Source organism: Rhamphochromis longiceps, linkage group LG23 (assembly GCF_057381845.1).
Source record: "Rhamphochromis longiceps isolate RC_006_pf linkage group LG23, R_longiceps_female_GT1.1, whole genome shotgun sequence".
NCBI lineage: Eukaryota > Metazoa > Chordata > Actinopteri > Cichliformes > Cichlidae > Rhamphochromis > Rhamphochromis longiceps.
Genome location: NC_140578.1, coordinates 45,370,322 through 45,514,172, shown reverse-complemented (window position 1 = coordinate 45,514,172; position 143,851 = coordinate 45,370,322). Strand labels below are relative to the sequence as shown.

Sequence of the window (143,851 nt, the reverse complement as noted above, 5' to 3'; positions counted from 1 at the left end):
TGTAAAATCGAACAGACTCCACCATTGCAGCCAAAACAATCACTAGTGGGAGCCAGTGCAGTGAATCCCCACTCAATCCAAACTTTGTTTTTATTTGATTAAGACGGAGTATTTCTCCACCCCGTGGCATTGTTATGAACATTGCTTGGCCCTCGGCTCCAATGAGAAATTTGAGACAAAGCAGAAGTGGATCAACGTGAGAGATGGAGAGAAAGCTGGGTGGGGTGGGGGCGTGTTGAAAGAGGTCTGCCACAATCCCCAAAGAATCCTCTTCTCCTTGTACATCCACCCTCCCCCAGCTTCTCCTCCTCAGAGGTCAGCACGGGGTTGCTTCCCAGAAACAAGCCGACCCTCAATCTCTCTGTCTTTCCCTTACAAATCCACCCAAACACAAGAGCGCTCGTAGCCCCGAGGGCAACAAAAACTGTGCGCCTGATGTAGCTGGATGGTTTACACACAGCTAAGGAATGTTTCAAGTGTGTGTGAGGAGTGATATGTGTCATCTGCAGTGTGTACGGTTGAGGTTCTGTGCGAATTTGTGTGAGGTCCTGTCATCCTTTTTGTTACGGTACACAAAGCTCACTGTCAGATTGCTTACCTGTGTTAGGAAGTCGGTTGTTGGTGTGACTCAAACAACCGCATTTCTGAATAGTTTTCATTGTCAGAGTTGGTGCTCTTGTAAGCTGTTACAAACAAGCAGACAATGCTTGTTGTGGTGCTGAAAGCTTTGTGATAGCTTACAGGATTACTGCAGCTGGTAAACTAACTGCTAACTGAGCAGACTGGAGTAACACCATTTTGCTAGTCACAACAGCTCTCTGGGTCTTTTTGTATTTTGTCTGTAGAAATGTTTTGTTCTTACTCAATATTGTTTCACTGAAGAGGAAACAAAAGCTAGTTAGTGTGCTAGCTAATTAGCTTAACTGTGACCGCAATGCTGATCATTCATTTTCTTTTGTTTTACCTCATTTTGACTTCAGTAAATTCATCTGTTTTAAGCCAACATAGGACACTGGTAGTTCTTTAATATAGTATTCAAATATCGCTTTAGCTCTCATATTTTCAGGGTGCCTGCTACTATGTGCTATTTCTAGCTAGTTTCTAGCTAGGTAGCACCTTTGACCAGCAATAAATGGTTACAACCTCATAACAATTTAAAGTTTTAGAAAAAATTTATATGACAGGTGTAAATATGGAGAATTAGTCAAAAGCTTCTTTGTATACACCACTGACTTTCCTCCACAGTGTTTTTACTACCATAAAGCCAAAAGAGCGGTAGGGGTTAGGGTTCATGTGAATTTGTAGCCACTTTTTTCAGATTACTCTAACATCATTTATATGAGCAGCAAATTCAGTGTTAATTGCACATTTTTCCATTTTCATTCAAATGTTTGCAAAAGTTCCTAGACTGCAATTGGTGCTGAAGCGATCCCAGAAGCTTGAATTTTCTGGATCATGTGCCAAGTGAATTATTTCCATTCACTCACCATATTTGTGGTCAATTTTGGTTCTCCTTCCATGATGACTGCGTGATTTGTTCTCTGAAAAGTCAACATTGTGTGATGGCTAGCTAGTAGACAACAGGGTTCGTTTACTTCTCCAAACTCACAAAAGTGAACCTTGATATTTATTGGCTGAGGATCTAAATCTCTTTTATGCCCGTTTTGACAGGGAGAACACCGACCCTGTCCTGTCCCCTCTCCCCTCAACCGACCCTGCTCCGGTCCTGAGCACTCATGAGCTGAGGCGTGTGTTCCGGAGCATTAACACCAGGAAGGCGGCCGGGCCGGATGGAGTGCTGGGCCGGGTGCTAAAAGACTGTGCTGCGGACCTGGCGGACGTCTTCACCTCTATATATAACACCTCGTTGTCCTGTTCACTGGTACCATCCTGTTTCAAAGCAGCAACCATCGTTCCCATCCCAAAACAGTCAAATGTCACATGTCTGAACGATTTCAGACCTGTGGCACTCACCCCCATTCCCGCCAAATGCCTGGAGAGACTGGTCATTAAACACATCAGAGCTGCTTTTCCACCATCCCTGGACTCGCACCAGTTTGCATACAGGGAGAACCGGTCAACCGAGGATGCGATCGCCACAGTGCTGCACACATTACTGAAGCACTTGGAACACAGGAACACCTATGCACGGCTCCTCTTTGTAGACTACAGCTCGGCTTTTAATACCATCCGGCCATACAAACTCCGTCCCAAACTCCACCAAGTGGGACTTAACTCCTCTCTGTGCAACTGGATTGTGGACTTCCTCACTAACCGTAGACAGAGTGTCAGAGTGGGTAAGAACACCTCTTCCACCCTTGTGGTCAACACCGGTGCCCCTCAGGGGTGTGTTCTGAGCCCTCTGCTATACACTCTCTTCACCCATGACTGTATTTCCTCCTGCGCGTCCAATCTCATTGTTAAGTTTGCAGATGACACTACAGTGCTCGGACTTATATCCAACAATGATGAGACAAACTATAGGACAGAGGTGCAACAACTAGAGTCATGGTGCCACGACAATAACTTGGTCTTAAACACCAAAAAGACCAAGGAGATCATTGTAGATTTCCGGAAGAGGGGCCATAACAACCATCTGCCTCTCTTCATTGGCAGTGAGGCGGTGGAGAGGGTGAGCAGTTTTAAATTCTTGGGGGTAACTGTGACCGAGGACCTGTCCTGGGGCAACCATATCACCTCAGTTGTACGGAAGGCCCAACAGCGCCTCTACTACCCAAACGCAATTTCATTGTTCTTGACAATGACAATAAATAAATAAATACTAAATACTAATACTATACTAAAAAAGTGCCAATATATAACTGATTATAACAATTACACTGAAGCAAGCTGATGATCCTGTCGAATTCTGATGTTTAAAACACTGAAATAACTGGACCTTTCAGCTATGTGCAGGTAGATATTAACACTCCTTAAAAAGATTTAATTAAAAAAAAAAAAGCCAGTGCAGAGAAACCTTTAGTGAAATGTTGAGCATGGACAGTTTTTCACTGATTACAGTTTGGTATTGCTATGCTTGGTATTGCTTCCAGTTGCTTTGTAACATTAACATGGTTTAAATCCTGTGCCTATTACAAAAAGCTCTGCACTGTTTTAGCTTCTGTTTGTATGGTAAAGTTACAAATTGTATTTCTTGGATCATTTTGATTGTTCTTGAAACAACATTCTGATCTTGGGATGTTGAAATGCACCTCTGTTTTTGGATGTAAATGACCTGGGGGCAGATTTCAGTTGCATTCTGGCAGATGAACAACAAATGTGAGCCAGCTATGGTTCAGATGGGCTTTCGGATAAAATATGAGTTTCTAGCCATGGGAGGATTGAGCTTAAACAGGATCATCTCCAATGATCTTAGGTCAACTCTTCATTGTGGCTGATGGTAAACTGAGCATGAAAGCACAGTGACTCTCTGCAGACCCTACGTGAACATCTGTATTGGATCTACCTGTGTAATCTATTGTAGGACAGTATTGTTATGCTAATACTTACCGATGCAGCCTGTAGGCAAAGCTAGGCTCTTGAAGTAATTACCTTCCATTTTCAGTTTTCAAGTACCTAAAATGAATAGACTTAATGCAAACATAGTGGTGTTATCAGTGTAACTATGCAGAACAAGGACTTTGCTAACTTTTGAGTCATGAAAAGGAAACAGTGATAGCTTGATAGGTTTGGTGACATTGTGGGACTCAGTGGAGACAAGTGCAAGAGTAGTTTTAAAGTTCCGCACTAAAAGGGCAATGAGATTAGACAGTGTTGAAATCAAACATCAAGTTTCCCTGACAATGCAAGGTCTGTCAACTCTCCAGCTCCTGATATGGAAACAATAGGGAAACTGGCAGCCTCTCGCATTCCTGCATCCACCAGACAAGTGGCCTAATAGACAGCTCATAGCCATGCGAAACAAATCTATTTTCACATTGATGGGAACAGCTCTGCTAAATGGACTCCTGCTTTTTGTACTTCTGTGTCATATCAGGGCTTGCCCGGGCTCGGCAGCAGGAGCACCCAGTTGCCAGAGGGTTGAAATGCTTTAGCTGGATTGCGAGGCCGGGCTTGGTGCCGATAAATAGGACAACTAGTGCTCCTAGCTACAGTAATGCTGCACATTGGGAGGCTCTCTGAACAGCTATGGCTTAACTTTTTTTTCCCTGTTTCCCCTGAACAGAAAAACATGCTGATACATGTTCCTAACAGCATACAGAGCTTAGGATGCTTTTACGGCTAAGAAGATTTTTCATGTTGGCTTAAGCATAGTGTTTTCATACAAATTGAGTCACTGGAAGCTAGCCTTGGCCAGTAAAGCCAAACAATGCAGAATTTGTTGTATTGCATCATTTTGATGATATGATATAATTGTGTTTTGCCTGCGAAGTATAGGAAAGTAAATCTAGCCACATATTTATTACTAAATGAGCAAAATCAAGAAGAAGAGTGCATCTTAACTGGCACTACTCCACCGGCACCCACCAGCCTGTCAAAGAAAACACACTGAAACTCAGACACGCTAATCCTCTCTGACAAGATGCTGATCAGATAGAGCAGACTGCAGCCAGATACTTCAGACAAGACATGCAGGCCCTGTCAGACTCATGCAGTGTATGTATGTGTGTGTTTGACTTCAGGCTGGATGTTATGTAACTCATGACTGACAGACAGAAAGAAACACAGTCACACAGATTGGGTTTGAGGTACCCCAGGGCAATACAGTCCAGGTTTTCTGCTTTCTGCAGAGCTGACATGGCTTTCCTACATTTTAAGCATTTATTTGACACCCTCACAGATTGAAATGTTGGCGGAATAACAGGCACGGGTCCTGGCAAGGACACTAAAAAAAGAGATGAAAAAACATTTGTTTTTATTGAAGTAGCAATAAAATGACTGAAGTTAAAACTGAACTTGCAGTTAAAGGTCTTTTAGAAAATACACTTCTCTATTTTTTTTTTTTTTGAGAACTACAGCCTGCAATTAGCCAGTCTGCTTCTGGTAAGCTAAAGTAATACATTTACAAGCATCTAAAGCTTACATTTTCTATCCAGTTAATCAGTACAGATGCTAAATATATGCAGGAATTCAGGCTAACTGTTTCTTGTGTGTGTGAATGGGTGGATGACTGGTTGTGTAAAGCGCTTTGGGGTGCTTAGGGACTAGTAAAAGCGCGTTGGAAGATGTATATCTGTGTGGGTTCTTTCCAAGCTTCTCAGACAGAAAGGATGATGTTGGCCTTCAAAATAAAAGCTGTTCCTTACTGCTGAAACTAACATGTTTTAAAAATGTCGGCTTCTACTTTGAAGTCAGGCGTTCTTAGTTTCAGGGTTGGTCGGCACTCGTCACAGTTTCACTTAGCAAGTACCGTATTTTTCGGACCATAAGGCGCACTATCGATGAACGGGTCTGTTTTCATACATAAGGTGCACCGGACTATAGGGCGCATTAAGTGAAACAAAACAGTCAGATAAGTCAAACTTTACTCAACTCATTCTTCTAGATTCCTCCACTTCTGCTCTATTCCCATGTTGTTGCAGTATATTAATGACTAACCTCGTATTGTGGATGGATTAGCTCGGTGGTTCTCCTGATTGAAGTTTGGTCCGTTTACAGCATCCTGCCATGCGATTGCATTTGTCCCTCACATTAACTTTTATAGAGTGGAAAAAAGTTAGCATTTATCCTCCAGCTTCACTGTGTTTATGTTATGCTAACATAGCTGTGTCGCTAGCGATCATTATAGACCAGCTAGCCCAACTTCAGTAATGTTACAAAAGTCACTGCTGTTTAGTTAAGTGATAGCCGAGCTGTACGTTTGAATTTTCTCAGAAATCTGTCAGTCAGAACATGCTATATCATGTTTAGGTGGTAACCAGCGAGCTAACTTCCTGCTAACTTCTAACTTTGTTAAATTGAATAAATTCTGTTTCCATGGATGCCTGGATGTTAAACTTAATTGTTACACCTGGTAAAGCAGCAACACTGCCGTGTTCGTTTGACTTGGGACCTGAAGGAGACGGAGTTTAAGACCCAGATTACTCCACGAGGCTCCTGACTACGGTAGCTATAATGCTCTGACAATCCATCAAGCGGTGCGGCTACGTAGCTTACCAAAGTCGTACTAAAGCATTTTTTGACAGATTTGTGAGCGCCGTGTACCACATAAAATTGGTTCGAGGTCAGTAAGAACAACCAGAATTCATACATAAGGCACAGATTATAAGGTGCACTGTTTTGAGAAAATTAAAGGATTTTAAGGGCACCTTATAGTCTGAAAAATACGGTACCGGGCAAGTGTTTGCTGCCAAGTTGGTGTCTGCTGTACAAACTACAGGTGACCACAGCAAACTGCTAGCAGTCAAAGTAATTGCAGGTTGTTGGTTTTTAGTGCAGCATTTATCTTTTTATCTTTTATATATCTTTAGTGCAGTTCATATCTCTGTTTGAGATTAATTTTACCCAATGACAGCAAGCAAGAACCTACCAACCAGTCCGGGAATATTAATTTTTTACCAGCAGTTGTTGCAAACCAGTCTCTAGGCCTGTGTTACTGAGGCCTAAAGTAACCCACTAAGGTACTGGAACTAAGGACTGGAAATAAATAACCTGGTTCTTCTAAAAGATAATTAGGGAGGCTCGGTATTTCAGTTTGCATGAGCTTTGCATTTGATTGATTCAGAGTAAAAAAAATGCTTTATATTTATACACGTGCTCTTTAGCTGCGCTTCACTTAAACCTATGTTTAAGTCCACCACTTCAGGTCTTGTCTTAATAAGTCAGTACTCTCCAAAAGCCCCATTTCTTTTAGTGTGTCAACTTTTGGAAGCCTCCTGAAGGTCTGTGCTGTCTGTACTTTATGTACATGTTTTCCCTGTAGCAGAAAGAAATAGACAAAAAGCTGATGTCAGCTACAAAGCATTTAAAATCTGCAAGTGAAACAGGCAAAATCTGTGGTACCTTCTGAACTGTAATAACACTTTTTTTTTTACTTTGAAGTGCAATAGTCTTTGAAGTAGAGTGCTGTCTCGACAATCAGTAAGGAAGTTTATATATGGTTAATATGGAGAGCTGCAGTATTTTTATCTACTTCCTATTTTTAAATATGCAGTCTGTAATTAACAGCAAATTAAAGTGGTAAAACCCATTATTAGGTCTGTTTGTTCCTGAAAGAAGAGACAAACCTCACCCTGTAATTCATTGTCTGCGTGTCCTAAACACGAGTTTTCCATTGAAACAACTTGTCTGGTCACTTTTGAAGTCATGCTACAGTATGTGCAGCATTGTGATGGAGATTTATAGCCTTCATTCTGCATTCATTCAGCAGGTTATAGCACTGTACTATCAAGTCTGACAAAAGGTTGAAATCTGTAATAAAACATGAGTGCCACGAGTGGGAGTGGACAAACCTATGAGGAATTGAAAACTTGTGGTTATAGCACAAATGTAAAGGTCACGGGAAAGCGGATCTCCTCGCAGACAAAAGGCGAACAACTTGTTTTCATGGGAACTGGAGTAGCAGTGGGTACGCTGTGTTTTGTTTGCTGGGTCTAGAGTACAGTTACAAAACCACTATGTAAACTTCCTCTAAATCAAATTGATATTGTGATGTGGTTTGGGTTTGCGCTAAATGGGTGAGAACCATTTTAGGATGTTTCTCGAGATCCTATTTTGGTGACTTTTCAGCTTAAGATCTAAAAAAATCCCCACTTATTCATATTATGGATGCAAAGTTATTTCTCATTCCTGATGTTGATAATGTTTAAAAATCTGTGTTTGTGTTCCCATCCTCAGCAACTTCCCCTCAGTTATGAGAATTTTGATCCAAGGATTACAGCTCATCTCTGTCAGGCAACTGCATCAGCCAGCGACGGCCTTTTTAATAAACATACAAAGGAAGAAGAGCAGGACTGACTTCACTACATTAGCAGATTGCAGACTTAAATAACACTCCCCTCCATTTATCAACACCACGTTGTCATGGAGATGTTCACCAGGGCCAAAAGTGAGCAGATGGCTCGAGAAATCGATGGCTGAGACTCAAACGAGCTGATCCGCTGATTTGCTTCAGACCCAGGGGGAGAGTGTTTGGGCTCGCTCTCAGCTTGTGTTTGTGCCGCCGTGTGTGGGTGTGTGTCTTTGCAGTGCGAGCTGGGGTCAAACGTGTACAGGCCTGCCACAGTCACCCAGAGCATGAGATTATTGTCTTTTACCTCTACTTTTGTCTGACATTTCAGATATTTCCACTAAGGGTGCTTGGAATGAGACGTTCCCAACATGAAATCAACACTATACACATTTAATGGTTGCTTAAACCTGAAGAAATATATATTTTTTTGCCTTTAAAAGTTATTTTTAATGACAAATGTGAATACTTGGCTCTTTATGTTGCTTCTGGCAGTTAGCTGGGGAGACCTATCCATGCTTTCAGCCATGCCTGTAGGGCAGGGTCACATGATGGCTGGGCTTTACAGCCTAGTCTTATTCAATCACCACAACATGACCCATGAGAGATAGAAAGCTAACCCCAGCTAAATGTTTATATAATACCTCATTGTGGAAGAGCTGCCAGCGACTGAGCAAAACATTAGCAGGCCTTTCGAGCATCTTTGTTTTGTCTGGTAGCTAGCTGGCTTATCAGCTCCCTCTTAACAAGTAATATACAAAGTGAAGCACAATGGTCTCTCAGATATTGTAAACACGGGGCTAAAATTAATTCAAATGGAGGAAATCACTGTTTTTCACCTGCCTGCCAGCGGCCCAAATGATAAAATACTCAGTTTGACTAAATTCAAGCATCCAGTTGGAGACAACCAAGTAAACAAGCAATCATCTTCACCTGAAATGGCTTTTTAATATGTCTTTAGTCATGTCCTTATGCAATATGTAATCCTATCCCAAGTGTTCATTAGTAACTTTGTTCCGTTTATGCTTTTACCTGCAAACACAATTTTTAAAGCTTTTATTTTGAAAAATACAGTGCTTTTTGCAGCACAAATACGAGTATTATTATCAATGGAGTTCAGAGAGAGAGCGAACAGTCGGTCAGACAGACAGTCTGCCCTTAATGCAACTTTCCAATATTACCCATAATCCACCGGGATGTATCTGTGCAGGCCAGTCCAGTTATCGTGCTCAGAAGCAGCCAATCAGACCTCATCTTATGTAATCCCTGCATTCATCTAGCAGCACAGCGCAGGCTGACAAATTGTGGAGGAGAGGTGTGCATGTGGGTGCGCGCACGTGCGCACACACACACACACACACACACACACACACACACACACACACACACACACACACACACACACAAATGCAGTTAACCCATCATTTTCCCTTTGAACTACACTACGCTTTTTCTCACTGTCCATCAAGACATATTCATCTCTTCTTCTATTCTTTAGTATTTCAATCCTTTGACACACACACACACACACACGCACACGCACACACACACACACACACACACACACACACACACACACACACACTCAATCCAGACCAGAGTAATTTGAACATTCCTCCTCCGCGAGCCAGCGTCTCCTGCTGCACATTCCTCAGACATTAGACTGAGCCGATGCAGCAGATGGGAATTACTGTAACCGCTTCTGTTCCACTTATGTCATCACACACATCGTATGTGAATTAAGAGTGAAGTATAAATTACCGCATGTTTGGGATGTTTTGAATGACGATGGTGTTTTGTTGATGCTGTGAGGTGGTAATGTGCGCTGCATGGCGAGGAATGTGGAAAGTAAAACTGCTCTTTATTATACAGCCGGGGGGATTATGGCAGTAAAATTGTTTAATGGATTATTCTGGCCGCAGCAAAACTGAAGCCCATTTTCCAGCATGCACTCCCTCCCTGCTCTAAATCTTTGAATATGTTTACATGCTAATAGCAGAGGCACAGCTATCCTGTGGCTTATTTTCCTACATCTTAAAGGCTTTTTTGCCTACATGTTCATTAAAGTTGTGCATGGCCACAAATAAAAAACATGAAAAAGAAAAAAGATGTCCGGCGATAAGTTGCACAGTTTCACCTGCAGCTCTCTTCACCAATAGGAGGTTGGGTTTAGGTGCAATTAACTCAAACCTTGTGCTAGTTAAACTCTTATAGCCTAACTTGTTGTATCGCACCCTGTAATTTACAAAGACGGGAGGCAGCTTTCAAATGTGGGGCTTTTATCTTCGACACTGTTACGCCTGCTCCTGTGGTATTCAGCTGATGACACTCCCCCATGATTCTCTCTCTTCTTTCCTTTTTTTTTTAGCACTGGACAGCAATGTTGGAAAGCCAGCTTGTGCTAGCTGAAGCGACTCAACCCCGTGCCCTCTGAACCATCACCCGCCTCCTCTCCTGTCTTCCCTCTGCTCCTTCACTGCCAGTTATTCTTGTTTCCCGTCTCTCACTGTACAGTGTTAACACACCCATGGCGGGAAACGCCATTGTCTTATTGGGGGAGGAAGGGGCACTGTTGGTTGCGGACAACAGCCAGCCAACAAGAAGACCCCCTGCTGCGACAGCTGCCGTGCTGTTCCACTGATCTGTGGGCATTCCTGCTCATTAGCAGTCTTTGTTGTTCATTTTGTGCGTGTCTGTGTGTGTGTGTGTGTGAGTGCGCACAAAGCTGGGTGATGAATTGACTGTGGCAGGTAAAGTAAGAGGCGCAGGATGAATATGCATTAGACTTCCCAGAAAGCCAGAAAATTTCCCATCGCTGGGACTGAAAGCAAACTTCACAGCAGGTGTGCCGAGCACAGAGCTCTTATTAAGTCCTCCTAACAGTCTGAACTCTCACTCTTTGTGACCACACCTGAGCTCAGGAGGTCACTTCTCGTGTTTTTGTGACGTGGGCGTTGAAAAACGAGCTCTCTCCTTTTGTGCGTTGTGTGGAACACACGTCCAGGCTCAGATTTACCTCATGTTTTCACTTTTGTGCCAAGTGCCAGCGTGCAGCCTTATTTGGACACGAACGAACATGCTCCCATTTTCAGGAATTTTCTTAATGTGTCCCTTCTTCTGTGGTAATCGATGCCATGATAAGACGTACTTCTGGCTCAGAATCTCCTGGGGAAAAAGAAAGAGGAAGAAACAAAGCTCACCGAAAACCAAGCAATGCTAAATATATGCTTATCTTCCTCACTGTTTGCAGAAAGGAGGAACCTCCATTAAGACTCTCTGCGTGTTTTTAGTGAAAAGCTTTCATTCTTCACACATTTTTAATGTGAAAACTGCAGGTGAGGGTATGACTGCAATATTTACAACACCCTGGTGCTGGGTGGCAGGAATGAATTAAAGGTAAAAGGAAAACAGGTACGCGCGCTGCAGCAAATTATCCACCTCAGTCTCAGCTGGTTGTTGGATTTTAAAGCAAGTATTGAAGGTTTTCAAGCATGAGCTCACCTCTAAAGAATGTGGGCTGCCCCTTCCTCTGTTACACTGAAACCAGCCAGATAACCTGCCCATTACAAGGACAATATGCTACCACATCAAGAGGGAATTTTTCTCTCTCTACCACACATCTCTGAGCTGAGGAACCTTTGTATTTGGTACAGAGAGCAGCCATTGTTTCAGGAATGTGGGAGGGATGATGTGTTTTTTAAGGCGAGGATATGAGCTTGGAGCCCTGAAGAGTCCTCCAACAGCGTGCAATTTTTTGTGGTCGTCAAAATGGAAATGCCAACAACAGGAAACTTGTTTCCCAGTCTGTTTGTTATGATAAGGTTATCTGTTATCAGACTGCATATGGTGCTTAATGTCTGCAGTTTCTCTCTAATATGTCGGCCTGTTTTTTTGTCACTGTTTTTTGGTGGAGGTGGTTTTAGTTCTGCCGTTGTAAGTATAAACACGCCTGACATGGAGCTGACTCATAGCTGGTCATAGATCATACTTAGTGACCTTTGGGACAAACATTATTAACAGTTTATAGCTACAGTACGAGCACCGAGCCAGGTGAACTATATACTTTGGAAGTTGCCAACATTTATCTAAATACACTGGAAAGAAGCTCCCCTGTTAAATTACACAAAAGTATTAGCAGCTGGCTTTGCAAGCTAACAAGGGGCCCAACTATGGACAAGCATTGCAAACTAGCTGAGGTTATAAAAGGTGGTGCATGGCTGGTTCATGTAACACACGTGTGCCTATAAAAAGAAACCATGAATAAAAAACAAACATCTGATATTTTACAGTGCGCCTACCGTAATCTGATCTATAAAAACATGTATTTTACTTTGCTTCACACAACATATGCTTTGCAGTATAATGCTTATATGTTATGTTCCCATAGAAACACTGTATTATACTGTTTACAGCAACAACATTTACAGCATTTTCTCACAGTGCGTCTAAATAATTTTACCACAGGTGTTATTTCAGTCATAGAAGGAAGTGTCCCACAACAATAACACCTCATCGCTAATGACGAATAAAGGTTGCCTTATGGTCAAGCTAGGTAGTTCATGCAAGGCATTATCTGACAGCATGTGAAAGCAAAGATATTTAAAGGTGTTGTGAAAGTGGAGTAAGATGCACCTGGAGCTGAACAACAGAAATCCCACTTTGGCAGGTGTTTCTTTTCTGTGCTGACTTTTTGTGAACATGCATCATCGTTTTCAAGTATAAACTTGTTTGTCTTATTTGTGTTCTGACTGCTATCTTAGCGTTTTGGCAGATATGAGCTCCATGCGTCTTAAGTTATTTATATGTTTTTAATTTGCAAAAGAAGAACAAACATTAACACTTGTCACTTCTTTGCTTTGTAGGTTGAGACAGTTCAAAACTGATAATAACAACGTGGAACATCCCTGTCTTTGTGAATTCTGATAACAGGGAGGAAGAGGATGGTGAAGAGTTTCTGAATGAGAACTGAGAGCGACCTTTCTCCTTCTTGAAACCCTCTGCACTTCTGCAATTGCCCTCGCCAAGGAGGAAGTGGGAGCGCTGACTTCCTGCTGCTAACACAGGTGGGCGGGGATAAGGGGGGGCAGACCCTACTTCATCATGGGTCCCTTTACCCAGAATCCATCGCGTGGATTCAAGCAGCAGAAAGGCAGGAAGTGTGACCCAGGCTTGATAACAGCGGGGGCGGCTATTTCTGAAAACGGCGAGCACAGAGCAGACAAGGAGGTGTCTGTTCTGCTTCCTGTTGGTTGTTTTGTCAGATGTGAGCGGCTGAATGTGTCTTTATGTGTCAAAATGAACTGTTTGTGCTCCGAGGTCACCATACTCAGTGACAGACAGAGAAACCTCTACATGGGCACCGACATGAGTTTGCATGGCAGATTTTGCACTTTCTTCACATTAACACATTTTAGCCACAACGCTTGAGCAGAGGAAGAGCAGCTAAGGTAGCAATGAGTCCTGTCTGTGTTGCAAAGACTTCAGGCTTCAAAATGGCAGCCTTGATAACCTCCAGATATTGTTATTCTGCGTTCACGCTGTGCTTTAAAGCCTGCTGCTGACTCCAGATCAGTCTTTGATAAAAACCTGATGTGGAATTTTGGCCTTCGCCGCCCTCTTTCCTTCCTCCCCCCCCCCCCCTTTCCTGGGATGCCAAATAAGGCCAGGTTGCCACATCTGCTGAAACTCGAGGGCTGCTTTGTAGCTGCCTTTCAGAGTCTCCACATGAGACCGAAAGAATGAGACAAAAGGGGAAAAAAAGTTTGGTGTTTGTGCGTTTGCCCTGCTGACTTGATCGCGTTCTTTTACTATGAAAGCCATGACATCATCTGGTTTCTTTTTTCTCCCTCTCCTCTATCGTTCCCTCGTTTAAATTCTCCTGCACTTTTTTTTGCTTTCATATGTTCACTGTTATGTAAGTCTGTCGAGGCAGCCAGGGTGAAATTGTGAACCTTTTTTTTGCCTTGTGCAGACAACATTTCCCCTTTTCCACCCCTGGCCACAGCTGCTGTTTCACGGACTGTCAGAGTGCGCACAATTAACCCAACAGTCTCCACATGTCTTTTCTTGAGCTTATGCGACGAAATAAGATGGCCTAAAATGGTCATTTAGTAAGTCTCCAGAGCTGATGTAAGTGCCTGGATTTAAAGAGGTTATAAGATAGTTTGATGTGTAGAAGGAAGTTGATATGAGAAGCAACCGAGGCTGGCGTGAAGATTGAAGGACTGCATCTTGCTGCTTTGATAGACTTTTGTGCGGAGACACGCCTGTGAGACAACACTGAGACAAAATGTACATTTTCTGTCACGATGCAAATGTGGTGGTGTCAGCAAAAATGAATAAGCTGCGTTATTCCTCCCTGCTTGCAACTATTTCCACCTGATTTTAGTAAAACAAGCCCCGGGCTGGATATCTATACACCATCTTCCTGTCAAGTGTTACTTCCTCAAAGCTGTGTGTGACTGTGTGTGCGTGTTTTTTTACTCTAAAGTTCCCCTTTTGGAATGAGAGAAGCGCCGCGTGTTGCCTCAATGCGAGGAAGTGAGACGCAATGTTGTGGTTTACCTCAGCTCAACCAAGTAGCTCAGCACTCAGTTCAAAGCCAAGGAGATTAAAAGGAGCATGACCTGCACTCTGTCTTCAGATGTCGCCTCCTCCCCCTGCTCGGTGTGTTATTGTACCAGTCTCATTGTAAGAGCAGCTTTCATCCCCTGAATAGATTTTTATCTGCAGACAAGATTCGCCTCCTCCGTTTGACACGTCTTCATATCACACTACACATTCCACACCTTCAGCAGTGCAGAGGTTAACTATTCGTAGAACTGACAGGACTGAAGGAGACACGACTTTCAGACAGGCAGTCATCAAATGCGTGAGTTGGAGGAGTCCAGATTTAAGGGTGTGTGCTTGGAGAGGTTTGTTTGACCTGTGCACAGCAAGCCTTTACGCCTTTATCTTCAATTTGGTGAAACGCACTCTGGGCTCTTGACTAGAATTAAAGTGGCTGAACCTGAAATTGGAGGTTAACTTGGGACAAAAATGCCATTATCTGTCTGAACTAAAAGTACAGTCCTGACTGGATTTGTTTGGTGCTTCCAAATATACAGGCATGAACACAGCTCTGCAAAATTGTGCTGATGTCATCAGGTATCTTCAAGCTCACATGAATTTCCCATAAAGTTTCCAGTTTCATCACGTGTGGATGAATGTTCATTACCTGCGTGTGAATGCCTTTGGTGACTTTTTTAACATTATGAGCAGGTATCATCACGGTTTTCTGCTAAACCAAAACAAGTTTTAGTTCCTGAATCTAACCACGCAGCGGGTGACTAAGAGTCCACATGGGACACGAGTCGAGGTTCAACGAGTCAGTCTTACTGTTTGGTAAGATTGGTTTTGCATATCTGGTGTTACCTGATCCAGTCTTATCACAAAAAAACATCTAAGAAGTTTTCCATTTAGATACCTAGCAGATGATTGGCTGAACCATGTGTCTGTCACCATCTAAGCCTTAAATGTTAGCTTATTCCTTATCTTTGTAATAAGAGCTCACCTTCAAAAAAAAAAAAAAATCCTAGCAACATAAAACATGAACTGCAGCCTTATTGGCCAGTAGTTCCTTGTAGAATGCTGATTGGTCCAAACTCACTGTGGTTTGGCAAATGTGTAGGTTGGCGTCTAGCAACATGGATTTCCTTGCAACTGATCTTATAAATACTGTGTTAATTCCGCAATGCTTCATCCCCTCCTGTTTGTTTTCAGCGTCTGTTATTGCTGCAGTCGGTACATCAAAGACATCCACACTTTGCTAACACTACAGTCATGTGACTCTTAGCAGCCTTGGCCCAAATTAGGTCACACAAAAGGACGATGATCCCAAGCAGAGCTGCAAAGATACAACAGAATGTCTGAAAAAGAAAAGAATCAAGGAATTGCAATAACCCAAACTTCAGACCTCAAGTAGAATGAAATGCTGTGGTGGGACCTTACAAGAGCCATGCAGAAACAAATGCCTGCAAACCTCAATCAACTGAAGCAACGTTGTAAAGAACCATAACCCTGAGCCTCCACAGCGATGCGACAGGCCGATAAAGTCATACAGAAAAAGAGTTACTGCGGCTAAATTTGGCCGTGCGGCCTTTTGAATTTAGAGATGCGTTTCATGTTCGGTGACCACAGTCACGTCTGTAGCTAACACGAGCTTTCAACATTATGCACTCCACACTGTATGTATGTCCACTTGTTTTGCACAATATCCAACTACCAACCTCTGTATATTTTATATATTTTATTTATTGTTTACTCTATTTAATTTGTAAAATATGTATACACACACACACACACACACACACGTAGAAAAACATATTTAGTATACACATCCAGTAATGCATACACTCTTATATTGCACAGATATTTATTACTCTCAGATTCACAAGGATTCACTCGCCTGTACTGTACCAGTGTACCTGCACATGTGATGTGACAGTAAAAGTGATTTGATTTGAGCTACTAGTCGCACCGTACTTAGTTAGACTGTTTGACTAAATATTAAAAGTAATGAAACGAGTAAAGGTGCGTTTACTGCTTTCATGTTAACCCTTTTTTTCTCTACGTAGACTGAATGCGGCGTTGTGTTAACAGCTGCTCACTTATATTGTGTTGCTGTATGATAATGAAAGCGAAGTCCAACAACGCAATGATTTTTCAATGTTTTTATTTTTGTTCAATCAGAACTGTAGGTGTGATTCCACTGCTTATAACACGTTTTCTATTCACAGCTTTCTCTCATCTCGAATAAAACAGTTTGTGTTTGTTGTGTGTGTCTGTGTGCATACATACATTTGTGTGTGTGTGTGTGTGTGTGTGTGTCTGTACATCCCCTTACTGATTACTCAAAGGGAGCGGCGATGACTCCTGCACTCCGTTGGCTGCTGTTGTATTTAACACATGACCAATCAGCAATCTGTAAGAGCATGCATGCGCGTTTGTGTGTGTGAACACAAACACATGAACTCAAAATGTGTGTGTACATTCCCATGGCTTGTGCCCAGGCACAGTCTCACAAGCACACCTCATCCCACACTTTTCCTTTCCCCACTCTTTTCTACCTTCAGCTTTCCATACTCTGTGTCACACTGCGCCTCCCGATCGTGCCTCCAGCAGACAGCTGAAGTGGAGGACAGGCGCCGAGAGGAGGATGTAAGAGGGGAGGGGAGGAATGCATTTAGTAAATCTACAAGGGGGTTTTTGGAGGGTGGTGGTGGTGGGGGCAGCAAAGTGAAGGAGAGCGAGAAAAGGAAGGAGAAAGAAAAGCAAAAATCGAGGAAAAGGGAAAGGTAAAAGAAAGTTAAGGGGTTAAGAAGTGTCCTGTCCACACACACCGCAGGGCTATGAATCTTAACTGTGGGATATCAGGAATTCAGGCTCAATCACCCAACGGAAATCACCAGAGAGGGGAGGGGGAGGGGGAGGCCGGCTAAAAATGTAAAAAAAAAAAAGGACAGAACGTGCACTCTCTGTCCTTTCCTTTTTGAAAAACAATAAATCACAAGTTTGACTGTTGCGTGTATCCCCTACCTTGTGTTAACCTTTTCCCCCTAAAAGCTAAAAGTGCGTATTGGATGAATCATTAATCTCTCGCGGGGGAGAGATTAATGATAGCTCTGTTAAAAAGTAACAGAGCTATCTTGGGACATTTAGACTCCGAGGAGTTTATACCAAAGCTGGTCCCTGAAACAGCTCGATATGTCCTGCCTCTGCTTCATGTCGGGGTGAAAGAAGATATTATGGCTCACACCAGACAAAGGCCTTCTATTGTTCCATTCACACACAAGGCAGCGCCCTCCCAGATAAAGGCACTTTCAGCTGTTATCGTTCACTTTGTCATACCTATTTAAATGTTGTTTACAAAGAGATGTTTAACTGTGTGTGGGGGGCGGTTATGTGCGGGTTTACATTTTATGAGAAAGTGAAAAATCTTTCTGATGTGTGTGCGTGATGATTTGCAAAATTGCTGCAGAAGTCAACGAATCAGAACAGAAATAATTAGCACTGTCAACCTTTTCCAGCATTATTTAATGTTATTTTTTATAGGAACCGTTTATACACACAGTGGGCCGGAGCCAACCTCGTGTGATATTTATATCTAATGACACATTTATATAAATCAAATTAAATTAATGGGAAATTCAAAGCAGAATAAGGAACCCTCCAGTTGTCGCAGCAGGAGGCTGCCCCCCCGAGTCCTACTGTTAAAAGAGAGTTCTTCCTTCCCACTGTTGCCATCTGCTCGCTCATAGGGGGTTGTCTGATTGTTGTTTTTTTCTGTATTACTGTAGGGTCTATACCTTAAAATATGAAGTGGTTTGAGGTGACTGCTGTTAAAATTGAATTGAAAAAATATTTCAAACAAAAAAAACACTGAAATGTAGACACGAAGGGCTTGTGAATGGCAACAAATATTATGTAAAGTCGCCTGATTTCAGTGTCAGTGCCCGTCAGCTGATGTTTTTGCGTTACACTTGGTCATCCTATTACTCAATCATATATAGGACGTGTGGTTTAAGCAAGTATTAGCAGGTTTCTGCTACACTGCAAACCACTTTGCAACCCACTTCCACCCCATTTCCTTACTGTCTGCTGCCACTAATGGCTGCCCTTTTCTTTGGGCTCTTGCTCCTGCTCTTGTTGCCCTAAGATGTCCAAATATGAGCACAGAACAACAAATGCTAAAAATAAACCACCAGCAGCACAAGTGAAATTTATTTTAAAATGCTATATAAAATAAACTGTTCTGCCAACTGTGTGAGGTGTAGAAGAACAAGGTTAAGGACGATGTTAGCCAACACTAGATGCTTATTTGTGATTGTTGGTGGGCTTCAGGAGTGACACAGGCGAGCTTAGTCGAGACCTATATGAGCATTTTTTCATGAGTCACCGAAATTGTATTTGTTGGGCAGAGAAGTTTGGTTTCTTTTCTTTTCTCTGCTCAGTTGCAGTTGGACGTCATGTGGTTACCGTGAGTAACATGTGTCATCATCTATCAGACATACTTGCTCTGAATCCCTTAGACTCGTCTTTTGGTGTGTGTCTTAAATTTGAGTGTAATTGATGTCACACGCAGCTGAACCAAAGCAAAGAGCAGGACCTCACACCTGTGCACACTTTGAGCCTCAGACCTCCGCTGTGATCACATTACAAAAGTCCAGTGGATGCTGCACAACTGTGAGCAACGTGGGGAGGATGTGGTTATTTGTAACCCGGGCCCACCGGCTGGTGGATTTCCCATAAGGCAGAGCATGCGTCCAGTTGGTGTGTGTGTGTGTGGGAGAGAGAGGAAGGGGGCGTTCATGGGAAAACAAATGTGATGAATCAATGTGGATAATTATTTGTACAGGGGAGGAAACATATGGTTGAACCCTCAGAGGATCAGAATAGCAAAATCAATGCTAAATTTTTCTCTTTGGTACAAAGGGTTAACAGAGGCAGTTATACAAAAGGAAACAATTTAATGAAACTATTTCAGAGTGCACAGTTTGAGCCCCCAAGTCTGCTTTGAACTGCTATCAAGTGCTGCGTCACATCCCAAGAGACGCTATGAAATTGAGTTGCTTAAAAAAGTACCTTGCACAGCATTGTTTCACCATAATCAAGAAAAGGGTTCGAGTGAGTCTCGTGATTCTGCTTTGACTCTGCTGTTGAGCAAAGCACAAACAAGTCACAATCGTCTGCACTTCCTCATCGCTTCTGATAAAACAGAGGGGTTTTTTCTTAATCAAATGGGAAAATTTTCATGATCAGCAAGAGAAGACATAGCAACTGTGCTCTTAGCGGTTTCATGTTTGGGGAGGCTCATTTCCTGCTTCGGGGTTTGCAGGACTCCAAATAAGCACAAGCTAAAAAAACAACACTTTGTCTATACTTTGCCTCTTTATAACATTTATTAACCCCCCCCTTACTCCTGCCCCTCCCACACACACACAAACAGAAGAAAAATCTTTGCAGCGCTTCAGACGAAACAGAATGAACCCTGAGGCAAAACAAACAGAATCCAATCCAGTCATCAGTGATTACCCTCAAGGTAATGACGGATGGGAAGGGTATGATGGGTAGGGTACTGCCAGAGTCCCTCTCAACACACACACACACACACACACACACACACACACACACACACACACACACACACGACCTGTCAAGAGCATTAAGCATGGATACAAAATAAGAGTTGACTTTGCTCTCACAGCATAAAAACCCCACAGTCTCTGTCGCATGTGCTTTTACAGAGAGATCACATAAATAAATAAAACACATCATTTTCATCATATTTAATAACATCTGAAAGGCAAAGCACTCTAATTATAGAGCATTACATGATAAAACTCGTTTCACTTTAAACAAATAGGTAACAATAAATATGCTGCTGTTTGTGGTAAAGTTCGCATTTTTTTCCTTTGGAATGTCAAAAATGGGAAGAAAACAAAAAAAACATTTCCTCTTCCTCCACCGAAAAGTCCGATCAGACTTCTGCCAAGAAAAAGCAAATATGCGTAGCTCTTCCTGTTTTCTAACCTCCTCTCACCCTGTGAAGAACAAGGTTTATCATTGCACTGACACTCACTCAGCAGCATGTGACTCACGATTGCTTTGAACACTTTTTCACTTTGTTGTCTGTCACACATGCACTTGGCAGCGTTGGGAGTATTTGCAGGTCGTGGTTGCGGGTGCAGGGACTTACCATGTTGTCATGAATGTCTGACCATGAAAAAGCTGATCACTCTAACAAGAAGGCCTTGCTCCTCCTCAGAATTTCTCAAGCTCAGGGCGGGGTAGTGTGTGCGCGTATGTGTGTGCGCTCATGCGTACACGCCATCTAGAAGGCGGGGACAACAAGAGCAGGATGTGATACAGCAGGACTCCACTTCCTCATAGGGCTCAAACCAGCGCAGTGCAGAGAGCGCCACCTCTCGGCGCTCGGCTGTCACAGCAGCTGCGTGCTGGTAAAATTCCATTCCCACTGATAAGAAAGTGCACAAGTGCAAGCAGGCCGCACTGATATGACTTGATAAGATGCAAGGAGTCTTGTGACTCTTGTGATGGAAATCAGTCGCATGTGTTTGAGGGTTCAAAATTTAGCAGGTTTAATGTATTTAACCACAGAAAGAGGAGTTTTACACGTATCCACTGATGGCTCAGCCGGACCCCACCCATCTCAATCCAAACCTCGGAGGGGGTCAACACTCAGGATCCTTCTGCTTGAGTAAAAGGTTGGAGTTTTAGTTCACAAAATGCACTTAACAAAAGAAAGCTCGCTCACAGAACCTCGAATATCCCACACGGCACATTTCCTCACACGCTCAAAGAAAACTCCTCAAGCCAGAGAAGAAAAGTTAAACATTAACGCTGCTAAAAGCCTCCTGGAAGCTTTAACTTCCATTTGGGGTTTTAAAAGCAGCTCTTTGAACTTGAGAACCAGAAGCTTTTATGCGAAGAGACGCCAAATCAATTTTCCCTTGAGGCCTGCACTGCTATCGGCCCCAGCTGCGTGAATCTTGAAAGCACATTTTAATGTAAGATCAGGAGGGTGATGTCACACCAGCAGTTGCATAATGGCGCCCTGCTCGTCTAATTACATTTCATCTGGGCTTTTGTGTGAATAATAACATATATGGTTTGGCAGGACTATTAAAAGTGCTTCAGTGAATAAAAAGCTCATTTTGATATAAAGGCAGCTCGTGGTTTCTGTTTATCTCTAATTTATGAATGCAATTCACAGTCAAAGGAGTCGTGGAAGGCTTTACAACTTCTGCCACTGCAGCTATCGCCAAATTTGTTGAAACCAGCACCTCAGATGTGAAAATAATACTTCCTACATGGGCAGAAAAATACATATATTCTCAAGTAACTTATAAAGGACTGTACAAAAACATTTGTCCTTATAATTAAGATTTTGAAAACGTAGAGGGTTTTATGATTTGTTTCTTGTGTATAGGAACGCCTCTTGACATCGTTTATTTTTGTGCTTACCTTTAGCCTTATGTTGCAAGATAAGTCGCTATAATCGTCTCTACAATATCCCCCACACCATTACACCACCAACTGGTGATACAGGCCTGCATGATCCATGCTTTCATGTTATTTACTCCAAATGTGTACTACTATCTGAATGTTGCGTTAGAAATTGAGACAAATCAGTCAACGTTTTTTCAATCTTCTAATGTCCAATTTTTGGTGAGCGTTTGTAAATCGTAGCCTCGGCGACCCTGGGTGTGGTCTTCTGTTACTTCAAGGTTTGATGTGTTGTGCATTCAGATCCTTGCTGATGGCTGAGGTCAGAATGACCAGACTGCTTTGACCTGATCGAAAGGCAACAGTAACTAAAATAACCACTCATTACAACCATCTCAGCATCTCTGAATGTAAAGGTAAAAGAAAAAGGCTACAGCAGCAGCAGACCACACCCGGCGCCACTCCTGCCAGCTAACAGAAAACTGAGTCTAAGATTTTCACAAGTTCACCAAACGTTTCTGCTCCAGCGTTTAGAATTTAGCATAAACAACATCCAGCCTCAGTTCAGGCTGCTGGTGTTGGTGTAACGGTGTAGGGGATATTTTCCTGGCAGGCCTTTCGACCCTTGAGTACCAACTGAGCCTTATTGAAACACCACAGTCTACTTGAGTGTTGCTGCTGACCATGTTCATGCTGTCATGACCACAGTGTACCATCTCCTGCTGGCTGCTTCCAGGATTAAACACTGTGTTACAAATATCCTTCACAGTCATGAGATCCCAGCGTAATGCAGCACCAACGAGATGTGGTTAGACAGAAGATTCACATCACGGAGCCATGTGCAGCCAACAAATGGATGATGCTATCATGTCGATATGGATCAAAAACTCTAAGGAATGTTTCCACCAGCTTGTTGAATCTGTGCAACACAGAACTGAGGCTGTTCTGAAGCCAAGAGAGGGTCCAAACCAGTCCTAGCGGTGAGTTTACATTTGGTCTTCTTTGCTCACCATGAAAAGCACGAACTCCTTTTCGTTATATTATTTTAGTAGTTAGTATGAGTGTGTTCGAGTGAGTCAGTGCTGCATGTTTGGAAACAAAAAATGATGATGAATATGCCGTGCTGTTGGGAAAAAGGGAATAAAGCAGCAAAATAGGCAAACTGTCTAAAAAACAAACACAGACTAAATCAGCCTCCCTCATCACGTCAGCAATTTCCGTACACTCCATAAATCCCTAAAGGTATTATTGAATTGTTTTGTCAATATTCAGATATGCTCCCATTCAGACAACATCCAATTAATACATAATCAACCTTTCAGCCATGCAATTAAGCCTCCATTTTTCTCTCATTCACGTCACCGTCGATGGTGTGATTACATCAAACCTTGTTCCAGGTTTCCACGAAATACTAACAACTACGTGCGAACGGATACGTCCGCTGGAACGTTTCTGGTCTTAGCTCCACAACCATGAATTATCCTAAACACTCAATCATCTTCTTCCATCACAACATGTAATTGCAGCACAGCTGAAAGACTTGCCTCATCTTGTCACGAGATGTGTTCCACTAAATTCCTGTCTGCAGGTCATTTGGCTGCTTGGATGCGAGGATTACACGTTTCTGCACGCCGAACCAAATATCTTTCATCTCGATCTCAGGGGCTGAAAAGAAGGAACACAAGGCTATAATAATAGCCATTAATGCAACACACATTTGAAATCGAACACTTTGTCTGGACAACACCCTCAGCTCCTCGTGTGGTTTAGCGCAGGTTCATCCACATTTGTTATTGTGGGAAAAACAGGAAAGAGGCGTTAAAATAGACAGAAGTTTGGCCATGGGAGTAACCTGCAAAATCCAAAAGCACACACCTAAATCCTCACATAAAGCACTAATCCCACAGTACATTTTAGATAAATCACAGACTGACAGCACAGCTGGAAGGCTCTGCTGGGATACTTTCAGATTAAACAGGCCACAGTGTACTCAAAGGATGATTCGGGGATTCAGGGTCACTTTCATTGCAAAGAGGTTTCATTTATAATATTGCATCAATCCCTGTTTTTAGGGAAAAAAGATTGCATACATACATATACATATAGTTCCATTTTAAGAAACTGATGGGAAACTACCTGCACTACCCTCTCTTTGTGAGGCTACAGCTCCATCTAGAGGTGAATGCTGGCATTTTTCTCCCGTGAAGACACATTCAACATGGCTGCTCCCGTGTAGACGTTTGCTAGGTTCACTGTTAGCAGGAAGAAACTGCAAACCATGAAGGAACTCAGGTAAACACGTGCAAAAGTCTATTTTAATGTGTTTCTAAGTGGTACATACTGCTGTGCTTTCAGGAGAGCACTGCTTCATTTTGCAGTGAGGGGCAAACATCACCACATTAAGAAAAAAACATTCATTGTTTCATCTTTGCTTTTGTGTCTTTGCAGCCACGATGGATCCAAAGGAGATGCTCCGCTGTGCTCTTCAGATAGAGAAATTCAGTGCAGACAGAAGCTATGGGAACATCATGACCCTCCTTGGTGACCTCCAGAAGTCTCACGTCACAGCGGAACAGCTGGAAACAACGGACATCGTCAAAGTGCTCTACAGGCTCCTGAGAACCTGCAATGATGACAGCGTGAAGAAGACAGTCAAGAGCTTGCTGTCCAAGTGGAAGAGACAGTACACGAAGGACAGGCAAGGGGTGAAGTGCACAGAGGAGAGTGAGGATCCTGAGCTCCCTGCCGGTGTTTCTTTACCAAAAGAGGCCGTGGGTGGTGCGGTTGTTGCCCAAACATGTGATGGTGGAGAGGGGAATGCTGCAGGAGAACAGTCATCTATGCAGGCTAAACCTGGACCCAAAGCTCATACTTCTGCTTCATCTCCAGATAACGTGAGGACCAAATGCGTGCAGCTCCTCCTTGCTGCCCTCTGCCCCTCTGCCCCCGATCAGCACAAGGCTGCTGAGTTGGCGCGAGACATCGAGCGGCACGTCCACGAACTTCATAAACACAACCAGGTCAAATATAAAGCCTGTGTGAGGAGCAAGGTGGCCAACTTGAGGAATCCCAAAAGCGGCCACCTGCATCAGGGCCTCCTGAGCGGCTCCCTGTCCCCCGAGGCCTTCGCCCGCATGTCTGCGGAGGATATGGCCAGCGCAGAGCTGCGGCAGCTGAGGGAGGAGTACTCCTCCCAGGGCGTGAGTGAGAGGCAGCTTCCTCAAGGGATAGAGGGGACGCGGACGGAGAAGATTCGCTGCAAAAGATGCGGGGGGTCCGACTGTAGGGTGACGCAGGTGTCCAGAGGGGTTCTGTTCTTGCCTGCGTGGGTGAGGCAGGGCGGCCCAGACGAGGATGCAATGACCTTTGTGACCTGCAGCCGGTGTGGCCAGCAGTGGTACCACAGCAGCTGGGTCTGCCTCTGAATCCACATGGATAACATACATGACTCAGCAGCTAAGAGCAGGCTAACTGATAATGAAAATAACAGATTTTTAACAGTCATGCTGTGTAGAACTTTCATTAATGATTTACTTTCTTATTTTTGACGTCTATGGAGTTAAAAATGTTCAGAAATCTGGAACATGACCTTCTTAGATTCCTAGCTCAGATACTCAGTGTTGCTAGTTTTGAAATAATACATTTTGAAGGCTTTTCTTTACACATTTACATAATACATTGACTTAAACTGCCATTGTTGCAGATGAATCACCAGCCATTTAGTTGATTGGTTGTTTCAGCTGTTCTGCCCGCTGTAAAATTGCACCCCTAGTACATCATTTGGTATTATAAAGGCTTTCCTGTGACCAGTTACATGATTTGAGTGTCATAAACTCAGCTCTGAAACAGGAGGATTGGTCACATGGGATGCAGAGTGGAAACTTGTGGTTTAAATCAGATTTTTCCCACAGGATTTGTGCTTTGTCTTTCATGAAGTGACCACTCAAACCCACAGCTGAAAGCATAAACTGTATCTTTACTGGCTGAAATGCCAAGTCATTGCAGTCTCCGACTGAAACCATGGGTTTTCAAGAAGCAGCTGTCGTCATCTTCTTCCCGCTAAATCATTTCCTGTGTCTCTACTCTCTGTAATAGCCCTTCGTTTTATTTCTACTTACAGTAGCTCATTTAACTGCTTTTACTGGCCGCTCTCTCTTACATTACTGATCTAAAGATCCATTAATGCCTTGACCACTGGCGGGGAATTCTTTAAAACATGCCTCTGCTCTACAGTATCCCATTCATTTGTGGCAAACTGAATCCAGCAGATGAGACATGTGACCCCCGAAGTACTCTGAGCATGTGAGCCAGTAATCTGCCCTCCCCAGCAGCCGGAGGGGCGGATATCCCGTGGTGCTCCAGCCAGCGTGGCACAATGACTCACATACACGTCACTGTGATGTCACATGAAGCAGTCTTTATGTGTGTGTGAAGATATTACAGAGAAAATCACTTATTTTTATCCTCAGCTCTTCTTCCTGCGTCATTATTTATGTCACGTCCTGGCCCACTGCAGCTTTTCTGATCTTTGCAGCAGACTCATTCCAGGATGGCCGAAGGTAAAATGGCCAAATATGAAAAAACAAACAAACCATATCTTTCCAGTAAGTGTTTGGTGTCTCAACACTGGTGCATTTGTCTGTAATCCATCTCCTCTCACGTGCTCCTTATCTTTTTAGTAGATAAGGAGCATTTTAGTGGCGTGGCCTGTCAGATTGATGCTCTGCAGCCACATACAGCTGTGGTGAGGAGTTTACATCTGCTCATCAAGGGCATGGCTGTGATGCTAGTTTTGGGCTTTTAATGGTTTCTTTGAGCTGTTTTGTTTTAAGGGTGGAACGATTGTATGGAATCCATTTTTAATTACTCTAAAGAACAGTCATGTGCTGCAGGTTCTACAACGTCTTAACAAAGCTAAGGCCTATTAGCTCCTCATTAGGGATTATGATTGGGTGCAGCAGGGAGTTTATCTTTGCAGCATAAAAAGGATTTGTTTGACAGCACTCATTGGACTGACTCAGAATACTCAGAACAACTGGAAAATTCAAGGAACTCACTGAAGAGACTTGTAGATTTACATAAGTTGGAGTGGCAGCTGTTGGCGAGATAGTTAGGACTGCTGTCTTGTAGCAAGAAGGTCTTGGGTTTGAATCAACCATTTTTCTGTGTAGAGTTTGCATGTTCTCCCCAAGTCTGCTTGGATTCTCTCTGGTTACTCCGGCTTCCTCCCACAGTCCAGTTAGTGGGGTTAGGTTAGCTGATGAGTCTAAATTGCACGTAAGTGTGAATGTGAGTGTGAATGGTTGTCTGTCTCTCTGTGTTAGCCCTGCGACAGACTGGCAACCTGTCCAGGGTGTACCCCGCCTCTATCCTATGGTAATTGGGATAGGTTTCAGCCCTCCTGGTTCCCTGAATTGGTTAAAAGGAAGGAAGGAAGAGAATGGATGGATACGCAAGTTGGGAAGGTCTCTTGGAGCCATTTCTAAGCAACTGCAGATTCCATAATTGTCAGTTCAAACAATTGTACAGATGTGTCACCATTGGAAAAAGAACCAGAATGTCAGATTTGTTAGGATGAAATTGGTTAGGATATTCCAGAACAGCCCAGGAACCACCAAGGCTCAAGCCTGAAATGGACTGGAAAATCCTGGAACACCAGTGTCACTGTCCAAGGTAAAGTGAGTTCTATCCCCTGGTCCAAAGTTGACACTGTTAAGGTCAAATGAAATTTAACAGTTGCTCACATGGACAAGCCGATGATGTATGTTTTGGTGGTGGTAGCATCATGTTCTTGGGCTGATTTGCTGCCAGTGGTTCTGTATACAGCACAAGGTGGATGCAATAATGAAGAAGGAGGATTATTACCTCCAAATTCTTCAAGTAAACCTCAAATTGGAACTTGGACACAGTCGGGTGTTTCAGCAGGACAATAATCCCAAACACACATCAAGTTTATCAAATTTCGCTTTGAAATTGATAGAGCAGGCTAACATTAATCTTAGGTATTCTCAAAGTCCTGACCTCAGTCCTAAAAATGTGTGGACTATGACTAAAAGCCAGTGCTGTGCAAAGAAACCAACCAATTTAAATGAACTCCACTCCTCTGGGAAGAATCATTAATAAAATATACAGAATTATACCCAAAGATTGTTAATGGCTATGAAAAGCATCTGGTTGAAGTACAACTGGCAAAGCAACAACCAAATATGAGTGTGTGTGTTTATACTTTTGACCCTGTGTGGCTTAGAGAAAATCCAAAATAAATTTGAACTTTTGCACCCAGTTTTAGTTTTCTAAACTCATCAAACATGTGTGTAGTACAATCATTCAACAGCCCCACGAATAATTAAAAGCCCAGAATGGCCATGTGACTCATGAAGAGTGTATGTAAACTTCTTACCACAGCTGTACCTCCTTTCCTTCTCGTACATATTTGCAAAACATTAGTCTGAGCTCTTTACTTCTGCAGACGAATAAACCTACAGAGGTGCATAAATGTTTAATATTTGCACTTCTTGTTGTAGTGCAGGAGGGACGGTGTTGCAGTTTGTGGATTATGATCCCTTCAAACGATTCATATCTGCTTAAAACCTCTTAATACAAACATGTCATAGTGGTGGTTTGTAGAGGCCTGAAGTAGTAAACGTGTATTTAACGAAACAAAAACAAGACAAAAATCTTAATATAATTCAATAAAACTGTGAAATCTTTGATTTTGTTATACTTTCTGTCATTTTCTGGCTTATTCTGGAACACTTTGGAGGATCGCAGTGTCTATTTCAAACCTACACACACACACACACACACACACACACACACACACACACACACACACAGCCAACTGTATATTTCACTTTCATTTCTTCACAGTGAGAAACTCACACTAGACTGTGGATGCGTCGGTTTGATCCAGGAACGCGCCTGGTGACGGGAGGCGTGACAGCCCCTGCCGGGTCATATGAGCGTCATCCGCAGCTGCGGGGCCAGAGAGCAGCGGCAGGGACACCGCAGCGCCATGTCACCGGCTATCAGCAGCGGCCCATCGGGGAAAACGGGAGGAATTTAACCGCTAGAATCCAGCACCGATTGGCACATCGACAGGTACGGTTACCGAAAGGCGAAAAGTTCAATTTCAACCGCGAAAATACCAACTTTCTGTGGGTTTAATTGGATTAGGAAAGTCGGGAATGTGCAACTACCAGCGCGCCCATTATCGGACAGCAACAGTTTTACGAGAGGCTTCCATTATCGGACAAGCTCAGACTTCTCTTTAAAAGGATTTGTCTCCAGATTTTGACGTCGACTAAATACGCGTAACAATAATAACATTTTCATACGTCATGTGCGCCGATTCTGCAGTGATGAACACCTAATTTGAAAGCAAACTTAGAGTGTATGGCTGTTTCATCGAGGTGTTTCCTTTAACTGTTTAATGCTGTTTTGTCAGCAAGTGGTACAAATGACAACATTATTCATCATCATCATCATCATCATCATCATCATCATCATCATCATCATAATAATAATAATAATAATAATAATAATAAAGAAACTATGAAAAACATAAGCGTTACTCGAGGTTTCCTGCGTGTCCGAAAATGGATCTAGTGCGTGTTTGCCAGCTGGAAAGCCCCAGAATGCTGACTCTGTGCTGTCATTATAATGTAGTAACTTATAGTGCAAACGCTTCCTGTGCCTCTCACGGCGACGTTTACAGCCTACACACAGCCAACTGTCTGAGAGGGCTTAACTGGTATCACATGTGGCTGCAGCTGTTTCAGCTCTTCGTGTTGTTTACGGATATAATACTGTCAATTATTAGCTCTCCCTCAGCTGAGGTGTGTCACCTGAACGGCCTGTGCTGCCGTGACTCACGGCTGATGATTACCCTGCTGACTGAGCATAATGGATGCTGCTTTGATTTGAAGATGCAGGATACAAGGTTGTTTTATTTTGAAGGCTCAGAAGTGCAACATTGGGAGGAAACGCACATTTTCATGGAGGAAAAATAAAGACGCGCACACACAGAGACACACACAGACGCATAGCAGCCCTCTCTTCAAATTGTATCCTGCTGAATGAAGCACATGACTCTTGAGTGAGTGACTGTGTGTGTGTGTGTGGGTTCTTTCCCGTTTCTTTTTTCTGCTGCATTGCTGCTTTTAGAACTGTCACAGGTTCTTTGAGCAGCTCTGTGCTTAAAGTTTTAATTGCAAAGACATTATTTGCCCCACTTTGGTCCTTCAGCCTATTTTTCAGTCAGAGGTGACTCTGCAACTCAAACTTTCCTATGGAGCGGTGGGTTTAGTCCGTTCTTCCCCTAAACTGTTGCAGACAGCACGTGATTTTTACATGTAGGACATATTATATAACAATGCTCAGAAACGTGTCTGAGCAATAACTTAAAGTCACAGTCATGGTTATTTAGAGCTGTTAGCAAGCACCGTCACCTGGAAGCAGCATCATGGACATGTGGAACAGCAGCATGGGCTGTTTTGGTTCCTTTACTTCACCCCTGTGTGTGGAGAAGGCAGAAGTCATAATAGACTTTGTAGTGAAGTGAAACTGAGCGTTAAACCAGTCAAAACCACCCACTTTTTCCACTTTATGTGTCTCACGTGTGCTTTATGAAATCTTAAATGTTTCTCTTTGCTCCTTCCTCCTCTGCTGTGTCCCCTGTTGTGTTCATGCCGCCTTTTCTGTGTCTCTGTCGTCTCTGCAGTGGTTGAACTACCATATTTGTTCTCTTGACAGTCAAAGGATCAAAATCCTGCAGAAAACTACAAATGATAATTAGTGTACTTTTAGAATAATCAAACAAAATGGTAGCATTGTAAAAAGGATTTGAGGACAGACTGTATTACGCTGAAGGAGTGTTTCAGCCACTGAAACCCACTGCATGCATGACATCAAACGTAGAACATAAGGATTGGTACCTGTGTGAGTAATGCGGCGGTGCAGTCTCACCGTGGCTGTGATAGATGAGGTGATGGTGTTCGTGTGACAAAGCCGTTAGAGTGCCCACGTTTGCCTCAGAGATGATCCTGAAGACTGTTATCCTGAAGGTGCATGAAAAGTATGCCAGTGTGTGGGACAGGATTACATTTGCACTTAAATCCTCATTAGGCTGTTTTTTGTCTTTGCCGCTGAGCCTTCGTGGGTTAAACCCTTGGCCACTTCACGATCTGCGACTCTCTGTCTGTCTTACAGGCAGCTGATGCTGAAGTGATCGATGTGCAGAAGTAACGGTGAGGAAAACTCTCTTGTGAATGACTCAGCAGTCCTGTGATCGGTGTCCATGTGATGTTTAGCAGGGGTCATTTCATGCACAACATTGTGCACATGGTATAGTAGCAAGTGTATTTGTTGCATAGAGTAATGAGGGGGCTGTGGCGGTTTAATAGGATTAGCTAGTCTACTGACTTGAATCAGATGTTCACGTGGTCCAAGTTGGAAATCATGCAAATAATACTTGAAGGCCACAAAAGAACTTGGAGAAGTTTTAATGATCCATTTTCTTCCACTTCTCCAATTCAGGGTTGTGGTAGGAGTCTGCTCCAGCTGTGATACGCAGGCAGGTTGTCAGTCTGTCACAGATCAAACCACTGTCATGATCATATCCACAGCTACAGCCAATTTAGAGTCACCAGTTAGTCTAACGTGATTGTTTTGGGACTGTGGGAGGAAGCCACAGTGCTGAGAGAGAACCCACACAGAAAGGCCACAGAGGATGGATTTGGACCTTCCTTTGTTGTGACCGTGCAACCCACAGTTCATCTGATCTCAAAGTATTTGTAAAGCAACGTGTCAATGTGTGGAAGATGCTCATACAGAAAAAGAAAGAAAGCAAATGTGACAAATTTTCCTTCTCCTTTGGTTCAGCTGCTGTTTCCAGCTCATATGTGCATCGATTTATCGACGATATTCTCTTATTTGCAGGATTGATAGTGTTGAATCCAACAGCAATGCACACCCCAGGGTTCGGCTTTCTCTTTAGTAATTTATGAGTAACCCAAGTTTTTTTGTGTGAGATTCACCTTTTGTTCTTTAATAATTGAACTGCAAGTTTATTTCCTCGATTATTTAAAGAACTCTTGATTAGAAAACTGTAAACGTGCAGTGCCTGTTAGCATTTTTCACATATGACTTCTTTTACATCTAAATTTCACAAAACTCGAATCTATGATGGGCAGCCAATCAGAACAAGAGGACACAGAAGATGAACTGAGAGGCTGCTCCAAGCCCCTATATCAGATAAATGAGGATTATTCTGAACGCTGAAATCATGCAAAGCTACTTTAGTAGAATCCAAGAATAACAATATGAAATCATTTCAATAGTTCCTGTTTAAACATAAATTGTGCAGCTAAAAATGGGAATTAATGTCACTGGGAGTATTGTTTAGCACAAGGTCACTAACTGGAAGTGTTTTGAACCTTGCAGCGTGTTGTGGAGCAAACAACCACACCCTGCAGGTAGCCTCATCCTTCCTCATTCTCATGCTTCCTCATAATTCTTACCTTTATTTACTGTTTAGCTGAATGGCTTCTTGAACACAATGTTTCTGAAGCGCATTCAATAACATACTTTTGTACTTATGACCTTAAATGAAGGTATTTTGCCTCCGCCTGCTGTTGGAGCTACATTGTGTACCCCACTTTTGCACATATATACTGGTAGAGTACTAATACTGCAGTGCAGAGCCGAACGAATTCGTCTGTTTGTCTCGTTTTTATATCATTGTGCAGTGCTGTGAAAGTTTCTCTAGGAAAATGGGGCGTTTTACTGAATTGATGCAAACATACATGCGATTACAGTAGATGAGGCACAAACAGAGCATGTGCAATTCCAACCAGCTTGAGGGTGAATATTTGGTATGACCACCTTCATTCATCATATTACCATGAACATTTGGAACTTAAGTAAAATAAATAGATCTGTTTTTATTTTCTTTTGTTTGAACATTTCCATATTTAAAACGATTCTTTGAGTTGATCGTGACTTTTTTCCTCTGCAGGTCAAACTGCTTCCTTCATCGTTCGGCCGTCCCGTGCGGTCTCCTTGCTCAGAGTAGTCAGTCCAAAGCACCAGGCTTCATGATGTCCAAATCCGCTCTCTTAAAGGTGATCCTTCTGGGGGACGGTGGCGTGGGCAAATCGTCACTCATGAACCGATACGTCACCAACAAGTTCGACTCGCACCTCTTCCACACCATAGGCGTGGAGTTCCTGAACAAAGAGCTGGAGGTGGACGGGCGCCGCGTCACCCTGCAGATCTGGGACACGGCGGGTCAGGAGCGTTTCCGCAGCCTCCGCACGCCGTTCTACCGCGGCTCCGACTGCTGCCTGCTCACCTTCAGCCTGGACGACGGACAGAGTTTCCAAAACCTGGCGAACTGGAAGAAGGAGTTTACTTACTATGCTGACATAAAGGACCCCGACAGCTTCCCCTTTGTGGTGCTGGGAAACAAACTGGATATCCCTGAGCGTCAGGTGTCTGGGGAGGACGCTCGAAAGTGGTGTCGCGAAAACGGCGGACACCCGTACTTTGAGACGAGCGCCAGGGACGCTACGAATGTAGCGTCGGCCTTTGAGGAGGCAGTGCGTCGCATTCAGATGACAGATGACAGAGATGGTCACCTCATCAGCACTGACACCAACACGGTGGACTTGCAGAGGAAGAGTCAGGCTCAGAACAGCTGCTGCTGAGCTCAGCCTTCAGTGTGTGACAGGAAGTGAGCGAGCAGGAGATCATGTGATACTCCTGCAGAGGGCACACAGGGAGTGTGTTTTCTGCAGAAAATGGGAACTGGCGGTGGCTCAGCAGCTCCTCCACAACGCAGCCTGTGACGTCCTCGGCTGGAGTCTTGATGCAAATCAGCAGTTTTGTGCAGTTATTCATGATTTCTACACGTTATGATGTCGGTTACATTCAGTCTCTCACAGAAACAAATTGAATCATTAACATTTCTCATTTGGATGTTTCGATTTATAAATTGTGAATAACTCAAATGGGGTTTTCAATTTATTAAAAAAAACAAAGAAAACAAGCTAAATTGTGTCACCTCTAAACCACTAAACACAGGATTTCCACCAGTTGGTGTTTCAGACTCGCTGATGGTTTTTATGTCACTGATGGAGCTGCGTCTGGAAGCCACAGAAAGTCCTTTACGATTGTTTTTGCACACCGAAGCAGACGCTGTGCTCAATATGAAGGAGTAAAACTTAAGCTACAAAATGGCTTTTACAGCAGTTTAATACTAATTATCCTTAAACAGACCTGCGAGTTAGATGCATACCTCTCAGAAAACAACCTAAATTTAAAGCTAGTAATGTTTTTGTCTTAGAAACACACGACACACCTTCTTTTCCATCTATATAAACACATAAATGGATGTAAACTAAATGATATTATTTTCTATTTTGGCAGCGTCATAATGCCAAACCAGATATTTTCAAAATGTTGCTAGCTGGAGTTAATGTTTTGTGTTTATTAGTATTTATTCATCAGCTATTGTAATGCTTAAATTACTGTAATTATGGTTAAAGGAGTTTGTGTTTTTTAAACTGATAATAAAACAGAACCCAAAACTGGAGAAACACCTGGTATCTGTACGGTTCACTTGTGTTGCAGTACCATTTTAATCCACGAGGTGGTGCTCCTGTGTCAGAAAATGGTGAGATCGTTCCAGCGTCACACTATTCTTCCTGTATGTTAGCATTAGACCTCAGATGTGTTAGAAATTAGGCTGAATGTTAGGAGAGCTCTCCTTGGACTCTAAATAATATCCATTAAATAATAAAAAATGTTTTGCAGCAATTTTGTTAGAACATGAGTGAAAACACCCGTGTGGGCAGACTGAGTTTGTGTGGCGTCTTTCAGTTTCTTTATAGTCTGGAACTGTAGGTGTTCAGTAGTTTCACAGCTCAAATATTTAGAACCACATGCTTGCCTGAAAAAAAAAAGATCATATCTGCTAATTTCCTTTGGCATTCTGAGAAAGAAACATCTACTTTTCTCTCCCCGTGACACAGACGGTGGCAGCAGCATACAATTATCTCAGCTGGAATTACCTGTGATTTCAGAAATGACTTGTTCTTTTTGTCCTGCTGGCAAAGCTGCCAAGCTCATGAGTCATGTAGGATTTTTATACTCTGGAAACGACTTCAAAGATTCAACTAATCTAACGTTTTAATTTGATGTATGCATTGCTAGAATAATAGACAAACAGGTGTTACTAATGCTATTTGGCACAGAGTCTTAATTAATGTAATTATTAACGCTTGTGTTTATCTACTATTTTAGATCAAAAAGGCTACAATGCAAATGATTGTTTTAATTAGCGCTAAAATGTTTAGTTAGATCACTATTGAAGCTTCTTCATGCCACTTGAAAAATAAATAAATAGATAAAATGTATTTATTTAACAGGCAGCCAAGTCAAAATTTCAGGTTACTGACTTAAAATTTTGAGATGATCTGATTATTTATCCATTGGAACAGTCAGTGAACAGAAGATTAATTTCTATGCCAAGGCACGATCCAAAGAGGAAGTATTAAGTGTTCAATGCCATTTGTTTGCCATCACGATAACACAAAAAATACCAAGATGAACTTGGAAAGTTTAAATGATCAGTAAAAATGATTAAATCCCAAATCAATCCAGATCACTCTTTAAAAATAACAAAACAGCATAACGACATTAAGAGAATATGCTCATGTGTGCCCTTTTCCCTTCAACATTGCTTTTTATTTAGAGAAATGTTTGATATTTAAGCTGAAGCTTTGCATTTTGTTCCCATTACTGTACAAAAATGCACTCCAAGCGCTATTCTGCTGTGTTTTTCTTTTTTTTTTTTTATACATTTTTGATTCAAATCACCAGTTGGAGCCTTAAGAGAAGTCTCTTATCTATACTTTCACTTTAATTTTTTAAATAAGTGTCCATAAAAATCACAAGGAAGAGGCGGGAGGCAACGGTGTCACGATAATAAAAAATATCGGTTTTACTAGAGAAGGTTACAAAAATCATCACTATATAGGAGTCATAGAACTATTTCCAACTTAAAAAATAAAACCATAATGAAACACCTACAGGGACTACAATGCCATCAAAGTACAATGGAGTTTTCTTTAGAAAAGAGTGGGTGGAAGGGGAGGAAGGAAGGGGGCAAACACCGCCTACCATAGTTGTCATTACAATTGACTACACATCACCTGAAAAACTGCAAAGACACAGTCATGTCTCCTTCATGCAAATAACAAGGAAACAACAACACCCTGACACGCATCGTCTTATAGGAAATTGAAGTTTGCCTTTACATCGACCTGGCGGCAAAGCACGTATATTTATCAAACATAACACACATGGCAATATAGTCCTTTTTTTTACAGAATAGACAGCTGCACACATGGACAATACTGACATGCTTCATCTCATCAAAGTTCAAAAAATTGTTTTCTTCAGTGTTTTTTAAGGGTGAACTAACCAGTAATGACTGATATAGAATATAGTTCATGATTATTAAACAATATCTGGTTATAAAATTAATGTCTGAAAATTCCTGACTTGTTTTATTCAGTGTAAACATCCAAAAACAGTCTCTGTGGCTCATTTGAGAGGCATGACGTATAAAAAAAAGGAAATAAAATAGGAGAAATGAAGAAAAGAGTGACTCCCCCTCATGTCTCGAGTCACTCACTTGGTCGGCCGTCGAAAAAATAAGCACAGACATGTTCCATAAAATAATTAGTACTAATTTACAAGAAGAACTCAGCTGCCTAAAACTGGTAAAACATTAATAAAAATCAATTTCCACTATATTTTTTTTGTCACATTTTAAAATGTATACGTCACAAGCACCTCAATCCATCATATCATGTGACTGCACTTTATCCCTCTCACGACATATCATTTAAGATGTTACATTACAATTATTATATCAAATGCAGAACTAGTATCTGAGTGCTAAACACATATCTCAAAGGGTACATTTACATATATTTGTGGGAAAAAAATTGCATGGCAAATGACTGATTGTGTTCTCATTGGTTTGGGAACGGAGCTATTTCATGTTTTTAGGGTCATTCGGCTATTTACAGGTGAACTTTCTCAAAAGAAGGAAGTGAAAGAAGAAGTTTTTACTGTATAATTCACACAGGACTGCAGTCTGGAGAAGAGTTTAAATGGTGATGTTTTAGGAAAAGTACACAACTGGTGGAAAATCAGACTTGGTTTAATACCTGAGGTGTGTGTCTGTTGTTTAAGACCCGGACAGATTTATCTTTGATTTCTGCTGCGGCTGGTGGTGAGTGTAGCAAAACCCCATTTTGGTCTTCAAAAGATCAGTTTCATATTCAGAAGTATGCTAATATGTTTTCTTGCCAAGAGCTAGATGAGTAGATCCATACCACCTTTGTCAGTAAATAAACATCAAGCACTAAAATGCGTAAGAAAGTACTAAAATGATGTACTTCTTTACTTGCACTTGCTGTTTTGAATGCATAAATGCATTAATACTAAAAAGTATGGCTACAGGAAGTGTGTAAGGCTGAACTTCTCACTTTTAATAATGACCACCATCTTGTAGCGGAAAAATAACAGAAAAAGAGGAACCAGCAAACATTAGCCAAGAACTGGAAAAACAAGGCCCTTCAATTAATTATTAGCCCAAAAGTGGTAACGGAGGACCCATCAAACAATTTTTAGCTATGAACTGGAAAAGGAGGGCTTTACAAACAATGTTTCAGCCAGCAGGCCCTACCAATGCTAGGTAGCTAGCTAGCTAACAGCAGCAGATATCTTTCTTCAGCTGCTTGCATTAGTGTTTTTTGTGTTTGTTTTTGGATTGATTTTTGCATTTTGTATTACTTAATCATCTTCATTGTAGAGTGAATTAGGTTAATATTTGGTCGGCGTCTCAACAAAAAGGAATGTTCACAAAATACATTAGCTAGCGCAACAATTGATCCAACGCTACAACTGTTGTTTCTGTAGGTGCATGACTTGCTGAAACAAATCAAAATTCATACACTACATGATTATGTACACTGTGTACTACACTGAAGTGAAACATCTTAAATCAGACACAATACCAGTCTTTGTGTTTCCAGTCTTTATGCTAACCGTAGCGCTATGATGAAGCTTTTTACAAATCATACAGACAGCTTTTAATCATTTCCTCTAATCCTTGACCTGAAAGCAAATGAGCGTATTCCTCGAAGCTTTTCCTTGTTTCAAAGGTTGCTACCTCTCCGGTCTTAAATAAACTGTGAGTGCCTTAATGAGTAAATAAACTCTTATCATGTAAATGCATAATAATCCTTGAGATACCACATGATTTGACATAATTTTAGGTATTTCTATGAGAGAAGGGATTGGAGTGGTACATGTTTTTTAAGGGATTTTCATTGTCCCTTTTTTTTCTTTATTTAATAGTGCAACAACGAGCATTAGCAAAAGAAGTTAAAGATGGAAAGAAAAGTAAAGGAGAAAAACCTATGAGCGCAAAAACATAAAGAAGAAAAAAGATCATAATAGTATCTGGCATACTTTTCAGAGAGTATTAAAAAAAACAACAACATTCGTACACATTCGCACAATATATTCATATTCATATATATATGCATATAAAACACCAAAAAAACAGAGGAAGTTGATCACTGCCTGGCTTTTTATGGTCGATGCAGGCAGTGAACAATGTTTATCTTTTTTAGGCTGTTAGGAGCTGTGTGTCGAGAGGCTGTGTTGGCTCAGGGCGCGAGGCCATCACAGCCGGGCCACGTTCACGAGTCGCCGCCCAAAAGCACGAGGGAAGAGACGCTTCTGAACTGATGTACTGTACCTGAGCTCGACCCCGCGGGCGAGCTCTCCCATTCTGAAAGCATCCGCCTCCGTCTGGGCCTGCCACTTCTCCTGACTTTCTATTCTCTTCCCCTCAGGTGTGAGGACGTGCCCACAACCCTTAATGAACACTGCGGAAGGGAAGAGGATGGAGAATCAGGAGGTTTTGGGACTATCAAACATGACCGAGGTGGTTTGTTTTAACGGAGGGAAAGGGTGGGTGTTAGTTGTTGCAAGGGGATGGGGGGTTGTGGTGTGGAGAGAAGACGGATGGTGGTGTTGGGCTCTCTTGTCCTTATGAGTAGGAGGACGAGTTCTGGCCCTCCTTGGAGCGTGCCTCAGCCTCCAGATCCTGGTCATCCTTGGTCTTGATGTCCTGGTAATCGTGCGTGGAGGCGGCGCTCTTCAGATAGGCCCAGTTGGCCCCCAAAATCATCAGGTAGTGGATCTGAAGAGATACAAGATTTTTTCTTCATGTTCAAGCACAGGAACTAACTCCATACTACTACTACTACTTCTATTATTACATGCATTCAAAATGTGCTCAAAAACCTCTGCGTGCATGTTTTTGGTATGTCCTGTTACACCCTGTTTTACATCTGTGTGCCAAATCCCCAAGTGTCTCATCCCACACTACTGATTTGTGCCCACTGAAGTTTAGCGATGTCTAAATGTAGAAAACATCCAAATATATTAATAGAAACCAACCTGAGAACAATGAAAATGTTCCAGAGCAACATTACTGTACAAGCCAGTTTTCCTCAGTGACTTTTTTCTAGCATGTCTTTCCACCTTTTGTAACACATCACAGTACACAGAGCTTCCAGCTGACCCTGTGCCAACATCTGGAGTACTGCTTAATGCTTTTTTTGAGCATCTCCATCTCCCTGGACTCAAAACAAAAAAGCCCACCTCCGCAGCAGAGTAAAACACTGACCCTTGGTGAGCGCATGCACAGAGGCGGGCTGCAGAAACCCATAGAAGGACATATGTGAGAGGCGGAGAGGTTGCCGTGGAAACAGATAATCATGCCATAGCAACATGCATATTTTGAGCGGCACACTACCGCATCGGTGGGATCATGAGGAGCTTACCAGTGCGATGACGGTGGCTCCGGCGCCGGCTAACGCAACGATGTAGAGGTGGTAGGACAAGTAGAACTGCGGGGAGAAAGAGAAGCTAGGTTAGTGAAGGGAGGAAAGGAGAGCGAGGGAATAAGGAAAAAAACAAAGGAGGTCAGCATCCTCTCACCTCACTGGTGTTACAAATCTCTCCCAGCGTGGCTCCGCAAGCTTTTCCTGGCGTGGCATTATAGGGAATAACACCTGCGGGATCAGAGAGATGAAACGTCACAGGACTGAGACAAGAAGCTTTTTCCTCCCCAGAGACTGTGTGATATGATTGAAGGCATTATGCATTAGGCGCAGATAAAGATTAAAGGAAACAGGGCTGCTGCTGGAAAAATGTGGGTCATTGTGAATCCCTTTTTCCTTTCTTTCTTTCTTTCTTTCTTTTTACTGTAGAATCACTTTAGGGGATTGCTGCTATAGGCTGCTATCTGTAAAAAACAAACTGTGTGCAGTTGCTTGTTTTAGCTTCTAAAACCTTTCCTCAATCACTCATCAGCTGGAGCTCCAAAACTGCTGACAATAATTTGACGACTGAGTAATTGGGGTTAATATTTCACACGCCGTGCTAGTGCAGCACCGCAGCCAATGAAGCATATGTGATCCTCATCCTACTTTGTAAGCGAGCCAGCTGTCTTTCAAATGTGGGTCACGTACTGTACGTTGGGCCATCAGACTGATGACCACACACGCAATCACAGGGGAGTGTTGCTGTGCTGTAACACTGCTTTGAGGTGGATTTTCATAGAGATCCAGTCACGCTCTCAATAATCTAAATGTATTCGTTTGACCTCTTCGTGCATAGACAATGACATTTAAAGTGGTTGGAGATGAATAGGTGACGTTTATAAGGAGGGGAAAGCCTGAAAAATTGTTCCAGAGTTTTCTGCCTGCAGGTAACGCCTGTGTGGAAATGAGAGAGGCACCTGGATGTTTTTCCTATTTTGCTGCAGACTTTTTAAAGTTAGCCAGAATATTTCTTGATCAGGGGAATTTCTCCTGAACTTTAAAGACCGGTACCATGACAGATTTATTATTTTTTAAGACATCTTTTGAAGATGGTTTTAAAGTGAACTGATTAGCATGAAAGCATGTTTCATCATCTAAATCTTTGGTCTGGTGCAGCAATGCCACAATTCTATTACATTTTATACAGCACTTTAAAATATTTTGTACAGATTTTCATAACCTATGATTTCCAAGTGTTGCATATCTTCTTGGATGTTTCCATACATACTATACTGTACATAGTAAACAGATACAGTGTATATATGTATATTTTTCATTGTGAGGTCGGCCATTTGCCTCAGGAAGAACCACTGTGTATACATTGTCAGTATGTGGTTTTACATGTGATTCGAAAAAAGAATAAAATAAGCCTAATAGGTTTAGGAGGAGGCAGTTTAGCTTTGTTATTCCTAATTTACATATAGCACATTTGAATAAACAAGCTCTCCTTCAGGCTGCATGTAGCCCTGCATATGAGCTAACATGAGTTTGGAGCAACAAGGAATGGTTGTTGAGTTACAAACGACACATCATCTGTACATATTATTTGCAAACTGTTTATAACCAAGTAATGGAGGCCCACCTGTCTGGCAGGTACTACTCCTGCACAAACTGTGATGAAAATGTGTCAGCTGTGATAACATAAGGTGGGCAGAACAAGAGCTACAGGAAAAATATAAAGGGCAGACTGGCCTTGTTGACTGGAGAAGGAGGTAAGAAACAATGCTAGGGAACTGCAAAGCCTTACAGCAATGACTATTAGAATAAAAACCAGGCTTTCAAAGATTTATTGGTGCTAAGTGATTAATTTATTTTGACAGGCTGCATGTTTCAAAAACAACTAAATTGACAGATTTCTCATCGTCAGTATCTGAACATTTATTATTGTTCCAGTGCTAATTTATGTAAGATTTTTTAGCCTCTCAATACTAATGTTTATCCTTTATAGGGAAAACTATGATATTAGTACAGAAAGATACAAAATATCTCATAAAAGTTCAGAGAATTATGAGCTAGCCTATACCTAGCTAGCCAACCTAGCTCAAATGGGCTAATGTCAGCCAATTTCACTTATAAAATCTACGTATGCCACACATGTACGGTTCATTCAATCACCGAAAGAATGCATCAGACATAAACTTAACTAATACAGTTCACGTCATTTCTAAGTTACTGACCGTACTGCCTGACATCCACACAGATGGAGTCAGGAGAAGTGATGTTAGCATAGGGAGATTTCATGGTAGCACAGGTATTCCACATGTTAAAGAAGAGGAAAACCGGGATCGCCGTGAAGCCGAAGATGGCAAGGAAGGCCAGGAAGAGGATGTAGGTCAGGAACATGAACTGAGGAGAGGAGACAAGTGGAAATAAAGAGAAAAATTGTGATTTTATAAAAAAGAAAAGAATATTTTTTAAAGGCTGAGATTGTTTATACGGACACAAATCAGAGGCAAATCAGGGTTTACGCTAATGTTAGCCGACATCTGCAGCAATTAGAGTAATCAGGGTAGAAAGGACAAACAGTGCCAGAGTTACCCTGAAGGCTCGAGTGGGATTTTAAGCATTTGTGTATGTGCAAGTATTTGTTTATATCTGTCTTCGTCATGCGCACGTGCTCATAAACGTGTAAATGCGTGTGACTGGGTCTCTGAAATACTTGATGACCCTTATTCAGGCATGTAAAGCATACTGAAGGACCGTTTTCTGTTTGTTGTTTTAAGCCACTAAACTACTTTAAGCAGGAACATTTTAAAATACACATCAAAGTCATTAAGTCTCATTTGGAGGCTTTAATTTGAAGTCTAACTGGGTCAGTGGGTGTGATGATTTGCAGCTGCTTATGTGTGCGTGTGTGTATTTGTGTGTTCACATACGAAGGCGGTGATGCAGCGTCCACAGACGGTGGTCTTGAAGTCACTCTGCAGCTCCTTCTTGATGGCGCTGGTGGTGTAAAAGCCCTCAGCCAACAGGACGATGGCGTACACAAAGAAGAAGGAGCCAATGCCATAGATGATGTACTGAAAAATCTGAATCCTGAACAAAAACAGAGGCAAAGCAAGGAATTAGCTTTAAACATCAAGGTTATACGAACCTGCACCAATGAAACCCTAAGCTAATGTTTTATGCTGTTTAATGTTAGCTCGTGTAAGCTAAAACCCTTTTTATTTTATGTTTCATTTAACTACTTTTACCTTTTTTTAAAGAGATAAAGATCAAGATTATATTGTATTATATTGACTATCGTTGGGTAACCTTAGATAATAGTACCATTAGCTCATGGTGGTTCATCTTAGCTAATGTTAGATGCAGTTTTTGTGGCTAAAGTTGGTTAAGGTTAGACATTTGTGATACATAATTTAAATTTTACTTAAAATGTAGACTTTTGGGACAAAGGGATGTGATACAGAGCTGGATTAATTGGTCAGGAAGCTTTGTTGTGCTTAAAGAATTTTCTATCAGTCTGTCTTTTTCCTGACTAAATCATTGTAATAACTCAGGTTATGTTCTGAGTTTCAGTTTAAAATAGATTCAGATCGCACAGTTTCGCTGATTCTACTATCCACAACATGTTTTAAGTATAATATAAATACTCTACTGTAGGATATGTGCAGCTTCAGAATGAAGCTGAAGTGTAATGTTACAGCAGCAGAACGGCAGCACAGTGTCACTGGCATTTGAATGCAGCTGGTGAAGCAGACAATATATACATGTTTTAATACTTGGTTCTAATCTCTTGCTAAGTCTTTTCTCCACTGCTGGAACTGAAGCTAGAATATTAGATTAAAAAACGGATTAGGGTATTCATTTTCAAAAACACCTATTCAGGCAACTTAATAATAACTTTTCTTTTGTTAGACTACGGGACAGTAATGTTTAATGTTTATATTTAAAGTTTCACAGCTCTAACGTGCAGCCATCACGTAAGAAGGAAACAGCAGCGTTAAAATACATGAATTTAAGTTAAAATGTTTATTTTAATGCTCTGCACTAAATCCCAAGATTACGATAGATAAAGATCGAAATATGAATTTGTCTTTCTTTCTTTTTTATGTTCCTTATAAATTTTAATCACCACTTTATCATCATAATCTGACGACATCTCTGAGTGGACTAGACAGAACTCGTAGGGATGACTTTGTCAGCACGAAGAGTCAGATGACACATGAAACACCCCTCTTATAGCCTCTGTAGGAATTATATCTCACTTATCTTAACTGCACTACTGTATAGCTCTGTGTAAATAATCATTCTGTACATTCGATAATTTTTAACCCTACAACTGTTTACAACTTGCATAGTTCCCATTTCTGTATAGCTGTATATCTCAGATTCTGTAAAGTTATTTATTTCATATTCTGTATAGTTTTTCATATTTATATCCTGTTCATATCCTGTACATAGCTTGTACTCACTACAGCCTGTACATACTTATAGTTATAGAATATTCACAACATCATACCGTGTACATTATAACATACCATAATAGACCCATTTCTGTAATATACTCACATATCTATATTATTGCTAATATATATTGTAATATATCTATATCACTAAAGCACTTCTGGATGGATGCAAACTGCATTTCGTTGCCCTGTACCTGTGCATGTGCAATGACAATAAAGTTGAATTCTATTCTATTCTATTATGTGTACAAGTAGAGAACAGGAAGCAGAAAGGAAGGCTTAACAGACCATGTTGATAACCATCGTACTGAAATCTGTTTTCTCTGACTAGAGTTTGAACTTTATGATGATATGTAGACTATAGTGAAAGGTAATCAAAGACAGTTCTATCCACTAACTTATGGTTTATGAGAGCTTTTGTTATATTTCGGATTATTTTTTTAACATGTTTAAACCAAAATACTAGGGGGATTTGTTAGAGGTTTCTTTTGTGGGGCACATTGATGAGAGTTGTTCGCCATATTGGACAAAATACAACCACTGGTTGCTGGGGAAAGGTTTGCATTCTCTGATTAGCTGGTGTTTGATTATCGGAGGCTGTAATTGGGAGAAATCCATCACAAAGAGTGTGCTGCACCAAAAAAAACCCTTGTTGCTACAGATTACTGCAAATGCATGTAGTTTGCATGAAAGACGGTGGCTGTTATGGCCCTCTGCAACCCCTACTCAACTCAACTTACAGTGGCAGTGCAAGATTCTCTGGGTGTTTCCAAGGCATAAATGTCTATTATCTACACCTGACAAGGTGTGAATAAAAACATGCCTGAGGTTGGCTTAGTGTAGATGCCACTTTTTGCCTTTTTGCTTTGCGTCATGGGCTTTACAGTTTCATGATCACTCAGTGAATTAGTTGGCAAGTGTTTGCAGACGGGTCATGTTCAACATAAACTCTGGGTGATCACAGCTAAAGGTAATCACGAGGAGGTTCTTGGGTTTTGCATCTCTTTGTGACCAATTTCACCTCGTGGCTGCGAGCAACCTGTAGCAAATATTTATGGAATTAACTTTTCCTTCTTCTCTCTTTGCTTAACCTTAACCTGGTTTACAAATCCAAAATAGTTTATGTCATGTGGTTAGCAGTCATATAACTGCAAAACCTGAATAAATGAAAACAGAACTATACGGTCCATCGACTCCTTTTCTTTGCTGATTATCCAGGTCAGCATTGTGGGCCTAACTTAAGTTAGATAAAGATTTCTGAATACCTGACATTACAGAGTGTATAAGCACCCCAAGATTTATATTTATGTCAGGATCCATTTTAAATATAATCACCAAAAAATATATTTCAGTCCTGTGGGAGAAGATTAGGGCCAAAAAAGGGGGTTGGGGCTGGATTTTTGTTTTCCAGATTTTAATCTCAGATCCCTTTTTCCCCCCTTTCAGTGGCCCTAATCCTCTTCCATACAATTCTAACCTTGACCTTTTAAGTAATAATTTTCTGACTGTTTCTAACATGACCAGTTTACCAGTTTAAGGGTTCTAAGTTATGGCACACAATGTGGCGGGTTCTTCTCAGCAGATCATTGCAAGCATAATATCAGTAAATTCTGGTCATACCAGTTTTTAAGTAAAAGAAGGGGAGTAAGTGAAATACAGTGACAGGACTTATCCATGTCTAATCTTTTCCATAAGTGACATGTGATAAAATCATAAGTAAGAGAACGCCTTAGTGATGAACTACACTTGGATTAGAAACTCAGTGGACTTACACCACAGTGAGGGTGGCGTGGTCGCTAGATACCCTGGAGAAGTGATTCTCCAGCATGGTCAGAGTCCCAGTCAGCGCTACGTGGCCACATCCGCAGAACAGAGCCACACCTATGAAGCAGAGGATGGTGGCCACCAGCGAGGCATAGGGCACCCCGCCCAGACACTTGATGCAGCACTCGAAGCATCCTATAGGGGGAGACAAAGAGAGCCTGAGCCATAGGTGTTCTTTTGCATTTAGCTGCTAGAAAGCTTCAAAGACAGAAAGCTTTAGGGAAGGATACAAGAGCAAATAGGTCAGATTTGAAAGCACACACATGGCAAAATCGCAATTCAAATGTATGATTTTAATGATAGCAACGAAAGCTGACTGTGGCAACGTGACATCTCACATAGAGACTTGTTCGCCTCTGCTGATGACACTCAGCGCAACACTCGACGGGCCTTTTTGTCCACCGCTCTTTGATTTTTACTCAGGCAGAAACCTGCATGGATGTTTGCACTGCTGGGGCTGAATCAAGCGTGCACGCTTCAAGGGCTTTATGCTCATCTTTCAGAGCAGAACACCTCTCCATGTCGGGAATGTCGAGCGGCTAATCACGGCATCATTCACAGTAAGAGTGTGTTCACTTTGAGCTGAATATTACATGTAAGCTGTGCTACTGTACATGCTGTACACGCTCAAATCTTAAAACTACTTAGTTTTTTTCTTTGTTATGACCAACTTGCAAGATTAACTCATGACCTAATCTACATGGGTTTAAAATAAATTCCTATGAGCTACGTTATTTTTGTAGACCAGAATGATTACAACAGATTTGGAGTTCTTATGCTTTAAGTATTTGGGATTTCTATGCAACAAGAAATTGACAAATTGGACATTTTCTTAGGGCAGGCGGAAAACGACTGAGATTTGCCTGTGCCCGTGTGCATATTTTCCAGCTTTCTGCAGCTGATTTTGCCTTTTTTCAGAAGTCAAAAGAGAGTGATGAATAATTTAAAATTATCCCTTGTGCACGAGCAGTTTCTACACAGTGATGATGATGAATTAGTAAATTTGTTTTCCATTAACCGCAGCAGTGTGTGAGGCTCCCTGCATGAGTTATGGGCTTGGGAGATACAGGTGCTGCAAACACTGTGCACCCTGCTGCCTCTGCTCCCTCTCACAATCAAGAGGATAAGGACTGATGATGAAGAGGGCAAATAAAACACTGTGTTGAGCTCGAGAGTTCGAATCTTAATAACTCCTCGAATAAACCACGAAGTTACTCAGGAAAAAAGACAAAATGAAATGTCTTGTGCGTGCCACTTTGCTGTTTCCATGACAACCCGCTCCAACCGGAAGCTTTGAAGCATCATAATTTTATTTTCAGAAGTTTGTTCAATTCAGACATTCCTGTATGTGAAACCTTGGAAATGTGATTTATCACATTACGCGTGTTTCAGAACCTGCACATGAAGGTCTGCAGAGATCGGACGATCTATAGCTGACAGCCCCTGCTACTAAAGTTGATAGCGAGCATTAGAGAATAACACCCTTCGTGCTAGTCGCAGCTCTTTAATGCATCTGACAGTTGATTCTATCAGAACATGAAATTCACTTCAACATCCACACAAGCCGGCGCTAAGACTCTCTGACAGCTTCTATCAACGTCAAGCTCAATCAATAGACTCTGGCAGGTGATGACACGAGGTGATAGCCTCCCACACAAAGCAATTAAACCGCACACTTGAATGCGTGCATACGCAGAAAGACACAAGACCATCTCAAGGTTGGCCGGAAGGGAAGAAAGTTTCACCAAAATGCAACAAGAGTGTCATTTTATAGTGAAAAAACCTTCTCTGCCACTACACAGTAGAGAGCATGGTAGGGTTGTAAGCTTGTGGACACTCGTTATTGATGAGCTTAAAGGAGCAGATTGGATTTCAGCCTCCCCGGGGGAAAGAATCATCAATAAAATTACTGCTGGGAGAAAATATACTCCACCATGCTGAAGCTAAATGTGGCGATTATTACCTTTTAAATTTAGTTATCACATTATATGTTCCCATTTAATTAAGTCACTTATATAATAAGCTAATTAACTTATAAATAACTTGACAAAGGAAAAACAACAATAGCACTTTGCTTCCTGAAATAGACCGGGGATTAGCTTTGACTTCCACGACCTGAATATTATAAATTGTGTTTTATTCATCCATGCAGTGGTGCAGCCAGATGGTAATGCTTATCTTTTGGATATTAATTTGTTCCAGACTTAAATTATTTAACAAGAGTGGATGATGCTAACCGATGTGACATGTGCTGGTGACTACTGGTGATCCCTTATATGCTTTCTTCACACCAAATCTTACTTGATTAATGCTTTAGTTGATAACCAAATGCCTTCAAAGCTAACATTTTAGCTTCCTCAGATTTCTTCAGGGTTTAGTTCTAAACCAAAACCAAAAGTTGACCTGCTTACACACTACACTGTGACTACTGTAAATGTTAGAATTTGAACCAGCCAGGCTTCAGTATGTTATCGTAGTTTGCTGTTGTTAGTATTGATTATTAGCAAAGATTAGCATGCTAACACGCTAAACTGCTGGGGAAAAGGTTTTCCTGCTGAACACGGGAATGTCACATTGACATGAGAATTTGTGTTTGCAGCTGATGAAGCAAACTTTCACTACCAGAAACATGATTTGTTCTATGCACAAGTATAAAAATGTGCACTTCCTGTCACTGTTACAGTTTAAAAGGAATTTTTCTTCTTGCGGAATTTAGAGTAAAAATCTCAACTGTAGAAACTAATAAAGGAAAAGCTTGCAAGCATCATTTTTAACCGTTACATATCTCTCTGTTATTGAAGGGTCTTTACCTTACAGTTTAAAGCACCTTTAGGTAACTGTTTTTATGATATATAAATAAAATGAAATTGAATTTAATTACATATCCTTACATATACGTAATGACAAAAAATGTTTAGTGTGACTTTTATTCCACCCCTTGAATAATTATAAAAAAGATTATATACATACATATATTTTCACAATTTAATAAACAGCATTACTTTACAAAGCTTACACACATTTTTAAACAACTTCTGAAATAGATTTTATGCACAGACGTCACACAGTTTTTTGTTTTTCTCTGATCTAAAAAGAAATGTTCACTCTGGTCAATGCCCATGTCCCTCTTTAAAAGCTCAGAGTCTACATCTGCGTGAACATAACTGAACCATAAGTCTAAGATGCAACTGCTCCCCTCCAAAGAGTGTTGCTGTTGATGAAGACTCTACGTTGCATAACGCAGCGGAGCCTCGTTGCGTAATAGATCCAAATCCTATTAATGTTAATGAAGAAAACGGGCTGATGGAGAAGTTCAGCTGATAAGGCTGGATGGCTCTAAACTCCTGAGCCCAGAAGCAGGCCAGGCCTCAGGGGGCCTGCAATGGAGTCGGTGGTCGATACAATGACAACCAGGAGGTTTAAAAGCTGCTCTCGGCTGACACTTCATCCTGCTATAAAACGTCTGTGTCAACAGGCAATTTAGTGTGCAAGTCTTCTGACCTTTCTTTCTTTTTCTTTAATTTGGAAAAGAGAATAAAACCAAAAGAGACGTGATAACCCTGCTTTTTCAAATGCAAATCAAGAACTTCCGGGAGATATTATCGTCCAGGTCTATTCATGGATGTGACCGAGGTGACTTTGTTCATTTAAGGCAAATCCTGAGATAGCGTGATTGGATTTTAAGGCTTATATTCTGCTGTTAACTCTGTATTTTCCTTGGCTCCATGCAGCGTCATGGATGAATTCATAGGTTTCTTTAAACACTGGTCAGGCCGCTTCTTCTGGTCTGCCTCTGGCTATGACTGTTTGTCAGCCTCAGTTTAAAACTGCGCTAATGGGAAACAGACAGGCCAGAGTGGTCAGCTCAAGCCAGCCCTAATGGAAATCAATGGGCTATTCATTAGAGTAGAATTTAGGTGAAACACCGAGGCTGGCCCATCTCTCTTGGTTTATAGCTCGCTGCATCTATCTCTGCCTTCTTCTCTGCTCTTCGACTGAAATATGACTGCACGCCCATGCAGCACTTACAGTGAGCCAGCTGGAGTTAATCGCTGAGACAATATGTTACGCTCCCGCTACGATGCTGCATCATATATCACCTCAACAATCTCACACCAAGGACGACGCATCAGTTTGTGGGGACGTTTCACAGGCTGTCTGTGAAGGTGCCCCACCAATAAGTCAGAACAAAAGACTTTCTGCTAATATTGTCAAACAACAGAGCAGCAAATAATATGACAGTCAAAGCTGCCACTGAGGATTAACATCCCCCCACTGTTAAAAAGCTTGTTTTCCTTCCAAGTGAGCTGCTTCGGCCTACAGTGCAAAACTATACATTTGTGGCTGCTGGTAAGAGTTAAGAGAAAGGATGATAACAGACGCCTGCTCTTTTTGCTTTCTGCACAGAGCGAAGGCTAAAGACACAGGGATAGAATAAAAGAGTTGAAGGCAGCATAAAGTCAGGAGTTTCAGAAAAAAAAGGAAAAGGGTGAATGGAGATGAAGAGCGGCAACAAGATGGATAAAAGCAAGCAGAGGAACAAAGGGATGAGTAAGAAAAAGGAAAGAGAGAAGGAGGTGAAGAAAGGGAACGCGAGAGAGAAACAACAGAGAGAAGAATGAGAAAGAGTAAGTGAAAAGCAGTTCTTGGCCCCAGGGCCGCAAATGGCAGTTGCCATAGCAACGTGTTACCCGCGACCCAGTTCAGCGGTAGCGTAGTCCTTAGCAGCCGCTGCGCTCTTCTCACACGTACACTCAGAGTGATGTAGCCTGAATCAAAACCCAGAGATCGGTGCTTAATGGAAGTCAAAACAAAAATAACAACCAGCTGCAGGACGTTAAAGCAACTGAAGCTATAACACAGGAAATACGGAGGGAAGGCAATCTGGTTTACTCTAAAGTCGCTTTTTGGGAACTGGGTCAAACAGAAATTGCAAGTAAGAATAGTATACTGTTAGTACATGCCACAAAAAGCCACATAGACTGCTGATGTGGAAGTATCGTGCCCCACTCACACATGTTATAACTTGTAACTATTATAACTACTGACCATGATAAGCTTTCATGGTCTGAAGTTACACCTTTCATTAAGTGATGCAGGAAATTCAGCTAACAGATGCTTCACCAGGAACTAGTTAAAGCTTAGTTTTCTGAAGTGGACGTACGTGAGATGCTCGTCTATATTCATGTGTATTAATGACAGTGAGTGAAAGCTGGCAAGCCCCCAGTTTAGAAAAGCACGAGCTGCAGCAGTAGATGTGCAGCCTTAAAGAGTATTTTAAGATTTTGAACATTTTCACAGTTTTGCAGTCTCTTATGAAGGGAAACTGAAGCCATTATGTTCTCCAAAGATGTCTCTGACCAAAACAGCGCCTTTTCTCCAACAAATCATGGGAGTTGACAGTCAGCTGCTACATCTGTTTGTGTTACAGCGGGACATTAATGTGGATTCATTCGAACTATTTCACTATTTCAGCACATCCTTAAATCGGATACTTGTGAGGTAAAAGTGCCTCTATCATCACGAAAAGCTTGAAAGCTGGTGATGTAAAAACTTCCACTACCCACCATTTGCCTACTGTCAGTGTAAAGCAATGCAAATATTTTAAAAGTGGCATACAGTCCAAAGTGGGGCACACCTACCACCATCAACTGCAGCTAACACAGCAATCAACAGGAGGTTTCTGGTGCAGCACCAACAATAACCAGCAAAGAGTTGCCAACTGGTAATACACCAAGAGTACACGTTTTCCCCAAGGAACCACAGGTTATGAGGGTTTCACCAGCTGGTCGCTAGGCCCGTGTGGCTGAGGCCTTAAATATTTAACAACAGTGGCATTTCTTCATCCTCATTTCAGGTTTTCTGAACAGTTAGCCTTGTTTTAGAACCAAAGCCTTATTTTTTTCATCAAATTCAAACCCAAGTCTTATTGGACAAGAGAGCCTTTGAGGCTCTTTGACTGGATAAATGAGGCCTGGCACGCAATGGATGTGGTTGGAGACAGAAGCTGTCACAGATTGCTGACATCTTTTGTGATTACGCTCCGCTTCCTGTCAATCACCTGACACCCACGACACAAAATGAAGAGCGTTTGCTATGAAATAATCCCTCAAATACACTTCGCATTATAAACTTTGTCACATTTTGTAGCATTTGGTTTTAATAACAGACATCTAAGTAGGTATGAAGGGAAAAATAACTGAGGTCAATATATCATTGTTTTCTCAGTCGGTAGCAGGATCTGCTAATGTCTAGTTAATATTGCCTAAATTTATGCACTATATTTCTCTGGCTACATCGATTTCTGTGCTTCTATAAATCAGATTTAAATATAAACTGAGAGTAAAGGTGTCCCACTGTCCTGATAGTTAATGATTTGCCATAAACCTAGTGGCACAGCATGATTATCGCCAACTGTGAGTGCGCACAGTGCATCTGCCAGGAATAACAGCGTTATTAAAGCTTTGTGAATATTTCAGCGGCCGATCTGGCCACTGCCTGAGGCTCCATTCAAATTTAGAAGTGTTGTATTCATTATGGGGCAATTTCCTCACAGTGCATTATGGGTAGTTTCCCACAAGAGAGAAGAGAGTGGGAAAGGTGTGGGAAAGTGAAGGAAGAAAAAAGAGATGGGAGGGGGGGATGGATGACTGCGCCTCCTCTGGTGGAAATAAAAAAAAAGCCCCATCTGCTCAATGGCTGCAGACTCCCGGCACAGCCACGCACAAACTACAGCTTGGGAGATTTCCATTGTTCCACTTTGTGGAGAGGGATAAAATGTTCTTCAGAGCTTCTTCAAAACTGCAAAAGAGAACATCAAAAGCGCAGCATTACGAAGTTCAATTTGCTTTTTCTCAGTATTTTCTTTAACCAGTTTTTTCCACCAACATTATTCACTAAATCTGGGAACACGGCTACATCACCGCAACAAAAAAGAAACATGAACAGTTGGATAATCAGCCTGGTTGTAAGGAAGCCAACAGCTAGGCCAGATTATGCACATTGGCACAAAGTTGCAAACGCTGATTGGTTGCAACCATTGTGATGTGCCAGTAATGTTCTGGGTAAACATTTTAATAATTCTGACTATACAATGTTAGAAAAAAATTACCGTGAGAAATTCCTGGAGCCCAGACAGTTTTCTACAAAGGATCTGTCTACACAACAGCAGCAATGTCAGTCCTTTCAGTGTCTACCTGTGATTGAATCAAGCACAGTGCTCGGTGTAGGCCATATGCATTTTGTCTGAAGCCATTTAAGTGGTTATGCAGATAAAAATGTTAAAAAGCAGAATTTAGGGTATATTTCTTGCACTTTTAGCAACTGGACTGATCAAAAAGACAGCAGATGATAAGCTGTCGTGGTCCTGAATCTAAAGATAATCAGTATACTGTGGCGTAGATGCAAATAGAAGCCAAAACAATTACTCACTGCAATTAATTTTAATCAAATTTGACTAATATACTATAAACAGGACTATCTGCATTCTCTCATCTCTGTAATAAAAAAATAATTATCTCACGGATTATCTGGCAGGTTATTAGCACATGCACAGTTGCTGTATCTGCATGATTCGTCAGATGTGTCTTCTGCAGACCGTTCTGTGCAAAGAAACAACACGAGAATACTCATTTTGTTTTATTTTCTTTCGATTTTCTCCTCATTTTGCCTCCATCTGTCAAACGACACTTTGAAGTTGTTTTCGGTCGCTTTTCAGAACAATAAGAAACAAAGCAGCACATAATGGTTTGCCCGCAAAAAGCCTGTAATTCACTCAAAAAGTTTCACTTATTGCTCAAAAGAAAACATTTGTTTCCGTGAACAAATCAGTGTCAGAACCTTGACAAATGTACCATCCTGTCAGTGCAACAGAGTTTAAGTGTGTGGTGGTTAGAGCCACTGCCAAAGCAAACAGGTCCTGGTTTCAACCCCAGGCTGGGCTTTCCGTGTTGAGGTTGCATGTTCTCTCTGTGCTTTTGTGGGCACAAATCCTCTAGCTTCCTCCCACAGTCCAAAAACATGTGTGGGTCAAGTGGTGTTTCTAAATTGGGTGAGCATAAATGTCTGTCAGACTGGCAACCCGTCTTTCCACCCCTTGACAGCTGGGGTGGACTCCAGCTCCCCTGCAGCTCTGAACTGGAAAATGGATGGATAGGGCTTTTCTGATGAGGGGTTTCGTCTTAAATTAGCAAGAAGTTACATATCACCTGTGTGTGGTAGAGCAACTATTAGACATCTTTCATTTTTGTTTTTTTCTTTTCAGCATCCCGATGACTTGGTCACATCAGGTCATGTTTGCAGAAAAACAAAATATGCAACTGGCATTTAGTTCAAAGGAATAAGTTCCTGATGTTGGAGATAGTTTCTGATCTTTTGATTTCTGTTCTGAGGAATATACCAGCTTGTAGCTGATTAAAAGGACATGCTGGGTTTTTTTTTTTGCTGTTTTATTTCCCACGGTACATAACTGACCCAAATCTTGTGTTTGTGAGAAACCCTTGGCTGATTTTGCAGAATTACGAAGGGCCACAGGGTCAGCATCTGCCCTGGCGTAACTGAGCTTGATGGAACGTGCGACGCTCAAATCCCGTTCTCGGCACTCCGCTGCGTGATCAATACTTTTTTATCCTGCTGATCTGTGCCGTGTTCATTCCCCTGCAAAGCTCTCTCTCTCTTTCAGCAGTCAATCTGAGCTAAATGCTGCCAGCTGGGAGAGAGAGGGAGAAGCAAGTCCCAAGACACACATAGCAAACACACTTACCCATGTTAAAATAAATTCTACAGAAATGCCTGCACATGAGAGCGGATGCTCACACAGATGTAGAGCAAAACACACAAACTGTCAAAATCAGCTTGTTGCCAGTTTGCATCCAAACCACCACGGTTGACACTGACGCTTCCAAAAAGGGGACACGCCAAGAACAAAAATAATGAGCAGCATGAAGTTTAGGACCCCTGATTTATCTTCAGGCAGTCACGTCATTTGGAGCGTTTCATCGCACAATATGATGAAAGAACACTGTATTCCTCTGGGGCTATTTGGCATAATGAGGCGAGTGCAATTAACATGCACAGCACTAAAGGAGTTCATTTAAAAGCACCTGCCTTAAGCGTGCAGTGACACGATTTAAAGCCTGATGGCAGATAGTTCACTGACCTCATACCCTGTGTGAAAACTACTTAAACCACTCTCCATTGTCTCCTATCGTCTCGTATGCAGAGGCAGGGTCACCTGTCCTGAGCCACCGTCTGCTGGCTCAGTGGAGCGCAGTCAAAGCTATTACTTTGAGTCTTGTTCCACCAAAATGTAAAATGGCCCCTCTGGCCAGAAGTGCGGTGCCATTGGAGTGAATGGCTCAGCGGTTACGCAACCAACTTGGCTAATGTCACTTTCCCTGAGACGTCAAAGAAGTCAGTGGCCCTCCCCTGGCCCATTCGCCTCTCCTCCAACTCGATGTGATCATGGAGATTCACTTTCAGCCGCCTCAGGGACTCTGCACGTTAAGTCTGTGTGTGTGGCACAAAGGCACCACTGAGCATGAACTTTAAAACATGAGCTACAAGTCTCATTTAGTATAACACAAAAGCACGTTCTGCGGTGGCTGACTTCACATAGTTACATCTCTTATACATATAAAAAGAAAAGGCTACGAGATGAATCGTACATAAAAAAGCAGGACTGAGACTCTTGCCTGAAATCGAGCCACAGAATGACCTACACGTAACTCCGGCGAGTCACTTGTTGATGTCAGCTGTGGCTAATGATCACAACCGCTAATCGGCGTCAGGAATTTTATTAGGTATGGATGAGAGAAGCAGATTGGACATCAGTGGGTGATGGACGGGGGCCAGAGGAGGTTGGCATCACTCAGGAACAAGACATGCTGCGCCAACCTGCCACTTGCTGCTAGTCATACACTCACTGCAGTCTGGGATTCAAACATAGATGCAGTGTTGGAGGGTGATGTGTTCAGATTACAGTTTTTTTGCACTAGCAGGGGTATGTGTTTCCAAATTCTAGCAATCTGTTGCTTCTTGCTAGGGCAACACAGTTATAGACATCAGCAGTTTGGGTGTAATTTTGTTTTTAATTTAGTCCTCAGAATGTTAGAATTAGCGGATAATGTTGGTTAATGTTGGCATGATTGTGAGGCTAATGCGAGCTAAGAGGTCCGTCTTCCACAGTAGGAAGTAGCTAGCTGTCTTAGAAAGGCCTGCACCTTCACTAATATTTACACACCACTTTGCATTCATTCATTCATTATAATTAATCTGTGGTTCTCTTTCACAGTCTGTCTTTTGACCCCTCATCTCAGACCAATTGTACCAGCTGGCTGCCACTCACTGCTTCAAGTGTTTGCTCATAGAGGGTCGTGTGATTGTTGGGGTTTTCTATCTATTATTGTAGGATCTTTACTTTAAAATATAAAGCGCCTTGAAGCAACTGTTGTTCTGATTTGGTGCTGGTTAACTAAAATTGAACTGAACTGGTGTTTGTGGAAGAACTGGCCCTAGTAGGACCTCATCCAGGGAAGTTCTGGGGGATAACAAGGTATTTAATGCGAGGTAGGTAGCGTACTTTAGAGTAAGAAGAAAAGCTAAGAATGGTAGGATGTATACTGTCAAACATCACCATGAAAAACATAATATTCAAGATGCAGTCGGAACAACAAAACCAGTGCAACCATGATGATGATGATAATGAATTTTAGGGTTTTCCGTACAGGTTTTTGGGGCAAGAAATTTAACTGTGACTCCCAAGATCCATTTTAGGAAGCAAACATGGCATTTACTTAAAAGACCAGTTTACAGAATAGTTGCAGACAAACTGTCTGATGACCAATTTTATGACACACATGGGAGGACGGCTCCATGCTTGTTTATGCCAAATTCTGATCCTACCATCTGAATGCTGCAGCAAAATTTGAAAGTCATCAGACCAGCCAACATTTTTCCAAACATCTGTTTTTAGGAGTGACACCCAGCATGCTCTTCTGCATGCCTTGGTTGTAACAAGTGGCTATTTGAGTTACCTGTTGCCTTCCAATCAGCTTGAAGCAGTCTGGCCATTGCCCTCTGACCTCTGGCATCAACAAGACATTTTCATCCAGACACCTGCTGCTCACTGGATATTCTCTCTTTTTCTGGCCATAAACCCCAGAGAGGTTTTGTGGGAAAATCTCACCAGATCAGCAGTTTCTGAAATACTCAGACCAGCCTGTCTGGCACCAACCACGCTCAAAGCCACATAAATCACCTTCCCCCAAGTGCTAACTTCATAGTCATGTTAACTGTTTCTGAATGCATTAACTTGCTGTCATATGATTAGCTGAATGAAATTATGGCACATTCTCAAGTTTAGTTTAGTCATTTTGGGCAAATTTACACGCTGATGTAGAAAAATCTCCTAAATCACCTGATGTCCATATTTTAATAATTAAAAAGACTGGACCTGCCACTGTAAGTCACACAATAAAAACTAAGCTGAAATGAGTTAACCCACTCCAGAAACCAAGTGAAATTAAACTAACAATATCAAAACTCTGTTGACATGTTGTAAAACACCATGCTTTCTTTTTAAAACTCCTTTGTGACGCAGCGAATACAAAGATTCCTTTTAAGGTGAGAAACAAAAGGCTCTTTTAAAGGGAGTTTCCTCAGTGCAGCGCGCTTTCATGCAGACAATAAATAGCAAGGCACTCTAACACGACATAGTCCTTGTTTTGTGTGTACACACAGAGATCAGAGCCAAATAAAAAAAATGTGACCACAGTGCAGGGACCGAGAGTAAGAGCACAATGGTGCACCACACGGTCTCGCCCACATGTGTGTCCAAAAATAGAGCTTTTCCTTTAGTGCAAGCGAAGCACTGACACAGACATTCCCCTCAACCACTCCTGGTCATTGACACGTAAACAAATACAAGCGCACACACAGACACACACACACACATATCCAGATGGAGGCTGACAGCATGCTTTGGGCAAATGGCTTCAAATGAGGAACACATGAGCCTCTCTCTGTGTGACGGCTTTCACATGCTCCCACAACCTCACACACCTCCGGGGCGGGAGGAGGATAGGCGAAGGGTGTGTGCGCATTAGTGTAAATGTGGGAATGAGAGAGAGGGAAAAGGACAAGACAAAGAGGAGAAGAGAGGAGACAGAAGAAGCAGAGGAGAGAAGCAGAAAAAAAATTAATGACAAATTAATCGGTGGGAACAGTGAAGATGCCAGAGCACGTGGGGTCAGATTTGTCAGAGGGATTTTTAAAGCATGTAAAGACAGAATCACAAGTGTAGTTTGTGTTTTGCACAGAAAAAAAAAGATTTTCCTTTAGTTTTGCTGATTCCTTGCATGCAACATTGACCTGATAGCACAGCAAATCACCAGCTACATAAAAATGCATGTAAAATCATCCATTTATGGATATTTTGAAGCCTCAACTATGGCATCTTTGACTATCTTGAGAGGATCTGACTGAGAAACGAAGCACACAGGACGCTTCTGTGACAGAGAATCACACGGTAGCCCGATCTGAAAGCAAATGCTGCGATATTGTCTATTTGACTAAAATGGGACCATATTTTCATGTGTCGCCAAATACAGAGTTTAAACTGGTGATAGAGACCATAACCCCATAAGGAACATTCCTGCTGTGACATTAAATCAAGTGGGAAAAAGAGTCATCTTCCCATGCACTTCTATTCTTTTTGCAACCAGAGGAGTCGCCCCCTGCTGGCCATTAGAAAGAATTAAGGTTTAAGGCACTAGCAAATAAGATTTCACTTTTTAAAAGACAAACTATACTTCTTAAGTTTTTCTTATTTGTCTTTGATGCTTATCTATATAAATAAATAAAGCCTTGAATCACTATTAATGTAACTTGTCCTTGTTTTAACCCTGTAAAGCCTGAACTATGAAATAAACTTGCGCATTTACTGAACTTTCTGACAAATTTAAAATAAAAGACATTAACTGCCAACTTGCATGTACAAGTTTGAATTAGTATAATTTTTGCTACTTCAGTGGCTCTAAATGTGTCTGGTTATAAAAAAATAAAGTCATACTGATGATGTAGAGGTCTCAAAAATTCATATTAAATATGATGCAGTTGGTGTTACAGGTTCATATAATATTTTTGGCATTGATGAACAAACAGATTAAAAGTTCACAAGGACATAACTACATATAGTTGATGTGTGGGAGCTTTTTTCTTTTTTGTCTGCCATAAAAAGCAAGTGAAGGGAGTAAAAGCCTTAGTGAGAGGAGGCTGTTTGTAACAAAGTCGAGTAGGAGACCGATTCCAGCTCAGGCGAGTCTGTGCATTCGAGTAGACGTGGGTGTGTGAGAGAAAGAGCGAGGTTTGCATTTGGCCGGACTGTTAGGTGTCAGCTCCCAGTTTAATGGTGACTGAAACACTGTGTCAAAGCACCGATAAAGGAAGCAGCACCTGTAAGCATGGCTTACACCAACACGTCTCAAAAAATATTCATATCAATGTAACTTTGGTATATCGTGACCTGAACTTTATCTAATTTCTACTTTGCAAGAGAGAAAAATATTGGGATGCTCCACAAAGCCGCTGAAGATAAATGCGTGTAGGCCGAGTGATGAATTTACCAGTTTCCTGCCCTGAAGACAAATATAAGCGCTGAATAATGAGTGGCTTTCTGGTAAATCTTACTCCTTCACAAGTGTGGAGAGGAAGCTTCTTAAGATTTATGTGTATGTGTGGGTGTGTGTGTGTGTGTGTGTGTGGCAGCAGAGCTTTGATTTGGTCTGTAAAGTGGATTACAAGCCAGAAAAAGACTGAACACAGGCGGCATGCTCCTTCAAAAAAGGAGCAAAAATCTCCATTGGACGTATATTTACTTGGCAAATAAATCCTCTGTTGGTGCTTTACATCCACACACAAATAAAAAATGAGAGGTCAAGAGAGGAGCCCAAACTTTTTAATATGACATTAAAGAATAGCTTGATCGAGATGTAGTAAAGACAGCTGGGGAGAGAAACTACCCCGATATTCACGAGAAGCACAAACCAAATGTCAGCAGGGAGAACAGCCCCGCCCGGCTCCTCACCGCCGCCTCACCTGATTGAGGATCATCAAACAGAGGTTGGCCTTTAAATTCAAGGTGTCAGCCTGGGCTCAGCTGGACTGTAGCACTGAAGCTTTTTTTCTCCAGTGACCCCTGTCTGCCCCCCCCAAATATATACACGTATAAGGCCAGGATGTCATCACACCTCACAGTGGTTATTTTCCTCTTTGTGCAACCTTGCTGTCACTTTATGAATAAAACTGAAGCACATTTTCAGATTGTTACTTTTGTGATGTAAAAATGTGTTAAAAATGAGCAAATTGGCATTACTGGCACTGCCTTTACTTGGTGCCGGATCCATACAAAAAATTTGCAGTATCACACAGTCTCTGATTGGATGCCCGGTCGATGGTCTTAGAAACCAGTTCTTACTGCATCCTGGATGAGCTTAGTGCAGCAAAGCAGCTCTCTACCTGCAGCAGGGCCTGCTTAGACTGACTTTTCAGCTCAAAGAAGACTCCTAGAGCAGAAAGAAAACTAGTTATGGTTGCTCTGGAGTCTGTCGACCATGGGGCGAGAGATTCTCTAGGAAACATGTGACAGGAAGGGCCAGGACTGGTTGTTTAGCGGAAACAGAACTTTCAAAATAAGAGTGAAAGGATTGAAGTGAATTGATTTGATTTAAAATAAATTTTATTTTTTCCTAAAATGAGCTGTCAAATCTGGAGAGATTCTCGCTGGCCTGGATTCTAGGCAAGAAAAGGAGCGTTTTGAAATTCACAAAGACATGCAGACCCTTCAGTCTGCTTTAGCGCGAGAGTCTTGTAAGATTCAGAATTTTTAAATGCAGATGCGGGTAAGACAGCAGAAAGCAAAAAAAATAAAAAACAAAGCCTGATTAAGAGGAACTCGCTTTGTGCTTCAGAAGCTGCAGCAGCAGCTCTGCCCTTCCATGCAGAAAATTCGACTAAACCTGTATCCTTCCAGACAATGATGTAATCTCTTACGGTTCTGATCTGAACATCATAACCAAAGACGGCGAGCCGGCACTGGGTTATGTAAGAGCAGGCCTGCACGCACACACAAGCAGGAGAGGGAAGGACGGTGTGTGTGTGTGTGTGTGTGTGTGTGTGTGTGTGTGTGTGTGTGTGTGTGTGTGTGTGTGTGTGAACAGGCCAAGCATTTACAACAAAGGGCAGGACAGAAGCAGCAAGTTGAAATGCGCTCAGGGGCACTTTCAAGCGCTTAAAGCCGCTTCAGGGAGTCACATTAAAGGTAAAAAAATGTTTTTAAAAAAGAGATGCTTGCTTTCGCTAATCAAACTGTCTCAGCCTAATGAAATCTGATATAATTGCACCTCAGAGAGCACAGATGATGTCTTGTTATCTGAGCTCAGAGCACCTCAACGCACAAACGCACACGCACAGATTAGAGATTATAGGAAGCAATCAAGCAAAAGGATCAATCCGAACCCACCCAAACACCACCCGCCACCCACCCCCTGATTATAAACCACGTCTGTGTTCTGTGTTCATTTTCCAGTTTGTAATTACTCTCAGCGAAATGTCACACAGAGACCCTGCAGACAGACACAATGAAGGTTCAATTAAGAACAAGACTCTGTTTGCCATGATTGGCTAATGGAGCTGAAGCTAAGGGAACATGTAGCTAATGGAAGCAAGTAATGTGAAGAGAAATAATCCAAAGTATGTGCTAAAATATCATACTTATGACTCAGTTCACTTATAATATTCTAAGAATAACCAAAGCTAGACACACCATGAAAGCCAGCTGCTTCACTGCTTCCTGTCTTCATGCTAAACGCTAACTGACAGACTTGACTTTGGCAAGAAAGTTAAAAAAATTATATCTAACTACACATCCTCTTAAGTACAGAACTTTTGAGCATGAAACTCAAAATATTTACATTATGGACAGATTTTTAAATTGTAATGTTTTCACTTTTTCTCTGTTTGTCGCAGAAATGATCCTAAAGACATACATACTGTATATAAAAGATGGACTTTGGTTAGCATAGTTTTGGAACGGATGAGAAATGGGTGGGTTTAACTCAGGCTCAGAAGGATGCTGTGTGCTCATTCAATAGTAACTTGTCAGTCACAATGTAGAACCCACTCAAACATATCCTTCTTGGTCATCTCTTTGGACAGAAATAAGGGGCTAATTTAAAAAATGAGCATTGTGCTGTATTCAATAAAACTTTAAATTAGTGCTTGAGCCCATAAACTCATGAGAAAAAAATTTCCTGAGGTCACAGATCAAGGCAACAAACGGCAGTTTCCCTTTTGCCTTTTATACAATTGGAATTCCATCAGAGCTGCCCTCTGCTGGCCGTTAGAGAGAATGCAGGTTTAAGACACTTCGTAAATCTGTCTTTTATGTACAGGTGGAAACGCCTGCTATAATAAGAACTATCACAAAGATGCTGTTCAAGCTATTTGGCGGGAGGTGGCTGTCTCCATTGGGGTGGAGGCCCCCATTGCTTTTGCGGTGTATTCTATTAGGTAGCACTTAGCATTCATTTAGATTTTCACGAAATGTGTCCATGACATTGAGTGGATGTTACAATGAAAAAAGTGTAAGCCTCTACAAAGAGAAGAAACTCTACTTTCTGTTGCTCTTGCTACAATTTCCTGTTACCCACGGTGCCACAATGGATGTAACCGCAATCAGCTGACATAAGCAGTTCTTTAATCAGTCGTTTAAAACTAAACACGAAGAATCCGCTGCAGAAATAGGAACTCAAGCATCACAATTTAAGCACAAATCCTGCCTTGAGCCTCCGACTGTGACACCAAGCATCTGGGATTGTTTAAGTGTTTACTCCAAACTTCGTACATGTGCTTCCTGATTCAGAAATGCTGGCACACACGGACACAAGCGCCTTACACGACAGCGCTCGCCTTGTTGCCCCAACTTTAAGTCTTCAGCTTCTTAAGGGATGCTACAAGCTTATGGTCACATTCCAGATGTCAAAGGCACACACAAATGATTACACCAACAAATAGGCCATCCTCCAATCTGGTCTATTTTGGGCCACTGGTGTAGGTGGACTTGGTTGCGCAACATCACACCTGGAGCACAGCAGCGAGGCTGCAGAACTGGGAGAAAGCAGTTGTGTTATAATGTCGCTAATTCAGAAAATAGTCATTAATGAATTCAAGGGATCTATCGATAGCTATAAATATGGCTCTCTATCTTTAGAGGCCTTTAAAGAGGCTTCGCCCATTCTCTCAGCTGAAGTCACACAAAAGGCTCTCATTGGACATGGGCGTGCGCGTGACAGGATGCCTTGGGAGAAGATGATGTAATATCTTTTTGAAACATTACTGTTGAGGGACACCCCACGCTTTTGAACTTTACGTCACCGACAAACGGTGACCCAGCAATATCACCGAGACAGGACCAAGGAATAAAATAGAGTTCCAGCAAAACCACATAAACTTACTGACAGAGAATGTGCTTCTAGTTTGATTTCCAACTAGGAATAAAGATTTCCTTCCAAACTTACCGAATCCAATCTAATACTAAAAGTACAAATGTAAATATTTGCTTCCAATCTAGTCATTTTTAGCCGGTTTTCAAGCATAAACACTTCATTTTAAGATGGGTTCACACACAACTGTGAATGCAATCTGCAGAAGACACTGCATGGCGCTGTGAGGTGAGTGTCTGTGCAAAGCCCTCCGGGCGTATGCACTCTGACTTGGTGTCACCTATCCTCCTCTCTAAGGAGGCCTAAGGGCAGGATGTCTGATCAGCTGAAACACAACCCTTCCCCAGGTGTAAACATAAAAAAGGTGTTTATCTTTAAAACACCCATCACTGACTAAATTACGACTTACACCTCAGACTGTTTGTGCTGCACATTCACATTTTAGTAAGTCTATAATCACCAGGGCCTGTTTTCAGCTGCCCCCAAACTGCAGGATGTGATTTTTACTACCAGGCCACAACGAAAACAAATCAGTCACATCCACTCTGTATGGATGTCGAGTCCTCCGACGCACAAAGAAACGCCTACACAGAGTCAGTATGAGCAACAGTTTGAGCACGATTTTGAGGGAAAAATATCTAATTGCTTGCTTGTCTTTGACAGGTGACAGGCTGTTTGCACATTTGCGCCTGTAAATTAATTCCATGTGCATGTAAAGGTCTAAATGTATTTTAACCACTGATGGTGTGACATACATTGTTGCATTTTCATTGCATTATATAAAAACGAGCATGGCGCAGGGGTCCAAATCGGCATGCGTGCATCACACAGAGGCTCTGTTTCGAGTGCGCCTGGGTTCTAAATGATGGACGCGACCATCTTTTTGCGCCAACAGGATCATTGATTGTTTCGTAGCCTCCGGTTCGTCTAATAAAAGCTGATTTTTTAATTATTTTTTTTTAAAACAACAACAAATAAGAATCTCTTCTATATTCGATTAATCGCGCTCCTGACAGTTCAGCCCTCATGGAGACCGCCGATAACAATCAAAGCGGCTGCGGCGGGAGGATCCACCTGGCGGAAAACAATAATGCAGCCGTGCACGGCGCGCGGCCCCGTTATCAGCCGCTCATTAGGCAGGAATGAGCTCACGATCGTGCAGCAACGCAAAAGCAAATTGGCATTAATGCATGCTCCATAAAACCAGAACGAGCAACCTTCCCGAGCGCATCAAGCCGCCCACCCCCTCATTGTCTCCCTCCTGCATCCGTCTCCCCCCCCACGCACACACATTCTTTGAAATCGCAAACCAAGACGTTAAATTGCGCTCGAAACCGCGCGAAATAATCTCGATCACCATATTCCCACGTCGCCAAATCGCCCTCAAATAGGTGTGCGGCCGCAGAACAAAAAAAGCCATGCTATTGTGTCGCGCGCAAGCGAGAAAGCCATTGCAAGTAGGTTAAACCCGCTCGCGCTGGCGCAGACGCAAATGTCTCCAAAGACAGGGGGAAAAAATGCCAAAAACGCGCAAATGCCAGCTGCGGATTGAGCGTACCTTTGCTCTCCTGCCCCTCGTCCTGAGTCTCCTCTGCGTTGGACTCCATGGCAGGCTTTGTCCCGTCCATTATTTTAGGGGAATATAGTCTCCTTGCAGGCTACTTGCACTTGTACCTTACAGTGTGTGGATGATGGAGCCTATCCTGGTGACTGGATGCTCTCTCTCTCTCCGTCTCTCTCTCTCGTACACACCCTCCCCCTCTCTCTCCCGCTATCTCTCCTTCTCCCTGTTTAAGCTCGCCACCGTCTCTCTGTCTATATCAACAATCCAGTTTCGAAATGCAAATGCACACGCATCGGTGTTACAGAACAATGCCCCCAAAATAATGGCTGCCGACTCCCTTTTTGGCGCCCAAAATCATCCTCATGATGTAAATTACTCTCTAAATATATTTTGGTGACATATTATTGCAAAAAAAAAATTAATAATAATAATAAAATCTTGTCAGACTGTTTCATCTGTGGATTCCTGTGATTTTGATTTGTTTTATTGTTTGCTTGGATAAGGACAAAATGTGCAGGTGATTTCAATATGCAAACTCACGAGTAACCATGCAACCACAACCACACACACACACACACACACACACACACACACACACACACACACACACACACACACACACACACACACACACCGCCCCCTCTCCATCTGGTGAGCTAAGAGAGAAACAGAGAATGAGGGAGGGAAGGAAAGGATGGAAAGAGGCAGAAAGAGGAAGGGAGGGAGTGAAGAGGGGAAAAGAGGGAGATGCTGTAACAGAGTGTAACTGTGTGAAATAAAAGCGAGCAAGAACCTGAGCAGGAAGGCTGGGAAAAGGGGGTAGTGACTGATTTTCAGCTTTCTCTCACATTGAACATCAGTTATTTTAACACTTCTGAGCAACCAGCCAGCTCTCATTAACAGCCAGCACGCTTGGTTGTGTGTTGCATAATGGTTATGTTTCATTCAAAATCAATCTCTTGCTTTCCTCTTGTGTTTAAGTAGCTTCAATTAAACTCATTTGAGCTCTGACCGAACCATCTTTGACCAATTAGAGCTTCCGAACTGGTACAAAGCGACACGTTCACCTCTGCATTTCACTGCTGATTAGTTGTTCCCACAATCTAATGAAAAACCGATCAAGGTGGGTCCTTGAATCCCAGAGAAATGCCTACAAAGTGGGGGTGTTTATGCAAAGTGGGGGTCGAGGGAGTGTGTTGTGCAGTTTTCATCATTCACCCCATTTTCTAATAATAAACACATCCCCAAACAATGGGACACCATCTGTCCCGAATCCTCTTAAATAAGATTTTAATTTGAGCCCACGCGTCCCTGTTTTAGACAAAGCTCAGCTCACAAAAACAGTTTAGGAAATCCCCCCTCACCCCACCCCACCCCAACAGCCCCTGATGTTTTCATCTAACAAAACATCAGACGCCAGAATGGCTAACGTGACATATATGACATTTAGTGGGTCCATTCACCCTGAGGGTTGAAATTAACACCCTGCCCTGCACCATATGCAAGAGGGTCTCCAATCACACTGACTTTTTGACATTTGAATGGCTCTAAGCACCACAAGGAAACCTGAGCCTGCTGCATAAATGAATGACCACCCAACGAGACACCACGAAAACATGTAGGAGTCAAGGGAGTTTGGTAAGAAGTATTATTCCCTTTAATGACAGCACACTTCAGCACCGGAGCCAGATGATTAGTTGAGCTTCTGCCATACGAAAACATGTAGTTATCATAGAGCATAATTATTTCTTTGTGTGGTCCACAAAAAAAATAAATAAAAATCCACAGTGATACAAAGGCTGTGAATAGCTCCCATAATGATTCATCTGGAGTTTTTAATTAACAAGTTAATCATTATAATTTCATGAAGGAAACTGTTCTGCTCGAGAACCTGAAACAGCAAATGTTTGCCATTGTTGCTTAAAAAGTGAGAGAAAATGAATGGATACAGCTTTAAAAGGCAATTTAGACACAGAAATACAAAATAAAAAAATCAGCAAAAAACATTTTAAATGAAAGGAAAGAAAAACTATGAGCTGAATTACCATTTTTGCGCAAACTTCCATAAAAAACGGATCATGTATTGGCTGAAAATTACCAGTAAATTTTCTTTCTTTCTTTTTACAATGTAGCCAAAAAAAAAAAAAAAAAATCCACCTTAATGACCATCAAGTGATTATTTATAAATACATTTTTGCATTTATTGCCCACTAAGCACTGATAGCTTGAGGCTAAAGTCATCATCTTGTTAAAACAAAGCATTTCCCACTAAAGTCAGTAGAAACAGGATCAGCAACAACCTTGGGAAATGTATCCAAATGCCTCAACATGAAGCTTTTTTCTAAACAAATTTCCCTCCGGACACATAATGTGAAATTACTGGGCTGCTATGCTTAAGTTGGCCATTTATATTCACTGTCAAATTAACCAAATGACTTCAGTTTAAGTCTGGGGATTATTCCTTTTCACTTAGCTGTACTAGTTGCCAAGCACTACAGTCTATGCAGTTCTGTAGTCCATATAGAACAATGAGAGCTCATACAATGAGGATATTGAATAATCAGTAAATGGTATAATTCTGTTTTGTAGTTAATTTGATCTGTAGCAAAACACAGTCATGCGTTGGGACAAAAAAAATGGAAGAAAGGAGGGAAGAAATGCAAAAGGACCGAGTCACACAAACTCAAACTGTCAGTTACCAGGCTGGAAGGGTGAGCTTCAAGTCCCATTTTTCTCTCAGAACCCCCATAATCCCTTGCTGGGTCACACAGATTAAGGACTTGTCCACAAGATGAGATACAGTGCTTCCTGGCACTCTTCACGATCACCCTGCCACACACATGCACATGTGCACGATGTTAAAAACACACACGCATACACACACAACATGCCGTTTGGCGTTCCAGAGACGTCAGAAAGTCAGAGTCCTCATAATTCCTACCAAGTAAGGCGCAACAAAACTGTTTCTTTTTATGGTGGAATTCCAAGCAGGATTTCTTAAGACAGAGTTCTTCCAAACTTCTCTTACTTCACCTCACAGATTATTGTGTAACATTATTAAGTGTGTGAGTCACAGAATGAGCCAAAACCTTCACAAATGCAGCTAAAACCTGTTGGTGGTTCTACAGCATGAATTCATTGTTCAGACATTTCACTAAAACAACAAATTGGGAAGATTACCAAAGTCAGCAGGATCTGAAGAATGAATATTCTTCAGATGAATTGCCATGTACCAAATTACATGGCAATTCATTTAAAATGAAAGGAAAAGGGTGCACCAACTGTGCCATGTTGCCATCCTTAGAGTCGTGCTCCTTTGTACTGAACTGACTCATCAAAGGGATGCATACTGTGTTTGTGTGTTTGGGGTGGCAGTCAGGTATAGAACTGTGCCTCTGTGTGTTATTGTGAAATGATTAACAACAGAGTGAGACTAGGACTGTAGTTTGGACCCTAAACAGTGTGCTTGTTTCTGTGGGCATGCAGGGAAATGTCAGTGACGCCAGTAAATATTTAAAATGCAAACTTTTGAAGCCCGTGATCAGAAGTGACCCATGCAACAGCTGATTTTGGAAAATATCCAACATCTAGGTCATTTTAAAGTAGTTGTTAAGCTTGAAAAAAAGCCTCTGTGCTTCTGCAGCACTGCAGAAACTTTCTTATCTGCCTGCACAACTCTCTCGGTCCATTAAAGGCAAAGGCATGAGTGCCTGTCGACTGCCTGTCTTCCCTCATTAGAACGACACAGAAGGGAAAGTGGCGCTCAAATTGGGTCGTACTACAGTAACGAGCACACTGCAGCTCCTTCATGGGAGCAGATGTGCAGCTAATGTTGAATAAAAGAAGGAAGAAAAGGAGAACGCCGGGCCTACGAGCGCCTCTGCAACGATAGCCATGAGCAGCTTCAAACTGACTTCAATCTAAATATTTCTACACCATCGTGATACTCTGGAGGTGGTCACATCCTCTTTATCAGCGCAGTCTCGTCTCAGAGTGATACAGGCTCTGCTGTTTCCATGGAGATGGGAAACACTGCCGGCAGGCTGCAGTGATTGAGATCTTTTAGCGATCCTATCAGTTCCTAGAAAACTTCTCATGTGGCTGTGGCTCTATGTCCCATCAGCCAAAACTTAAAATCTAATCAAGGAGATAACCATGACATGAAAGTTCTCAGTGTGCTATCAGTAAAACCGTTTCTGCTCCCACGACCAGCTCAGCCGAAGGCTACTGTTGATGACATGCAGCCAGTGTATTGAACGCTTCCTGTTGTTGTGAGGAAGAATCATCTTGTGCACTGTTAGAGTGCGTGTAAATAAATAAGCAAGTTGTCTAGCGTGAATCACCCACAAGACGCTTCGCTTCTTCTGAGTGCACATCTGTAAGTGCAGCAGGAAGCACCCTTAACCACATTTATGGAGATGACTGAAATCTTTGTACAACTACATGATGGATTAGAAGAACTTTCCCAGAGATGTTCATGATCCCCAGAGGATAACTCCTATTGACTTCAGCAAGCTTTGTTTTTCATCACCACCAGTAAAGGTTAAAATATCAATACTACAGTCTAAATATCAGGAGAGCAATTTGATGATTGTGAAATTTCTCAACAACTGCTGGATAGTTCACTCTAAATTTCCCCATTAGGAGAAATGTTAATAACTTTCTGTCTGTGAAGGTTCTCAGTCACCCAGGTCATCGTAGTCAAAGGAGCTTGCAAAGAAAAGCGTCTGGACTTCTTTAAGCCAAAACACAGACTTAACAATGTGGTGTATGCTGTACAGTGCAGCGAGGAATGCCCAGACCTCTACATCGGAGAGACCAAACAGCCACTTCACAAGCGCATGGCACAACACAGAAGAGCCACCTCCACAGGACAAGACTCAGCAGTCCATCTGCATCTTAAGGATAAAGGACACTCTTTCGAGGATGCCAATGTTCACATTTTGGACAGAGAGGACAGATGGTTTGAAAGAGGAGTGAAAGAAGCCATCTATGTCCACTGTGAGCGACCATCTTTGAACAGAGGCGGGGGTTTACGACACCAACTGTCTGCCATCTATAATCCAGTTTTGAGATCCCTTCCCAGATGCCTTAATGCCCACTCACATCCTGGGCCATCTGACCTCAGGAATTCGCATGATAAGGTGGGGCCAGGTTTCACAATGAGCTCACCTGAAACTCTGGCTGATTGTGACCCACACCCGCTTTCACACCTTGGCTCATGTGATTAGAGGATCATCAGGGGGTCCTTTTGTCCCTCTGTGGGGGGAAACTCCCACTAGGTTTATATCTGGGACTCTCCACCATTTGACCTTAGAACTGAAGAAGCTTCTCGGATGAAGGTGAAACGTCTTCAAGCAACTTAAAGAAGTCCAGACGCTTTTCTTTGCAAGCTCCTTTGACCGGTAATAACTTTCATTCAGCATCATTGACAGGTCAGTGTTCTTTAATTTATACTGTACTTTAGTTATACTAAATATCAGCTATATCTTGTGTTTATTCATCATCTTGCTTTCCATTAGCATGTTAATTCGGAATTAGCATTTGGCACACACCACTTCTGTGTTGTGAGCTAACAGAGCCATTAGAATAGCTGCACAACAGTTTAAATGCAAGTTGTTAAGATTTAAGCTGTATCCACGTAGGAAGTGATCAATCATCACTCGTCACATAGAAACTGAACATTTAACAGTGTTTCCTGAAAACCCTCTCCTGTCTGATCATTTCCTGATAACATTTACATTTACAATTATTGATTACACAGCGGTGGAGAGTAGACTTTATCAAAGTAGATGTCTTTCTGAAAGCGCTGTAACTAAGTTTAAGAATATAATCCACCCACTGTTATCATCTTCAATGCCCTGTACCAACATAGAGCAGAGCAGCTATCTGAACGCTACCCCAACAGAGGTCGATTATCTTGTTAATAATTTCACCTCCTCACTACGTACGACTCTGGATACTGTAGCTCCTGTGAAAACTAAGGCCTCAAATCAGAAGTACCTGACTCCGTGGTATAATTCTCAAACACGTACCCTAAAGCAGATGACTCGTAATCTGGAGAGGAAATGGCGTGTCACAAATTTAGAGGATCATCATTTAGCCTGGAGAAATAGTTTGCTGCTTTATAAGAAAGCCCTCCGCAAAGCCAGAACATCTTACTATTCATCACTGATTGAAGTAAATAAGAACAACCCCAGGTTTCTCTTCAGCTCTGTAGCCAGGCTGACAAAAAGTCAGAGCTCTTTTGAGCCAACCATCCCTTTAACCTTAACTAGTAATGACTTCATGAACTTCTTCACAAATAAAATTTTTATCATTAGAGAAAAAATTACCAGTAATCATCCCACAGATGTAATATTATCTACAGCTACTCTTAGTACCATTGATGTTAAGTTAGACTCTTTTTCTCCAATTGATCTTTCTGAGTTAACTTCAATAATTACTTCCTCCAAACCATCAACGTGTCTTTTAGACCCCATTCCTACAAAACTGCTCAAAGAAGTCCTGCCATTAATTAATTCTTCGATCTTAAATATGATCAACCTATCTCTAATGATCGGCTATGTACCACAGGCCTTCAAGCTGGCTGTAGTTAAACCTTTACTCAAAAAGCCATCTCTAGACCCAGCAGTCTTAGCTAATTATAGGCCAATCTCCAACCTTCCTTTCAGATCAAACATCCTTGAAAGAGTAGTTGTCAAACAGCTAACAGATCATCTGCAGAGGTTTATTTGAAGAGTTTCAGTCAGGTTTCAGAGCTCATCACAGCACAGAAACAGCTTTAGTGAAGGTTACAAATGATCTTCTTATGGCCTCTGACAGTGGACTCATCTCTGTGCTTGTCCTGCTAGACCTCAGTGCAGCATTAGATACTGTCGACCATAATATCCTATTAGAGCGATTAGAACATGCTGTAGGTATTACAGGTACTGTGCTGCAGTGGTTTGTATCATATCTATCTAATAGACTCCAGTTTGTTCATGTAAATGGAGAGTCCTCTTCACACACTGAGGTTAATTATGGAGTTCCACAGGGTTCAGTGCTAGGACCAATTCTGTTTACATTATACATGCTTCCCTTAGGCAGTGTCATTAGAAGACATAGCATACATTTACACTGCTATGCAGATGACGCCCAGCTCTATCTGTCCATGAAGCCAGATAACACACACCAATTAGTTAAACTGCAGGAATGTCTTAAAGACATAAAGACCTGGATGGCCGCTAACTTTCTGCTTCTTAATTCAGATAAAACTGAGGTTATTGTACTCGGCCCTGAAAAGCCTAGAAATATGGTATCTAAGCAGATTCTTACTCTGGATGGCATTACCTTGGCCTCCAGTAACGCTGTGAGGAACCTTGGAGTCATTTTTGACCAGGACATGTCCTTCAACGCACATATTAAACAAATATGTAAGACTGCGTTCTTCCATTTGCGCAACATCTCTAAAGTTAGAAATATCCTGTCTCAGAGTGACGCTGAAAAACTAGTTCATGCATTTATTACTTCCAGGCTGGACGACTGTAATTCATTATTATCAGGAAGTCCTAAAAACTCACTGAAAAGCCTTCAGCTAATCCAAAACGCTGCAGCAAGAGTCCTGACAGGGACTAGAAAGAGAGAGCAGATTTCTCCTGTTTTGGCTTCCCTTCATTGGCTTCCTGTTAAATCCAGAATTGAATTCAAAATCCTGCTCCTCACATACAAGGTCTTAAATAATCAGGCCCCATCTTATCTTAATGACCTTGTAGTACCATATCACCCTATTAGAGCACTTCGCTCTCGCTCTGCAAGCCTACTTGTTGTTCCTAGAGTATTTAAAAGTAGAATGGGAGGCAGAGCCTTCAGTTTTCAGGCCCCTCTTCTGTGGAACCAGCTTCCAGTTTGGATTCAGGAGACAGACACTATCTCTACTTTTAAGATTAGGCTTCAAACTTTCCTTTTTGCTAAAGCATATAGTTAGGGCTGGACCAGGTGACCCTGAATCCTCCCTTAGTTATGCTGCAATAGTCATAGGCTGCCGGGGGATTCCCATGATGCATTGAGTTTTTCCTTTCCAGTCACCTTTCTCACTCACTATGTATTAACAGACCTCTCTGCATTGAATCATATCTGTTATTAACCTCTGTCTCTCTTCCACAGCATGTCTTTTATCCTGTCTTCCTTCTCTCACCCCAACCGGTCGCAGCAGATGGCCCCGCCCCTCCCTGAGCCTGGTTCTGCCGGAGGTTTCTTCCTGTTAAAAGGGAGTTTTTCCTTCCCACTGTTGCCAAAGTGCTTGCTCATAGGGGGTCATATGATTGTTGGGTTTTTCTCTGTATCTATGAAGCGCCTTGAGGCGACTTATGTTGTGATTTGGCGCTATATAAATAAAATTGAATTGAATTGAATTGAATTGAATTGAATTGGCCCGGCTAAAACAGGACAGTTGGCAACCCTAAGGTTGTTGATAAGCCAAGGTAGCTGATAAGTTGCCTGGATAATCTTTCACTCGCTGCGCCCACGTCCTCATTTTAGGTTTGACAGCGTTTCGGTAGATAGAGGTGAAAGGCTTGAACATGAATTGAGCTGCAGTTTAAAGAAGGCCTGTCTTATCTTATTTTACATGTACAGCACTTTGGTCAACAGTTGTTGTTTTAAATGTGCTATATAAATAAATATAACTATTTTTGTTTGTTTGTTTTTTTGTCTGAGTCACCGAATGTGACTGACCATCTGGAACAAAATGACTGTGTGTACATCAGAAGTTATTGTCTGCCCATGGCCTTTTCAAAACCCAGAAACTATACTAAGGGTCATTAAACCACACCTTTACTGATATATACTGAGGTCACAACTGTCATTGAGGGTACAGGGGAGTTTGTCTTTATGTGGAAAAGAGTTAAAAGGGTCTTGACCTTACTGTGTCAACTGCCTTGAGATGATTTATGCTATGATTTGCTGCAAAATAAATACATCTGAACGGTTGCATCACTTTGTCAAAAGACCAATGCAAACAAATTGCAGGATGAATGTACAGTGACAAAGAGCACTAAAGTTCAAATGCCTGTTATTGTTTCCATAATCTGCTCCTTTGTCTTGTGTGTGACGCTCAGTCTCACTACAGGCATCGCGTTGACCTTTTAACTGTCTTCCTGACACGCTGTTCAACACCATTAAGCATCTGTTTTGTTGAGCTATGAAGCCATGAGCTCCGATCCCAGAGGATGGCCTCATGATGACCTGCAGTATCTGTTGGTCCGTGCCTAGAGAAATCAGTTGTGCGCCACTCAGAGCTATTTGTGCCTGTCTTTGTCTAATGCAACTTCTATGTCAGTGAGAATGAAATGATCCTTCAGGAGAAACAGTATACGGAGAATTAAAGGTGGGCCGTTTCTTCTGCTTTGCAGTTGTGTCGACTTTTTTGGTTGCATGGATATAAAGCTTTCAGTTTCAGGTTGACACATACCTATTTTATAATAACTGTTGTTACAAAATTGAGTGATGGCAAAAGGTTTAGCTGAAATGATGACACAGTTATTAGTAGCCTGTAGCTACAGCTAAGTGATGTACGTAGCTACCATGCCAACCAAGTAAGCTCATAGGAACAAACTTCTGAAAAATGGACTACAAGGGCATGACAGGGTGGAGTATAAAATACCAGAACTGAACAGTTTCAGTTCAGCTTGAATTATGCAACAAAAACAAACCAACCATATTTGTCCAGAAAGACAGCACCACCAGGTCAGTGACAGATGGCCTCACCTCCCTGAGTCTGGCTCTGCTGGAGCTTTCTTCCTGTTAATAGGGAGTTTTTCCTTCCCACTGTTACCAAGTGCTTGCTCATGGGTTAGGGTTTTTTCTCTCTATTATTGTAAGGTTTTAATCGTACAATACAAACTGCTTTGACATGAGTTGAACTGAACTGAAGTAAGTGGCTGCCAAACTTTTAGAATATGAAGAAGGATACTAATTATTCAGACCAAAGCCATTTTTGTACCAAGCTGCAAACATGGTTATATCTCTTGTATAGTTGTGCATTTTAATATCAGAGTTGATGGGAAATTGAATCACTCAAGTAGCCATTAGAGGAACTGCAGTTTATGGCACTTCTGTCTTAGCTTCATTTTCAGCCCTGGCAGCATGGTGGCACGGTGGTTAGCACTGTTACAGCAACAATGTTCTGGGTTTCTGACTGCGCCTTTCTGTGTGGAGTTCGTATGTTCTCCCTGTGGTTGTCAGGGTTCTCTCCGGGTACTCTGGCTTCCTCCAACAGTCCAAAGACATGCAGTTAGTGAGGTCAGGTTAACTGGTGATTCTGAAGTGCCCATAGGTGTAAATATAAGTCTGAATGGTTGTCTGTTTCTGGCAACCTGTCCAAGGTGTACCCCGCCCCTCGCTCTATGACAGCTTGGATAGGCTGCAGCCTTCTGCGACGCTGAATTGGATAAACGAAAGAGAATGGATGGATGTATATTACCGTTGCAACCAAAGCAATCACCTTAAAGTTTTCGAAATCGAACTTCTAAGGTAAATAGAAAGCATCGATTAAGTTACTTTTTGTAAACTTTACTTATTGGGCTCACGAATCAAATTGTATTGTGTACTCGTTCTTCTTTCCACAGCTTGCTTGTTTCACCCCACAATAACCAGTTTCACACATACACTGGAGCACTGATTTTTCTTTACATTACTCAGCCAGACTGGTTGAATCCAATGTGGCCATATAAGGACAGAGTGGGTGACTGTCGGCCAAATTCAGAGCCAGTGATTAGGTGTGACTTGTCCTGCCTCCTGCATGCGCTAATGTGTCTGAATCTCCTGCTGCTAAATGCGAGAAAGGGCAACCAGAGACTCTGACTCTGCAGACACTGTCCAGAGTTCATGTGTGACAGCAGCTGATGTTTGGGTGTTTGCCTCCATTAGTCAAATATAAGAGTTGTATCACTAATGCTGAAAACAGACCATCACTTAAGCGAGCAAAAACATGCAAAGACTGGTACAAACACTAACGCGCGCACACACAAACATTGTCTCAGCGACGGCTTTATGAGCCTCCCGCTGTCGCTTTAGTCTAATCCTTGCTCTTTTAATGGGCTTTTGGCTTCCCCTAAAAGGAAAACCTTTGCCAGAGAGTGAGGCTGAAGTTCTGCACCTTGCTCATCTCTAACCTGAGACAATCCTTTTAATTTATCAGTAGAAACAATGTGCCTTTGTGACTTGTCTGGCTTTATTCATCTGCGTGTGTGTGTCTGCTCATTGGTGTGTGCATGTGCGTCCAGATCTGGTCTCTTAATCTGTGGTTATGATGACCCAGTTTCGCCTCCGCCCTCTGCCGTCGGTCGCCAAGGAGACACTTCCCTCTCATTCCTGAACCAAAACGTTGGATGCTGACAAAGGTTAATCTACCTTGAATGCACACACACACACACACACACACACACACACACACACACACGTACACACAACTCTAAAGATGTCAACACAAATACAAACATTTCATTCAGGCCAGTGTTTTTGTGGATTTTTAAAGGAATGTTCCAAACAAATGGGATTTCTTTCCATGTTCCTGTCCCCTCCATCTCTAGCTCCACTCCACACTTGAAACAGGCACACGGGCAACTTTAATGCAAATTCATGCAAACTAATCCCGTCATGCTTCGTCATCATCCATGCTGGCTGAAATGCCTGCACGTCATTGTGCTCAGAGTTTTCCCTGCGATTGTGATTTCTTAGTCTTAATTGCAATACAACAGAGCACTGAAGCTTCTGTTTCAGCATCTCACCCTCATCCTCACACTCACTCACACAATCAAAATGCTTGACCGAACACCCACCCTCTCCTTTGCAGAAATAAAATCTAACTGGGAGAGCATCTCCCATACATTTCATTTTATTTACAATAGCTGACTCCTGTCACTACGCATGGGTTAACCTACACACACCTAGAGACACACACACACTCACACACACGCGTCTACACGCCCATCCCCCCAGGGCACCCTCCGCTCAGCAATTTATCAGACGAGCCACTAATCCTGCTGGCCCAGATTTGGTCCACAGTCTGCTCCACATGATGTTACGTTGTCATCGTCATCCAAACAACTGCGTGCACACCCAGCCTCGACCTCAACCACGCACAAACAAACATACATATATATATACACACCCCCACCCCACTTCAGACTGCCTGCCTGCATCATATGACCCCCCCCCCCCCCCTCCTTCAAGAGTCATGTGACTGCTGCACCTGTGAACTACTGTACGGAACTGCAGCACACACTGGCAGCAATGTGGGATAAGAGATGCTTCCCATCTACAGTGTGCAGGCGCGCCATGAGTCACTGTGTGGAGGAAATGCAAAGCAGGGTGGGATCATCATCTTCTTCACCATCATCATCACTGCAGAGGTGGGGGAACAGCAGGGGAGGGAGGGGAGGTGAAGCAGAATGGCATCCCCTGCTGTCTGTGGGTCATGTGTATGTATTTTTATGTACTTTCTATTTCTTGCCCGAGTGGGCTCATGAGATCTGATGTGTGACTGTTTGCATGTGCCGGGATTTGAAACGACGCCCGCCTCGGAGCTTTGTGCATCAGTGCGTTGTCAAGGCAACAGGTCCTCTCAACGCCGACTGATTCCGACACATAAAAAGTGGCTGTTGAGCTGAGTTTAAGGAGCCTGAATATGAAAGCAAGTGTGAGGGCTGTGTTTACATATTGGCCTCAGTCAAGGCCGAATCAGTGGGGCGGGTACTAAGCAACAGCTTTCAAAACATTAAAACACACTGTACAAAGAGTAAGATGCCTTCAAACAATAGCAAAATCAATAAAAAGCGTAGTAAGAGAGAAAAACAAATACTACTAGTTAATTTCTTACATTGTTATGGGCAAAATAAGGATAGTTTTTAAGACTGTTACTGATATTTGGTGATTCAAAAATCTCCAAAGGCTGATATTTTTTTCTTTTAGACGAATTAAACATGAACAGATTTCCCAAACATTTGTTATCTGTAACTATTTAGGAGTTTTTAAAGTTACAGTGTGTAAAATCTCATCACTAGATGCCAGTAGATTGAAGACAACTGAATTCAGTTTTCTTACCTATTTCAGTTCTATCCCAGCTATGGAGGCTGCAGTAGGACAAACACGTTTTAATTCAATTCAATTCAATTTTATTTATATAGCGCCAAATCACAACATAAGTTGCCTCAAGGCGCTTCATAGATACAGAGAAAAACCCAACAATCATATGACCCCCTATGAGCAAGCACTTTGGCAACAGTTTTAGTCAGCCAAGTGAAGACCGTTCCCAATAAGGGCTGCAGCTGATCCATCCATTTATTTTCACTTATCCAGGGACGGGTCACGGGTGCAGCAGCCTAAGTAGAGAAGCCCAGGCTTCCCTCTCCCCGGCCACGTCCTCCAGCTTGTCTGAGGGAACTCCAAGGCGTTCCCAGACCTCTCCGGTGTGTCCTGGGTCTGCCCTCTCAGTGGGTCATGCCTGGAACACCTCACCCAGAATGCGCCCAAACCACCTCAACTGGCTCCTTTCGATGTGGAGGAGTAGCTGCTCTAGTCTGAGACCCTCCCTGATGGCTAAACTCCTCACCCCATCTCTTTTTTTTATTTTTTAATTCATATTTTTATTAAGGTTTCAAAAGCAGGCATTCACAGTATGTACATCATGTAAGCATTCTTCATACTTAGGTTATCTGCCTTAAATACTGAAATAGTATTTTAATTTACATCCAAGTCATAAGGGAAGAATACTTACAACGATAGAAGTAATTGAAACCATCACATAATCCGAAAATCAAAAAACAAAAAACAAAACTAACTCCTCACCCCATCTCTAAGGGAGAGGCCAGCCACCCTTCGGAGCAAGCTCATTTCTGCTGCTTGTATGCACAATTTCATTCATTTGGTCACTACCCAGAGCTCATTACCATAGGTGAGGGCAGAGACATAGACCGGTAAATCAAGAGCTTTGCTTTTACACTCAGCTCTCTCTCTCTTTCAGAAAAAGGCGCACACTATATTTGAACATAAAGACAAGACAAAATGAGAGCTCTATAGTGAAAATGAATACAAACAAGTAATTCTAGATGATCTTCTTTTCACAACCACTGGAAGTCAGAATCTCTTGTAAAATGGAAAAGATTCAAGTCATGTGTTCATAGGGGTAGAGTTAAATTCTTTCTTCTTGGTAATGAGCAGTCTGGAGTTAGAACAAGGTAATAATGGCCTCTCATGTGCTTACACATACGCAGTTCTTTCCTCTCTTTTGAGATGTTAAAGGTTGTCAGATAAACACAAACCACTGTACAGCTAGTTTACTAAATGCACATCAAAGTGAGAGTGGGCCACTTAATCTGTTGGAATCAGGCTCAACACGTTAAACAGTGAAACTGATTGAATCTTAAAAGAAATAGAAAACACTTAAAAGTCATTACAAAGCAGAGACCATCTCTCTCATACTCAGCAGGGAAACCTGGAGGCCATGAATCATGAGGAGTGTAAACCATTCAGCTGTTTGTGAGCTCAGCGAGTGTGATTGCACAGCTGGAGCTCCGATCAAGCACTGAACGATTCAATGAGCAAATCTTTTTGAGGAACTAATTCTCGTCATTCAGGAGACTGTAAAGAAGCGCTTTGTGCATAGTTGCGATGAAGGCTTACAAACAGGTATTTATTAACTCTCAGCAAACCACGTCAACTGTTGTTGTCTTTCTCGAGCTCCACGTGTGATCATCAACAGTCCACCATGCTCTCGGCACCAATCCTCTCACCAGCCCCACAGTACCTCATCAAAGTTCAGCTTTAAAAACTGAGGTCTGCGTTGCTCCAGTCAGTTTAAATCAAACCTCCTCTAAGAGTTTCAAGAGGGAGGGATGTTGTTTTAGGTAGTTGCAGGAGTTAAAAGCATACAAGCTTTTCACCTAACTGTTACAAGCGTCTTCCTTGACTCTGTTGACTGAACAAAAACGACACAAGCCTGAGAACAACATGCCACAGGGAATAACGGCACAATAGAAAGGTGCTTGGAGAGGTGTGACTGGCACTAAAATGTTAGGACTTTCCTCACAGTGTGACAGAAACGCATTGCTACAATAGGTTGCAATAAAATCTGTGACCACACTTACAGCTGTTTTATCCACAGAGTAATTTTGTTGCAGGAGCACAATGTAAAATGAACTTTACTTGTTCCAGTTCATTCAGAAATTTACATTCAATTTTTTTTTTGCCAAGCACATTTTCTTTCATGATTAACTATCGGAATGAATAAAGTTTTCCTTTTTTTAAAAATATATTTCAGTTGCAGTTTACTCAAAATCATTGCTTCATGAATCATTTTTCAACACTGCAAAAAAACCAAAGAAGTAATAAAAACATAATATTTTTTCCCCACAACTTTGGTTTATTATTTCAAAATTTTGACTTGCTATCTCAAAAGTCTTAAGAAATCAGTCAAGATTTTTAAAAAAAAAGAGTTATTAAGTTGAAACTTTGAGTTAATAACTCAAAATTGTGACTCACAGATCACAAATGTTCTTGTTCCAGTGGTGGAAACCAGCTTCCATAGTTTGAGGAAGCTGGACTACAAGGAGCAAACCTATGCAGACACAGGAAGCATTCTGCTGTTTCTGAACAGACACTGCAGCCCTGAAGTTCTCTAGACATCATCCAACACAGGTGCAAATGAGAATGCAAATATCCAGCATCGGTAGATCAGATCAGTCGCTTTGACCTGCTAGCTTCCAAGTGCAAATTTCATGTGATGTTGGATTGTGCTGATGTGCAAACAGCACTGGGCACCATATGCAAGTGGGAACCATGTGAGCAGCTTCCTGTGCGCTTAACTAAGGCATTTCCAACTAAGGCATTTCCAGCTGAGGCGTTTCCAGTAGCGCGACTACATCTGAAGTGGGCTATTTCTTGAGTACACATGCACAGCTGAAAATCTGGGAACCCATCAGCTACTCTGCTGACTTAGCCTTTGGGCGTCACGGACAATTTTACGGGGCTTCCTGTGCATTCAGCAAACTACAGTCTTTGGAGATTCCCATATCTGTGCACCAGCCATTGTTTACAAGAGTATATTAAAAAAAGGAAAGCTAAATGACTATCAGGTGGTCACCCTGCTTTTCTCCAGGCAAAAGATTGTTTACCTGCACGCAACTAGCCTGCGTGCAGGTAAACAATCTGCTGAAATGATTGGTGCACATTTTATGCATTTACATATAGTAACTGTTTATAGAGATTACATAGTTGGTTACTTTATTCAGTTTTCTACACAAGCATACCATGCAGTGACTTCATATTTGCAAAGTTAATAAACAGAGATTAAAAAACAAGTATTTGTGGTCTGTTTTGGGGCACAGTCAAGCTGTCATAATGACAGCAGTGCTTTAGTGTCAGTACTCTGCTGTTCTAATCAGCTCAGTGGATCGGTCCACTTTTCTCCCTTTTTGCCAGCTCAGTGATCATTTATTCCTTCAGAATAAAACAGTCCTTGAAAATCTGAAGCCTTTGAAGTCTGTCTGCTCGACGGCTGTGGTGCTCAGTATCCATTCTGCAGATCAGCGCCGAGCAAAATCCACAGGAGAGGATGGAAGAGGACACGAGTTTCCACGCGCAGTCGAGCAGAGACGAACTGCAGCAAAAAAAACGAGAGCACAAAGAGCAGATTCACGAAGGGGGACGCGGAGGGGAGGAGGGGTGGTGGTGGAAAGAATAATGATGAAGACAATAAGCAGGGGGATGATGAGAGGAGCAGATGCAGATGAAAGATGGGATGATGATGCTGACGATGATGGGACTAAAGTAGCAGTTTGGGGGGAAATAACAGGCAAAACTGGAGAGCTGAAAGTAGAGAAGTTTACGACGGCTGCCTGTAGAAAAATGGCTCCTGTTCTCCATCGCAGTAAATCATGTCATTTGGCTACATCCTGTCTGTTCTCAACTTCTCACCAGCCTAAAGGAGATAAACAGACCTGCTGGCTTATTGGAAACAGATGTTATGAATGGGAGAGAGAAAAGCAAAGAAAGAGAGAGGGGGAGATCCAGACGTGGAGGGAATAGGCAGAGAAGTAAGAGGTAGAAACACTTTGAATAAGTGGCCTAATGAGATCAACTTGAACGCTGCTGGTTTCAGGTCAGCCTCCAGTAAAACACAAACAGACGAAACTGCCAGTTTAACAAAAACATGAAACATGCGTCTCTGCAGTTTTTCTGAAATCTGTTTCTCCTCTGAAAAAAAAGACACGTGAACGTGAGCACTAGTCCAGACTGCGCCTTGTCCTCGGTTTGTTTTTTCTTTTCATGCCATGAAGAAGAAGTGTTAGCATGTCAACAGCTATCCCTCTGCACCCATGAATTAATACTGTATACTATAAATACACTGCTTGGTATATAACCTCTGTTCAATATCACAGAGCTCAGTTTATCTTCTTCCTAAAGCAAAGGACCCTAGACTTCAAATATACCAACCTTAGCATGAGGTATATGGGGCTTTGAGCTAAATGTGGAAAAATGTTGCCGTTAATTTCAGCGTGTTTCACTTGACAAACGGTGCCCCATAGAGGTAAGCTGCATTAGATTAGAGAAAATGTTCATTTTGATTTTAGATAATTCTAAATGACTACAGCAAGTATAAGTTGGGACTAACCAGTATTGGTGCCATAGTTTCTTGGTGTCAATTTCTAGCAAAAAATTACAATATGTATATATTGGCATACATTATGTAGATGTTTCACTTTAGAAACATAAATCTTTGTACACATTATATATAATGTACATATGCAAATCTGTTGATTGTTTAAATGCTTGTCCACTTTGAAGCCTCTTGATTCTGTGTATCACAAAAAAGCAGGATGGTCCTCCCAAGCAAACATAATAGAGCAACATGGTTTATTTACAAGGTTTTTGCCTTAAGCCCCACGCCCCCGGTACCGGGGGAAAAAGGAGGAGATCATGTTAATCACGGGGGGAGAAAGACATGTGTGGTATCCACAGAAACCTCTGAATCTCAGCTAAAATGTCATAAAAACAATTTCTACAACCACCAAACACACCGAAAACAAGCCACGATTAAACGAGCAGTCACATAAATGTGCAGAAGGCCGCTGAACAAACAAAGCCGAACAAGAAATTTGCTGCACCAAAAATTGGTCCACCCGAAGGATCGGGTCCCCCGACACAAACAGAGTAACATAGTGTACGCTGTTAAGTGCCAGGAGGATTGCCAGGATTTATACATCGGGGAAACCAAACAACCTCTGGCTAAGAGGATGGTACAACACAGAAGAGCTACCTCATCAGGCCAGGACTCTGCAGTCTATCTACACCTACAGGCCAGTGGACACTCTTTCAATGATGAGGATGTAACATCCTGGACAGGGAGGAACGCTGGTTTGAGCGCGGAGTCAAGGACGCCATTTACGTGAAAAGGGAAAGACCATCTCTGAATTGAGGAGGGGGCCTAAGGGTCCATCTGTCACCATCTTAATGCTGTGATTGCAGCCATTCCTCAACTCTCTTTGAATGGTACTCATGGCCATTGATCGGTGGTTGTTGATCAATGGTCATGAGAATTTGCATATTAATGATTAAGGAACTGACCTCCCAGCCCACTGTTCCTTCAGTGGGCTGGTTTCAGTCATTATGCAAATATACTGTTTATAAGATTGAAACCTGCAGTCAGCTGAGACTGAAGAAGTCACCTGGATGAGTGATGAAACATTTCTCACACAAAACGCTACGTCCAGATGAACAGAATCAACTTTTGGAGACAAACAAGAAATTCTTCAGACTTCATGTAACCGGCTAAAGACAGGCTGGTTTGCTTCCAGAGCTATTACTGACTCCAAACACCAAGTTTCATCATGTTCAGACCAAAATTCACTGAATGAGCCGCAAAAATAGACCCCAAAACACATAGCAGCGCAAATGCGCTGAGACAGAAATTGACTTACTGTACCGATATCCTCCGTTATTTTCGCTGGTAGCCAGTAGCCACGTGATTATCAGCAGTTACCACGCCTACCTAGCTGCATGGGAGCCGTTTTCCGTCAACAACCTCGATTGTAGACCCACCTATAGACACGTGACTGGACAGACGTCACATGCAGTAAATTTGGGCCCACGTGGGTTTTGGCATTGCAACGTCTGATTAGTTGAAGTGACGTGAACGTGGCATCGTTACTGTGATCCTATTGGCTCAAACGATTAAAAAGAAGTGTCAATCATGTAAATTGACCAAAAGAAACCAAAGTTACAGCCCCTCAGAGAATTAAACGCTCCATGCGCATGGCAGAAGAGGGCCAATACCATGTAAATGTGTGGTTAAGTCTTCAAAAATGTATATATATTAAAAAAAAAAAAAAGCTTTTTTAGGCCTGTTAATAAAATTAATTAATTTCTGCTCTTTAAGACCTAAAAAATTAAACTGGCATGGTGTCCAATTGTGTGCCAAAATTGGACATTCATTGTTTTCAGCTAGAAAATAAAACTAAATAGTGTACATGGCATTAGTAATACAGCTATGGTGGCCATTTATATCAGTTCTTCCAATTTATGAGTCAAGAGGAGAACATCAAACTGTCTTTGCACAACTACTTACAAAGATATTTCCCTTCCCACTGTTTAAATAAAACCCCTTAATTCTGAACAATTCTTGTATTTCTTTATTTCTCTTCTCATTTCCTGTGCCATACTTTCTGTTTCCTGTTGAAAACAAAGCAAATCTTAATCTCAATGAGATTACCAATCTGATTTGAGCTAATAAAAGAACAATGTGCAAAAACCCTGGAACAAGCATCCACCTCTACGCAACAACTGTCTTCCGTGTCCAGCCCGTTTAATCCACAGCGGGGAGCGGATCACTCCCTCTTAATCCAATCAACATCGACTCTCACATGAGTAGATAAGGTGGGGAGAGGTAACCGCTGTGTGCTAGCCGAGAGCCAAGGAATGTCACATTTTTACCTTGCAACAGGAGAAATGCATCACGTGATTTGGCGAGGATGGGATTTTTGTACATTTTGAACTTTTATAAAACATCTTAAAAAAGATCTGGAACATATCCGGATTATTGGAAGGAAAATTAGTCTAAATCTAAAATGAAATCTACATCCACCCTCTCTCTAAAGGTGTAAAAGCTTTAATCCATGCCCTTTCCACTCACACGCGTGCACCACTGCCAAGACGCCAACAGCGTCTTCTGATGGCACAGTGTGACATCAATCAGCAGATACACGACCGCGCAGGAGAGCGCGGGCACGTTGATTTGAAACCATAACTGCCTAATGAGCGTCAGAAGAGTGATCGTGTGACAAAAGGCTGCAAAGATATTCAGAGTGAAACGGTGAAAGTTAACAGACCGAGGCTTCAAAGTGATAATCAGACATGCAAATAAGAATCACACCGACAACACGCAGCTCAACACGGCCAGGACAGATCTCTGCAGCATCCATCACGAAATGAACCCGCTCCCCTGTGCAAGAGTTGAAATGCAAAATAAGCAAAAACAGCAAAAATGTAAAAACACAGTTCGCCTACCCATGTTTTCAGCTGTTGTGGAAGCTGGTCCGGACACTGTAAGTGACTGTAAGGTGATGTCCACAGGTTGTCTGGAGAGGTCGGGAAGGAGAGGGGAGGGGGGAGGCAGAATGAAAACAACTGCACGTCCCGTTCTGGAATCAGAGGGGGGAGGAGGAGGAGGGGGGGGTGACGTCACCCCGGGGTTAGAAATGGATAAGGCTTCATTAATCCAAACGCACAAGACAAGTGTCCTGGTCAGTTCTTCGCCTAATTATAAGACAGAGGTCCACTTTAACAAAGCGCAGCCCAGCTTTAACTCATTTAAATCTGTTTTACATTTGTTTGTTCGCTCATTGAATATTTATGTATGTGTTTTTTCTTTTTAAATAGCTTATTATTTATTTATTTATTCACTGGCAATAAATAAATAAATAATTCATGAAAATATTTCTTTATTTTTTGCTCATGAAATGATCATATCATCACATCATCATGTCATTTACTTTTCCTGTGACGCCCATAATCACTGACTCATGAGTCATAATAACAATTTTGAATATACAACTTATATGAAAAATATTTCTGAAAAATATTTAATTTTTTCAATATTTATTTGTCAATAAAAATAGTATATTTTTACATGAGCTTGTTTTTATTTATAGTTTTCATTTTTAATTGAATAATAATTGAAAATAATTGAAAAGATTTAATTACCCGATGTTCTCTAATGTGTTCCTGTGACTTTCATAATCATAATGAATTGCAGACAACAAACATGTTATCTTGTTGTATAACATGTTTTTTAAATCATGTATCTATTTATTGATAAATGTGATTTTAAAATTAATTTGCATTTATTTACTCTATTTACTGGCTAATCAGTTGGTTAAAACAACAAGTGTAAGTCATTCCGATGTGTCACCACTTTACAAAGACCTGGACGAAGAACCAAACCTTCATCTTTAGGAAATTGGTTACGAGGTTTAGAAGCAACCCAACCCCAACCAAGATACAAGCAACTGCTCCAAAACCAGCACCTTTAAGCTCAAATAAAATCTGCAGTTGCCCACGTAGACGAGCCAAACACCATCTGGAGAAAAGTTTTATAGTTGAGGTGTTTGGTCACAGTTTGCAGTAGTAAAGGTGAAGCTTTCCAACCTAACAACAGTGTATCAGCTGTCATCATGCTCTGGGGCTGTATTGCTGCTACTGGTACTTCTTTAGCATGAAGTCTACCTCCACATTCTCCAACTTCACCTTAAATCAACAGTTAGATGGTTTCAAATGTGGGCACAGTTTGGTGTTCCAACAGGACAATGATCCCAAATATACATCAAAACTGGTTTTGGAATGGAAAAGCAGGCTAACATTGAACTCCGAAAAGCCCTTCTGAAAGCCTCAACCTCAAGCATTCTGAAAATTTGAGGACTATGTTTAAAGGTTGGGTCCATGCTGGGAAACCAAACAAATTAAATGAAGTCTACCAACTCAATGAAGAAGACTGGTCAAATATGTAATTTTTCTATATTTAAATTTTATTTATATAGCACTAAATCACAACATCAGTCGCTCAAGGTGCTTAAAAGCTCTTTAGAAGCTCACTGAGGGGGAAAAAGTATCCAGTACTTCACAAAAAGATTAGAGAAAAGCCCAACAAGTAAGAACTTTAGTTTTTCTCGTCTCCGCTCCCGTTAATCTCGCGACCCATCCGATTTATCTCATGACCCCGCAGAGGGGAATCAGAGGACTGAAATACCAAACGTCCCTTCTGAGCAGCTGAATACAGAGTACTGAAAGTGCTAGCATCACAGTTTCACTTCCTTTTTCTTTTTTGATAAGTAAGAAAAACACAAAATGCCTGCATTTTTTTTAGTGTCAACACTTAATAATTAAATCATTACATTTAATGAAAAATAAAACTGCATTTGCATCCACTACCCCACAAATTCAGAAATAAATCTTCCAAGTCTGACACTAAAAGCTTTAATGTATGTTGAGAAAATAAAAATTCTAATTAAACAACCAACCAACCAACTTGAATTACACAGTTTTATTTCTGAGTACAGAAATGTGCTGAAGAGCAGTTATATAATCGGATTTCCATCTCACAGCGATGCCACTAAAAATTACTGAAAGCAAAGGAAGTTTCATGTGGACAGAAAACACTTTATTACAAACAGAAATCATATAAAATACACATCCTCCCGTTTAAAAAAAACGGAGCAGCTTGGTGCAAACACAAACAAGATAAAACAGAATAGTCAACACCCCCCCTCCCCAGAGAACTCACACGAGTGGCTTTGAAGCCAGTGAATGTCAGAATCGGAGAACCGCACTTTAGAAGTAGCAACAACAAATCACTCTTGTTGTGTAGGCAGAGGCAGCCATGCAGGAACGCTCCCAAATCTGAACACAGGGAGGGGAGGGAGGGGGAGGACGTGGGGCTGACAATGTTTTTTGTGGTTAAACTAAGTTGACAGGCATAAGAGGAGCTACTGCAGCATGAAACATCACCGAGCCAGAGGGTAAACAAAAAGAGATTAGGAGGAAACACAGGCGCAGGCTGTTTGAATACATTTGCATCACCTGTGGGGGCAAATTTACTGCAACTCTGACCCTCCGCTCACGCTGCTTCTCACTTTTTAGCGCCGAACCAACAGGATGTTTTGGGGGACTAAGTGCTGGTGTTTCATGCCATAAATTAAAAACCAATTTATGCAGTAGGGTAAACCTCGTGTTTCGTACTGCCACAGCCAGAGGTTTTTAATCTGGAGCAGCAGCCGACAGGTCGGGGATGTTCGTGTTTGGCCGAGCAGAAGTTTTGTTTTCTTCCTTGAAATAACTTCAAACCTCCTAAACCCGTTAGTTCTACATCAGCAGCTCGCAGAGGGATCAGAGCATGGATCGTCTCCAGATCAAACTGTTTACGGCGTCATAGCTTCAGCGGGATCACGGGCCAGTACTTGGGCTGCTTCAGGTCACAGTTTCTTTCGAAATTGAGTTGCATCGCCGCCTCCATGGCCATGATCTTGGCCGCATCCCCGCCGTACAGCTTCTTCATCTCGGCCGTGCGTCTTTCGCCGGGTCGCTCCAAGGGAGGGGCGACACTGCTCCGCAACGAGAAGCTGTGTAGGTCCTGATCGGCCGGCACGTAGCTGCCCTGCTGCTCCGCCTCCATCTGCTGCTGCTTCTCTGCAAGAACGACAACACGGACCATTTTTGGACACATACCAGACAGGCTCCTCACCTTAGACTAAACATCTGGAGAGGCTGCGCTTTTAAAAATTGACCTTTTAAAGCACCTGCTCCCCTTTGTTTACTTACTGAGCTCCTCCCTGTGTCGCTCAGTCTGGGCGAAGTACTGCCGGAGCTCCTCGCTGATCTCCATGTTGCTCACATCGCACTCAATCTCGCTTTCCGAGCTACTTTCCTCTGCATCGTCCGCCTCGTCTTCGCTGTTGCTCTCTGCAGAGCTCCAGTCAGCATAGCGAGGCCGGTCACCGGGCCCCTCCTCCTGGTAGCAGCAGGGGCCGTAGGCAGCCTCCAAGGCCTTTCTGTAGGCGCGCCTGTGCCTCTGATGCCATGCCATGGCCTGCCGATAGTGCTGCCAGTATCGGCTGTACACCGGGCTGGAAAACCAGGACATCACAGTGCTTATGTCCTCCTGCTGATGAGAAAGATGAGCAAAGGTCTTCTCAGCTTGATCATTTGAAAATGTCCTCTCTGACTGATCGCAGTGATTAGCATACAAGAACATGAGCTAAAGAGTGCTCCTGAAAAAGCCTCGTCTGTCAGTTGAGGGTAGAATAAGTGGCGTGATCCTACAAAATAAAAGCATTTCTATCTCAGTTTACTGACCATGACTGCAGACAGCTGCAGCTTCTGAGATGTTCCTCTTTGTTAATGTTTCGTCATCGGTAAACCTGCAATTTATGAACAAAGTGGTTTACGAAGGCAAACCAGCCAACAGAGAGTAAAGTAAACACCGCAGGTGTTTGAGAAACTCTCAAAAACACATTGCGGGTTAGCGAGGCGCGTGCTGACACCTGGCAAACAAAAATGGACGCTACGTACGTCACTTTTCACCCAGCCACACGCCAACAACACACTCCGACTTTTCACATCATTAATGTGTCAGTGTAAGCGTTGTGACCCGATAGATGCCTCACATTATCAAACTCTTACCTCTGTGGAGCCAGCTACTTTAGCATCTCATCTTACTTCCTCGGAGAAAATTTCCCAGCAGCCTTTGAGTCCCTGCACAATAACTGCTGGCTATTTGGCGCCACCCAGTGGATCCTGTGCGAACATGCACCCACGTTCAACAGTTGGACGTCGCACGTGACAATAAAAACGCCGCTGCATATTACATTTATTGGTGAATTTATTCATTCTTTCCTTTTTATGCTAGTAAAACGGTAAGATTAGTTTATTTCGCTGGCTTTGAATTATTAGCTTTACACGAGAGACACTCGCTTTGCTGTTTTTATTAAATTACACATTTATTCATCTAATACAATTGCAAAATCTCACTCCAACATTGTGAAACTCTAAGGTGTTTTGTCACGAAGTAAATAAGGTAAGTAAAGGAAATAATTTAGAGGTTTTTATTTGTTTTTGTTGATGTCATTTGTGCACTTGCCCTTATTCTCGTCCCTCATCTAAAAGCTGTTTGCGAGACCATGCCAGGCCTCAGGGACCGCCCCACATTTAACGCTTCTTTTATGCTTCAGCAGGTGCAGTGTGAAGGCCAAATCTACTTGAAGACAGTGCTTGTTGTCAGATGGAGGAAGTGTTGCTTGTGCTATTGTTGGTCTAACATGCAAAGTTATGAAATGAAACTGAGTGTTAACAACAATGCCCACTACAGCCACTGTACTTTCAGGTTTCTCCATCCCCCATAAACTCCACTTATACTTCTTTCCCTATTCTGGTCAACTTGTCAACCAATCAGCATCTGACTTGCAGATCATCCATGTACAGCGACATGCAATTGGGAGACAGGTGGGTGAAAACACCTTTGAAATGCAAACGCCGATGAACAATGTTGACTATATAGTGTCTGTTCTTGCTCATAATACATCTGGCACAAACATTATTGTGACTTACTGTGCTGGACTGAAATAAAATGACCCAGCAGATGGTGCAGTTTTAAAACGGTTCACTGAAATTTATTCTGCTGCTTTTTTTCTTTTTCTTTTTTTTGTTTTCAGCCACAAAGACACACATCTTGTGTATCTTTGTGCATGCATGTGACCCCAGCTCTGACAATGAAAATGATTAAACTAGTAGATTTAAATTGTCAGTCTCTTAAAATCCTTCCATTCTCTTCCGCTTATCCTTATCAGGGTCTCAGGGGGCTGGAGCCTATCCCAGCTGCCACAGGTCGAGAAGCAGGGTACACTCTGGACTGACTGCCAGCCTGATGCAAAAAGATGGACAACCATTCGCACCTATGGGTTATTTAGAATCAACAATTCAACTAACCCCACTAAGTGCATGTCTGTGGACTGAGAGAAACCCACTCAAACATGGAGAGAACATGCACGCCACACAGAAAGGCCCCCATATTTTACGTTCTACTATAAATATAACACATACACAATAAATACACATTTATAGATCTTTCCTGTGCTCTTGGGGGGCTCCAACCTGCTTATCAGTTTGCTTATGCTTCAGGGCCAGTTATGTTCACTAGGGACACACTTGAAATTCATCCAGTTAAAGTACACTGTTGTCGCGGCCATATTGAGACAGAGGTCTTGCATGAAAGCGTGGCGTTATAAGCTGTCAGCTAAGGGTTGCGGGTTGGTTAGTAGCCTGCAGATGCAACTCATGTATTCAGCAAGCTAGCAAAATCCAAGGTGTTGCACGTGATTTTTGATGGTGGTTAGTGGGGCTATTTAACATGTGAGTCCATCAGGATTGACTTTTGGGGCTGCCGTTAGATAGACCAGTGTCTGCACTGGTACTGAATTATATTTAAGGACGTTTTGTGTGATTGTGCGGTTACAAAAGGCCAAAATAGGCATTTATTATTTTTTCAAAGCGATAATAAATATTTTTCATTCTTCCATAAATTGCTTTTATTTTGAAAAGCAGTATTATGTACACTGAATTTATTTATGTGACTAGATGCTGCATTTTAATTCACATTATGCACAAGGACATGCTGTTACATGCATGCAGGCAGAGCAGCAACACACCAAGTTAATTTTTTCATGAATTCATGAACTTTGCAATCAATAATGACTCAAGCAGTAACTTACAGTGACTTGCAAAAGTATTCGGCCCCCTTGAACTTTCCCACATTTTGTCACATTACAGCCAAAAACATGAATCAGTTTTATTGGAATTCCAGGTGAAAGACCAACACAAACTGGTGCACACGTGAGAAGTGGAACGAAAATCATACATGATTCCAAACATGTTTTACAAATAAATAACTGCAAAGTGGGGTGTGCGTAATTATTCAGCCCCTGAGTCAATACTTTGTAGAACCAGCTTTTGCTGCAGTTCCAGCTGCCAGTCTTTTAGGGTCTGTCTCTACCAGCTTTGCACATCTACAGACTGAAATCTTTGCCCATTCTTCTTTGAAACAGCTCCAGCTCAGTCAGATTAGATGGGCAGCGTTTGTGAACAGCAGTTTTCAGATCTTGCCGTTCCACTTCTCACGTGTGCACCACTTTGTGTTGGTCTTTCACCTGGAATTCCAATAAAATTGATTCATGTTTTTGGCTGTAATGTGACAAAATGTGGAAAAGTTCAAGGGGGCCGAATACTTTTGCAAGTCACTGTATATACACATATCTATTTATTTATTAGAAAGAGTTTCATTTTCTATTTTTGTCAATAGTTAGATTTGCTTTCCTCGCATTTGAATGAATCAGGATATCATTTCGTTGTGCTTTTGGCTTAATGACAATAAAAGATTCCGATTTAAAATAAAGTTTGGAGTAGTTTGAATGAACTTAAATATGATTTGGAAATACAGATTTGATCGCAGAGTTGTAGAAATGCCACACGTGACCTTATACAAGCGAGGACGCTGTCATATTTGAGTAAGGGGGTGTAAAAGCCGAAGAGAGTGTTTGAGTGCTGCTGAGATGTCTGACTGTATAAGTGGGTCATGCATTGGCTTCAGGCTTCAAAGCTTTCAGAGGAAATGCAAAAAGACAGATGTGTCTTTTCAGTGTTGTTCACATGGATGTGTTAACAGCACAAGCAAAAAGAATAATAAGTACTTCATTTTCTATTTCGGTGGTTCTGGATATCATCAAATATGTTGTCAACGCTTCCTTAAATATCACCCCATGCTGCTGACTGAGTGATAATACCTCGTGAATCGCACAGAGGAGGATTAGTAGTTTGGATTATTGTTTTATCATTCAACAACTGGATTAATTTCATTGCCTCATCCCCAAAGTGTCAAAAGTCGACACAATTAATGAGAACTTAATTGTGTCCAGTGATGCATGATTTATGTTCCGATATCTGTAGTGTTTGTAATCATATCTGCGATTGCCTTTTCTTCTCCTTCTGCTGGCAGGTCTCAGAGATAATTGTTTATGTGTCACCCACAACAATGTATAGAACAAGGGTGAAGCTGGTCAGGCAGCATCTGTTATACTTGATTTTGAGCTTTGCTTTCCCCCTTTTTTCTTTTTTGGTTGCATTTCTCAGATGAAAAAGAAAAGCCATTATCAGACAGCGATCTAACCAGCATTACTAACAAACAAGAGCAAACGGCACAAAGAGGAGGCCACAAAAACCCACACCTGAAACTATGAGAGGCTCCTGAAGCTGCGGTTTTGTTCTTATTTTGCTTTCTTCCTATGAAGTTCTTGTAAGCTTCGTATGTTTTGGAGTATTACCGCCCCCTCCTTATGTGCACATAGCCTTGCCTTTGCTAAAGCATCTTGCATCTTGGAACAATGGACTATCATTGCCACTGTCTGTGTAGGAGGGGGTCTCGCTCTGGGGTGCTATCTGTTGCATCCTGTTAAAAAGGCTCATGACTTGTTTGCTTTCAGCTGATGGTGCAGCTGTTATGATACAAACGCCTCCATCAAAACATCTGTTGTAACCTGACCATTATTCACTGCGAGCCTTATAGTCCATGCTGCTCTATTTTTATTAGGTACATGTTCAACTGCTCATTTAAGCAAGTAGCTAATCAGCAAATAACATTTAGGCATGTAGACACGATCTAGATGACCTGCTGAAGTCCACACTGAGCATCAAAATGGTAAAGAAAGACGATCTAAGTGATTTTGAACTTGGCATGATTGTTGGTGTCAGATTGGTTGGTCTGAGTATTTTAAAAAACTGTTGATTTACTGAGATTTTCCCACACAGTGATCTCTACAGAGAATAGTGCGAGCGAGGAAATATCAGGTGAGTGGGAGTTCTCTGGGTGGAAAAAGGCCTTTCTGATACCACAGGTCAGGGGAGCATGACTGCTATAAGCTGAAGGCTGGAGTCACTCAAATGACCAATCATTACAATCAAAGTAGGCAGAAGAGCATCTCTGAATGCACAGCACATTGGGCCACAGCAGCAGAAGAGCACACTGGGTAGCACTCCTGTTAGCTAAGCACAGAAAACTAAGGTTACAACACACCAAAGTCGGACAGTAGAAACCTTAAAATAAACAACATTCAAAGATTTATTACCTCCCATACTGTAAGAGCACTGGCCAGTCACATGTGTCTGCATGATCATGGAGGGAGTTTTCTAATGTTTGACCCTAAACGCTGCTTCTGTCTCCGTCCTATTTGTGCTTTGCTCATCATTTAAAGCCTGCATGCTTCGCTCAGGAGCAACATCTGTCCCAGACAGCCACGTTGACTTTAACGTGCTTCTTTCTGTAATACATGTAGCGTTGCATTAACACAATCATGTACATGATTCTGTTTATTAATAGTAGCTGAAAGCAGAAATGAAATAGCAGCTAGCATGCATTACTGTGATGTTTTGACCTAGTTTCATTTGTTCACTACTTGACCATATCATTCAACTATATCATCACATGCACATTTACCGCCGTGACAACCTTTCAGATCTATACTGAAGACAACAGCAACAGCCGCTCTGTGTCTTTGCTTGTTTGGTCTGGTGTCTAATTTTACATTTCTGTCTGTTTACCTGTCTCTGTCGCAGTTTCAGTTTTCAACTGTCTGCTTGTAGCTGAGGATGTTTTAATGCAGCTTTCATACAAGATCAGAGGTCTGGATTTGGACTGGGTCATTGCGACACCTCATTCTTTACTTTCCGTTGTAGATTTGCTGCTGAGTTGTGCTTGGGATCATTGTCCTGTTAGATGACTCAGGTTGAGCGAGGCTTTAGCTGTCAGACAGGTGGCCTCACATTCGACTCGAGTATACTTTGGTACACAGCAGAGTTCAAGGTCAACCCAAGGTAATGTACCCAAGGTAAGGTCGTGTGCCTGCAACAAGCCCAAGTCATCACCCCCCCGCCACCGTGCTGACAGTTGATATGAGGTGTTTGTGGTGATATGCTCGTTTAATTTTAGCCGAACGTGGTGCTGTGCATTATGACCAAACATCTCCACTTTGATCTTTGTTCCAGATGTCTTGTGGTTTGCTGAGATGCAAGTTTGCAAAGCTAACCCAAGCTGCTCTGCTCTTTGAAAAGAGGGGCTTGTTTTAAGGAAACACTTCCAATCAAGCCATACTCGCTGTCTTTTCTTTCACGAACTTTAACGTTTAACATGATACTTGAGGCCTGTAGCGTCTGAGATGTAACACTTTTTGTCACAGACCTCATGAGAACATAATGTATTAAAACACACCTGAATGCTCCAGACCAGCAAACCCCCCTTTTATAGAGGCCCTCACACGTGCTGATGATCAGTTGATGATTAGCAGCATCTCGCTGCTATCCTTGACAATCAGAAGCAGTAAGAGTGCGTTGAGTGTTTGTTAAAGAGATCATGACACGGTGTAATGGGTCATGTGTGGGTTACACATTTGGTTGACAAGCACCTCAGTTAAGTTCCAGGAGGAAGCACAGATCCCTTTGGGATTACATCAAGAATCCCATGTAAAAGGCTGCCAAAACAAACCAGCAGAGCTTTCTGCTGTGGCTAAAAGTGGCTGTTAGCGTTCATCTGAGACTTAAAAAATATTTTTTAAAGGTGTAAAGGGTTATTATGATACATTATTATATCCTTATATCTAAAACCTTTGATGTGAAAGCCTCTGAGGAGTATAAACACTGTGGCCAATGTGCTTTAGCACTAATGTTGTGATTAAAATGAAGACCCTCCAGTTTAGTCATTGGCTGAATGTTACTTGACAATTAGAAGCAGTTGCTTGTTGCGCTTCCCTGTCTCGGCACTTCTACCTTGACTCCACTTCTACTTGATACTTTTTCTCTTGTGGTTTGATGATTAGTGTGTCAAAGGATTGCATTCAGCAGGTTTCGTTTTCTTCTGGGTATAACGTCTTGATTTGTTTGGACATTGCTGCAGCTATGGACCAGAGGGCTTTGTGGTTTGCTCTGTTTCTGCCTCTGTCTTTGAGTTTTGACACTGAAGGTACTGTATGATTACACACATCCCATCAGTTTTAAAGTCTTGTAGAATAACAGCAGACTATAGCACTGATCTATTGTTCTTAAAGTAGCCTTTAACCCCTTTTTTGGAGACGGTTGGCGCAATTAGGCCAAACAGATCTTCATTACATCTTCTTTAATTGCAGAGACGATCATGAGAACCATTGGGGAACAAAAAGATGTCACTCCACTTTGCTCCAAGTCTAGAGTGGATTACATTTGGATAGTGTGCACGATAAAGACAAAGGGGAACAGGCCAAAAGGCTGTCGTCTGCAGTATCAACATGGACGGGGCTTTGAGAACGAGTGCGACTCCAGGTTCAGGCTGGTAAAAGAAAACCGAGTCGTGTTTCTCCAGATGATCAATTTAACAGCAGAGGATAGTGGGAAGTCCACCTGTGAGTGTTCCCGTAGCGATGGGACAGATATTATCCATCTCCTTATCTCGGCTGAAGGTGCGTGTTTGCTTTGTTCTTTCTCTCATGCCTGTTTCTGTTTGCCTCCTGTGCTGCTGTTCGAGTTGTGCGCAGACTGCTGTTGAATAAATCGGACCTGCATCACAGACTCATTCTTTTAATCATGACTAAAATGAAAACTAATTGAGGGACATTAGCTCTTGTACTGATCCTAACATTAAAACTGGAGGTAATGTCTAAAGTCTGGTTTTGCTCTGTTTTTCTACATTTTCTAACTTTTTCTTTTGTGATTTTTTTCTAGAAGCTCACACTTCTCCAGTGAGGCAGCTGATGTCTATCACTGTGATTTGTATATGTCCTGGAATTGTCATTGTAGTCGGAGTTGTCCTCGGATTTATCCTGAGACAAAATCGCTGCAGGTGAAAATTTGTTTCTTGCACTTTAAATTTAAGCAGTTTGTGTTTACAACACACAGAGAAAAGAACTGTAACTTAAACAACTGGACAATCAGTAATCAAACAATTTTAGTTTGTAAAGATGATTTAATTGTGCATGTCAACATTTAGAGATTAGAGATTAGAGAGAACATTAGACACTAATTTCAATCAAACTGTATGTAACTGAACCTGTAATAGATTTAGGATTACCTCATCTGTTTCACTGAAGCATGGCTCTAACTGTCACTTTTGTTCACAGATACCCTACAAGGAAAGAGCCACCTGTATCAATAGTAAGTGAATCCTCTTGTTCTTTATTCTGTTGTTCTGCGTTCTTATAACACAGTAAAAGAATCAAATTTATTGTGTGCATTCCTACAAACTATACATTTAGAAATCTAGCTAGCCCTCTTATCCAATGCAACATAAAACACTTGGAGAGATGCATAAATTCTGTATAAGTCAGAAAATAAAAGTTGAGAAATGAAACCACTTGAAAATCCTCTCATGTAGTTGGCAGCTGGCACTTCACCGATAAAACCTCACGATTGTTGCTTAGAGGATCAAATAAAAATGTTCGACACTCTCAAAAATGCTGCCTGACAGTTATGCTGCCAGTGTTTAGAACATAATGCTTTGGAGGAGCCCACTTAAGACAAACAAGGATGTCTCTTAAAGGATGCACATCTTAGAGACAGAGAACTGAGAGTCAAAGGGATTTTTCTTTCCGTTCAGGGTCAGTAGTGAGAGAGAAAGACCAGGGGGACTTTGGTAAAGCGAACAGCTCAGACTTTCAGTATGATTCAGGTTTCGCAACAACACTTGTAGCAGGACATGAAACATTTTTTCCAGCTTAATTATGTGGAAACCTTTATTTACCTTTAAAATGCTCGAAATGTCACGATTTGGCTTAAAGTCAGACACAAACGCGAGTACGGAGCAGAACAAAAGCCAAGCTTCACTGTGAGGCGGATGGTAATGTCAGCTAACAGGGCATGAAGAGGCCGAGGAAAACTCATAAGAGACGCAGCGAGGAAATCAATGGACAGTCAAGTGCAAAATGAACAGAGACCGAGCACTCGGTAATTACAATAGAATAACAACTGTCCAAAGGTTTAAGCACCAAAATATAAAGAAACCTCAGTTTTCCATTCAAGTCACTGACCCTAAACACTCGTTTTAATCTAAATCAAGCTTAACTTTTAGACCAAAATGATGTGGAGACGTTAAATCTGATAGTCACCTTAATATATTACAAATATAAAGCAAGCTCTTGTTGGTTGAGCTGTCTGTGTTCCCTGCGGCTCAGGCCACCGAGATCCTCGCTCAGCAAACACAGATGGGGTCACGCCTGCATGCAGGTCAAAGGTGACAGTCTTCAATTTGAATTTAAGCTGATGATACTCTTTGCAATCACTTCCCAAATCCCACCTTTATGCTAGCTTTAATCTGGCAGAAGCAGAAGGAAGTTGGGAAGCAGCCATTATTGCTCATGTAACATCTGCTTGCAATGAAGCTGGCCAAAGCCCACAGAGAGAGGGCGAACCTCAGCAGCAGCAGCACAGGTCTCCTGATCACAGCCCGAGTGCATAAGCTCATAGTGTGAACTATTATGTGACCTCGTGTTTTTTAAAGTGAGTCACTGGCTGCCAAATATATATGGAAAGCTTGTTTATGAGCACACAAACCTTACACATTTGGATGTTTTTACAGGGTAAAATCGATTATGATGCTACATACACAAGCCTTTACCGGGAGTCAGATGAGTTCTACCAGACTGTGCGACGTCAGGCTTACAACAGCGAGGAGGCGACAGATAGAGATGCAGCCATCACTGCGGTGACCGCCCAGCTGAAACAGGAAATAGAAAAAAGAAAGAGAGATCAAAGTTTTGACATATATCAGAATATAACTTTTTAAGACACAACGATTTATTTTCTGTTTTTTTCTTTTTGTTACTGATGTGTTCATATCTTCAGCAAGTTTTTCGTTAAACTAAACAATGGAAGAAAACCACAGAGCAAGCTTTATATCATTAAATCATTATTTCTTTTGCTATGTGCCTCTAGGCCCTCAATTTCAATGCAATAAGATATGGGATCTGCTTTTAGGGTTTTATATTCATTCAATTAAAAGCCGCTGTTTTTAACTGTTTGCACTGCTGCGTGTGAGTTGTGTTGTTGTGGCCAGTGTCAGATGTTACTCCCACACATATGCACGTGTTTACAAAAAAACAAAATCACCAAACGTCGACCACAAACTAAATTGACCACAGACGTCTTATATGAAACTTAAATAAGAGCTGACATGAAACATTTTTGCATTCATGCACCTGAAAGTGAGAACTGAGAAGTTGAAGTTTACCCATCAGCCTTTGTGAAAAAGAGAGTTTCTCAGGACTCCTCTGCACTCCTACGCGCCCCCATCAAATAGTTTGTAGAAACACTTCTAGCTGAAATAACTAAGTAACCATTTTCTGTATCGGTCGTTTAAATCATTTTTATATTTTTACAGTGTTGCTTAAGTTCATTGATGTTTGGGGACTTTCTTTTAGGCCTTAAGGTCCTACCGCTGCATTTAAGTTGAGCTTAGGTCTCGATTTGTGGTGTGCTTGGGATTATTTTCCTGTTGCATGACCCAGTTAGGGCCAAGCTTTAACTGTTGTACAGACAGCCTCACATTTGACTGTAGAATACTTTGCTACAGAAGGGTTCATGGTCGATTTAGAGTGCCACGGTCCTGTGGCTGCAAAACAAGTGCAAAACATCTCCTCCCACACCGTGCTTGACAGTTGGTGTGAGGTGTTTGTGCTGGTTAGCTTTGCAACGTTGCTACCAAAGTTGCGGGTGCACTGCCATCTTCTTTTCTCCTGGCAAGCTTTCCAAACAAGCCATACTTGTTCAGTCTTTTTCTAACTGTGCTGTCATGAACTTTAATATTTAACATGCTAACCGGGTTTTTACATTTTTCGCACGATCTGAACTTGAGGTGAATTTCTTGAGAGGATTGTGGCAGAGTATCAGCACAAACCTGAGTGATCCCGACCTGAAAAGTGTCAAAGCATCTGTTTTTATATAAGTGCTCACACTTTATTTGTTAGAGTGCATTTGATCAGCAGTACGTGACTGCTAACCTGTCCCACGGAGAAAGCAAGAGTGTGTTCATTTTTTCACAGGTCTGTGTAGAGTGCTGTGAAAGCCTTTTAAATCACATCACTGTATATGAGACTTATAGGAACTGATGTATTTTAACAGGAAAGTAGAAGCAGTCAGGTTCACTTCTGTTTCAATCCACGTCACATCAGGTCACGTACAGGTTACTGTGCCTTAACACAGAGTATTAAAAGAACAGCAGGTAGACTTGAGCTTGATCTCTTGGCTCTATGGACGGATGGAGACGTGGATGGCTCGTTCTTCTGCCGCTGTGTGTGTGCGCTGACAGCAGAGGTACGGCACTAAACCTAGTTTACGATAGAAAGCTCTACTTTTTGTACTGATGTTGGTAAAATGTTAATTTTGTCCTTTTCACTCAGTGACTCTTGTGAAAACCACTGGAAAAGGGCCAGACATCACTCCAGTGTGCACCAGTCAGAACCTGACTTTGGTTTTAGTGAAATGTTGGATCAGCACAGAGAGACACACAGGGGAAACCTGCTGCCAGCTATACAGACTACAGCAGCCACTAAAGTGCGGCTGTGACTCCAGGTTCACGCTGATAGACGTGAATCACACTGTGTTTCTCCACCTGACCAGTTTAACAGCAGCAGACAGTGGCAACTACACCTGCGAATGCTCATATGAAAGAGAAACTCGGGTTTTAAGTCTTAATATCACAGTGGAATGTAAGCTTGTTTGGTCTTTTTTATACTTTTCAAGATAATGTTGATCGTCTCTGATTTATTTATTTTGCGTCAATGTTCAGTAGAGGACGACACGTTTTCTGGCATGAAGTTCATGGCAACAGTCATCATCATCTCTGCTGTTGCTACGCTCATCATTGTGGTTGGGATAACGTGCTGTGTCACCCTGAGGAGAAATCCTCCCAGGTGAAAACTTTTTAACTTGTAAAATAACGCTTCATGATTTAAAAATGTCAGATTTTTTTAGCTTCTTTGAAAGCAGCACGAAGAGATGCCCACATCAGCAGGTTGGAGGTATTTAATGTTCACCCTGTAAACTCTGATGTTTTTATTCTAACAGAGAAAACCAACCAGGACCATCTAACTTAACCAGATCTGAAACTCTGCAGACTTTGGTGAGTTTGACGTAGTTCTGTTTCACACTTCTCAAAATGTTTAGGGTCATGTGACAGCGTGTCTATTTTCAAACAGCACTGTAATTAAATATTATAATAAATATTAAATATGTTTAAATCCGAAATGTTGTTTAGGATGAAGTGGACCCCTACATGAGCCTTCAACACCCGACCACTGATGTCTACCAAACTATCTCGTCAGGTCGCCCCCAGCATGATGCTAACTCCAGTCCAGCTACCTGTGATGTCACAGTGATGTACATTAATACTCAGGGAATAGAAGGAAAAGAGTTACATGTTGATTATGCAATCTATGAAACTATCAAGTACTAAGTTGGAAATATTCAATATCTACTTAGTATACAAGGTGCAGATAATATCTGTTTATAATATCTGTAAAGTAAAGAGAGATATTTTGTTGTACAGAAAATGGGTCCTATAGACTAACATGTCAATCAGAGGGTAGAAAATGTGCTTAGAGGCCTTTTTTGTTCTGTTGTTTTGTTTTTGCATTTTATGTAATTCTGTGTGAAACCATCAACTCCACAACTGTGAATCTCAGACAAATCTATATTATTATATTGCTTCATGTCTGTTTGTTTGATTAAAATCACATTTAATAAATACAGAATTTCTAATAAAGTATTTTTAATCCCAAATCAATCACCTCATCCACACAGCTGCATCTCAAAGACCAGAGGATTGTACAGCACCACAAACTACCAGAGGCTGTACATGTGTCGGGTTTGACATGTGTGCATTAATCCTCTGTTGTTGCTTTGAAATGTTTTACAAAGATCAAGATGTGCCCCGCTGGGGTGGGTTTTAAAGTGACCTGAAAGACACTTGAAAATAGGTAGATCTTCAAATTGAATTTAAAAAAAGGAAAACTTTATAAAAGAGGGATGACTGTTCCAGAGATGGAGAAAGGTGTGTCACTTTTAGATGTTAAGTGGGAGTGTGGAACCACTAGAGGACTGCAGGGTTTGAGTGGATTTGGCTGACAGATGTAATGTGAGTGTTATTTGGTAACACATCAGTTACATGTAATATTTACATTTCTTTGCGTTTGGTTTTCCTTCAATGTTTTTGCTTCATGAATTATAATTTTAACCTAACAATAATGGGTGAGGCTACATTTGAATCCATAAAAGTACTTCCTGCTTTTACAGCAGCTCAGTCCTCTGAACTTGGGTAGCTGCAGAAACATGCAAAGGGGTGTATCCACCCTGCAGTACAGTAGAGTACAGTGTACACAACCAGCAGCAGTTAAAGAGTTGTTTAGATGTATTGACCAGTATGGGTAGATGGAAACTGTGGTTTGCTCTGCTTCTGCTGCCGTTCTGTACAGGCACAAAAGGTATCGTGCACGAGTTACTTTTATTTCTAAAGGATCGCTTATGTAGAGCGTTTTGATGTTGAACGGTTAATATATGTTGTTTTTAGAGGGAGAATATTTCCTTTACCAATAAATGTTTTATTTATTTATTTACTTTAATACAGGAAGTGCTAACTTAGCAGCTGTAATTCATACTGAACTAACTTTTATTTTTTTGTACTGCAGCTGTGCAGGAGCACCGTGTGAAAACCATTAGTAAAGAAGCAGATGTCACTCCACTGTGCACCAATGAAACAACACAAGTTATCCTGCTGATAGTGTGTAAGATTCAAACAGAGAGGAGCAGAGGAGAAAACTGTAGTCTGATGTATCGACATGGACACGACTTTGAGCATGAATGTGACTCCAGGTTCACACTGATGACAGAAAATCAGACTGTGTTTCTCCACCTGACACATTTAACAGCAGAGGACGGCGGGAACTACACCTGTGAGTGTGTACAGACTGGAGGATCAATAAAGCTTCATCTCAGTGTAACTGTGGAAGGTAAACTGTGGATTTATTTAATAACTTTTACGATGTACACTTTATGTATTTCTCTGTTAATTTTCTGCAGTGGTAACATTGTGATAATAATTATCACTGACACGTCTGCTGTAATTGTCAAAGAAATCAAACTGCTTTATTTAACGAAAAATGTGAAGCAGTTAATCTGACCAAACCAATTATAAAACAATGTTCAGAATTTAAATATATGACAACACACTTAATACAAGTTAATATTACATGACAGGCAAGAATGCGTAGCATCCTAATGTTCCCTTATAATTGATTAGAACCTTTTTTACTTTTCAGAGTTTTTAAATAATGCAGACGGAGTCAATGCCACCACAAACAGTTCTGCAGAAGTAACTTTCTTCTATGCTGCAGCTGGATCAGCTGTGTTCATCATCACATCTGGAGTTATTCTTGGACTGGTCTACAGCGAGAAATACAACAAGTAAGAGCTTTTTATAGCTCAAATAGTTAACTAAATAGTCTGAAATAGCAAATTTATAACCTCCTTTTCTTTTTTAATTGTGTTTTTTCTCAGCAGAAAACATCAGGCACTAATAATCAGTCGTGGAAACGACACATGGAAACTGTACACGGTAAAATGTTGCACTTGCCGAACTTTTCTCTGCTGTTCGTTTTACTTCAAAAATGTATTTTTTCATCTTTTCTTTTGCAGGAAGCAGAATACCGAGCCGCACAGTGTCTTCATGCAAACGAAGAATGGGCTTTAATTACAACGACTTCTAAAATCAACACGCTTACTATTTATGTAAACGTTTGAAGAGACATGATTAGGGAACATTATTATTGTTGTTATCGTTTTATTATTATTATGTTGTTATGTTGTTGTTGTTGTTAAGGTATTGCATTTAAAGAGATTTATTTTTAGTATAACATGATGAATGGTTTTCTGGTGGATAAAAACGGAGGCAGGCTTGCTGCCTTTGTTCCTTTGCTACCTGTTTCACTCACCTGTAGAAGTTTGAGTAAATTTTGTTTTAATGTTTTACATGATCATGTTGAATATTTCAAACATTCAAAGTTTTACAAAGAAAGTTTTGTCTATAACAAAAATAAATTGTTGATCTTTTTCATACCACAAAGTTTGTCTACTACCTGCAAAGCATTAGTGACCTTCTGTTACTAATCTGCATATTTTAAAGGTTTTATTAAAAAGAGGCTCACCCAGACATCATCTGGAGGAACACTGATGTTTCACTCTTAAACAAATATTTATGTTTTGTTTAAGAGTGATGTTTATGATTGATTCAAGCTGAGTGTTTCCCCAGTAATTAATGAGTCGTCACCTTGACCATCTTCAGTCTTCCTGTGTCAAGCTCCTGTCCTTAAAACACACATGACTCTTTTTCACTGTTCAGCACTGATTAAGCTTTAAACATGCCCCAACCATCAACTTACAGACACCTGAGCACAAACGCTTGATGGGCCCAAACCACCTGAAGTTTAATGTGCAGACATTTTGTCCCGTCTTCAACAATTGGCTATAACATTACGGTCATGCAGTGTTAAATCATTATGAATGGCACTTTACATTTAGGCATCTAGCGAGTGCGCTTGTCCAGTTTTACTGTATATGCTAAAAAGTCTCCAATTCATTAGTAAGCAGACTGCTCATACTCTTCTTGTCTACAGCCTCTGTGTTGGTCTTCCAGTTCAGCCTGCTGTCAGTGGTGCTTGCACTCCACCACCAAATCAACATCCTGTCCTATTATAGATGCCAGCCATGTAATCATCGTCTTCTTTCTGAAGTCGATCACCAACTAATGGGTCTTTTTCACATTCAGGCCAGATGATTCCTCTGAGAACACACCGCAAAATCATACACTAGTTCTTTGTACTCCTCCACCTGCCCACCAGTAATACATCTAAAGTGTGAGGTGCACACGCTGAACAGGAGTGGAGACAGCACAGCCCCTGTGGAGCCTGAATGCTGTCTAGTCTTATAGGCTGTGGCCTTTCTGTCAGGTAATCAGTAACCCGTGAGATAACAGACTAGTTCCCTGACATTTTCTGTAGTTTCTGTCTCAGAAACAGTGACTGGATTGTGTTAAATGAACTCGAGAAATCAAATATGATGCTCACTGTGTCAATTTACTCAATAACTCAAAAAATGTTTCATATTTTAGAGTCTTTAAAATAGCCACTCTTTGCTTTGACTACTGCTCTGCACACTCTTGGAATTCTCTCGATGAGCTTCGTGAGGTCGTCACCGGAAATGGTTTTCCAGCAGTATTGAAGGAGTTCCCAGAGATGCTGAGCACTTGTTGGTCATTTTGCCTTCACTCTGTGGTCCATCTCACCCCAAACCATGTGTACTGGGTTTAGGTCAAGCGACTCTGCAGGTGGGGGAGAGACATAGGAGAGGTGGAGAGTAAACTTAACCTGGGTGTCTATTGTCTTGTGTAGTCTGGGAGATGATTGAATGTTAGGGTGGGTACAGTTTCCTCTGCGGTGGGGTCGGGTGGGCTGCTCCGGGTCCTGTGGGGCTGGGCGGTCCTGCTGCCGTTGGCCCCGGTCTGGATGGGCCTGGGCTCCCTTGCCTTGGTGGGTGCCGAAGGACGGGGGTGCCTCTGTAAGTGCGCCCCAGGGTGGCTGTGGCTTGCTATCACCAGTGTGTGAATGTGTGTGTGGATGGGTGGATGACTGGGTGTGTAAAGACTATTAAAGCGGCATACAAATACAAGCCACTTACCATTTATTGGGGTCAGCGGGGAGCTGACCCCAGCAAGGGGCATCTAGCCCCTCCCTTCTTTTCCTCCCCATCCCCGGCTGCCTCCCTCTTCCCGCTCCAACACACCCACACAATTAGGTGCGGGTGTGTCACCAGGGTGCAGGGGAGGCACTCCCCCCCCCGTCCCCGTCCCCGTCTGGCCACCGGTGCCTCAATTTTATTCCACAACTTAGACATCCACATTACTCACACTCTCATAACACATACATATAGGGCCTTGAGGGTGGGCACGTTAACGGTCTGTGTATTCAACCCCACCTCTGGCGCCCCACCTCTCAATTTTAAATCCATGTAGACATTGAGGGTTCTCGGGAGGGGCTGTGCTAACACCTGCTGCTCTCTGGCAGCAGCACCATGCTCTCCCGTGTTTTGAATGCACCTTAGAACAACACGCAGCAACACTACACATGAGCGTGAGGAGGGAGGTTTGGGGTCTTCACACACCTCTGTTCTCTGCTGGCCATCGGGGCGGGGGGGCTGGGAGAAGGTGTTGGCCGGCCAATTGGGATCTGGGATGCGGGGCCTCCCTGCTGCTGCAGAGCCTGGGACGGTCTGCTTGCCTCCACCCCGGGGGAAGGGTAACATCTCCTGGGTCTGGGTGCCGTTTCCCCCTCTCAGGGCGAGGGTACCTGGACCCGGGGTATAGAGTATGTTTGGGGAGTGTGATTGTGTGTACATGTCCATGTATGCCTATCCCTACGTTGGGTGAGTGTTAAGTATTTGTATATGTGTGCATGAGGGTGGGAATGCATGTTTGTGTCTGTGTGTGCCTGTTTGTCTGTGTCTATATGTCAGGTCGGGTCTTAGACTTCACCTCTCTGGGAACTCCCAGGCCCTCCAAGGCCTATCTCCCCTCACCACACTCCCTGCCGGTAACTGATGCCCTCAGGGGTCGGTGCATTGGTGGTTCTTGGTGTCCGGGGCTGGGTGCTCAGGTATGTACCAGCTCACACCCGGTGGCTACCTGGCGGGGCCTGGCGCCTGTTGCTCGGTCAGGCCTCCTCTGGGGTGCGGGGGGCCCTCGGGCCTCCGGCCTCTGAGCACTGCGGCTCGGTTCACTCTGGCACAGCTGGCTGCCGGCAGAGCCGGAGGGCACGCCTGTCCAGCCCCCTCTGGCTTCTGCTCCATGGCTACTGGGTGACCCCTCATCTGGGGCTCTCCTCAGCTCTTCCCAGGAGGGTGGCACGGATGCCCCTCTGGTGGTCCTCCTTGGGCTCTCGCACTCTGGGGCCTCTGGATGTCTGGAGCCTGGATCTCCTGCATGCCTGCTTCATGCCCTGGGGGACGGGGCTATAGCTCGCTACATCCTCTTGCAGACCATTACATGGGGAACAGAACAGAAGATCTCAAATTTGGACTCATCAGACCAAAGCACAGATGTCTGCCAGTAATATCTGGTCCTTGTGTTTCCTGGCCCAAACAAATCTCTTCTGCTTGTTGCTTTTCCTTAGCAGTAGTTTATCAGCAGCTATTTGATCATAAAGGCCTGATTCACACAGTGTCCTGTTGATATAGAGATGTGTCTGCTACTGACTCTCTGTGCTGCATTTATCTGAGCTCTAATCTGAGGTTCTGATAACTTGCGATTTCTGAGGCTCGTGACTCAGATGAATTTATCCTCAGTAGCAGAGGGGACTCTTGGTCTTCCTTCCCTGGGCCAGTCCTCATGTGAACCAGTTTCATCGTAGTGCTTGAAGGTTTTTGCTACTGCACTTGGAGACACTGTGATGGACCGAGCAGTAAAGGAAAGTCTGGCACAGGTTAAAGTCCAGTTTATTTATTTATTTATTTATTTTTAATTTAACTCAAAAAACTAACCTGGTTAAATTATACAAATAAATAAATACATTTGGGGCCCACAAAAGAGGTCGAAGTAACAGAACTCTTCTCAAAAGCTGGCAACAACCAATACTACAGACTCAAACAAACTGACCTATCTAAATGAGACAAAAGTGAAATTTAAATAGTGGCTGATCAGCCCAGACAGACACAAAAAGGGGTACAACACACAAAAACCTAGGTGAAACCACCATGACATGTCCCACCCCCCATGATCCAGAGTTGTGATATGATTTGCAGGTCTCCATATACTGTACGCCCCTTTTACTGGGAGCAGCTGCTACTGAGGTCACTCAGTCAAAAAAAGACTAAATCATACACATAACAGTGTAAACTAAAATGTGCACACTTATTTTAGAATACAGTATCATGTCATTGTACAAGTAAAATAATTGTAAACCAAAACCAGTTTTATTACCCTGTAAATTAATTGCTATTTTTAAAGAAAGAAAAATATAAATGTAGCGTTATGTATAAGTCTGTTGTAGCACTGTGATGTTTGGTAGATATTACCACTATCTGTGGCTTTAACTGCAACCATCACAGACACATTCAAAGCAACTCTCCAGACTGCCTGACCTTCAGTTCTTAAAGTAATGATGGACTGTCACTTCTCTTTACTTAGCTGATGATTTTTGCCATATTATGAATTCTTACAGTTGTCAAATAGGACTGTGAGCTGTGTACCAACCTGACTTCTGCACAACACAACTGATGGTCCCAACTCCATTAAGAAGGCAATAAATTCCACAAATGAGCCCTGACAGGCACGCCTGTGAAGTGAAATCCATATCAGGTGACTACATCATGAAGCTTATTGAAAGAAGGACAAGGGTTTGCAGCGCTGTCAACAAAGCAAAGGGCGGCCACTTTGACGAATCTAAAATATCAGACATATTTAGAGTTATTTATCATTTTTTTCTTTGCTACATAATTCCATGTATCTCGCTCCATATATTTGATGTCTTCACTATGAATCTACAGTGTAGACAGTCGTATAATTCAATCAATAAATCAATAAATGAGAAGGTGTGTTCAAACTGTTGACTGGTAGTGTATATAAATTAATATCTCTGTCAACTCCATCAAAAACAACTTTTTGCATTTTACGTCATGCTGTATTTTGGTAAAATTGAAAACTGAAAATGTTTTAAATTATATCAAATTTAATTGACAAGTTTCTATTGCAAACTAATTTTTAACCCCGACTCAACCAATTTATACACTGACATGAGGTGTGAGTGGGAATCTTTCATATGCATTTCAGGGCCTGGAAGATTTTATTTTTCAAACCCACTGTCTTCTTTATTCTTGGCAGAGTGACATTTTGTTATTGCTGCTTTGAAATGTTTGGTAAACATCAAGTTATGCCTGTTTTGCACTAATGTCTTCATACATATTTGTTCTGTTTGCTATAAAGTCATTGCGTAGCTTCTAAGCTGCTATTTTAAGACAGACGTCTTCCTTCGTGTAAGAGATGTGATGTGAGTGCTATTTGTTAACGCATCAATCACATATAATAGTTTCATTTATCAGTGTTTGATCTTCATTCAACATTTTTACTTCTTGAATTTCTTCAAACAAGATAGTTAAAGTTATTTTAATTTGACACAAATGGGTGAGGCTACATTTGAATCCATAAAAGCACTTCCTTCTTTGACTGCTGCAGATACATGCAAAGGGGTGTATCTGACTTCCACCCTGCAGTACAGTAGAGTACAGTGTACACAACCAGCAGCAGTTAAAGAGTTGTTTAGATGTATTGACCAGTATGGGTAGATGGAAACTGTGGTTTGCTCTGCTTCTGCTGCCGTTCTGTACAGGCAGAAAAGGTATCGTGCACGAGTTACTTTTATTTCTAAAGGATCGCTTATGTAGAGCGTTTTGATGTTGAACGGTTAATATATGTTGGTTTTTAGAGGGAGAATATTTCCTTTACCAATAAATGTTTTATTTATTTATTTACTTTAATACAGGAAGTGCTAACTTAGCAGCTTCATTTCATACTGAACTGACTTTTATTTTTTTGTACTGCAGCTGTGCAGGAGCACCGTGTGAAAACCATTAGTAAAGAAGCAGATGTCACTCCACTGTGCACCAATGAAACAACACAAGTTATCCTGCTGATAGTGTGTAAGATTCAAACAGAGAGGAGCAGAGGAGAAAACTGTAGTCTGATGTATCGACATGGACACGACTTTGAGCATGAATGTGACTCCAGGTTCACACTGATGACAGAAAATCAGACTGTGTTTCTCCACCTGACACATTTAACAGCAGAGGACGGCGGGAACTACACCTGTGAGTGTGTACAGACTGGAGGATCAATAAAGCTTCATCTCAGTGTAACTGTGGAAGGTAAAGTGTGGATTTATTTAATAACTTTTATGATTTACACTTTATGTATTTCTCTGTTAATTTTCTGCAGTGGTGACATTGTGATAATAATTATCACTGACACGTCTGCTGTAATTGTCAAAGAAATCAAACTGCTTTATTTAACGAAAAATGTGAAGCAGTTAATCTGACCAAACCAATTATAAAACAATGTTCAGAATTTAAATATATGACAACACACTTAATACAAGTTAATATTACATGACAGGCAAGAATGCGTAGCATCCTAATGTTCCCTTATAATTGATTAGAACCTTTTTTACTTTTCAGAGTTTTTAAATAATGTAGACGGAGTCAATGCCACCACAAACAGTTCTGCAGAAGTAACTTTCTTCTATGCTGCAGCTGGATCAGCTGTGTTCATCATCACATCTGGAGTTATTCTTGGACTGGTCTACAGCAAGAAATACAACAAGTAAGAGATTTTTGTTACCCAGGCAGGGGGAAGGACTCATTAGTAAAGCATAACAGCCATTTAAATATCATCTAATAAAAATTCTTTCACATAATATCTAATGAAATTTTCTTTTTAAAAATCTTTAATAAATGTAGTTTTTAGGAGATGTGAGCTTTTATCATGCAAAGGCTCTTTTAAAAAAATCCATGCATATCTGACATAAGTAAATATAACATAATGCATAAAACATTTGTTTTATCTGAGTGCCAAATACAGAAGTTTCAATCACCATGTTTTCATGTTATTTGTCCAACAGAAGGCGACATGTCCCTATAACCATCTTTGAAAACACAGAACTGTACACGGTAAAATGTTGCACGTTGAACTTTTTCATAATGTGCATTTTACTTTACTTTGGCGTCACTTTGACTTCGTGTTTTCTTTTGCAGCAAGCAGAACCGATTGAGCCATACGAAGTCTTCATGCAAAGAGAGAATTTAATTTATGATCTCTAACATGTTAAAATTTAACATGCATACTATTTATTTAAATGTCTGAAGAGGGGTGATACACATTAAGGAGTAATGTATTGTTATTAATGTTATTATTATTATTTCCCAATACAAATTAAAGCAGAAGCTTCTGTATACAAATCAATGTTGCTTTGCTATCTGTTTTGTATGACTACATGTTATTTTAATGTTTTAAAGTTCATGTTTAATGTTTCAAACTTTGAAATTAAAGCTGAAGTGTTTTAAAGCGTACTGTGTTGTATAACAGAATTAAACAATTGGTCTTTTGGACTTTTTAAAAATCACATATTCAGTTTGTCAAATACCTTCAATGCTGTGGTAGCAGTACAGTAATAATCAAAAGTTTCTTAAAGTTTAATGTAAACTTTAAGAAACCGGATGTCATCTTGACGCACTTTGAGATTTCACTGTAAACCACTGTGTGAAACAATAATCACCAGTGACACACGTAGAGGTTGTTGTTTTTTTTGCAGGTGTAAATGAGTTGTCGCTTTGACTGATCACCATCATCATGCTTCCTGTATCAAGTTCCTGTCCTTACGCACTCATTTGCACTTAAGTTACCTTCAACATGCAGATCATCACCTTACAGACCCCCTGAGCACAAATGTTTGACGGCCCCTGGATTTTATTCTTCAGACTTTTTTCCCCTCTTCAACAATTAGCAATAGCATACATGCCATTACATAAATAAATACAGAAAAGCTTATAATGATAATAATTCAGGGTTGCAGGATGGTGAGTGGTCAGTCTGTCACAGGGTAAACACTGCATTAACCTGCTCATTCGTTATTCTTGTTTAAACTCTTAAAACTCAATACGAATACATTCATATTTTGGCATCTTGCAAGTGCTCTTACCCAAATTAACATGGCAAACTGAGCCACATTAGAACTTACATGACATGACAAGTGATTCAGTTTGTCAGAGGATGGTGTGGCAATAATTTTTACATAGCATAAAATACTGAAGATGCTAAAAGCTCAAATGTCTCAACACCATCAAACAAACAGGTTTTTAATACATTTATATATTTATGATTTATTGATTTTAAGATTGAGGCAACTTGTGGGGATTGCAGAATACAATACAATGCTTTGAAGCCACACGATGGCCATATTGTGTTGTGGAGGAGATTACTAAAGACAAGCAAATATGGCTTTTGAAGTAGCGCCTGCATGCATACGTTAAAGACACAGAGGTTTTTGTGGGTCAGGAGTGAGAGAGGCCGAGGGAGCTGTGGTGAAGCGATAAGCTCAGAGTTTCAGTATGACTCAGGTTTCCTGACAATACTTGGACCGGCCTGTGTGAACCAGTTTTGCAGTCTATACGTTAAGGCTTCAGAAACCACTATCATACACACTGCTAAAAAGAAGTTATTGCTCAGGGTTTTTTTTAATAGCAGTTGAAATAATAGTAATAATATGTAACACACATGACAAGACCTCCACCTCCAATGTACAGGAAGTAAACTGGGAGGATACAAGTATACCAACTTCTGTTGGTAGCACCAGAGAGGCAACTTTCCATCTCCCAAAGGTTAGTCTCCATTGCAGATAATGAAACACCTAGGAGCCCTCCCTTGACCACTGCCACTTCCTTCTAAAATCAATCAACAACTACTGAGTCTTATGACCTAGATTTGTACTTAAAGTGGGAGGTTCACATGGTAAACAATGTCACAGGGAGTCCTGTGATCTCTAAGCGTACTGCAGTGTTGTAAATCTAATTGTTGTTATATTGATGCCACATTAATTTTAACATCATGAAGAGAATTGGTTAAGATTGTAAGATTCCTGTCTAATCTGTTTCTCACCTCTCCTCCATCTGGCAAAAACCCAGTAACTGTTTTTTGGTCTCCTTCTATGGTTAAGTTCATGGGAGGGAATGTGCCAAGTGTAGTACAGGGGGGGGGGGGGGGGGGGGGGGGGGGGGGCTCCAGTTTACGGAACTGGAGCACTTTCTAAATATACTGGTGTTAATGTTCCCAGTGTTAATTTATTATCATTATATTTGAACGACAGTTTAAGCATTGCTATTAACTTATGTAATCCTTAATTGATATTTAATTGTTATTTCAAGGAGTGGGAGGAGCCACTGGCTATACAATACAATACAATACAATTCAACTTTATTGTCATTGCACATGTCACAAGTACAAGGCAACGATATGCAGTTTGCATCCATCCAGAAGTGCTTTAGCCATGATTTAGATATATTACAAAATACATATTAGCAATAATATGTATATAGATATATTACAGAAATAGGTCTGTTATAGGTCTGAGGGTACAAAAATGGGTCTATTATGGGTATGTTACAATGTACACAGCATGAAGGTATGTTATGAATATGCAATAACTAAGTATGTACAGGCTGTAGTGGGTGTACAAGCTATGTACAGGCTATGAACAGGATATAAATATGAAACTATACAGAAACATGCAAGTTATAAACAGTTGTAAACAGCTGTAGAATTATAATTATCATATTGTTCAGAATGATTGTTTATACAGAATAATACAGTAGTGCAGTTAAGATCAGTGAAATATGTGGCTACTTCCTACAGAGGCTGTATAAAGTGTTAGTGGTTGTGGGTGTGTGTATGTTCAGTCCATGAGTTTAATGTGTGTCAGATGTCAGGAGGCAGAGTTCAGGAGTCTGACAGCTGTGGGGAAGAAGCTGTTCCGGTACCTGGTGGTCTTAGTCCGGAGTCTCCTGTAGCGCCTCCCAGAGGGCAGGAGGGTGAAGAGTCCATGTGATGGGTGACTGGGGTCTTTGATGATTTTCCCAGCCCTTTTCAGACACCGCTTCCTGTAGATGTCATTGAAGAAACTTCTAAAAATGCCTCCTACGAATCTACAGATGCGACAGGAGAAGCAGCAACAGTATAACAAGCCACCATAACAGAGCAAGAAGGGGCTGTACGGCGAGCCACTGAGGATGACTGCCATTTTACAGTGAACCCTGATAAAAGACCCTCCAGTTCAGCCAAGATATTTGAGACCTTCATGCAGTTTCACATTGGGAGGGATAAAAGAGAAAGAAACAGAAAAACAAGAACAGGAGCTCAGGGTCTTCAGCCTCCAGGTTACTCAGCTCTAAACGGATTCGGAGGTAAGCAGGGTAGGCTGGTCCACAGCATGAACCACGAGATTGCCACCTGGGGAGCCTAAACTGGTGAGATTGGAGGAAGATGATGATGTTGAACAATTTTTGACAACTTTTGAAAGGCTGGAAACTGTTTATAAATCACCAAAGCATGAGTGGGCAATTCGTCTCATTCAATTGTTAACATGCAAAGCTAGGAGTGCCTTTGTGGCCATGGATCCAGCTCATTCTACAACTATGACAGACGGAAAGAAGCAGTGTTGAATAAATATGAACTCTGTAGAGATATTTGTTGATAACGATGATCCAGGTCCCTTGACACCCCAGCGAAAAAATCTCCCAAAAGATATACACCCATCTGAGGGACTTGCAAAGGTGTTGGTTATTGTACATACACAAAAGAGGAAAATATGGTAGCTGTTGTGCTGGAGCGCTTTATCTAGAAGTGAAGATGTAGGTCAAGGAGCATGACCCTGACACAGCAACAAAGGCAGGAAAACTAGTGGATACCTACGTCTTGGCACAGAAAGGCCCAGGAACATGCTGGACTGCTGTGCCAGGTGAAGGGTAAGCCAGAGAGTATGGGAAAAGGAGTGGTTCTTTCAGCAGTTCATCTTCTCAGACTAACAACATACTATGATTGACATCTAACAAACCATCAAATATCAATTTAAGTTTGAGGAAAAGGAACGGTGAGATTTACATAGAGGTCAATAATCAGGTCTATCTGCTAAAAATAGGTGTAGCTCCCAAATTGCTCTACCCTAGTCTGTTGGGAACAGGTCTCCCTATTGTATGATCTTATAGCAGAGAGGGAAAAGAGTTTATGTGGTGTAGTCAGTAGGTCGAAGGCATCCATCCGTTCTCTTCCACTTGTCCTTGTCAGGGTTGCTGGGGGGGGGGGCGACCCAGCTACCATAGGGCTAGAGTAGCCTGTCGCAGGGCCAACACATAGAAACAGACAACCATACACACTCACATTCACCACTGGGCAACTGAGAATTACCAATTACTACTCAGGACCTCCTTGCTATCAGTTAACAGTGCTAGCTATTGTGCCACTGTGCTGCCCCATCTAAAGCAAATAAGCTTAAAAGTCACTCACCTAAGAACACACCAGCACCGGTTGAGTTAGAAGTCCAGAGAGAAACCTTGGAGGAAACTGATGAGGCTGAATACAAAAATGTCATCTCTTACATCCCTGACAGTTTAGAATATTCAAGATTCAAGATTTTTATTTGCCATTTGTGCACAGGACCAACAGTTTGTGCACACTGGAATTCTTGTGCAGAGCTCTCCAGGTCAATTACACTTTTTAAAGATAAAGACAAAGCAAGTAAAAAAAGGAAAAAGAAATAAAACAAGGAATGGAAGAATCATAGTATTTACTATGTACAAAAACACTGTACAGAGAGGGTGGTAATACACTTCCTAGCCCTGTGGAGATCCAGTGCTGACGGTGAGCTCAGCAGACATGCATCCTCCCATCCTCACCACCTGTCTGTCTGTCTGACAAAAAGAATAGGACATCCCCCCCACTTCTTGGACGTGAAATAATTCACATAGACTGACATTTAAACTATCGTAGAGCGTGTTTGTGCCTGGTTTGACTGGTTTGACTTATGACAAGGGTGGATTAATACCACACTGTTTTCTGGCAAAGACACACACTCACAGATGCAGATATGCATGGTGCAGTGAGGTGCATACAGCTTTCTTGCTCACAAAGGTGTGGGGGGGCCTACATATTTACTTGTATTTTGGGTGTGTGTTTGATGTTGTGTTGTGTTTGTTCGTAGGTAACGGAGCAATCATATGTAATTGTTACATTTACTAATGTTAGGTCTTATTTTGAAAATAATTTTTTGCTCCTTGAATTTCATTAGACGAGGTGTTGAAAGTAACAATAAAGAAATTCAAATAAATATGTATGTTTTCTTTTTTCTTTTTTTGCATTTCTTCTTTCTTCCAGTTCGAACATAAAAAGCAGAAATATCAGCACTTCCTTCCTTGACTCACCTCTGTGACAGCTGGTGATCTGAGGTTTGGGTGTATGTGTGCAGTGTGTATATCTTTAACCCTGCAGTAGAGTACAGTGTACACTTCAAGCAGCAGTTAACGGTTGTTTAGATGTCTTGACCAGTATGGGTAGATGGAAACTGTGGTTTGTTCTGCTGCTGACTTTCTGTACAGACAACAAAGGTATTGTGTAAGAACTCATTTTTTATTAAAATGCATAACTTTCATGTAAAGTTGTTTTTCTGCTGTTAATTTGTCTTGTCAAAGTTTTTAAAAGGAATATATTAGCAGTTAATGTTGGTCATGTATTATAGATATACAGCAAATGATATTATTTAATAATGTTTTCTATTGGAACATATTTCAGCTGGTACGGAGATTCTTATGAAAATCATTGACAAACAACCAGATGTTACTCGAATATGCAGCAACGAAACGCTGAACGTGATCATGCAGATAGTGTGTAAGATCAGCACACAGAGGAGCAGAGGAGAGGAGTGCAGGCTGCTGTATCGACATGGACACAACTTTTTTCATGGATGTGACTCCAGGTTCACACTGATGAAAGAAAATCAGACTGTGTTTCTCCACCTGACACATTTAACACAGGAGGACAGCGGGAGCTACACCTGTGAGTGTGTACAGACTAGAGGAATATATAAGCTCCAGCTCAATGTAACTGTGGAAGGTAAACCCTGGATTTAATACCTTTTATAATTGTGAGTCACTTTTATTGATAACTAGTAACATAAGAAGCAACAATGAAGCTGTGGACAGTGAGCTGTGCCCACATTCGATTTATAAATAAGCGCACCTATCGTACTTTTCTGATTTGTTTTTCTTTTTTTTAGCCAATGGAAGCCATGAAGTCACCACCAGTCCAACAGAAACACCTTTATCTCTCTCTTTGTATGCTGTAATTGGAGTGCTTGTAGTTATCATCATATCTGGAGTCATCCTTGGTTTTATTCACACAAAGAAATGCCACAGGTAAGAGATTATTGTAGCTCAGAGAGGTTAGATAATGGTCAGATAAATGGCTACAAATTCTATCCCATATTATTTAAGGTCAAGTATGTTAATCTTAACTTGAGTTCTTAAAATCCATCTATACCTGACTTGTTTATGTATTTTGGTGCCTTTTATTTGTACATTAGTTTAAACAAACGGTTTCTATCTTAGTGCCAAGACAATTGAATGTGTGCGTAGTTTCCCTCACAGAGGACAGCAGGTGCCCACCAGTCATGAAAACACAGAACTGTACACGGTAAAATGTTTCACCTAGTGCACGTTTGTCTGCTGTTAATTTAGTTTTAAAAGTATTTTGTAATGACGTGTTTTCTTTTGCAGCGTGCAGAATACACTGAGCCGTCTGTCTTCATGCCAACAGAAAGTGAGCTTCTTTTCATTTCTAAAGTCAACACATGTACCACTTATTTCAGTGTTTGAATAAAAATCCAAATTTAGGGATTTTTCTTAATAAGTAATTGAAATTGAAGAATTTGTATTTGTAATCTTGTTATGTAACATCTACCTCTATAAGATGCAGGTTTTTCTTGTCCATATCTGTGTTGCTTCACTTTACATTTCACTCATCTGTAGCTGTTTGAGGAAATAGTTGTTTTTTACAGTTTGTTTTACGGTTCATGTTGAATGTTTAAAACCGGACAAATAAAGGTTGGTTTTATCATGTGTGCATGTGCTGCACCAGTAATGTGACGTGACAATAAAAGTGATTTGATTTGATTCTGTAACAAAAATAAAATGAAATTTTAATATCACACAGTGATTTAGTGATTTTGCTTAATCTATAAACAACAATCTACAAACTGTAGTGGCTTTATAACCAAAATATTCTCAGAGTTTAGGGCAGAAAGCTGTTTGCTGTGACTTGTTGGGGAGTCAGGGGAAAGGGAAAGGAAAGAAAAACCACCATAGAAAGACAGGACAGAACCGACGGTGGAAGAAAGAAGACAAAAATGTACTGACATGCTGCAGGGGTGAGCAAGAACGCCCACAGTAGTCTGAGCCTATAGCAGCATTACTAAAAGATCACATCGTCCCTGCCCAAGTATAAGCTTCATGAAAAAGGAAAGTCTTGAAACTAGTCCTAAAAATAGAGTATATGTAATTTGCCTGTAGACTCAAAGCAGCCCTGCAGTGCCTCCAGTTCCTCTTCTGTCCACTGTGGATACAAGTTGTCATTTGAAAGCAGTAACTCACATTAGACTAGATTATGGTAATGCCTGTTAAGAAGAAGGGGATTGGACTGTATGTATTAGTATTTCCATACAGCAGGCCTGGTAATTGATATACTTTGTGCAAAAACTTTGCATCTGTTCAGTGAGATGTGGTTACGCTCACCAGTAATCGTAAAAACAGCGGATGCTGGGTTAGCAGGCGGTCTACAGTCTACTGTGATGTCACATTGTACCTCTGCACCACCTGATGCTTGAATGTAAACAGAAACAACAATAGCAGATGAGAATTCACTAAAATCAGTTTGTTAAAAAGACAATTTCATACTATCACTGTAAACCTTTAACAAAGTACGGTTTCTTAAATTGGGAAAACATGATCACATTTGGAGTTACTGTACTTGTATATAAAATTCTTCATGGCCTGGCCCCACCTCCTCTTGATGAGTTCATGAAACAAAATCAAAGTTCATCTGTATCTGCCAGAGCACTTTCCAAAGGTAGTTGTAAAACCGCTCCAAACTAAAGCTGATGATTTTTAGGGTCACATCCCTTTTCCCACCGGCAGTGATTACAGAGGAATAAACACAGTGGCTTTCTTCTTTTTTGGACTTGAACCCCTTAGTAAAAACTTTGTTGACATCCACCAATATATACATATATTAACAGCTTTATAAACAGCATCTAATGAAATTATTCTATCACATAATATTAAATGCAATCCGTTTATCTTACACTGAGCTCTTAGAAGAGATTGATGTGTATCTTTCGTTTTGTAATTATTCCTACACAAGCAGTTTATTGTATAAAATCCATGTATATCTGTCATATTTACAAGTTACATTTACACTTTCCCACTGTTCCCACTGGAAGAAGATGTGAGCTGGACTGGCCTTGCCATCCCCAACAAAAGCTCTTTTCTCACATCTCAAGTCCAGTTTACTCTTGTCCAGTCTACAGGTATCCGCTCTTTAAGACTGAAGTCATTAGCCATGTCTGGGCCTAAAGTCCGCTGCAGGTCCCAAAGTCAAATAATCACTGCGGCATCACTGAGAGTTGGAAAATTGTCTAAATTCTCCCATCTTTAACCCTTTAAAGCAGGCCAGAGCGGACACGCTCCATTTTGCGTAACTATTTTTAAATCCCGGTAGCTCTGCAACCACGTAAGCTAGCACAATAATTTTTTTTGCATATGAAACTGGAGCAGTTGTACTTGCATCTTATGCCATCAGCTTGTCCTCGGTCACGGTTTCCTTCCACATAAAGCTTTGCAAAAACTGCATAAAAAGCGCTTGCAGCAACAAAAACATAATATTCCAGAAACAGGCTTTGCCGATCCGATCAGCTGTTCATAACACTTCCTACGTCCATCGGCGTGAACTATTGCATGTCTGCAATGACCTGCCCAAAACCGGAAGTGACGTCATTTTGCGGAAATGTAGTTTTTTTTTTTTATCATCGGTGCCTTATGAGCCTATACTTGTGTTTTTAAAAGTTATGTTTGACTTTAGGACTTTCTGTGTCGTTTCTGGGATGCTTAGGACTCATATTGCACTGCTGGAAATAGTTTATTTTGATGCATATGCTGCTATTTTGCAAATTTGCATTATAATATTTATTTTTGTTTTTCCTGCAGTATATAAAAATTGGTGTATTTCAAAAATAAAACTATGAAGACACTCAAAATAAATTTCCTGTGGTGGGAAACTTGTTTGTGCAACTTTTTTGTATTTACAGTTTTGAGGGATAAGCCTCTTAAATTTCTCTAACTAGAAATATATGTTACAAAAACAAAAACGATTTTCAATTTTTTTGTAGTTTATTGCAGTTTTTTGCAATTTATGTAATTACTGTGCACTTAATGCAGACATATTATTAGAATTTGGGCTATAATGGTTGTATTGATGTATATCAACTTGAAATGCTCCCAAAAATAGCACTACAGCATGTAAAAATATAATATGAGCTCTGGCAGACTTGGTTCTATGGTAGGTCTTAAAGGGTTAATAAAAACATCAGTGTGGCTGCTTTACCAGGTCTAACAAGTAAGTTTAACATCCAGGCATCCATGGATTCTGCAGCTATGGGGCATATATGGTATCACTCTTGGCTGGAAGCTTAAACAATGGAAAAAACACAAACTTTGTCCAAAAACCTCTCATGTTTAGCTGTTTTCCACTTTTTCTTTGGTCATTTTAGCCTTTTTAGCCAGGGTGAAGGGAGCATCTGCCATCAAACAAGAAGACAGCTGCATGTAGCTATGATGATGTTTGCTAGTTCACCTTACATGCATTAATGTAATAACGTGGTTAGCCTACTCAACGTAAATTACACACGAACAACATTAAGCTACTCACGCAGAGAAGAACGGCTGCTGCTGCATCATCATCCTCATCATTCCTGCTACACTGGCAGGGCTAGGGGCCAGGACTCTCCTCTTCGGGTTCTTGGGGGATGTTGCTAACTCCGGGTCCAATAACAGGCAACCCGCAGTAGATGTGCACAGTGTGAGGTCTTGCAGCAAGCTAGCAAATACGGCGCATTTCTCGGCTTTTAAAAAAACACTATGCGTCGCCAGGTGTTTCATCGGATTCGAGGTGTTGCCTCCTTTGACAGTATCACAGTATCAGCTTAAAGCACTTGTTGCTGCTGAGTTTGCATCTTTTGCTGTGAAGTACAGCCAGACTTTGACAGCTTCGCTTTAATCTGTAGCTCTGCTCTAAAAGAACGTACGTACCTGGGCCCGCCTACTATGCTCGCAAAGGTAAAATGATTGGCTAGAATCTAAAGTGTATGACAGCTCAGGAAAAAAAAAGCACCAAAATGTGCGCTGCTTTTCGGTCTGGTTACTATCGTTTATGTCAGAACCGGTGCCATAATGGTACCGGATAGCGGTACCCATCCCTATTAAACGGTGTGCAGCAGTTTCTCTCAGCAGTAGCATTTTGATGTGATAAGTATGGTGTGGAAGTCTTATGCTTCATGACATTATTTGCCTGGTTATCCTTTACCATAAACTCAGATACATTTAATCTGCCCATACAGGGTATCAGACAGAAACTTCTCTGTAGCTTGCACTTGGTCGTTCTTATTTTTTGCACTGGAATAATCATGAGTGAATGATAATGCAAACCCATCTCTGGTCCTGCTGGTCCTGCTAGGTCTGTGTGTGGCCCTGTGTGCACACCTCACATTGTAGGGCAGGTTTGTTTGTTACCTTTGATTGTCATAACATCAACAACATTTTCCTATTTTTGAATGTCATCATAATGATAGTGCCCTAGTATTACATGCTGTGTCTGCTTAACATATCAACCCTTACACTGGTCACTCGCTGTATGCAGGTAGTGCTGTCTGTTGTATTCATAGATGTGGAACTTTGTGCCGTCTCTGTGCTGCATGGCGTCTTTCTCTTTGTTGAAAGTCACATCACCCAACTGGGAAGCAGCTGCTTTCACAGAAAAGATGTCCTGTAACTATAAGGGGATGTACAGTGCGTGTTCACTGCACTCTAAGACTAAACTGCATTTTGTACAATGAGCCAACTTCACGCAGTGTGTCCTCAGCCCAGTATCACGACAAAACGTGTAATAGACACGCCAGTCCACTGTGTCGTATCACACTTTGGAGAGGCAGAAGTTGCAATAAGTTGTAGTGAGCTGCAGTACCAGCAGAGGCTGATACTGTATTTGAAGCCAACATTAAAACAATCATAGGAAAGTGTTTGAGGCATTATTACACATTTACATGTAAACACATATTTGCTGCGTACCATCATTGCTTCTGCAATGTGCTTAATCATACCTACGTTGCTCACTACCGACTTCTTGGCTTTGAATATACTGTCTCCCTCTGCTGGTAATGCCACCTCTGCAGCATGCATGCCCATTTCAGGTTTTGAAGAGTCAAAGCGTGGAATAAACACCGATACCATATTATTCAACATGATATCGGTTTGGTGTCTCAGTCTGGAAACTTAATTTTTTGGAGCTTGGCATAATGATATGTAAACTTGCCCCCGTGTCTGTGATCAGACTCTTTTTCTGAGTGGAGCTTTGTATCCTTGTCACTTATCTGGACCTGGAAGCCACAAGTGACATTGAGACTGAGGAGGTCAGGGACCGCTCTGGCTTGGAGCCTCTGGTATGAGGACCGTGAGATGTACAAATGATAAAGTATTTAATTCAGTGATTAATAGACATTGTTTTAACATCTATTTATAATTTTTAAAAGGATAAAGTCAATCAAGATGATGCATACAAAATCCTTCATCAACCGTTCGTCTGTCTTTAGTGTGTTTTTGCAGAGTTGATTTGAATCTCTATACTGGTCCTTAACATATTTCAAAGTTCATACATGTAGATTTACAACAAGCCATGTGTCAGATAAGGATGTTTAATCATTTATGTTATAATGAATACAATGCTCACTTAGTATACAAGGTGTAACTACAGAGGAATCTATAAATAAATGAAAAAAGGGAATTTGCCTTCCGGCTGAAGCAAACGTGTTTCCATCTTATCTCTCGGTGGATTTTGGAATTGCGCAACACTGCAACCTTCTAGATACTGAAACTCCAGCTAGTAAATCACACATCAGTCAACAGTCAAGATAACATGATTAGGAAACTCAGATACTTCTAGGTAATGGGACAGTGATGTCTATTTGTTCAAACATGAGATTCTTTCATCTGTCTTTCATGCATCTTCAAGTAGATTACTGACGCAGTATGACTTTGAAAGGCACATGCTCGCAGATGCAAAATCTCAAAAGCTTTTGTGTTCATTTCTATCAGACATCACTATCAGAGTGATCATAAAGTCCTTTAAATTAACATGTATACGAGTGTTGCTATTTGTTTTCCTCAGCCAGAATATATTTTCTGTGTTGATGCACCGGCTCTCTCTTCCAGCGCTCACATGAAAACAGAAGCGTCGTCAGCACTTCCTTCCTCCACACCAACACAGACCTCAGTGAAGGCTGAGAATCTGAGGCTTGGGTGCATAAACCCTTCGCCCTACAGTGATCTACAGTGTCAACTGTCAGCAGCAGTGGCACTGTTATTTAGATGTTTTGACCAGTATGGATAAATGGAGACTCGGGTTTGCTCTGCTTCTGCTCCTCACTTCCTGTATGGACAACAAAGGTTTGCAAAACAGTTATTTATGTAGGATCGCTTATGCAGCGCATTGTTGTTGTTGTTTTACAGTTAATCTGTGTTAGGTTTTATTACCTGTATTTACCAATAAATGTTGGTAATGTGCAAGTGGTAACTTAGCAACTGTATATCACACAGAACTGACTTCCAGTTTTACATATTACAGCTGGTGCGGAGATTCTTATGAAAATCATTGACAAACAACCAGATGTTACTCGAATATGCAGCAACGAAACGCTGAACGTGATCATGCTGATAGTGTGTAAGATCAGCACACAGAGGAGCAGAGGAGAGGAGTGCAGTCTGCTGTATCGACATGGACAAAACTTTGAGCATGGATGTGACTCCAGGTTCACACTGATGAAAGAAAATCAGACTGTGTTTCTCCACCTGACAAATGTAACAGCAGAGGACAGCGGGAGCTACACCTGTGAGTGTGTACACACTGGAGGAACATATAAGCTCCAGCTCAATGTCACTGTGGAAGGTAAAGTGTGGATTTAATACCTTTTATAACCGAGCCTCACTGTATTACTGTGGTTATTGATAACTGGTATCATATCAATCAACAAAGGTTTGTAAGAAGCTGGGGTCACCTCACAACTGCCCACATATCTTAATGTAGAGAAAAAACAATTGACCCAACAAAATCTGCTGTTAAACAGTATAAACAATAAAATCAAAAATCACTTAATTTCAAGAACATATTACATGACGCTATAGCAACAGAGGTTAATATCATGATGCTGCTTTATAATTAACTCATTAACTCACTGGTGATTTTCTCATTTGTTTTTCTTTTCTAGGCACTGAAAGCCATGAAGTCACCACCAGTCCTACAGAAATACATTTTAAATGGTCTTTCTATGTTTTATTTGGAGTGCTTGTAGTCTTAATCATATCTGGAGTCCTCCTTGGATTTATATACGTAACAAAATGCAGCAGGTAAGAGATTATTATAATGTCTGTGAAGGTTCTCAGTCAGTTCTCAGTATTATAACACGGTTAGGGAGTATAACCATATTATGATCATATTTACTGAGGCATTCACAACATCTCATGCAAACTCTGTCACATATTATTTAATGTGACATTTATCTTACCCTGACGCTCATCTTATGGTCGATGTGGCTTTATTTTTTTTAAATTCTCCTGCACAAGCTCTTTATTTAAAATCCACATATATAAAATAAATATTTTTATCTCGGTTCTAAGAAAATGCAGAATTTTTGAAAAACATTTTTTTTGGTGAATTGTTTTCCCAGCAGAAGACGACAGCTGCCAATAACCAGTCCTGAAATAATAACTGATCCTGGAAACACAGAAGCGTACATGGTAAAATGTTGCACTTACTGCATTTTGTACCTGCTTTTCATTGACTTAGAACTTTTTACTAACTGAGTGTGTTTCACTTTACAGGCAGCGGGAGAAATTGAGCCATACAGTATCTTCATCCAAACAGAAAATGGGCTTTATTCAACTTCTAAAATAAACTTAAATCATATTACTTGAAATACATTTGATGTAAATTGAGGTATGAATTTGCAGCACTTTTATAATAAGTATCTATTTCCTAGTGAATAAACAGTGAAGCTGGACTTGCAATCTCCAAAGCAATGGTGCTTTACTATTAGTTTCACTTATTGTTGCATTAGTAGAAGTACAGTTTATTTTAATCTTTTAAGAGTAACGTTTTATATCTGAAACTTAAATATCAAGTCACACTGTCTAGAGTGACAAAACAGACTTTTATACATATTCAGTTTGTTGATTTCAGAGCTGTAATAGCTTTATAGCAATAATTAGATCTTGACTGATGCTGGATGTTTAAGACTGATACTGATACCAATATGTAGTAATTTCAAACTCAGATATTTATTCTGGTGTTGTTGTCTTTGAGACACACAAAGACAAACAAATTTCCCAAACATTTTTTAAGGGTGATCTATATGTGAGTCCTCACTAAGATAATATCATAATGCAGTCTAAAACAAAATCCTGTTTTTTTATATTAACAGGTCATGGATTATCCGTTTGTTCTCTGCACTTTGTAGCCAACAGGGGATCTTCAGAGTGCAGAGTTATGGACAAACTATGTAACAGTCATGGTTGAATGTTGTTTCTCCCGTCTCTACTTTTCAATTTTTTTTATTTATTAGTTAATATAAATACAATATATTGACTGATAGATAAGCTCAGCTGACATATCAGTTAATAAAAATAATGATAATCCAAAACCAAGTTATTATGTCAAACAGCGTCATGCAAAAATCTTTTTTGAGCCATGGTGCGAGTTCACTACGCTGAGATTTGTAACCCACTTTAAACCGCTATGTGAAACAATAATTAGCATTTCCGCTTATCGTTATCTAAGTATGGGTCGTTGAGTGTTTCAGGGCTTTTTCAGTTAATGAGCCGTAACCCTGACCTCACACCATCGTCGAGCTTCCTGTATCAACTTCCTCTTCTCACAGACAGATTTTGCTCTTTTGCACTTTACCAATGTTCCCCACGCAGTTGGTTTTAAACAGGGACTCCCCAGCAACAACCACCAAACCTCTGTACACAAGTGCATTTTCCAGGCTCTCTTCCTGGAATTTAATATATGTGAAACTACTGAAAAGGCCAACAGGAAAATATTGTGTCTGAAAGAAAAGGCCTTTATTGTTTCGTGAATTGTGCACGCATCTGTACATAACAGGTTTTTTGTTGTTTTTTCGTCCTGTAATTTAAAAGAAATCATCTGAAAAAGACCCTAATAAAATACCTCATGTTAGACGCAAAGTTATTCCTTTACTTTTTTCTTTCTTTTTCTTTTGCCTGTCAACTGCAAACAATTTTAAAACAATCATATTCATTTTATTTCTCAGATTTGCACGTGGTGACCAAAGCTGCACATAGACTAAGCCTACATAAAAACTTTTTATATTTATCCTTTAAGTCTGTTGAATGCCACCAGGGCTACAGGTGAAGAAAATGAAACTAATCACATCTAATTATTAATTTAATTATAATCTATCAGATTCTCCTGTGTCTTGATGACAAAGCATAGATACTTACATAATGTTACTTTACACATTTGGCATTTTTGAATGGTTTTTGTGTTGCCTCAACTTTTTGCATATCATGGTGTTTTTCTGGTCTTGCTGACTGAAGCGCTTACAGACCACACACTGGGCTTTTTTATGGGCATTTTGTAGCATTTTTAAGAAAGTCAAGAGAGAGAGAGAGGGGAAATGGCACACAGGAAATTGCCTGGGGCATAGTCAAACCCAGGTAACTGCTTGTCTTTGAGCATGTGGGTCACTGGTTCAACCCAATGAGCCACAGGGGCACTTGTGCAGCACTTTGTACTTCTGCACAGCACAATCATACTGCTGATTTCAGAAACTGTGTTAGTCTCACTCTGCATTATGCATAATTTTTCTAACATTGTAGCTTGCTCCCTTTGTAAAATTAGCCACTTCGCTACCTTTTCCATGTGGACATGGTAGCACCTAGATTAACAAACCCTGGATTCATTTATGACGTTTATAACCACCTTTAAGTGACCGCTTAGCCTGATTGTTGAAGTTAGAGAGAGAAGCCCCATAACAGAAAGACGTCCTGGGTATGTTGAACTTGTTTCATGGTGCAATGTCTTACCGTCACGGTCCTGGCATAACTTACTGTAATGTATGAGTAATCTGAACTCCATACCTAACTTTAACAACTTACCACAACATGTGCTTTACAATTTATAGATCAAAGTGTATCCACAAATGCACAGGACATCCGTTAGTCTAGTGTTTTGACTAAACTAAAACTGAAGTATTTCACATTTTTATGATTCAGAATTTAACATTTTCATGGATTTGCACTCCTATATAGTGATGCTGTTATCCCCACAATAGCAATGGGAGCGCATTTTATCAAAAAGTTGAAATAAATTTTTCTTTTCTGTGGGCCACACTGGATGGGTCATCCACCACAGGTCAGAGATGGAAAATCAAGAAACTCAATCTTAAAATAAGGTTTGGCTTTTTTCCCAAATGAGTAAAAAAAGATACAAAAATACACTAAAAATAAGTCAAAATAACACAGGAAACAAAGCCGTGAACTCGGAAACATATGTGAAGAGCACAGGAGGAAAAGTGAGTGAACTGAAAACAGGAAAGAGGAGAAGGCAGAGTGAGGATACACAGCAGAGAGAAGCAAACTCAGGTGAAACCAATGAAAATCCCAAAAGAAGAAAAAGAACAACAAGAGGAAGTGAAACACAAAACAAGACATGAGAAAAACATCCTGAAACAGCAAGTAAAGCATATTTTTCATTTATTCCATGAAGTCGTGGTGATACTATACAACACATTATTACACAATACATTATACATTATTAGGCCTGACAGGTAATGATGTATATAAAATGTCATTTTAGTTGTATTTAGTTTGTGTCACGCTGAAGATGTTTACATTCTGAATGAAATTGTCATGAGATTTGCTTTTAGACTAAACATCAAAGTGCTGTTCTGCTTTTGAAGAAAGACCATGAATGACTTTGTGATGTGAATTGTGAACCTTTATTAATGGAAAGTTTAACTTACACTTAAGTCTTACACTTTCTGAGAAGATGCAGCGTCACTGACATATTAAGGTGTTAGTTTGAGGTTTAGGCAGTAAAATCTGTGGTTGTACTTCCGCTTATCAGTTACATAAAGTATAATGTGTACAAATCCAGATGATGTGCATGCTCATTGCACTTCTTTGTTATAATATGGAGCAAATGAAGCTGAAGCTATTTACCCCTCTGTCTACAGAGGCTATTTATTGCATGCTATTTTTCACACATCTAGCTTGTAAAACGTAGTTATATATATCTATATATAAAAGCTACGTCTACGCAGGTCATTTTAGTGCAGTCTAAATGGGGTTATTTTTGTATTCACGTGCTTGCTATTTACTTTTTCAGTGTCCTACTATAGCACGCCTGCACAGGAACTTCCTTTTTTGAAGTGCCAATACTTTGATGTTCAGATAGTCAGAGAAGTATTAAAGTGGGCATCACTGTCCTCCAGTTTTCAGTATATGAGGTGGCATATGTGCGCTGCATTAGTGTTTATTTCTTTTATTGATATGGATCAATGGAGGCTGTGCTTTATCCTGCTCCTGCCGCTTTCTGGGTGTTTTGAAAGTGAAGGTAATGTTTTCTGTTTACAAATTTGCAGCCCATCTTTCATTCACATCGAGCACAATTATCTGTAATTTTCACTATTGGGTTTGTTAACCCAGACTATATTGCACAATACATAAACTCTTAATTGATTGTTTGCAGTGACTATTATGAAGACTATTGGGAGAGAAGACCAAACTCCAGCATGCACCAGTGCAACACTGAATATTAAACTGATTGCATGTACTATCAGCACAGAAAGGAGCCGAGGAGAAGAGTGTCTCCTGAAGTATGAGACCAGAGAGGACTTTTTTCATGGCTGTGACTCCAGGTTCACGCTGATAAAAAGAAATCAGACTGTGTTTCTCCACCTGAACAATTTAACATCAGAGGACAGCGGGAACTACACCTGTGAGTGTAGAACTGCTGATGGAGCATTTGTTCTGCATCTCATTGTTACCGTGAAAGGTCTTGATGCATTCTCAAGGAAGGTGAACGTGGAAGGTGAACACAAGCACAAAGGTAACACTGTGCAAACTTATTCCTTACTTTTCATGTGAGTTAAGGTGGTTACTTTCCACTGCTTTAACAGTGTTTATCAAGTGTTTCAGTGATGTGATATCCACGCTTTCATAAGAAGGTAGTACTACATGGTTTTTTAAAGGTTTTGTTAGCAGTTAAAATTCATGAGGTTTTGCTTTTTATGTTCATTGCTGTGTTTGTAGCATAGTTTCTGCAGACAGAAACATCATCTGTAATAAACTAGCTGAGATAATGTTAATGTTTTTCTTTGCAGACGACGTCCAGAATGGTGGCGGCAGCCTAAAGAGAATTGTAATTTTACTCTCCTCAGTTGGTGCAGCTACAGTCTTCATTGTAACTCCATTTTTTTTGGGAGTTATCTACTGTTTTAAACGTCACAGGTAAAAGACTTAAAAAATATTCACAGTGCAGATCTACCAGATAAAAGGACAGGACGATTTACTTATTTTATTTAAGAATGTAGAGTAAATCAAAATTTTATTACAAGTTTTAGCTCTATTTTTGTGAATACGTGTTTCACTAATGATGTCGTTCTTTCTCTTCCAAAATGGCAATGCAAGGTCAGAGACACCGGGATTATATATACATGAAACGCCGCACATTTTGGTGAGTAGTACACCATCTGGCCAAAAGAAATAAAACAGTAAAACATTCTAATATTTGCTTGTCTGGCTTTAGCTTTAGTTACCTACCTTTAGCCACTTTTGGCAACATTTCAGTAATCTTCACAATATGTCACAGGATTTACTCACGTCCTCTCCTGCCTTTGTAAACATGTGAATTTGACCTTCCCCAGTATGCTATCAGTGATATCCCAATTCCCTTCAAAGAAAGCAAAATGCACCACAGAGAAACCCAGAAACAAAACACTCAAGCAATAATAAGCAATAACAATGACAGGCAGTGTGGTCTTTTATGTTGTGAGGACACCCACACCCCCAGCAGAGATGGCTCTGCTGGGGGTGATGGCTCATGTGGTTCTCATCACACAGGGTGGGTGATGAGAACCACATGAGCACAGAAACCCCAAATGTCCAAAACCGAGAGAAGACCAAAGTGTTGTGGAGACCAGCATCCTGAGCAAGAAACATGCAGGAAGGTCTCCACTGATCCCAGGGCACCCCGCCGAGAGCCAACAGAGGCCAGACAGCAGAAGCCAGTCCCAACCAGGCAGCATGGATGCCAAGGAATAGGAGCACACATGAGGAGCCGAGGGACAGCAAACAGTCCCAAAGCCCAGGAAGTTCATCAACTGGCACAAACAGGATACTACAGGGTGGGCCAGTTATATGGATACACCGTAATAACATGGGAATGGTTGGTGATATTAAATCCTGTTTGTGGCACATTAGTATATGTGAGGGGGCAAACTCCTCAAGATGGTTGGTGACCATGGTGGCCATTTAGAAGTCGGCCATCTTGGATACAACTTTTGTTTTTTCAATAGGAAGAGGGCCATGTGACACATCAGACTTATTGGTAATGTCACAAGAAAAACAATGGTGTGCTTGGTTTCAATGTAACTGTGTGCCAACCTGGGAATAAAAAAAATCCAAGATGGAGAAATCTGGTCACTCAGTCAGTTGATATTTTTTTTTTTTTTGATGCATGGCATTGCTGAAGCTAGAAGTCCGAGATGATGGGTGAATAATCCACCTCGTCTTGCCCTGATGTGCCGGTGAATATTGATCTTTATTTATTGCACCAGAGCCCAATGACTATGCTTCCTAGCATAACCGAAGAAATTATTTCTGGTTAGCTTATAGCATAAACATAACTGTGAGTTCTACTGATTTCTTTTACATTCCCTTTCTATTTAAGACTTTATTTTAAAGGCCCAATAATCAATGGAACGTATGAAGAGGGTTTTAAGGATCAGTAAGTGTGTGCGGTTTAGATTCAGCAGAGATTGGTCCCTGACCCAGCAGTGACTCTCTCATTGGTTATTATTCTAACTGACATCCAGAATTCATTTTTTTTTATCTATTGATTGCATCCATGTTATTGTCTTATAGGATGATGTTGATCTCGAATATTCCTACAAAAACCTTCATCTGCCAGGACATGATGATATCGATCAAACTGTCGTCTCGTGAGAACCACAGAAACGGTTGACTTGGATGATCAGGAAACTGATCTGAATCATGAACACTATGAAAACATGTAAACCAAAAGTGAGTCCAATATCAAATATCAACAAATACAGTGGCCTTGAGTCTGTTCCTTTATTTACCCTTTTCAGTCAAAGTTTTGGTATTAAATGAAATGTGTTAATCATCCACTGTGTTACTATTGAGAAAGAAAATAAATGACTGCATCGATTTGAATACATAGAAAGTATTGTTGTCTCCTATTTTTAGAACTGAGAGTAATGTTTGTTAAACATCAATGTGTAACTGGCCTATATTTTACTCATGGAAGTTTCACTTGAGCAAAGTTAAGTAACATTACACAAAGAGTTTTTGTTTCCTACTAAGTTATAACGCTGTGATGCAAAAATTGCACACTGCTTTTTATTATGTGCAATGCAGTGAGCTGCACAGCAGATGCTGTTCTCTATTTAGAGATCAAATTCAGGCCTCCAAATATGAGAGAACCACAAACGCAAATGGATCAGCTTCAGCCCTTTACTTCATCTCAGTAACTTGATAATCACACATGTTGTGTCATTACACTGCTTGGCGAAACTTTGCACCTTTTATTCATGCCTCATTACAAAGTGATGCAAAGTATCGCTGCATTTATCTGCAGAATGGTGATGCAACACATTACTGTTCCGTGTACTGTAAGTTTGTTACCATGCCTTTTCTTGCACATTTGAGCAACAATCATTTGATCTCAGTTCATGGACACAAAAACAGGTCATCCTAAAACTTATAAGGCATGCAGATACAAAGCACACCTGTTCACCTGCACGTAAATGTAAATAAATAATCAGCCAATCATATGGGAGACACTCGATGAGTTTAGGCTTGGAGACATGACTATGGTATCCTACTGAATTTAGACTGAGTTTAAGGATGTGGAAGTGTTGACAGAGGATGGCCTGAAAAAGAGAAAATATCCCCCTCTTGGTGAAAACGCCTTGCTGATATCAGTGGTCAGAGGTCAGAAGAGAATGGCTTAACATCTTCGAGCTGAGAGAAAGTCAGCAATACAGAAGGGCATTTCTGAACACACATTAAACCTTCAAACAGTTTACCTACAGCAGCTGAAGACCACACTGAGTGCCACTCCTGTAATTCAGAGCTGCCCGAGTTCTTCATGACATAGAGTGATGAGGTGATGGAAACATTCCTCAGAGGTTTTAGTCTATAGTGACATGATGGGATCACACAGCTGCTGCAGATTTGTCAGTTGCACATCCAAGATGTGAATATCCACATAAACATGTACACTGGACAGAGCATTTTCATCCAATGCAAAGGTACAATTTGTCCATTCGTGTCACCAACTCTAACCAGAGATGCTATCAGATGAGGTTCATAAAATGGTGATTAACAATCTCTAAATCACACAATAAAATGACAGTAAAATGCAACACTATTACAAATAAGAGAATAGGACAGAGTTATTCCTTGTGATGAGAGAGACAGTGAGGCTGGTGGATTCCCTTCAGATTCAGGTCGGATGATGAGTTAGGAGATCAGGGGGCAGTTAAGGGGCAAACATGAGATGTTTGTCCAAGTAACAGTGTGCGTATGTGGGTGATGATGGTGTTTACACATTTTTGTGTCTGGAGCACAGAGAGTGAGATGAAGGGAGATGAAAGGTAGTGTGATGAAATGCTTTTCCAAACATTAGAAACACCAGAAATGTGACATCCACGTCAGTTTCACATCCACCAGCAACTTCTTCCTGAAAGAATCATTTTCAGTGTCAGACACACAAACAGGCACAGGCTCACTAACCCATGCTTGTGCACACACAGATATTTTATAAATGCTTGTATGAAAATGAGTTTGTAAAAATAAAAGTAAACATTTTGAATCAGATGCTTGAGTATGTATAGAACTGGTGCACCTGTGTAGCACATTGTTGCCTTGAAGCAGCAAACGAAGGAACCCCCAAGTTCACAAAATGTAAAGTTAACCTTCTTTGCCATATATGTCCAGCATTATCCTGGAATTGACCTACAGAAATTAAATGGTATTGTTATAGCACAGATGGGAATAGACTGATCAGTAGTAAAGCTTTACATCTACAGTATAGAAATTGCATCTAATGTGAATTCTGTTGCATAAGATTTGATGTAATCATGTTTATCTTACCTTGATTAAAGAGAACATGATTACATGTTAATTATTTGTAAAACAGCGCCACCCAGATATCATCTTGAAGCACAGTGAGATTTCACTGTAAACAAGCATTCTTCTTTCAGCTGCTCTCTTTAGGGGTCAACACAGCAGCTCATCTGTATCTCTAGCTCCCTCTTCTGTCACACCAAACTCTGCATGGCCTCCTTCATTACATTCATGAACCTCCTCCGAGACTCATCTTTTTTCCTTCTTCCTGTTAGCTCCATATTCGGCATCCTTTCTCCAGAATATCCTGTATCCCTCCTCTGCACATGTCCAAACCATCTCAGCTTTTCTCTGACTTTGTCTCCAAAATGCTCAATCTCTCTACTGCTCTACTGACTTTCATTGTTCTTCTACTACACCTCTCCAGGCCCTCTTCCACCGGCTCCCTATTCTCACTACAGATCACAATTTTTGAGAATCGGGACAATTGTAATGACATTGTCAAACCTTATAATTCACATAGATTCCCACCTAACGTCGGACTTCCTGCCTATCAGTGTTCACAAACACCTTGCAACTCCTTGACTCATATCTCTCCATTTCACTGTAAAATACTGTGAAACAATACTGACTATCTCTTCATCAGTGACATAAGAGGGGGTTGTGGGATTTCCGGCCTCTCTCTAAAACAATAGCAGCAGCGGTTGATGGGTTGTCACCTTGACCTTACACCATCATGATGCTTCCTGCATCAGCTTCCTGTCCTGATACATGCATTCAGCTCCTTCGCATGCAAAAGGGTTTAAAGAGAGACTCCCCAGCAAAAGCTACTTAACTTCCATGAATAAATATTTTTATTTCCATACTCTATACTGTGCATTTTTAATGTACACGTACATAATGTACAGAGTTGGTCAGGAGGATGCTGACAGAACTGGCACAAAAGGAGCCTTTATCAGTTTGTGAACCTGTGCATGGATCTGAGAATTCTGCATGTTTTTCAGAACTAATGCTACTTATAGATACACACAATGAAACATTTTGAAAAGCTGTGAACATTAAAACAAACACAAAACCCTGCAAATAAGGCGTTATGTCTACCACTAAGGGTTTAAAGGAAGTCCCCTCGGCTCCTCAAACCACAGTGTAATGAGAAGTTTTCAGTTAAAGGTGTTGCTTTCAATACACAAGGCCAAAAAAAAGGAAACAAAATCAGCGATATTTCAATGAAATATACTTAATTCTTCAGTGGTAAAACCAAACCAAAGACACTGAAACTAAGCCCCTAAATAAGCAGAAACAACAGAAATCTGTGCAAAAAAACGGTGAGTAACACTGTGCAGGTATGTACAACATGCAGTATAAGCAGCATGCATTTGGTTCAGCAGCAGGTACTGTGACTGTTTAGTGCAGACACTATGTGAGCGATTTAAGTGCTCATAAAAGGGAACGCCTGTGGAAAGAAACTTGCTTTTTAGCGCCTCCCAGAGGTGGAAGAGTTGGAACAAGTTGTGTACAGGGTGAGATGGATCTGGAGTGATAATGTCTGCTTATTTGATGAGTAGACAATATCTGTTCATCAAATGAGTCAGGACTTGAGTCAGGACATGACAATATCAAGCCCTGACTGTTCTTTTTAGTCTGTTCTTTCCCCATTTTGTGGCTGGTACGCACCACACAGTGATGGATGTGCAGAGAACAGACTGGATTATTGCAGATTGGAATTCAGAGGCAAGCTGGACTTTCTCAGCTGGGACAGTGCACCACAGGGGTTGTTCAACATTACATCTGTTTGCAAACTCATGGCCTTCCTTGATGAGTCCAATGACCATCATTTGCAGATATCACAGTTTCACCAGATGGGTCTTGTGAGGTTTAGTTATTTTTGTACAGGGAGAAGAACAAAGGGGAGAGGGCGCATCTTTGCTGATTCTACAGGTTCTGGATGTGATTCTCTCCAGCTTTTGGATCTGTCAGAAAGTTTGTAGTTCACAGACAATTTGGAGTGCAGGACTATTGCTACTAATGAACACCGAGCTGAAGTCCACAAACAGGACGCTAACATATGTCCCTGGGCAGTTGGGATGTTGGTGGATGTAAGCCAGTCCTATTTTTAAAGCATCATCCACTGACCTAGGTTTAGATTATATGCAAATTTGGTCACCAAGAGCAAATTTGGTCTCTGTTTAAGACCATATATTACTCACTATAGTTGTAGTTATGGTTTAATGTGGTGAAAATGTCAGATTCACTGAATAAAGTCTAAGAATCTACAGGGTGGGCCATTTATATGGATACACCGTAATAACATGGGAATGGTTGGTGATATTAAAGTCCTGTTTGTGGCACATTAGTATATGTGAGGGGCAAACTCCTCAAGATGGGCGGTGACCATGGTGACCATTTAGAAGTCGGCCATCTTGGATACAACTTTTGTTTTTGCAATAGGAAGAGGGCCATGTGACACATCAAACTTATTGGTAATGTCACAAGAAAAACAATGGTGTGCTTGGTTTCAACGTAACTTTATTCTTTCATGAGTTATTTACAAGTTTCTGACCACTTATAAAATGTGTTCAATGTGCTGCCCATTGTGTTGGATTGTCAGTGCAACCCTCTTCTCCCACTCTTCACACACTGATAGCAACACCGCAGGAGAAATGCCAGCACAGGCATCCAGTATCCGTAGTTTCAGGTGCTGCACATCTCGTATCTTCACACCATAGACAATTGCCTTCAGATGACCCCAAAGATAAAAGTCTAAGGTGGTCAGATCGGGAGACCTTGGGGGCCGTTCAACTGGCCCACGATGACCAATCTACTTTCCAGGAAACTGTTCATCTAGGAATGCTTGGACCTGCACCCATAATGTGGTGGTGCACCATCTTGCAGGAAACACTCAGGGAACGTGCCAGCTTCAGTGCATAAAGAGGGAAACACATCATCATGTAGCCATTTCAAATATCCAGAGGCCTTGAGGTTTCCATTGATGAAGAATGGACCCACTATCGTTGTGCCCCATATACCACACCAAACCATCACTTTTGTTGTTCCAACAGTCTTGGAGGGATCCATCCAATGTGGGTTAGTGTCAGACCAATAGCGGTGGTTTTGTTTGTTAACTTCACCATTCACATAAAAGTTTGCCTCATCACTGAACAAAATCTTCTGCGTGAACTGAGGGTCCTGTTCCAATTTTTGTTTTGCCCATCCTGCAAATTCTGTGCGCCGATCTGGGTCATCCTCATTGAGATGCTGCAGCAGCTGGAGTTCGTAAGGGTGACATTTGTGAGTAGCTAATATCCGCCAAAGGGATGTTGGACTAATGCCACTCTCCAGTGACATGCGGCGAGTGCTACGCTGTGGGCTCTTGAGGAATGAAGCTAGGACAGCCACTGATGTTTCTTCATTAGTGACAGTTTCCTTGCGTCCACATTTTGGCAAATCCAACACTGAACCAGTTTCACGAAACTTAGCAAGCAGTTTGCTAACTGTAGCATGGGAGATGGGTGGTCTCGTAGGGTGTCTTGCATTGAAATCTGCTGCAATGATGTGTTAACCTCTTCGACATGTCAATGGCTGTGAACAAAGAGAAACTTGTAAATAACACATGAAAGAATAAAGTTACGTTGAAACCAATACACCATTGTGTTTCTTGTGACATTGCCAATAAGTTTGATGTGTCACATGGCCCTCTTCCTATTGCAAAAACAAAAGTTGTATCCAAGATGGCCGACTTCTAAATGGCCACCATGGTCACCACCCATCTTGAGGAGTTTGCCCCCTCACATATGCTAATGTGCCACAAACAGGACTTTAATATCACCAACCATTCCTGTGTTATTACGGTGTATCCATATAAATGGCCCACTCTATACTGATGCTGAACTGGTAAGGTCAAAGACTTTAGATGCTCTCAGAGGAAACTTTAGACCAAGCTACTTGTGTGTCACTGTCTCTCAAATTGAAAAAGAGTTACATTCTTTGGAAAGAAGGTTTGAAATTAGCTTTTAGAATATCAGAGTGTTTTCCTCCTTTTAAAAAAACCTCTCCCAAAATTTATCATGATGTGAATCAAGGGCAGAACCCCACTTCTTCAGAAAAGTAGAAAGACGCAGGCGTCGGCTAGTTTTAAATGTTTAATATAGAAAAATTTGAAGAACCTTGCCATCAGTTCAGTCAGATCGCCGTGAAAGTTGAATCTGTTGTGTCTTGTACTTTCTGTGAAGCTGTATCATTGACCTACAGAAAAAGGTGCTAGTTTGAGGTTTTGGCAGCAAAACCTTTGTTTGTACTTTCCGTTGTCTCTTAAGTAGAGCGCAGTGCACACAGTCTTAGATGGTTAATGCCCACTCAACCTTTTTGTCATATTTTTGTCCGAAGACATACAGTAATTCTGCTTTTGCCTCTGTGTGCCTCTGACTTTTAGTGAATTGTTTTCACATGCTTGCTTGCAGTTGTCTTAATATGGCACAAGTAAGCAGTCCTGTCAAAGCACTTCCTTTTTAGAGATGCAACTAATTTCAGGTCCCTAGAGAACAGCACAGATGGGCGTTACTGTCCTCCTCTATATGTCCTCTCCTCTCTCACTATAAGACGTAGTACGCTAAAACCTGCTGTACTAGTTAATTCTAAACCAATATGGGTGTATGGATACGGCACTTTCTCCTACTTCTGCCAGTATTGGTTTATTTTAGCAGTGAAGGTAATGAGGTTTTTCCTCTATTTTCATCTCTTTTATTCAGATGACATCATTTTCTGTCATTTCAGCAGCAGCAGTTGCTAACCCACGCTGTAGTTCATGCTTATTGTAATGTTTTGCAGAGACTATTGTGAAGACTATTGAGAGAGAACCAGATGTTACTCAAATTTGCTCCGGGGAAACGCCGAACAATATCACGCAGACAGTGTGTAAGATCGGCACTGAGCGGAGCAGGACAGGAGAGTGTCGTCTTCTGTATCCAGATGGACCAGAGGTGTTAAACAAATGTGACTCCAGGTTCAAACTTATGAAAGAAAATCAGACTGTGTTCCTCCATCTGACGAATTTAACAGGAGATGACAGTGGAAGCTACACCTGTGAGTGTGTACACAACAGAGGAACATATGCGCTCCAACTCAATGTGACCGTGGAAGGTAAAGTGTGGATTTATTAAACGCCTTTTAATCCGGACAATGTATTCCTGTGGGTACTGGTACTACATGTGTGGGTGTACAAAACATAGAGGGCTCTCATGGAAGGTGAACACAGGTTAACATTATGCTTAATGTGTTGCACCTCTTTTTCATTATTAATCTTTTGATTTGAGCTGTTCTCTCACACATGGTTTGATGTTTTTTTTCAGGCGAGGAAGAGTCGACCGGTTCAACAAAAATATTAACTTTAATCTCGTCTGGACTCCTTGGTGCAGTAGGGGCCATCATTATAACCGGATTAATTCTGGCATTTACCTGCTGGAAGAAAACTCAACACAGGTAACAGACTTCAAATTTATTTATGTGTTACTGCAATAGCTTAATTTGAATATTAACCTTTTTGTTTTTAATTTTAAAATTTTCTGGAGCAAGTTACTCTTCTAAACCTTGATTTTCATGCATGTGCATGTTTCACGTTTCACGTTTAACACTATCCTCTGTTATTATCTAAAGCTACTCAGTACCAGTAACACCTGGACTATCTGTGCATGAAAGTCCCGGCTCTTTGGTGAGTAATGTATTTAAAGTCTAGTTTGGGTTAAGGAAGACAATAAAGTTTTAGATTTTGACTTCAGCTGATGCTTCTTTGAGTGGCACAATGAGCATTAGAAAATGATCAAGTTATAATTAACCGATTAACACACCGTGAGTGAAAAGTAGAAAGAAGCCTGTGTGTGAGCGTACTCTGACACAAAAGCAGTCGTGCCATGTACTATATACATTTTCTGTCCATTTAAAGTTTGTTTTCCTATAACCACGGAATATATGCAACACATAAGGGACAACTATGCAGACTGCAATAACTTTTTCTCAACATAATTAAGATTAGTTAATTATTTACATTAAGTAATGTGTGCAAAGTGGCATTTTGTTTTTAAAATGCAATTATTATAATTGTGTTTTGGGTGGAAAAGCGACTTCCAGATTCTCCCCACACTGCTCCATTATTATTTCTATTATTTTATTTTATTTGTTTTTTCTCTTTTTCAGTGTATTTGTTTTTATTCTTCTTTGAAAACAATAAAAAATTAAACATACTTCAGTACAACGAAGTACGTTGGGATACCTCCAATTATGGTAGTTCCTAGTCCCAGTGACTGATATATAAAGAGGCCCCCAGGGTATGGGGGGTGTTTTTGGTGGTGCTCATCCTTTGAGCTGGCTGACTGCTGTCCAAAAAATAGTGATGGTGTCAATTTTTGGAAATCTCTAACTGTTTTAGTTACACTTCATTCTCCTCTTGGCCACCGAAAGCTGCTCTTTTGTGTGTTATGAGCTGCTCCTTTCTTCTTCTTCTCAGATACTCCCAACAAATCCCTTCCTCTGTTGTTTACTAATATTGACATTTAATTTATTTGTTTTCCTTATTACTTATATATTTGTATAAATGTTCATGTATGTGTGCACATATGTACAGGTATATATTTACATGTTATATATGTATATATGTGGATAAACTTTGATGTCAGGTTAATGATTGTTATCACCGTGGATATTCCTTCTTTCTTATGTCATTTGATTTCATTTACATCTCTCCCCCCTTTCCTTATTCTATGTCCTTGTCTTGTTTTTGGTTTATTAAAAATAAGATTCAAAAGAATTTAAAAAAATCTTCTTACAGGATGAACATGACACAGAGAACCCCTACGCAAGCCTTCAGCAGCCGACAAATGACCTCTACCAAACTATCAGCCCGGTTCATCATCAACACAATTTCGGGAAAAACTTAACAAGAACCACAGAAAATTTCTGCTGTGATGATCAGGACAATGATCCAGACTACAGTGTCTATGAAAACATTCAAAGTTAAAGTCAATATAGTATCCAACACGGCCCCTCATAAACATCTGAGCATTTTCTATCACCACTATTCTCACCATTCACAAATATGTATATGTATGACGAGTGACCGGTAAGTTCAACACAATATTCTAGAGCAGCGGTCCCCAATCTTTTTTGCGCCACGGACAATATTTTCACGGACCAGCCTTTAAGGTGTCGCGGATAAATACAACAAATCAAAACTAGTACCGGTACTGAAAAAAAGAAGATTTATTCATAACACACGTGAAAAGACCGAGGAAAACCGAGTTAACGATAAAAACGATAACAAAATAACGCTGAAAACCGATAAAAACCCTGAAAACCATACATTTCACACCTGAGCCTCAACTCTCGCGGCCCGGTACCAAACGACTCACGGACCGGTACCGGTCCGAGGCCCGGGGGTTGGGGACCGCTGCCTTAGAACAGCCGGTCCGTGAAAATATTGTCGGGCATAAACCGGTCCGTGGCGCAACAAAGGTTGGGGACCCCTGTTCTAGTGGAAAACGTCTTTAAACTGTGATCACATATTCTCTTTCTTACAATACAAAGACAACAAACTGAAATATAACTCGCTCCAGAAGCTGTTTCATGCCTTCAGTTCTGTATAATCATCTTCAGATCTGCCTCCCACAGACTCGTCACTGCCACACTCCATGAATATAACAGAGAGTTAAGTCTGAGCATTCTGATCATGATTGTGCTGTGTTGGCTATAAATGACTCATATGTAATCACTATTGTAGAAGAAAATAAACCAAACGATTTTAATGTTTAAGTTTTGAAGGCATGCAAAATAATTTTAATCATGAAATCTTAATTTGATAAACGTTAAGTCATTGCATTGCACAGAGTGCATTTTTATCATGCACTTGTGTTTTAAGGGTGCTATATGAAAGTGACTTTGCAAAGAGCTGCATAGAGGATGCAGACTTCTATTTACAGATCAAATTTAGGCCTCTAGCTGAAAACCACCAGAGCAAACATGTCAGTTTTAGCACTTTACTTGACGCAGCAACATCTCACTTATTTTCTCATCAGATATGGTAAGACCCTTGGTCATTAAAAAGTTACTTTTTAATTTTTTTAGTTGCTCATAGTGAATTTGATGTTAGCAAATTAAAAAATGCACCACAAAGCATCACTCAACTGTTTTTCTGCAACACTGCATCAGATTTAAGGGAGTGAGGAGACCAGTCTCAATAGTTTTCGTTAGGTTTATCTAAGCACAAACCTTTGCTGGAACAAACGAGACAACCTACTGCAGCAGCTAAACAAGACACATGACCAAGCTCTTTGTGTAATCTCACGCATGAGCGAGGCCGACTGAGGTCAAGCGCTGTTCCTCCCACTTGAACCCCGTCAAACTCTCTGCTGGCTTCACCGTAGCGCTGCTTTTATTGTGGTTACATGAATATGTGACATCTTACACAGGCATGTGTGTGAGCAGAGTATACCTGTCTGTGTGTAAGTGTGGGTGTGTGTGTGGGTCACAATATGACCCTGTGAATGACTCCCCAGATAGCTGGCACCAGGAGTCTCCTGGGAGTCCTCCTTGCAGCAGTCCACCTAAACAAAGGACTCTTGTGACTGAACAGATACAGAGTATGTATTCCACCACACCATATGTCACAAGACAGGATGCGACCTTCCCATGGACTTAAGATGTATATGAGGTATGCCAGAACACCACAGGGAGTGAACGTCCTCCCATCTCATGGTGCACACAGAATCTTAGCAGACCTACTAAGGATGAGACATTCTATCAACATACAAACGATTATATATCTCTAAGCATAAATGATTATATGTTTTTAAGTACAAATGACAACCCTACATTATTACTGTCACAGTTTTAAACCTGAAATGTTTGCTCTTATTGTTTGAAAAAAAAAAGGAGCAAAATTGTGTTAAATGTCAGAAAACTAGAATCCTGGCACTTTTAAAATTATTGGGAAAAACCCGACAATGCCACCCTGGGACATTCACTTGGAGAATATCTTGTTTGAAACTATGCTAATGACCAAGAATTCACTCAGGTCTGTTAAACCTCAGACAGAGACGCGGTTCAAGGTGTAAGAACAACAATTTATTGACAGCAATTTAAAATATGTCAAATTAAAAGAGCCGGTCACTGAATTGCATATGTGCTATAAATTCAGAGATGAGACTTAAGGGCGAATCGGATGCCCAGAAAATCACCAACTCACACCTGCAGCTCAAACCACGAGTGCATGAACAATTATGGCACACAAAACTCTGACCTTAAACTGTGAATGTTGCTACTGTCTACTTTTGGTGTCCAGTTTTGGTGAGGCTGTGCAAATTGTAGCTTTAGTTTCCTATTCTGAGCTCATAGGAGTGGTACCCAGTGTGGGTTTCTGCTGTCGTGGCACATCTGCTACAAGGAGTTCAGAGAACTCTTCTGCATAGCTTGGTTGTATCAAGTGTTGCCTTCATCTCAGCCCCACACAATGTGGCCATTCTCCTCTCACCTCTGGCCTTTCTCCTTCAGACCATTTGTCTGTGAACCCCAGAGATGGTTTGTGTGAAAATCCCAGTAGATCAGCAGTTTGTGATGTACAAAGACCTCCAGCAACCATGCCATGTTCAAAATGCTTTTCTTCCTGATTCTGATGCTTGGTTTAAACTTCAGCAGGTTTCCTGTTCTTTGCATGCAACAGTTTTATCTTGCATTTAGGGATTCAGTGATAACTGTGTTCACTCTTCCTGAGGCTTGGAGTGGTACCTATTATACTGTACTTATAATAACTAACGGCCCTGATGTTATTTTTGTTTTTTTCAATAGTCAATCAATGACCTCGTGAGCTGGCAGATATTTCATCTCCTGAGTTTTTAACACTATTAAAGTTTCCCACGTGTTTCTGAATGCGCTGAAATTTATTAAGTTTATGTTTTACTAAAACAGAAAACAATAACTACAAATAACTTTATAGTGATTTGCAAAATGCTGCATTCTGCTTCTATTTACATTTTACACAGCATCCCAACTTTCTTAGCAATAGGTTTATACTTTCTGTACCTTTTTCCAGTAAATGAGGTTTATCTTGTTAAAACGACAGTGAAAGTGAAAGGGATTACTTTCTGACAGTAGTGGGAACATATGACTGTGGACCTGTGTTTAGTGATGTCACTTTTTGGCATCACTGCGCCAATCTGCTGTTTTGCTTTCTTTTTCAG

At 41.3% G+C, this 143,851-nt stretch overlaps 7 protein-coding genes, 1 long non-coding RNA gene and 1 pseudogene across 15 annotated transcripts; 7 read left to right on the top strand and 2 right to left on the bottom strand.

Moving 5' to 3' along the window:
• The first annotated feature begins 24,122 nt into the window (after positions 1-24,122).
• Positions 24,123-28,600, top strand: tceanc (transcription elongation factor A N-terminal and central domain containing). The gene is made up of 2 exons (XM_085397449.1): positions 24,123-24,208; positions 24,365-28,600. Exon 2 carries the CDS (start codon positions 24,370-24,372, stop codon positions 25,339-25,341), a length of 972 nt encoding a protein of 323 aa, XP_085253575.1. The 5' UTR covers positions 24,123-24,208; positions 24,365-24,369; the 3' UTR covers positions 25,342-28,600.
• A 102-nt stretch (positions 28,601-28,702) lies between these two features.
• On the top strand, positions 28,703-35,226 carry LOC146642834 (ras-related protein Rab-9A-like). Of its 3 annotated transcripts, XM_085397454.1 has the most exons (3): positions 28,903-29,017; positions 31,127-31,164; positions 32,934-34,808. In XM_085397454.1, the coding sequence occupies exon 3, from the start codon at positions 33,013-33,015 to the stop codon at positions 33,622-33,624; it is 612 nt and encodes a 203-aa protein (XP_085253580.1). In that variant the 5' UTR covers positions 28,903-29,017; positions 31,127-31,164; positions 32,934-33,012; the 3' UTR covers positions 33,625-34,808. The 3 variants fall into 3 exon arrangements, with proteins under 3 accessions (XP_085253578.1, XP_085253579.1, XP_085253580.1); XM_085397452.1 differs by lacking the exon at positions 31,127-31,164 and having other exon boundaries at positions 28,703-29,017; positions 33,040-35,226; XM_085397453.1 differs by lacking the exon at positions 31,127-31,164 and having other exon boundaries at positions 28,884-29,017; positions 32,934-34,803.
• A 671-nt stretch (positions 35,227-35,897) lies between these two features.
• LOC146642833 (neuronal membrane glycoprotein M6-b-like) lies at positions 35,898-85,855 on the bottom strand. 2 transcript variants are annotated; one of them, XM_085397451.1, is made up of 7 exons: positions 85,731-85,855; positions 46,076-46,262; positions 42,771-42,930; positions 42,072-42,240; positions 40,010-40,083; positions 39,853-39,918; positions 35,898-39,206 (listed from the first exon to the last, which is right to left on the bottom strand). In XM_085397451.1, exons 1-7 carry the CDS (start codon positions 85,732-85,734, stop codon positions 39,054-39,056), a joined length of 813 nt encoding a protein of 270 aa, XP_085253577.1. In that variant the 5' UTR covers positions 85,735-85,855; the 3' UTR covers positions 35,898-39,053. The 2 variants fall into 2 exon arrangements, with proteins under 2 accessions (XP_085253577.1, XP_085253576.1); XM_085397450.1 differs by lacking the exon at positions 85,731-85,855 and adding an exon at positions 65,184-65,384.
• A 2,223-nt stretch (positions 85,856-88,078) lies between these two features.
• Positions 88,079-89,980, bottom strand: gemin8 (gem (nuclear organelle) associated protein 8). 4 transcript variants are annotated; one of them, XM_085399375.1, is made up of 4 exons: positions 89,898-89,980; positions 89,571-89,635; positions 89,037-89,379; positions 88,079-88,904 (listed from the first exon to the last, which is right to left on the bottom strand). In XM_085399375.1, the coding sequence occupies exons 2-4, from the start codon at positions 89,571-89,573 to the stop codon at positions 88,645-88,647; spliced, it is 606 nt and encodes a 201-aa protein (XP_085255501.1). In that variant the 5' UTR covers positions 89,574-89,635; positions 89,898-89,980; the 3' UTR covers positions 88,079-88,644. The 4 variants fall into 4 exon arrangements, with proteins under 4 accessions (XP_085255501.1, XP_085255503.1, XP_085255502.1 ...); XM_085399377.1 differs by having other exon boundaries at positions 89,037-89,376; positions 89,898-89,972; XM_085399376.1 differs by lacking the exon at positions 89,898-89,980 and adding an exon at positions 89,759-89,837.
• A 7,052-nt stretch (positions 89,981-97,032) lies between these two features.
• Positions 97,033-98,932, top strand: LOC146642831 (uncharacterized). Its single transcript, XR_014909760.1, has 3 exons — positions 97,033-97,125; positions 97,403-97,436; positions 98,857-98,932. It is a non-coding gene; the product is annotated as an uncharacterized LOC146642831 (long non-coding RNA).
• Positions 98,933-100,525: 1,593 nt separating this feature from the next.
• On the top strand, positions 100,526-101,982 carry LOC146642830 (uncharacterized). The gene is made up of 5 exons (XM_085397174.1): positions 100,526-100,589; positions 100,676-100,984; positions 101,065-101,188; positions 101,343-101,397; positions 101,533-101,982. The coding sequence occupies exons 1-5, from the start codon at positions 100,526-100,528 to the stop codon at positions 101,728-101,730; spliced, it is 750 nt and encodes a 249-aa protein (XP_085253300.1). The 3' UTR covers positions 101,731-101,982.
• Positions 101,983-109,638: 7,656 nt separating this feature from the next.
• LOC146642829 (uncharacterized) lies at positions 109,639-111,191 on the top strand. Of its 2 annotated transcripts, XM_085399471.1 has the most exons (5): positions 109,639-109,714; positions 109,920-110,240; positions 110,568-110,694; positions 110,993-111,041; positions 111,126-111,191. In XM_085399471.1, exons 1-5 carry the CDS (start codon positions 109,654-109,656, stop codon positions 111,189-111,191), a joined length of 624 nt encoding a protein of 207 aa, XP_085255597.1. In that variant the 5' UTR covers positions 109,639-109,653. The 2 variants fall into 2 exon arrangements, 1 of the variants encoding a protein (XP_085255597.1); XR_014909757.1 differs by lacking the exons at positions 109,639-109,714; positions 110,993-111,041; positions 111,126-111,191 and having other exon boundaries at positions 110,190-110,240; positions 110,550-110,605.
• A 2,862-nt stretch (positions 111,192-114,053) lies between these two features.
• Positions 114,054-117,826, top strand: LOC146642828 (uncharacterized; annotated as a pseudogene).
• Positions 117,827-123,565: 5,739 nt separating this feature from the next.
• On the top strand, positions 123,566-125,238 carry LOC146642827 (uncharacterized). Its single transcript, XM_085398738.1, has 5 exons — positions 123,566-123,683; positions 123,862-124,182; positions 124,502-124,640; positions 124,961-125,030; positions 125,115-125,238. Exons 1-5 carry the CDS (start codon positions 123,620-123,622, stop codon positions 125,205-125,207), a joined length of 687 nt encoding a protein of 228 aa, XP_085254864.1. The 5' UTR covers positions 123,566-123,619; the 3' UTR covers positions 125,208-125,238.
• The last annotated feature ends 18,613 nt before the right edge of the window (positions 125,239-143,851 follow it).

What these genes read in the sequence shown, in the direction of transcription:
- LOC146642834 (XM_085397452.1), top strand. Translation starts at nt 28,811, where the DNA reads ATGCGTCGGTTTGATCCAGGAACGCGCCTGGTGACGGGAGGCGTGACA. An exon ending in ACCGATTGGCACATCGACAG is followed by an intron (nt 29,018 to 33,039) that starts GTACGGTTACCG and finishes GCTCTCTTAAAG; the next exon opens with GTGATCCTTCTGGGGGACGG.
- LOC146642829 (XM_085399471.1), top strand. Translation starts at nt 109,654, where the DNA reads ATGGGTAGATGGAAACTGTGGTTTGCTCTGCTTCTGCTGCCGTTCTGT. An exon ending in GTTCTGTACAGGCAGAAAAG is followed by an intron (nt 109,715 to 109,919) that starts GTATCGTGCACG and finishes TTTGTACTGCAG; the next exon opens with CTGTGCAGGAGCACCGTGTG. An exon ending in TACAGCAAGAAATACAACAA is followed by an intron (nt 110,695 to 110,992) that starts GTAAGAGATTTT and finishes TTTGTCCAACAG; the next exon opens with AAGGCGACATGTCCCTATAA.
- gemin8 (XM_085399375.1), bottom strand. An exon ending in GCGACACAGGGAGGAGCTCA is followed by an intron (nt 88,905 to 89,036) that starts GTAAGTAAACAA and finishes TCGTTCTTGCAG; the next exon opens with AGAAGCAGCAGCAGATGGAG.
- LOC146642830 (XM_085397174.1), top strand. Translation starts at nt 100,526, where the DNA reads ATGGACGGATGGAGACGTGGATGGCTCGTTCTTCTGCCGCTGTGTGTG. An exon ending in CTGAGGAGAAATCCTCCCAG is followed by an intron (nt 101,189 to 101,342) that starts GTGAAAACTTTT and finishes TTATTCTAACAG; the next exon opens with AGAAAACCAACCAGGACCAT. An exon ending in CTGAAACTCTGCAGACTTTG is followed by an intron (nt 101,398 to 101,532) that starts GTGAGTTTGACG and finishes AATGTTGTTTAG; the next exon opens with GATGAAGTGGACCCCTACAT.
- LOC146642827 (XM_085398738.1), top strand. Translation starts at nt 123,620, where the DNA reads ATGGATAAATGGAGACTCGGGTTTGCTCTGCTTCTGCTCCTCACTTCC. An exon ending in TTCCTGTATGGACAACAAAG is followed by an intron (nt 123,684 to 123,861) that starts GTTTGCAAAACA and finishes TACATATTACAG; the next exon opens with CTGGTGCGGAGATTCTTATG. An exon ending in GAAACACAGAAGCGTACATG is followed by an intron (nt 125,031 to 125,114) that starts GTAAAATGTTGC and finishes TTCACTTTACAG; the next exon opens with GCAGCGGGAGAAATTGAGCC.
- LOC146642833 (XM_085397450.1), bottom strand. Translation starts at nt 65,253, where the DNA reads ATGGACGGGACAAAGCCTGCCATGGAGTCCAACGCAGAGGAGACTCAG. An exon ending in CACGCCACCCTCACTGTGGT is followed by an intron (nt 42,931 to 46,075) that starts GTAAGTCCACTG and finishes GTTTTTGTTCAG; the next exon opens with GATTCAGATTTTTCAGTACA. An exon ending in AGATTTGTAACACCAGTGAG is followed by an intron (nt 39,919 to 40,009) that starts GTGAGAGGATGC and finishes TTCTCCCCGCAG; the next exon opens with TTCTACTTGTCCTACCACCT.
- tceanc (XM_085397449.1), top strand. Translation starts at nt 24,370, where the DNA reads ATGGATCCAAAGGAGATGCTCCGCTGTGCTCTTCAGATAGAGAAATTC.